We start from the raw sequence: 144,179 nt of genomic DNA on the forward strand, positions 1-144,179 counted from the left end.
GATCAGCACCTACTTGTGTTTTACAACCTCTTCTTCTACAGACACAAATGTAATAAATAGAAAATATGCCTCTCAAACTACCACAACTGACTGTTTTAGAAAATATTTTGTAACAGAAAAAACATGTGTTACCAACTTTTCCAGCCTCAATATAATTTTTTCTTGCCACCTGTCCCTCAACAGCTAAGGAAAAGCCACATCTTCCAAGTCTTGCCCCTTCCCAGCTCTATCAGTAAAGATAGGATAAATTGGGCTGCAATAACAAAGGCAAACAATATCTCACCGGCTTAAATTAAAAAGAACATTTCTTCCTCACGTTATAAATCGAACAGTCTCCTTTTTTAAAATAAATTTATTTATTTTTTTACTTATTTTTGGCTGTGTTGGGTCTTCGCTGCTGCACGCAGGCTTTCTCTAGTTGTGGCGAGTGAGGGCTACTCTTCGCTGTGGTGCATGGCTTTCTCATTGCAGTGGCTTCTCTTGTTGTGGAGCATTGGCTCTAGGGTGCACAGACTTCAGTAGTTGTGGCACACAGGCTCAGTAGTTGTGGCTCACAGACTCTAGAGTGCAGGCTCAGTAGTGTGGCACACGAGTTGAGTTGCTCTGCGGCATGTGGGATATTCTGAGACCAGGGCATGAACCCACATCCACTGCACTGGCAGCAGCTTCCTAACCATTGCACCACCAAGGAAACCCCCAGTCTCTTTTTTTGATGCTGCCATATCAGCAAGAAGATTTTGGGTATGCTACAGCTACAGCAAGGGAAGAGAGCACTAGAGTGCCTCATACTGGCAATTAAAATCTTAAGCCTGGAAATGACACCCACTGGTCAGAATTGATCACATGGCCCCACACTTCACAAACTATTAGGAGGTTCAGAAGTACAAGCATGCCTCGGGTCTTAAATAAGAGAAAAACAAGCTATAGGGGAACCTAGAGAACATTATCCAATATTTGTTCCTACTTACAAAGTTAGGTTAAACACTTAGAAACTTAACCTGTATTCATAAATTTAATATTCATTTTCCTTTTTGATTAATTCAATTATTTATTTGACAAACAAATTTTACTGCATACATAAATAAGTTTTACAAACATAATGAATTAAACTTTTATCATCATGGCAATTCTTAAAATCTCTTACATGTTCTAACACTGTATATAAAATAGTTCATTTTAAAATCAGACATCTAAATTAATTACACAATCAAAGAATAAAAATTTTAGTTACAAGGGTAATTAGTCTAATAGGTCTAATTCTCTTAACCATTAAAAAAAACAAAAAAAGTTTTCTGACCAGAATGAAAAAATATTAGAAAACAACTATAACTAATTCCAAATCTTCTCTGGGAAAAGATACTAATACTCTAAGGAAACAATTATCTCACCTCAGACTTCTTGGAACTACCTTTCAAATATATATATATATATATATTTGCCTTCTCAGCTTAAAAAAGTGTTTTAATTACCTGAAATACCTGATACCTGAAATACTTGATGAGTAACCAGTTGTTGGTTATCAGTATCTATACTGATACTGATAAAATGTACTGAGCCTGTTATATCTGCAAACTTGACTCCAGAACAAAAACCTGACTGTGATCACCTAGCTCACATTTTAGGATTTGATTTATAAATTTATTTTCATATCAGATTAGAATCTCTAACTCATGCAGTCAGCTACACTACTTGATTGGATTCCAGTTAGCTATATAGATCTTCCTCAACTTACAATGGGATTACATCCCAATAAACCTACCATAATTTGAAAATATCATAGGTCAAAAATTCATTTAATACATCTAAGCTACCAAACATCATAGTTTAGCCTAGTTAACAATAAATGTGCTCAGATCACTTACATTAGCCTACAGTTAGGAAAAATCATCTAACTGTTGAGTATAATAAAGTGTTGAGTATCTCATGCAATTTATAGAATACTGTATTGAAAGTGAAAGTCAGAATGGTTATCCAAGTTCAGATTGTTTCCCCTCATTATCATATGGCTGAGTGGAAGCTTCCCAGCATCACAAGAGAGCATCTTACACCATATCACTAACTTGTAAAAAGATCACAATTCAAACTTCAAAGTATGATTTCTTCTGAATGTGTATTGTTTTTGCAACATTGTAAATCAAAAAAATCATTGTCAAACCATTTTAAGGCAAGACTATCTGTATATTGTTTCAGTCTATTTTGAAATCTTTCTACATTGGTCCTAATCAGTGACTATTAAATGTAAATGACATTTTATTGGGAGATATAAATTACAAAGCTATATTGACTGTATGGTAGCACTCCTAAGATTTAATGGTATGTACCTAATAGCATAGCTTCAAATTATGTGAAATAAAATTAACACAATTCAAGAAGAATTTGGTAAGCCATCATTATATTGAGAGATTCTAACAACCCTTTCATAGTAATAGTAGCATGGGCAAAACATTTATAAAGCTATACTAGATTTGAAATTCACAGTTACTAATTAATCTAATGACTGTATTCAGAACCAAGAATCAAAATTTAGAAAATATATGTTCTTCTCAAGTATAAGTTGAGTGTAGAGAAAACTGATGTTGTACTATGCCTTAACAGAATGAACAATTTAAGAATTAATAACATAATACATACTTACTTACTAATCACAATGTAATTAAGTTAGATACTGAAAACAAAAAATAAGCTTAAAAGAAAACATATATTTAGAAACGAATACACATACAAAAACAATCACACACAATTACTCTCAAACTTCTTAAAAACTCATTAGTTAAGAAATAAACCATGAAAGAAAGTAGAAAATATTTAAAACTGAATGATAATTTGTTTATTACAGTAAAACAATGCTATAGGAGGGAAATTTATATACTTAAATACTCATATCAGGAAGGAAGGTCTAAAAACTCATGATCTAATCACTGATTTAAGACGTTAAGAGGAGGAGATCAAGATGGCAGCATAAAAGGATGTGGAGCTTACCTCCCTCAACAAACACATCAAAAATACATATTAATGTGCAATAAATCTCACAGAATACCAAGTGAATGATGGCAAAAGATCTCTTATAGGACCAAAGCTGCAAGAAAGATCCCCACATAACAAGGTGTGAAGAAAGGAATAAAAAGGTTTCTGGATGGGACCTGTGTTCCTGGGACGGAGCTGTGAAAGAGGTAAGGTTCCCATGCCCTGGGAACCTCCTTTGCAATGGCTGAGTGCTGAAACTTGGGCTTCAGCAGACAGATCCAAGAAGAGAGCTTGGTTTGGCTGCATGGAGACAGACCAAAGGGCCTGGAGTGTGGTCCAGGCTACCATTGGGGGTGTGCACAGGATGAAGCATGGGTCAGCCATGAGAGCACCATTATTAAGACATGAAGGGTGGGGCTTGGGTCCACCACAGGAGCTGCCTTGTCAGTGTGCTCATTGGAGGGGCTTGGCTCCAGCCACATCAGGCTTTGGGAATTCACTCTTACCAGAGGCTGGGCTAAAGTCTGAGCTGATTATCTGTGCTTCTGCAGTGGAGGTAGGTCTGGGAATGGTGTCAGCAGCAGTGGACTTCGTGGAAGCACACACCAGGTGATAGGCAGCAACACAGAGTTGCATGACCTGGTGGACAGCCCATAGGGAGGACTACACAGAGCCTTTTTTCCCAGTGGGAATGCTCCAGACTTGCCTACCTCACATCACAGTTTGGAATCAGATCTGGGAGTTTCTACTTCAAAACTGGGGAGCAAACACTGCCCTGACAGGGCTGTGACAGCCACAGAGAGGAAGAGGCCCCACCCAATATCCAGTGCAGACTCTAGTCACCACAACACCAAAGAAATTTCTTATCAAGGGGACAATGGCCAACACACTCTGAGGAGGTGTATTTAACAAAAACAGGCATTTATAACAAAAACAACCCTCACACCAAAAACATTGAACTCACAGTCTACACAGGGATGCTCCTACATAAAAATAACACTTCAAGACCCCAGTATGTAATTATTTCTACTAAGTTAATAGAGTCATAGAAATGTAAGTAAGATGAAAAAAGTAGAGGACTTACTCCCAGTTAAAAGAATGAGAGAAATATCTTGAAAGAACAAACAATGAAACATACCTCACCAGTCTACCAGACTACAAGTTCACAAAGGAGGTAATAAAAATGTTAAAGGAATTGAGAAAGACTATCAATAAAAATGCAAAACACTGTAACAAAGAATGAAAAACTATAAATAGGAGACAATCAAAATTAGACAACTCAATTGCCAAGATAAAAACTGAACTAAAGGCAGGAACTAGCAGATTAAATAATGCAGAAAAATGAATAAGTGATCTGGAAAGCAGAATAATGGAAATCAATCAGAACAGCAGACAGAAGACAAATTAAAAAAAAATGAAAGTGACATATGAGATTTAGAAGATGGTAGAGTAGGAGGACACAGAGTTTGCATCTCCTCACAACTAGTGAACCTACTAGGCATTGGTGGAGGACCTCAGATATCTAAGGGGATGGGAAGAATCCCCATGTGATCAGGTAGAATGTGAGAGAGAAGGGGGGAAGAAAAGTGGAGGTGGGAAAGGACCAGCACCCTTGAGGAGGGGCTGGGGGAGTTGAGAGTTTCCCTTTCTTAGAGGGACCTACTCATGGCAAGGGGATCAGTGAGGACAGAGAGGAATTTGGGGGGTTCTGGGGATTGGAGGGGAATGCAGCCAGTTTCTCCCCAGCCTTCTTAGACCCTGAAGAGCTGCTGGGGGGCTGGCCTTGAATCCCCACTATGCCAAGACCTCTTCCAACCATGCAGGTCCTGGTACTGAGCCCCTCACTACCAAGATCTCTTCTGACTGTGCTGGTCCTGAGCCTGAGCCCTTCCCCCACCTGGGCCTGAGTTCCCCCCAACCAAGGTCACTTCTGGCCATGGGTCCTGGACCTCTGAGGCCTCCCCAAGTCTTCCTTTGGCTGTGTGGTCCTGGCCCTGAACCCCACCTCTGCCAAAGCTTCCTCTGGCCACATGAGTCCAGGCGGACCAAGTGCCGCCCCCCTCCAAGGCCTTCTCTGGCTGTGCCAGCCCCTGTGGGCACACCTGTGGAGGCCTGTGCCCCACCTGGCCTGAGTGGGCACATGTGCTCTGGGGCAACTCTAGAAACATACGTAGAGGTGGGGCTGACAAAGCTGTTCCAGAGACCTACCTAGAGGTCTTGGAAGCCTAGTGGGGTGGCAAGGGTAGGCTGTAACTCACCGTAGGGGCAAGGACACTGATAGAGGAACAAGCAGGGAATTAAAAAAAAATTTTTTTTTGTTTTTTATTTATTGTTTGAAATTTTTTACCTTATATTTTTATTCTTATTTTTTATTTTCTTTATTTTTTTTTTAGTTTTTTGCTGTTGTTATTCTGTTTTGCTCTTGTTTCATTTTTAATGGTATTCTTTCTAATATTTTTTTTATCTTTCTAATTTTATTTTATTTTTTAATTTTTTATTACTGTTCTGCTCCTTTCTGGGTTTTTTGTTTGTTTTTTGCCATGCCACGTGGCTTGTGGGGTCTTGGTTCTCAGGGCAAGTGTTGGGCCTGAGCTCTTGTGGTGGTAGGACCAAGTCCAAGCCATTGTATTAACATAGAACTTCAAGTCCCAGGGAATATTGATTAGTGTGAGGCCTCCCAGAGGTCCTCAACTTGACACCAAGACTTGGCTCCAACCAACTGCCTACAAACTCCAGTGCTGGATGCCTCAGGTCAAACAACCAGCAAGACAGGAACACAGCCTCACCTATCAAAAGATTGAGTTGGCAAAAAAATATTTACAGATGAAGTAGCAAGGTAAAAACCTACAAGAGCAAATAAATGAAGAGGAAATAGGCAACCTACTTGAAAAAGAATTCAGAGTAATGTTAGTAAAGGTGATGCAAAATCTCAGAAACAGAATGGAGGCAAGGATCAAGACAATACAAGAAATATTTATCAAGGCTCTAGAAGAACTAAAGAACAAACAAACAGTGATGAAAAACACAATAACTGATATGAAAAATACACAAGAAATACTCAATAGCAGAGAAACTAAGACAGAGATTGAATGAGTGATCTGGAAGATACAATGTTGGAAATAACTAACACAAAGCAGGATTAAAAAAAGAGTGAAAAGAAATGAGAACAGGCTCAGAGACCTCTGGTACAATACTAAATGCACCAACATTAGAAAAATAGGTGTCCCAAAAGGAAAAGAGAAAGAGAAACTGTCTGAGAAAATATTTAAAGAGATTATAGTCAAAACTTCCCTAACATGGGGAAAACAATAGCCACCCAAGTCCAGGAAGTGCAAAGACACCCAGATAAGATAAACCCAAGGAGAAACACTCTGGAACACATATTAATCAAACTAACAAAAATTAAATTCAAAGAAAAAGTATTAAGAGTGGAAAAGGAGGGCTTCCCTGGTGGCGCAGTGGTTGAGAGTCCACCTGCCGATGCAGGGGACATGGGTTCATGCCCCAGTCTGGGAAGATTCCACATGCCATGGAGCAGCTAGGCCTGTGAGCCATGGCCACTGAGCTTGCACGTCCAGAGCCTGTGCTCCGCAATGGGAGAGGCCACAACAGTGAGAGGCCCACGTACGGCAAAAAAAAAAGAAGAGTGGAAAAGGAAAAGCAAAAAACAACGTACAAGGGAATACCCCTAAAGGTTATCAGCTGATTTTTCAGCATAACCTCTACAGGCCAGAAGGGAGTGGCAGGATATATTGAAAGTAATGAAAGGGAAAAAAAAACTAAAACTAGGATTATTCTCCAGCAAGGATCTCATTCAGATTTAACAGAGAAATCAAAGGCTTTACAGACAAACAAAACCTAGGAGAGTTCAGCATGAAAAAATCAGCTTTACAAAAAATGCTAAAGGAACTTCTTTGGTGGGAAACACCAGGGAAGAAAATGACCTACAAAAATAAACCAGAAACAATGGAGAAAATGGTAATAGAAACACACATACAGCTAATTACCTTAAATGTAAATGGATAAAATGTTCCAACCAAATGAAACCAACTAACTGAATGGATACAAACACAAGACCTACATATATCCTGTCTACAAGACAACCACTTCAGACCTAGAGACACATACAGACTGAAAATGATGTGATGGAAAAAGATATTCCATGCAAATGGAAATCAAAAGAAAGTTGGAGTAAGAATATTCATATAAGATAAACTAGACTTTAAAATAAAGACTGTTATGAGAGGCAGGGAAGGAGACTACATAATGATCAAGGGATCAATGCAAGAAGAAGACATGACAATTATAAATATATATGCACCCAACATAAGAGCACCTCAATATATAAGGCAAATACTAACAGCCATGAAAGGGAAAATTGACAGTAACACAATAATAGTGTGGAAATTTAACAACCCACTTGCACAAATGGACAGATCATCTGACAGAAAATAAATAAGAAAACACAAGCTTTAAAGGACACAATAGAGCAGATAGACTTAATTGATATTTATAAGACATTCCATCCAAAAGCAGAAAAATACACTATCTTCTCAAGTGAACACAGAACATTCTCCAGGATAGATCACATCCTGTGGCACAAATCAAGCCTTGGCAAATTTAAGAAAATGTAAATTGTATCAAGCATCTTTTCTGACTACAACGCTATGAAATTAGAAATCAATTACAGGGGGAAAAAACTGTAAAACATACAAACACATGGGAGCTAAACAATGTACTACTAAATAACCAAGAGGTCACTGAAGAAATCAAAGAGGAAATCAAAAAATACATAGAAACAAATGACAAATACATAGAAACAAATGAGCACAAGATGTCCCAAAACCTATGAGATGCAGCAAAAGCAGTGCTAAGAGGGAAGTTTATAACAATTAAATCCTACCTCAAGAAACAAGAAAAATCTCAAATAAACAACCTAACCTTACATCCAAATCAACCAGTGAAAGAAGAACAAACAAATACCAAAGTTAGTAGAGGGAAAGAAATCACAAAGATCAGAGCACAAATAAATGAAATAGAAATGAAGAAAACAATAGCAAAAATCAATAAAACTAAGGGCTGGTTCTTTAAGAAGATAAACAAAATTGATAAATTTTAGCCAGACTCATCCATAAAAAAAGGGAGATTATTTAAATTAATAAAACTAGAATGAAAAAGGAGAAATTGCAAGTGACACCTCAGAAATACAAAGGATCATAACAATCTACTACAAGCAACTATATGCCAATAAAATGGACAACCTGGAAGAAACAGACAAATTCTTAGAAAGATACAACCTTCCAAGGCTGAACAATGAAGAAATAGAAAACATAAACAGACAAATGACAAGTAATGAAATTGAAACTGCAATTAAAAATCTTCCAACAAAACAAAATCCAGGACAAGATGGTTTCACAGGCAAATTGTATCAAACATTTAGAGGAGAGCTAACACCTATCCTTCTCAAACTCTCCCAAAAAATTTCAGAGGGAGGAACATTCCCAAATTTCTTCCACGAAGCCACCATCACCCTGATACCAAAATGAGACAAAGATATAAAAAAAAAAAAGAAAACTACAGACCAGTATCACTGATGAATATAGATGTAAAAATCCTGAGCAAAACAACAGCAATCAGAATCCAGCAACATATTAAAATGATCATACACCGTGATCAAGTGGGATTTATCCCAGGGTTGCAAGGATTCTTCAATATATCAATGTGATGCACCATATTAACAAATTAAAGAATAAAAACCATACAATTATCTCAATCAATGTAGAAAAAAACTTTTGACAAAATTCAACACCCATTTATAATAAAAGATCTCCAGAAAATGAGCACAGAAGGAACCTACCTCAACAAAATAAAGGTCATAAATGACAAACCCACAGCAAACTTCATACTCAATGGTGAGAAACTGAAAGCATTCCAGTAAGATCAGGAACAATACAAGGATGTCTACCCATGTCACTCTTATTCAATGTACTTTTGGTGGTCCTAGCCAAGGCAATCAGAGAAGAAAAAGAAATAAAATAAATACAAATTGGAAAACAAGAAGTAAAACTGTCACTGTTTGCAAAACATGATACTATACATAGAAAATCCTAAAGATGCCACCAGAAAACTACTAGAACTAATCAATGAATTTGGCAAGTTTGCAGGATACAAAATTAATACACAGAAATCTTTAGCATTCCTATACAGTAACAATAAAAACTCAGAAATACAAATTAAGGAAACAACCCCTTTTAACACTGCAAGAGAAGAATAAAATACCTAGGAATAAACCTACCTAGGGAGGCAAAAGACTTGCACTCAGAAAACTATAAAAAAAAACTGTTGAAAGAAATCAAAGATGACATAGAGATGGAGAAATATACCATGTACTTGGATTGGAAGACACAATATTGTGAAAATGACTATACAAACCAAAGCAATCTACAGATTCAATGCAATCCCTATCAAACTACCAATGGCATACTTCATAGAAGTAAAACAAAAAATTTTACAATTTGTATAGAAACACAAAAGACCTCAAATACCGAAAGCAATCTTGAGAAAGAAAAACGGAGCTGGAGAAGTAAGACTCCCCAACTTCAAACTATACTACAAAGCTACAGTAATCAAAATAGTATGGTACTGGCACAAAAACAGAAATATAGATCAATGGAAAACGATAGAAAGCCTAGAGATAAACCCAAGCACCTATGGTTACCTAATTTATGACAAAGGAGGCAAGAACATACAATGGAGAAAAGATAACCTCTTCAATAAGTGGTGCTGGAAAAACTGGCCAGCTACATGTAAAAGAATGAAATTAGAACACTACATAAGACCATACACAAAAATAAACTTCAAATGGGTTAAAGACCTAAACTTAAGATCAGACACTGTAAAACTCTTAGAGGAAATATAGGAAAAACACTCTTTGACATAAACCACAGCAAGATCTTTTTTGACCCACCTCCTAGAGTAATGAAAATACAAACAATAATAAACAAATGGGACTTAATGAAACTTAAAAGCTTTTACACAACAAATGAAACCACAAAGATGAAAAGACAACCCTCAGAATGAGAGAAAATATTTGAAAATGTGGCAATGGAGAAAGAATTAATCTCCAAAATATACAAACAGCTCATTATCAGAAAACAAACAACTCTATTAAAAATGGTCACAAGACCTAAATAGACATTTCATTAAAGAAGACATGCAGATGGCCAAGAGACACATGAATATTGCTCAACATCACTAATTATTAGAGAAATGCAAATGAAAACTACAATGAGGTATCACCTCACACCTGTCAGAATGGCCATCATCAAAAAATCTAGTGTGTGGAGAAAAGGGAACCCTCTTACACTCTTGGTGGAATGTAAAATGATACAGTCACTATGGAGAACAGTATGGAGGCTCCTTAAAAAACTAAAAATAGAAGTACCATATGACCCAGAAATCCCACTACTGGGCATATACCCTGAGAAAACCATAATTTAAAAAGACACATGCACCCCAATGTTCATTGCAGCACTATTAACAATAGTTAGCACATGGAAAAAACTAAATGTCCATTGACAGATGAATGGATAACTAAGATGTGGTACATGTATACAATGGAATATTACTCAGCCATATAAAGGAACAAAATTGGATATTTGTAGAGACGTGGATGAACCTAGAGTCTGTCATACAGAGTGATGTAAGTCAGAAAGAGAAAAACAAATATTGTATATTAAGGCATATATGTGGAATCTAGAAAAATGGTATAGATTAACTTATTTGCAGGGCAGGAATAGATTGCAGATGTAGAGAATGGATGTGTAGACATGGGGAGGGGGGATAAGGGGCGGTGAGATGAATTGGGAGATTGAGATTGACATATTTACACTACCATGTGTAAAAATTATAGCTAGTGTGTACCTGCTGTATAGCACAGGGAGCTCAGCTTGGTGCTCTGTGGTGATCTAGATGAGGAGTGGAAGGTAGGTTTAAGAGAGATGAGATGTATATATATACATATAGATGATTCACTTTGTTGTACAGCAGAAACTAACACAACATTGTAAAGCAACTATACCCCAATAAAATAAAATAAAATAACAAAATAAAATAAAAACATATAAAATGTAAAAAAAAAAAAAGAAACGTGAGATTTATGGGATAATATAAAGTGTGCCAACCTGTGCATAATGGGAATTCCAGAAGGAGAAAAAAGAGAAAAGGGGATTGAGAAATATTTGAAGAAATTATGGCTGAAAACTTCCCAAACCTAAACAAGGAAGCAGATATCCAGTTGTAAGTAGCACAGAGGTTCCCAAACAAAATGAACCCAAACAGACCCACACAAGATCATATATTAATCATAATGGCACAAGTTAATGATAAAGAGAGGATTCTAAAGGCAGCAAGAGGAAAAAAAGAGTCAGTTATAAGGGATCCCGCATAAGACTGTCAACTGTTTTCTCTACAGAAAATTTGCAGTCCAGAAGGGAGTGGCAAGATATATTCAAAGTTCTGAAAGGGAAAAAACTTCAACCTAAGATACTCTACCCAAGAAGATAATCATTTAGAATAGAAGGAAAGATTAAAAAAAAATATTTCTTAGACAAGCAAAAACTAAAAGAATATGGCAATACTAAACCTCAAAAAGAAATATTGAAAGGTCTTCTCTAAGTAGAAAAGAAGCAAGAATTTATAGGAAAGGGAAAATAAAAATAGGAAAGGCAAATATATAAAAGAATTGAAGATCACTTAACTAAGCCCATACATAGAATAAAAAGAAATAAAACTATTTTCTGAAAATGATTATAGCTACAATGAAGAGCAAAAAGATAAACATGAATACATAGAAGAGGACATCATAATTATAAAATATGGAGGAGGAGAGTAAGAAAATGCAGAACTTTTAGAATGTGTTTGAACTTATGTGACTATCAGTCTAAAGGAAGTAGATATATTTAATGGTTAATATACCTGAAAACCAGGGTAATAACAAATCAAAAACAACATTCAAACCACAAGCAGAACAACAAAAATAAGAAGAAAGGAACAAAGAAGAAATACAAAATCAACTGGTAAACAAGATTTAAAATGGCAATAAATACATTCTTATCAATAATTACTTTAAATGTCAGTGGCCAAAATGTTCTGATCAAAAGACATAGAGTGGCAGATTGGATAATAAAGCAAGAACCCACATTATGCTGCCTACAAGAGACACACTTTAGGCCGAAAGACACCTATAGATTGAAACTGAGATGATGGAAAGCATCATTTTTTGATGATGCCTATTCTGACTGGTGTGAGGTGATACCTCATTGTAGTTTTCATTTGCATTTCTCTAATAATTAGTGATGTCGAGCAGCTTTTCATGTGTTTGTTGGCCATCTGTATGTCTTCTTTGGAGAAATGTCTATTTAGGTATTCTGCCCATTTTTCAATTGGGTTGTCTGTTTTCATGAATTGCATGAACTGCTTGTATATTTTGGAGACTAATCCCTTGTCAGCTGCTTCATTTGCAAACATTTTCTCCCATTCTGTGGGTAGTCTTTTCATCTTCATTAAAATGGAATAAGAAAACAGGGGTAGCTATACTTATATCAGACAAAATAGAGTTTAAAACAATGACCATAGAGAAAGACAAAGAAGGACACTATATAATGGTAAAGGGATCAATACAAGAAGAGGATAATGTGTTAACATATGTGTACCCAATATAGGAGTATCTAGATAGATAAAAAAATACTAACAAATATAAAAGGAGAAATTTACAATAATACAATAATATTAGGAGACTTTAGCACATCACTGACATCAATAGACAGATTATGTACACAGAAAACAATAAGGCAACAGAGATCTTAAGTGACATAATAGAGCAGTTGAACTTAATTGATTTCTACAGGCGATGCATCCAGATAAAACAGAATATGCAATCTTTACAAGCACACATAAAACACTCTCTAGGATAGACCACATACTAGGACACAAAATAAGCCTCAACAAATTCATGAGAACAGAAATTATTTCAAGCATCTTTTTTACCACAAGGGTATGGAACTAAAAATCAGCCACAGAAAGAAAAATGAGAAAAAAACAATTACATGGAGACTAAACAACATGCTATTCAATAACCAATGGGTCAATGATGAAATCAGAGAGAAAATTAGAAAATACCTCAAGACAAACAACAATGAAAATACAACCATACAAAATCTATGGGATGTAGCAAAAACATCCCTTCTTAAGAGGGAGGTTCATAGTGATACAGGCCTTTTTCAAAAAACAAGAAAAATCTCAAATAAACAACCTAACCTACCACCTAAAAGAATTAGAAAAAGAACAAACAAAACCTAAAGTCAGCAGAAAAAAAGAAATAATAAAGATCAGAGAGGAAATAAACATTTTTAAAAAATTTAAAAATTCAATAATACCAAGAGATGGCTTTTTGAAAGGATAAATAAACTTAACAGACCTCTGGCCAGGCTCACCAATAAGACAATAGAGCTGACCCAAATACACAAAATATGAAATGAAGGAGGAGAAATAAAAACTGATACCACAGAAGTCCAAAAATCATGAGAGAATACTATGAACAATTATATGCCAACAGATTGAACAACTTAGAGGAAATGGACAAGTTTCTATATACATAGAGCCTGACAAAACTGAGTCAAGAAGAAACAGATAATTTGAACAGATCTATCAGTAGAAGTGAAATAGAATCTGTAATAATAAAACCAACCAACCAACAAACAAACAAAAAACAAAACAAAACAAAATCCCTGCAAACAAAAGTCCAGAACAAGATGGCTTCACTCTGGAATTCTAACAAACACACAAAAAAGAACTTATACCAGTCCTCCTCAACCTCTTCCAAAAGATTGAAGACTAGAGAATACTCACAGTCATTCTATAAAGCCCCCATCAACCTGATACCAAAACCAGAAAAAGAACTGGGAAAAAGCAAATTACTGGCCAATATCTGTGATCAATATAGATGCAAAAAATCCTCAACAAAATATTAGCAAACTAAATCCAACAACACATAAAAAAGATTATACATCATGAGATCAAGTTGGATTCATTCCAGGATTGCCAGGATGGTTCAACATACACAAATCAATTAATGTGATACATCACATTAACAAAATAAAAGACAAAACCCACATGATCATCTCAATAGATGCAGAAAAAGCATTTGATAAAATTCAACATCCATCATGATAAAGACCCTTACCAAACTGGGTACAGAGGGAACATATCTCAACATAATAAAAGCCATTGATAACAAACCCACAGCCAATATAATACTGAATGTTGAAAAGCTGAAATCCTTCCCAGTAAATTCTGGAACAAGACAAGGATGCATACTCTTACCACTTCTATTCAACATAGTAATGGAAGTTCTAGACACAGCAATCAGGCAAGAAAAAGGTATCCAATTTGCAAAGGAAGAGGTAAAATATTCATTATATGCATAAGCAAATGACAAGATACTCTGTACAGAAAGCCCTAAAGACTCCACACAAAACCTATTAGAATTAATAAATGAATTCACCAAGGTTGCAGGATGCAGGATTAACATACAGAAATTGTTGAATTTCTTACATAACAATGAAATATCAGAAAGAGAAATTTAAAAACATAATAATAATCCCATTTAAAGTTGTGTTAAAAAAATTAAATACCTATGAATTAACTTAACCAAGGTCATGCAAAACCTATATGTTAAGAACTATACAACATTGATAAAGAAAACTGAAGATGATTCAAAGAAATGGAATGATGTCCCATGCTCTTGGATTGGAAAAATTAATATTGTTAACATGGCCATACTCCCCAAAGCAATCTACAGATCAATATCAAATTACCCATGACATTTTTGACAGAACTAAAACAAATAATCCTAAATTTTTTATGGAATTATGAAAGACCCAGAAAAAGAACAAAGGTGGAGGCATAACTCTCCCAGACTTCAGAAAATACTACAAAGCTACAGTAATCAAAATAGTGTAGTATTGACACAGAAACAGACATATAGATCAATGGAACAGAATGGAGAGCACAGAAATAAACCCACACACTTATGATCAGTTAATCTTTGACACACAAGTCAAGAATAAAGAGTGGAAAAACACAATCCCTTCAGCAATTGTCTTTGGAAAAGCTGGACAAACACATGTAAGTTAATGAGGTTAAACTATTTCCCACACCATAAATGATAATAAACTCAAAATGGTTTAAAGACCTAAATATAAGAAATTAATGAAGTTAGAATATTCCTTCACACCACATACAAAAAAAACCCTCAAAATGGTTTAAAGATCTGTGTATAAGACATGACAGCATAAAATGCCTAGAATAGAAGATAGGCAAAATATTATCAGACATAAATTGTAGCAATATTTTCTTAGATCAGTCTCCCACGGCAAAATAAATAAATAAATAAAAGCAAAAATAAACAAATGGGATGTAACCAAACTTAAAGTCTTTTGCACAATGAAGCTGAAGGGATCATCAGCCATAGGAGGTGAGGGCAAGCTGCAATTTCACTCATGCCTGACCTTGATGGCATAGGTTCTGGTTCCCTGCTGGATTCAATCCTATCTACCCTCTTGAAAAAATGATCCAGTGATGTCTGGGTAGTAGCTCTTTTTTTTCTCATCATAGATGACATGGTAGCACTGGATTGCATTCTGAAAGGCGGCTGCACCCTTCATGTACTCTTCTACGTTTGGGTCCTATGCCTCAAAAACTAAGAGTGCCACCTCACATAAAGAAAATCCCCTTGCCATTTTCTGCACTGTGAATCTCTTCAGTTCTTCAGTTACTTCTTCCTCTTGTCTCTCTTCGTCCTTTTTCTGGGCCTCCGATTCCATCAGGTCTTCATTAGTAAGCTCCTTATGTTGCACAGCAACGAGTTCAATGAAGTCATCCTCTTGCAGATCTAGACCTAGCTTCACACTGAGGGTCACTAAGTTGCTGAAGAAGTCTTTGGGATCCTCATCAATTTACTCCAATCCACAAAAATCGTGAACAAACTCTGGGCAAAAGTTCTTCCAAACCCCATTAATGGTGATGGCCATAACCTTATGCCAAGCAAAGTTAATGTTTTTTATGGCTTTGTACATGTCAAAGTCCTTCCAAAATTGTCACAAGGTTGCTCCTGATTCATCACTTGCTTTTACTACCTGATGAAAAATGTGACATAAATAATATTTCTTGAAAGTCACAATAATTCCCTGGTCCATAGGTTGGATGAGCAATATAGTATTTGGTGGCAGATGCACTACTTTGACCTTGGGAATGTGGGGTGGCCTGGAGTACTGTTGAGCAGCAAAAGAATGTTGAATGAAATGTCCTTCTCCAAGCAATATTTCTCTACCTCTGGGATAAAGTGGTGGAAAAACCAGTCCTGGAAGATGGCCTGTGTAACCCAAGCTTGGGGTTACTCTTCTGCACAACAGGAGGAGACCACTTGGCTATGTTTTTAAGGGCCTTTGGGTACTCTGAATGATAAACTGAGAGAGGTTTCAGTTTCATATCGCCTGAAGCATTGCCAACAAACAACAGAATTAGCCTATCCTTTGCTGCCTTATAGCCTGGCATCAACTTTTCCTCCTTACTGATGTAACTTGGGTCTGGCATCCTCTTCCAGTATGGTCCTATCTCATCCACATTAAAAACCTGCTCAGGTAAATATGTGCCTTCATCAATAATTTCTCAAAGCATTTCAGGAAATTCCTGGGCAGCTACCATACCTGCACTTGCTGCCTCGCCCCTTACTTTTACATTGTGAAGGTTGGCTGCAGCCTTGAACTGATGAAACTAGCCATGGCTGGCATTAAAAGATGCACCCTTTGATTCTTCACTGTGTTTCTTCTTCAAGTCTTCATAAAGTCTTTTAACTTTCTCTTTTTTTTTTCTTGATTAAAAAATTTTATTGAGGTATAATTGACATGAAACATTACATTAGTTTCAGGGGTATAAAACAATGGTTTCATTCTTGTATATATTGAAAATGATCACCACAATAATTCTAGTTAACATCTGTCACCATATATAGTCACAATTTTTTTTTCCTTGTGATGAGGACATTTACAATATTAACTTTCTCTTGAATAAGGATTAAGCTGAGTGGGACTCTATGCTGATGCTGATCTTGCATCCACACACTAAGAAGTTTCTCCATCTCCTCTATCACTTGTCCATGATTCTTCCATATTATTGTCAATATCATTGGCACAGCAGACTTCACATGTTCCTTGATCTTGCCCTTGTTCCTTAGAATCATGCCAATTGTTGAATGATTCATATTATAAGAACAAGAGATGTCTATCATCTTTTCACCTCACTCCACTCTCTCAAATTTTTTTTCACTTTTGTTTCTATCATTATCGCTTGGCACTGCTTAGCAGTGCCAGCTACATCACTGCTTTTACTCTTGATTCTGGATATCCTGGGCTTGAAATAAAGATACTATATTACTGTACTCTATACAGTACTGTACAGTAAAATACACAAAAACACAACCACTTCTAGAGGATGCACACAGCGGACAATGTACACAAGACACATGAACTAACTTACATGATTGGACATTCAAATGCACATTCGCATCTTTAAAAGTTCTCAACTTGAAGGTTTGTATGTAGGAGACCTATTGCACAATATTATAAATAATTTATATTTTAATTTAAAAAACTACAGCAAAAAATAGAAGTTAGAGAAGAACAAATAAACCCAGTAAAAGTAAAACAGCAGAAAATAATAAATAAGAACTAAGAAAAATATAGAGAATTAAAAATAGCAAAAGTGCATTTCTTAAAAAGATTAATTCAATTGACAAATATCTGGGGAAAACAAGCCAGAGAATGAAAGGGGGAAGGCACAAATAAACAGTATTAAAATGTAAAGGGAATAAAACAATTGATAATGTATAGCTAAGAAGGTTAAAAAGAATATAATGAAAAACATTATGCCAAATTTGGAAAATTAGAGAAAATTAACATTTTAGTAGAAAAAAAATGCTATTCTTTCTCAAGGAGAAATAGAAGTTTTAGATAGCTCTACAAACATCAAGAAACTTAGCCAATAAATAAAATTCACTACCCATTTCTACAAATAACAGCCTAAGGAATTTTGTAGATGAGTTGTATCAAATATTTAAAGAAAAAAACTATTCCAACCTTGAAAACAAAAACAAAAAAAAAAGAAAAGAAAGTTCTTTTAAGAGAGTAGAAACATGGAACATGACTCTCTCTGTCTCCCCAATTTATTTTATGAAGGCCAGAATAAACTTTATTTTAAAACTAGATTAGACCAGAATAAGAAAATAAATTTATAGGCTAAACTCAATCATTAATATAGGTGTAAAATTCCGAATAAACTTTTATAGAACTGAACCTAGCAATGTATGTAATAAATAAGACTTCATGACTAATTTGGGTTAATCCCAGGAGTTCACTAGTGGTTTAACATTATAAAATCTAATAATAAAGTAATTTATCACATAAACATATTAAATGCAAAGGAACATAATGATAATCTCCAGAGAAGCAACATGATTTCCAATAAAATGTAATACATGTTAATTTTTACAAAACTATTATTAAGTGGAATAGAAAGATAATTGACAACCTGTTAATGAGTATCTTAAAATAAAATATGGCAAACAGCATACATAATGGTGAAATAGTAGAAACACTCTCTTTAAAATCAAGAAAAATAGGAGAATACCCACTATCATCCCTTGTTTTCAACATTATACTAGAGGTGTTGTTCCAACACTGTATTAGAAAAGAAATAAGTCTACAAAAGTAAAAAAAAAAGAATTAAAATGTCTTTTATTATCTATATAGAACAACAAAAAAGGCCTAATTATTAGAAGTAACGAACAAGTGTAATAAGATCATGGTTATAAAATCAAATGTAAAAATCAGTAGCATTTCTATACACAAGCAACAGATGGCTATATGATGCTGCTTTTTTTAAATGTACCATTTAAAACATCAATAAAAGTCTTTATAAAAGTACTTGTGATAGTTAACAAAACAGATGCATGACTTTTATGGAGAAACATATGAGACTTTACCAAAGAATATTAATGAAGACCTAAACAAACAAAGAGGTGTCATATTCATGTTTAGTGACTCAAAACCATAAAGACTAGTAACAATCCATGTATTCAACACATTTCTGATGAAATCCCCTTTAAAGTTTTTATTAGAATTTGACATTCTGATCCTAAAATTTAAAGGGAAAGCAACACAGTTGAGAAAAAGATCAAGATGAATTGATTTGCCTTACTAGAGACCAATATTTATTATAAAGCTCTAAAAATTAACAAAATATTTTACTGGCACAGAAGTAGCTAAATAGAATAATGAAAGGAATAAAGAAAATACATGGAGGTGATATATGAAAGAAATATGATAGCTCTTTGGGGTAAAGATGGATTATTTAATAAGCAGTGTTCCAATATGAAAGCATATCCATATAGAAAAAAATATGACATTCTATCTCTATCTTACAGCACTTACAAAAAATCAATTCTAGATCAGTTAAAGCCCTACATGTGAAAAGCATAATTCTAAAACATGGGAGGAGGGCTTCCCTGGTGGGGCAGTGTTTAAGAGTCTGCCTGCCAATGCAGGGGACATGGGTTCATGCCCTGGTCTGGAAAGATCCCACATGCAGCGGAGTAACTAAGCCCGTATGCTACAACTACTGAGCCTGCACTCTAGAACCTGTGAGCCACAACTACTGAAACCCACGTGCCACAACTACTGAAGCCTGTGTACCTAGAGCCCATGCTCCAAAACAAGAGAAACCACTTCAATGAGAAGCCTGCACACCACAACAAAGAGTAGCCCCCGCTCACTGCAGCTAGAGAAAGCCCATGCACAACAAAGAAGACCCAACACAGCCAAAAATAAAATAAAATTAATTAATTTAAAATAAATAAATAAATAAAACATCAGAGGAGGATAAATACCTTTATGAATTGAGTGATGGGAATAACTAGGCCTTGTGCCCTTTGTTGTTCAACAGACTTGTGAAGCCATTGACCAAAACAAGTCATATGGGTAAGACCAGAGTCAGTATAGAAGGGAATTATCCAAGGATGTGGATTCAGGAAAGCATGAGTAAATTGAATGGGGCAAGGGCTACTGCAAATACTCTACAACACATATAAATTTATAAAACTAGAATCCAGAACAGAAAAAAATGAACATAAAATACTGGTTAGTGATTAACTCTTGCACTGGGAATACAAAGGCAAAGAGTCATAATGAGGAAAAATACATAAGTAGTGAACATTTTAAGACTATTCCATTTCTTAAGCTAAATTAAATGTGTAAAATTATTCAATATGCAATTCACTGTATTTGTACTCATATACTCATGTTATGAAATAGTTCATAATATATTTTTAATTCAATTACCTATGAAGGAATGAAAAACAAGGTGGTCATAAATTGTCCTTCTGTGAAATAAAAGCAAAAGAGTAAGCTTATAGAATTCTGAGTGAAAATTTTATGATCCCTGAATTTTATACTGAGCCAAAACAATGATAATAAGAAAACTCAAATAATGCAATATTTACAATCTGTGTACCATTATTGAAGTGGTTTTTCAAGGCTATGTAAAAATTAGGTTATATTAAAAACTAACTTCAGTTGAGTGTGTGGTAATATAAAATTAGGAGCACAAAATTGGAAAACATTAAAATCAATTAAAATAGAAATATTTGAAATGTAAATTACCTGTTTGGAAATTGATAACAAATTCTTAAAATTTGCCAAAAATAGAAGATCTCTAAAGTTTTTAAATTAACACAATTAATATATGTCACTCACATAGATGACTGAGAAAATCAATGGGTATTATTACAACTAAAATGCAAAAACTCATCAGTGGGCAAGGTATGAGTTTATATAAAAACTCAATTGTGTTCTTCTAAACTAGTAATAGCCAAATTAAAAAATATTATAGAAGGTTAGATATTATTTATGTTCATAACCAAATATACATACTATCTAGAGTCATCATATAAAGAATGTCTATAAAACTCTAAAAAAAAAAATAAAATAGACATATATACCAAGGTAATGAAGAGATTTTTAAATAGCATAAACACATCAATTGTCCTTGTTTATAAATAAATGAACTCCAAATAAAATCACAGAAAAATTTTAAGGAAAAAAATTTAAAACTGCTTCTGAATATTACTTCAAAATATTTTATGTGAAACTAAGTCAATGTGAAAAAGTAGAGGATCTTTATTTTATTATGTATCAAGACATATTACAAAGCCAAATTAAATAAAACTGTGGTAATTGTCCAGGAAGTTTAGAAATGAGTCCATATAAATTGGCTTAGTATATAATAAAGATAGCCTCACAAGTCAGTGGATAAATAATGTATTATGGACTTCTGGCTAAGATGCTACATTGACTACAAGCATCTAATTTCACTACCTCCTGAAATTCAGCTGAAATATCAGGACAGAAAATTATTTTAAATGAAACATATTGAGAGGAGGGGAGAACAAAGAGAAAATAATGGTAACAAAATTCTGGAAGTTGGAAAACAGATTTAAAAAATAACATGTAATCTAACTCACTCAAGAAAAGTAAATTTTAAAACATCAATGGAGAAAACAAAAAAAATAGCAATTAGCTAAAATAAAGAGAAGTGATTGAATTTCATGACATTTAACATGTCCTTCTCTGTGTTGCATGGAGGCTGCTACACACATGCTCTGGAAGAAAAGACCAAAGATTTATATTTACTGTACATGGTTAAAAAGACAGTTTTTAAACTTATAAATCAACATAAACAATTTAAAATGGAGATACTATACAAAACAGAGAATTAAGCCAAGGGTGACTGGTACACATTTCACAACTGACTCTTTGAAAAAAATAAATTTATTACAGATTTTACTAACATGAAAGATGTGTTTCACATAATTTGAAAAATTATAATAGATAAAGATATGGAGCAACAGGAATTCTCATGCATTGCTGGTGGGATTGCAAAATGGTACACCCACTTTGTAAGACTGTTTGCAATTTCTTACAAAACTAAACATATTCTTAACATACCATCCAAAATTGCACTCCTTGGTATTTATCCAAAGGAGTTGAAAACTTATGTGTACACCAAAACCTGCACAAAGAAGTTTATAGCAGCTTTATTCATAATTGTCAAAACTTGGAAGCAACAAAAATATCCCTTAGCAGCTAAATGGATAATTAAACTGTGGTATCTCCAGACAATGAAATATTATTCAGTACTAGAAAGAAATGAGTTGTGAAACCATAAAAAGACATGGAGGAACCTTAAATGCACATTACTAAGTAAAAGAAACCAATCTGAAAAGGCTACATTCTGTATGATTGCAACTATATGACATTCTGGAAAAGGCAAAAACTGTGGAGAGAGTAAAAAGATCAGTGATTGCTGGGGAAGGGAGATGGGGATGAAGACATGAATAGGCAAAGCACAGGGGATTTTTAGGACAATAAAAATACTCTGTGTGATATTGTAATAATAAATAAAATCATCATATATTTGTTTAAATGCATAGAATGCATAACACCAAAACTGAATCCTAAGGTAAACTATGAAATTTGAGTGATTATGATGTGTCCATTTATGTTCATCCTTGGTAATAAATATACCATTCTGGTGAGTAATGTTGATGATGGGGGAGACTATGTACATGTGGTTAGGAAGTATATGAGAAATCTCTATACCTTCCTCTCAATTTTTCTATAAACCTAAAACTGCTCTTAAAAAGTATTTTCAAAAGAAAACATAATTAAATATATAATACTCTTTACTATAAATTCCTTAAAGCCAATTGATTCTCACAGAATGCTTTCATCTATATTTTTTGGCCAAACTTTTATATCTATAAGGAATCTGTGGTTGTAATTGATGGATAAGAGTAGTTCCACCATGAATACTGGTTATTTTTGTTTGCTTATGGGATAAGACAAAGCAAAATTATGAAGATACCCATACGCAATTCCCTCAGTCATCAATGACATAAGTGATAATAGTTTTCAAGTACTGGAAGAATAGTTCCTCATTTTTTGTGCTCTTTACAAGGTAACAACTACAAATCCAAACACTTTTCAGTATAATGTGCCTTATTTACATTTTCTGCCTCACCTTATTAAGCTTAGATATTAAAACAATAAAGCAAGTCCTGATTTACAGTTTGCTAATTTCTGTGGTGTAAATACTCCTCCAATGGCTAATTTAAAGCAACCAGCATGACAATACTGAAAGTGGAATTGGTAATATGTACAAGAACACATTATGGAGTATTTCCACCATATAAATACAATAGTTATAAATAATCTCAAGGGCATAGATAACAGAAAAATCTAAAATAATTAAGAAGTGACAAATTTGGGGTTTTTATTAACTTTGTGTTTTTATATAACTTGTTTAATTGTATTTTATGTAATTTAATAATAGTTGTTTTGTGGCTTGCAATATGCCAAAAATGATAACATTTGGCTCTCATTTGCCAGTATGAACCAGCTCCAGCACATCACTGAATCAAATGAACAATGATCGCTAGATGCAAGACCCCCTAGAAAGCCCTGCCCACTTTGCTCACACAGGGCTAGCATCCAGTTTTTCACTGCTCAGGCTGAGTTGGAGAATTTTCCTTTGTAAAATATGATCAGTCTTAGAAAAAGGACCCAAAAATACTGAATGAGAGTTTCTCCTACTAACCAACCTTGCCAGATCATTCTGTAAAGCTCACAGCCGAAAAGATGGCCTTCACAGGTGAGAGCTTTCAGTCAGCTTAGCTCTCTTAAATATTAGCAGACCTAAGAGAAGCAAATCACATGCAAGAACAATCAAAGAAGAAGAAAGAAAGTGGAGGGAACAAAACTCTGCAGGATTAAGAAAATGTCCCAGAAATCCCCTTCACTATAATTAGAATTCCCAGAAATAAGAGAAGACATAACAACAATGGTGATTATATATTTGAAAGTTGTTTAAAGAGTAGATCTTAAAATACTCATCACAAGAAAAAATATATAACTATATGTGGTGATGTATGTTAACTAGACTTATTGTGGACCATTTTGCAATATGAACAAATATCAAATCATTGCATTGTACACCAAAAACTAATATGTTATACATCAATTATATATCAATTAAAAAATAATATGGCACTATTAGAAAGGAATATTTAGACAAGAAAAATACGTTCTTGGAAATTCAAAGAGAAAGTGGAACAAAATGACTAAGCATGATAAAAGTGATGGATATGTTATGGTCTTGATGGTGGTAACAGCTTCATGGGTGTATACCTATCCCCAAACTTCATTGAGTCATATACATTGAATATGTATAATCTTGACCTGTCAATTATACCTCAATAAAGAATTCTGAAGGGTGAAGAAATATATGAAAACCAGAACAGTTGAGGAAGTTCAATATCCAAATTAGACAAGTTCCAGGAAAAATCATTAGAGAAAAGAGAAGAAATAAATTTATAAAATATCCCTGGAAATGAAATATAGTATATTTTAAATATAAAGAGCCATAAGTATTCCAAGCACAGTATATGGAAATTGACCTACACCATTAAACATATTTATTACATTTTAGAAAAATAGGGATAATAGAAATACCAGTTTTTAGGATGAAAAATAAAATGGATAATTCAAAAGCATCCATTATCATACTAGCTACAGACTTAATAAAAACATTTGAAGCTATAAGACAATAAAAATGCAGCTTTAAACATCTGAAGGATTATGATATAAACCCTCAAATTCTCTACCCAACCAAATACATCCAGCCAACCTATCAATCTAGTGTCATTGTCATGTGTTCCCTTCCCATATTTTTCTTCCTTGGGAAGTTTACGTTTGACTTACTTTGTCAATATAAGAAAACAACAAGCAAAAAGAAGACTCCATTCTAGAAACAATATCAAGCACAGGGAAAAATCAATGGGATTCCCCAGGATAAAGGAGAAGATTGCCCCAGGATCACAAACATGTGCCAGCATAGGGAACAAATGGAGCCAGACTGGAGCAGGTCAGAAGGTTGGGGAGGGGGGACATTGTTTCAGGAAGATACAATGTATAGCAGACTTAAGATACAATGTATAGCAGACTTAATCTGTCTGAGCATTTTAGGGGAGATTTAGGCAACTTTTTAAGGGTTTGAGTTTGAATTAATAAGTACATAAAACATCAATCAAAATTTTAATATAAAAAAAACTGTTGCAGAAATAAATTCTCAAGACTCAACTATGAGTTGCATTTACATACTCATAAGAATATAAATAATAATTATTCATATTATCAAATTATAACTGTATTAAGAGAATAAAAATTGGAAGGATGGATGTATATGGTGAAGTATAATAACAGAAAGTCTTTTCCTCCAATGGGAAGTGAAAATGGATAACATTTAAAACTAAACAACTGAGAACCAGCAGTTTAATTTAGCATATTATTTAGAGCCATTGAGGTAAATAACAAAAATAGCAAGCTGAAAGAAATGAAAGTGAATTTTCCCAGGTTAATACGTACATTAATACAATCATAATTAAAATCTCAACAATTTTTGGAAAATGGTGAAAAGAGAAGGCTGACAAAATGGTTTAAAGCTGTAAAATAATGCTTAGAATCATAAAAAAAAATTTTGAAATAAGGGTAACTAAATATACTTGCACACAAGATAGTTTTTCAGTAATTTGTACATCATTGTGCTGTCCCAATTTTTCAGAACAATGACATGATAAAAAAATCAGAAGTAAAGATAAACATCCTATAATGTAGGATGAAGATATTTTGTATTGGTGGTAAAATGTAAAATTCTAAATATTAATTGGATACTTATTTTAAGGAGAAAAATATAAATGCAATACATAAGTTATATAACATACAACAAGCTTAATTATTAAAACAAAACCATAAAATATTTAGAATAAAAGATAATTCAATATTTATTCATCAGGTGATAAATAATATAAAGGAAAGAAACCAGGAAAGACTAATAATTTTGAACATTTTAAATTTTGAATAATTTTAAGTAAAAAATAAAATATTATTTTACATCTAAAAATATCATGAATACAATAAATTTCCCTCAACAAACTGTTAAAATTTTGTGATACTCAGAAAATACTACTATGTAGATTATTTAAAATATATATTGTATGAAAAGTGAGAGTACTTAGATTATAATAGTTTTCCCAATATCTATTTAATAAAAGTTAGTTTGTCCCTATCATAATGGCCTAAAATATATTAATTCTGAAGTTTTTCCAGATTTGTTACAACTTCAATCTTAGATTAGTTTAGCAATGACTATATCTGATACATATACACAGTAACTAAATTTACATCTATGCTTAGTTTTTATTCTGAATATGAAAGCATGGTTTGCATGGAGCTAAAATCTGTGTGTGTGTGTGCGTGTGCGTGTGTGTGTGTGTGTGTGTGTGTGTGTGAAAATATACATACATAAAATACACCACCTTAACCATTTTTAAGTGTACAATTTGGTGTCATTAATTACACCCATAATGTTGTACAAGTATCACTAATATCCAGCCCTAAAACACTTTTGCCTCCCAAACAGAAACCCCATAAACATTAAACAATAATTCCTTACTTTCTCTTCCCTCAGCTCCTGGTAACATCTAATCTACTTTCTAACTCTATGAATTTACGTGTTCTAGGTACTTCATATAAATGTAATTATACAATACTTATTTTTTTGTGTCTGGCTTATTTCACTTGGCTTAATGTCTTTAAGTTTCATCCATGTTGCAGCACATATTCATCTGTTGATGGACACTTGGGTTGTTTCCTCTTAAGCACTAAATCTTAAAGCAGCTTTTTAATCATTTTAGTTCTATAGTTATTTTATTTCTACATATTTGAAATTTGTAATATTTTGTTACCTGCTGCTTCAGTGAGCAATAAAGTACTATTCTATGCTCTTGAGTTTATTAAACCTCTATTTGTCCCCCCCCCTCAAAATAAACAGTATCAACAAGTGTTTCCTGAATGTACATGTTATATTTAGGGAATTTTGTATGTCAAGAAGCAAAGTTCAAAATTTGAAACAACAAATACTGTTTTGCATTGTATTACTATATTATTTGGAACAGGAACTTTAAAATGAAGGATCATAAAACATACTGATAATAAACTAAATTATCGCCTTATTATGTAAAGAATCACAACTGACCCCCCGCCCCCCAAAAAAAGGTATGTCAAAATGCCAAGCTAAAATTTTGTTAGCTTAACATTAGAAAGAAGCTGTATATATGTTATAATTGGATTCGTTTCACCTCCTATGAAAAAATTTTTGCAATCGCAGTGCTAAATATATCAAAAGGCTAAAATGGAATGTAAATATGCGACTGTCATTTAATAATGTAATTTAACATAATATGTATTACATATGGAGATTTTTTTTCTAAATATGTGGGCTGAGGTTAGGGGTTGGAGGAATGAAAAAAAGAATTAAATTCTGCTGTTTGAATTAAGTACTCTAGTCATATGTTTTTCTAAATGCCTTTTGATCTTACTAAAGAGTTTTCTTTTCATCTCTTATTTTTATCTTACTAAAAAAGAAGGGTGGGCTTCCCTGGCGGCACAGTGGTTAAGAATCTGCCTGCCAATGCAAGGGACACAGGTTTGAGCCCTGGTGCAGGAAGACTCCATATGTCACGGAGCAACTAAGCATGTGTGCCAAAACTACTGAGACTGCACTCTAGAGCCTGCGAGCCACAACTACTGAGTCCACATGCTGCAACTACTGAAGCCTGTGCACCTGCAGCCCGTGCTCCACAGCAAGAGAAGCCACCGCAATGAGAAGCCCACACTGTAACAAAGAGTAGCCCCCACTCGCCGCAACTAGAGAAAGCCTGTGTGTACCAATGAAGACCCAATGCAGGCAAAAATAAATAAATAAATTTATTAAAAAAAAAAAAAGAAGGGCATTAGGATATTGGCAGTTTATTTATACAACTAGATTAATGCAAATGTTTAATAAGCATTTTTTCAAACAATACAAAATTATACTTTTCCTGGGCCTCATCAGCACCTCCAGTTTTTCAAGTCTTCAAGTTTCTTTATATTTGTCAGTCTTAGCATATCTTATCATCCCTTCCAACTAATTTTATGGGTTAGTCTATTATTTCAGTCATTCTCTTAACATTACCCTAGATTTTCTTACTCATTATCCTTACTTTCTTACTCAACTTGAAAATTTCCAAGTAGAAAATTGTTAAAAGATTATAGTAAATTCATATTATGAAGTATTTTTTTAAAAAGCTACATCTACATGTATTAACATTTTTCTCTGTTTTCCTGCCTAGCTGAGTTTGTACATTATTCTTTACTCTTAGAATTTATACACTTGAATATGATAGATATTTTCCTGGTCTCAACAAACTCAATCTGATAACCCAGTTCTCTCTTTTTTTTTAAATTTATTTATTTATTTATTTATTTTTGGCTGTGTTGGGTCTTCGTTTCTGTGTGAGGGCTTTCTCTAGTTGCAGCAAGCAGAGGCCACTCTTCATCGCAGTGCATGGGCCTCTCACTATCGCAGCCTCTCTTGTTGCAGAGCACAGGCTCCAGACACGCAGGCTCAGTAGTTGTGGCTCATGGGCCTAGTTGCTCCGTGGCATGTGGGATATTCCCAGACAAGGGCTAGAACCCGTGTCCCCTGCATTGGCAGGCAGATTATCAACCACTGCACCACCAGGGAGGCCTGATCCAAATCTCTTTATTCAGCTCTAAAAATGTTTTATCTCTAATGGTTTAAAAACCATGTTCTTTCTCCTTCTGGGATATCTATTTTGTGATATTGGAAATCATAAGTGTTTTGTGAATGAAATATTAATCATTCTATCTAAGAAAGAAATGGAAAACTTTACTCAAGCCAAATTTGAGGATTATAACCTGGAAAAAGCATCTCAGAAAGCTCTGAGAACTGTTCCACCCCTTAGAAGTCAAGGCACAGTTGTATACGTTTTTTGAGACAGAGGACTGTACTTTAAATAACAGTTCACACAATCCAGATCTAAGCATAATTTTGGCCCATTACAAGATCAAAAAGGAATGTCATCTTTTTAGGAGTTGTTTTGTTGATGCAGGGAGAATGTTACTCTTCATGGTTGAGCAGGTATTTCTGCCAATGGTAGAGGTGTGGTCAATACATAATGCAGATACACAGTACACAGTGGGGACAGAGAGAAGGCCAAAGGGCAGAAAAAAATTTTATGTTTAAACTTTTCTTTTCTTGCCATAAAAGATGAATTTTATTTCACAATTTTCTGGTTTTTTTTTTTTTTTTTTGTATTATTACTGCAGTCCTGTTGCATGTGTTTTTCCTTGCCTTATCTTTTTTCATGAGTTTGAAATAGTTTTGAAATTTTATTTTATAATTTGCCATTTTGTTATTTATCCAGTCTTTTCTTTATTAACCTACTTTTTTAAAGTTTTGTGATCACACATTTCATCTAAAGAAAATCTTTCTAAATATTGGGATTGGATTTTTATTTCTTTTCTGCCTTTGGCATATGTGCCTTCCCTATTTAATTTCAATACAGTATTTAATGTGGGTTCCCCAAAGTATTACCAGTTATTTGCAGAGTTGAAATGGAGCAAGACCCTGTGGGGCCCTTCTGAGTACAAATCCTTCTCATGTCTCCCATTTCTTGTTTGTAGGAAACAGGCTTCAATCAGTCTCTTTGACCTTCCTTGAGTTCCACAGGGCAGGTTCAAACAGTTGCTTATCAGGGAAGGGAGGGAATGCAGAAACAAAGGAGGTGCACTCAAGGAACAATAGTGAAGTAAGTCAGAAAGAGAAAAACAAATATTGTATATTAACGCATATTTGTGAAATCTAGAAAAATGTTACAGATGAACAAATTTGCAAGGCAGAAATAGAGACACATATGTAGAGAACAAATGTATGGACACCAGTGGGGAAAGGAGGGAGTGGGATGAATTGGGAGATTGGGATTAACATATATACTAATATGTATAATATAGATAACTAATGAGAGCCTGCTGTATAGCACAGGGAACTCCACTTCTCTCTACAGTAGAAACTAACACAATACCCCAATTAAAAAAAAGAAAGAAAGAAAGAAACAATAGTGCAACTGTGGTGCAAGGTCCAGGTTCCTCCTCAAGGAATATACATAACAATACCTTTGAGTTCTTCTGCAGGAACAAAAGCCCCCACCTGGGTGGAGGATGGAAACTTCAGGCTGAGCACAAGATTCCTGGAACAATGTCCATTACCTTACCACCAACCAATCAGAAGAGAGTCTACACATACTGGAGGAAAACGAAGATTCTGACCCTCTCCCCACATGATTCTCCCTTAAAAACCTTCATGGTTGAGCAGAATCTTTGGAGGTCATTTTTGGACACAAGTCACCTATCTCCCCAGGTTGCTGGCTTCCTGATTAAAGCAACCTTTCTATTCCTACCAACACTTGTCTCTCAAGTATTCGCTTTTGAGCAGCTAGCAGCCGGACCTGAGTTTGGTAACAGAGGCATTTGTTTCTATTTTTATATTAATTCTGTCTTGGTAACATGTTTATTCTCTGAGTGTAGTAGTTTTCTTCAGTTTTTTCACCCTTACAAATGTCATGTCTTTTTTCATAATTTGAAGTTAAACTGTGTTCTCTCAGAGGGATTCATAGGTTAATGAATGGGAAGATTATTCCAACTATTTTGGGGAAGGGGGGATTTCCAGGAATTGTGCCACCACTCACTTTTTGGCCTTTTATGGTCGGCCCTGGCACGGTCATGGTGCTGGTTGGTGTGTCATTTAGCTTGCTTTGTCCCACAGGGAACAAACTCCAGCTGTTCAGCCTGGGGCCCATCTATCGCCTGCCACAGTCTTGGGCTTTCCATCAATTCCCATTACCATACAGGATTGGGAGGACAAGAGTCCAGAGAAATCAGTCAGCACAGAGTAGGCAGCCCCCATATCTAATAAGAAAATAACTTTCCTACCTACCACATCAAGGGTTACACGACGTTTTTTCAGAGAAATGACCAGGTGTCCTTTGGGAGACAAGGAGGGTCCTGGGCTCTGTCAGTCTTCAGTCCTCTCAGCCATCACTGGTTTGGGAGCCCTGAGTCCACTTTGGGACTGGGGGAAGTCTCACTTCCAGTGGCCCTTTTGTTTGTATATCGGGCAGGGTGCCAGTGGACTTTTTCCATACAGAGAGTATTTATTCTCCCAGTGGCCCTCTTGGTCACACTTAAAAGAGATATTTTTCTCAGTGAGACAGTGGTTCTAATCCAGCCTGCCTGGATCCTCTCCTCACCATGTGTCTTCGCAAGGGATGATAACCCTGAGGTGGTATAAGGGTTAGGGCTGCCTCCAGTAATTGTGCTGTTAGCTGTTGTCCCTGCCTCCTTTTTGCCTCTTCAACCTTATCTCTAATATTCCAAAGGCCAAATCCATGAGCTGATTTATGGGGGTGCTGTGGTCTCTAGCTCCCCAGATGGGGCATTAGGGGTAAATGAATAGAAGTTACTTTGAAAGGGGTATGCCTGGCAGGAGTTCTTTAGACCTGGATTTTGGAATAGGGTCATGAACATTTGCATGGATGAGACTTCCCCCCATTTACCTTTCCTTTTACAAAATAGGTCCAGCTGCAAGATGGTATTATAATTTAGTGACCCACTTTCTGGCCAGACCTCTTGGTCCCCTAGTTTGTATTGGGGCTGTGCAGTATTACAAAAGAAAATGAACTTTTTCTTAAACCACCCTGTCTAAATTTTCCCAATTAGCTAATACGCATCCTAGCAGGGAGTCCTTTGGGATGCTTGGAGTTTCCCCCATTTTTTGTGGGGTGTCTTGACAGGACAGGGGTCTGATGGATCCTGGCCAGATGGTAGTTATTTGTCCTGGCATTCTCCCAGTGTCAACAGTGGGGTCCCTGTGAGCACCGAAATCTGCCTTGTCGGTAAGTTTGAGGAGGCCCCTTGGATGAGTCAAGGAAAAGAACAAGAGCCAGTGGGAGAAAAAGCAACCAGAGTCTCAGGACCTAAATCCTTCAGAGAGGGAAGGAAGAGACCTATGCCCTGAACCAACTGAACAGATTACCTTTATCTCTGTAACAAAAGAAAGAGAAACAAATAGAGCAAAAGAGTAGGGCTGGAGTACCACAAGGCAGTGATAACAATACAAGGCAAAATCTCCCCTCTGCATATGGTCCTTGTTATGCTAAGGAGGGCTACCTCTCCACAGAAGTAAAAGAGACAACACCCAACCTGCTGGCAAAGCTGGCAAGGAGGCTCAAGAATCAGTAGATAGTCCAGGGAGTCAGGAGAGAAAAAGGATATAAGAGAAATCCAGGACATGAGGGAAGGTGTACAGCCACCATGCTTCCCAGGCCAGAGACTTGTAAGCCCACTGAGAAATGTGCTCGCCCAGTACCTCTGCTCAGGGATTGATAAAGTCTGCCCGTAACCCCCATGAGAGGAGTGCTTGCCCACACTTATGCTCAGGGGTACAATATCTGGGGTAAAAATCCCTGGGGAAAAAGGTAGGAAGGTGTACAGCCACAGCGCTACCTAGGAGAGATTTGTAAGCCCACTGAGAAAGGTGCTCACCCACTACCTCTGCTCAGGGGTTGATAAAGTCCCCCTGCAACCCCAAGAGGGAAGTGCTTATCCACACTTCCACTCAGGGGTGTGTGGGCTGCCCATGAGATGTGACAAGCATGACACCCGGTTCAGTATAACAGTGAACAAGGTTTTGAAATAAGGAGGAAGACTGAGTGGGACTAAGGTGCACAGCTGCTATACTTCCTAGTAGGGAAGGGACTGCGACCCTCTCCAGGGAAGTGCTTACCCACAACATCCACTCAGGGGGTAGTGCAATGAAGCCATAAGCCACGAGAGCACTCGAGGAGGGCCGGGTTGCAAATATAAAGGAGGACTCACAGAGTCCCCCAATTTGGGCACTGATGCAGTTCCAGTGTCCCAGAACTGGACTGGGACTAAGAATGAGTAGGGAGGGGGAATTGGGCTCGAGGAGCCACAGGGGAAACTCACCCGACCAAGCTGTCAATCACTTGCTGCCTGGTCTTAACTTGGATGTCCAGTGGTCATCTGGGTGGATCTTCTCGAATCCAAAGAGACAGAGCAAAAGGAGAATGAGAAAGATAAAGGGGAGAAAAGCCTTAGCCTTCATGGGCTTCTTCATGGCAAGAAAACTGGTCTTTGCCAGATCCTGCAAGTGGCATTAGCTGTCACCTAAGAGGATACTTGAATCTACATGGCTTGGGACAAGTACCAGCCACCCTCCAGAGGGGAGATGTAGCGCAATATGTGGATCAAGATTATGCCCTTTGAGGCCGCACATTGGGCGCCAGAAAAGATGATACAGGAAAAAATGTGGTGTGGGACACAAAAGGATGGTCACATCCCAGGTCAAGTCCAAGTCCCTGGGACAGCGGCTCAGTGTAGGTTCTTGGCTTTGCACAGGAAAAAAATCAAGAACAAGCCATAGTAAACTGAAAGAAGGTTTATTTAAGGAGATACACACTCCACAGACAGTGCGGGACATCTTGGAAGGTAAGAGGCACCAGGGTATGGGGCTCTCAGTTTTTATAGGTTGGATAATTCCATAGGCTAATAAATGGGAGGATTATTACAACTATTTTGGGGAAGGGGAGGGGATTTCCAGGAATTGGGTCACCACCCATTTTTTGACCTTTTATGGTCAGCCTCAGAACTATCATGGTGCTGGTGGGTGTGTCATTTAGCTTGCTGATGTATTACAATGAGCGTACACTGAGGCTCAAGGTCTAGTGGAAGTCAATCATCCACCATCTTGGACCTATTTGGTTCTAACCAGTTTATGTTGTGTCCTCAATGGCTGTCATTCTTTTAAAGGTTGTGCCCTGCCCCCTTCTTGTCTCAAAAAGATATATTTGAAACCTAGAAAGACACAGTAAAAAAATAAATAAATAAAAGTTTTATAGCTATTTCATAGCTTTTAGTGGGGTGGAAATTTGAAAACAACAGTGGGGCACACAGTTTTCAGAAAATCATATTTCTGATAGGTCTTACGATTATTCAAATGTAAGACAGAGTTTAAAAACAGAAAAAAATCTCTAAATGCTGTCTAGAGGTGCAATTGCTCGAGGTAATAATATAAATTGTTGTAAATGCAGAGTTGCAACTCTGTAAACTCTTTTCCCTTTAGAGAAGTGTTTCTCTTCAAGCCACTGGTAAGACTGCACTGTGCAAAGAGATTGAAGTTTGTTAAACCAGAGGGTTGTGTGTGCCCCTGTGTGCATGTGTGTGTGTCCCACATGCATGCATGTATGTGATGATATGGCCTACTTTAACTGGTTCCCACAAAAAAATAGAAGGTGACTGAGAAGACTAAAGAAAAGATGTACAAATTTTTCTACTCTTTTCTGAAAAAAGGATTTTAAAAACTAACCAACCAAACAATCAAAAATGACCTGGAAGAGTGGAATAAAACCAGCAATATCCTGTCAACTACAATTGGCACTCACCATTGCCACTTGCCATCTACCTCTACAAAGATTAAATCATATGCTGCTGCACCTGCTCATTTTCAACACCCCTCTGAAAGGAGTTCAGTTTGGAGAGCTGAAATGAGGCATTCTGTGCTCTGGGAAAAACTGGCAGAACAGGTCTTCAGATAGTTAGATATTTTCAGGAGCCGATTTTATGAGCCCAATTCGTGTATCTCCTCATATCTAGAAAAACACAAAAATATTTCATGGTGACATCTGCTCCTCATGACTAGCAGTAACCTTCATGAGACTAGCAGAAACTTTCTACGAAAAAAATATGTGCTTGATTGCATGCATTCCTCCTTCACCAAAATCACATATATACTGACCTTCTCCCCTACCTCTTTGGAGCAGTTACTCAGAGCTATCTGAAATGCTGTCTCTCGGGCTGCAGTCCTCATTTTCCTCAAATAAAACTTAACTTGCAACTCTCATGTTATGCCTTTTTGTAAGTCGACAATCCTTTATTTGGAATAAAAAGATAATGAACACAGACTTTGTAAAATGTATTTAGGCCGGACAATTTTGTTCCGATATGTCCATTTTGTTGAGCTGTATTCAAAGGAACAAAACATGCTCAAAGTCAGTCTTTTATTGAGGGTATCAGGGAAGAAGAAGCTTTACCCTTCTAGGTTCTTCTGACTGGTCTAAGAATTAAATTGACATGAGACAGATTAGCAGGAGAAAATCAAACAAAAGTCTAATAACATGTTAATAGGAGAGACAGTGGAAAACTGATTAACTCACCAAAATGGCTGAAGCCCCACCTTAAATACCATCTTCAGTTAAAACCAAAAGAGAATGTTGGGGGTAGTGGTTTGGGACTTCAAAGAGGAGGAAGGCAATTCATAGGGAGATGGAAAAGCAAAGAACTGTTAAACAAATGTTTTCTGGGTCATATAAAGTCAATGAGACACAGAGTGGCTTCTGATCTCTATGCACTGCAGAGTTTCCCCACCACACCTAGCTCATATTCTTTGCAAATATCTCTGGAAATAACTGTATTCCAGGAATAGGCCCCTTATCTAAAATTTTTAGGCAGCTAAGTTGAAGGTCAAATTTCTCCCTGAGTTTTCTGGGCCTCTGTTGTTTCAGCTGAAAGTAATCTGCATGCCAAAGAGATATTTTGGTAGAGGTGAATTTTTCCTCCCTACACAGTAATCTATCTTAACATGACATGGAGGGGAGTTGGCATTTGGGAGAAAAGCCCTACAATGAGGAAGGAAAGCATCTTATTGGTGCCCCAAATGTATCATTACATGTTTTTGGACTTAAAGAGGATCTAATGGCAGACATATATTACTTTTTGTGTTTATCATACGTACGTGTTATTTTGAGGTTTTGTTAAAGTCTCATAAAAGATTACAGTCTGATCACAGCTGTCTTGTGGGAATTGAGGTTACCTGGAGCAGAGATAAAAGCTAGAGTAACCATTCTCTAGGGATAGAATATTGGTCCTGCTGATGGCTTAAGATAAGTAAATATACTCAAAACACAGGGAGGTGGAGCAGGTGGAGATGAGCAAATGCACACCATCTGATAAAAGATGTCCAGGCAATTACACAGGCTAGCACTGAATTTCTTTGAAACAAAGCTTCCCAATGATAAGGGGTATAGGAAAGACTGAAGCATTCTATTTTAAGGAGCTCCTTAAGCATACTTTTGCATAAGTTAGTGAACTCTAAAGATATTTTTAATTTTACAGTGCTTTATTCAGGTTTCCTCTCATCTCTCCTATGACTTTGATATCACAGTGGGCAACTTTGGTGCTAGTAATGATGATGTGGACAAAAAATGCCACCTGCCATTGCAGAAAACAAAACATGTTACCATCATCAAGCTATTGGCCACTGCTCAGGTCCCTGATGGTTTGCCCTGTGGGGAATTCAGGATGGAGAAAAACAGGATACTGTCCTTAGATGGTTAAGATGCATATCAAAAGAAATAATAATTTCAATGAGCCCAGATTCTTGCATCTCCCCATATATAGAAAAGCACTAAATTCATTAACTTGAGATGTCTGTTTTTGTGCTTAGCAGTAATCTTTTGGTGTTTGACTACATGGTTTTTGTTTCAGCAGAAACTCCTATATATCCTGGCTTCTTCCTTGTATCTTTGGAACAGTTCCTCAGAGTTCTCTGAGAGGCTGCCTCCTGCACTGTAGTCCTCAGTAAGATCCTGGATAAATCATGACATGCAACTTTTAAGTTGTAAGTTTTTCTAATTATTCTGACACTTGTTAAAATAGTAAGACTTTATTCATGACTACTGCTATTGAAATATTCCTTATTAGGAAGAGAGATAGGGCTCAGCTCCAAATACAGCAAAAACAGCTGGAGATTTATAGCCTAAGATCAGAATGAGGGAGTTGGTTGATAGTAGATTACTAAGAGGAGCCATCAAAGGTAGGGGATTTCTTGCTAAATTGATCTAACAGAATTCTGGCTAAAGGTATGCCAGGTGATTGGATATCAAGGGTGTGGGTATACTTACTAAATTGACTTAGCAGGATTCTAACTACAATTGGGTTATGTAGGTCTGGCAAAGATAGGGACAAGGACAAGACCCAGTCAGAAGGACACTCAGAGATGCCTAACTAAAGTTTGGTCAAGGAGAGAGTTTTTGTCACCACACATTACAGTTATCTGATATGACATATAGTCAACATTATTTAGTCGATATTATTACCTTACAGGATCATTCTTTGGATAAAATGAGATGATAATGTATGCAATAACTTAGTAAGTGCACACATATTTTTTCTCTTCCCCGCTTACTGAAGTTCAAAAAGGAGTAAATGTAGTACTACTCCTAAGCAAACATCCTTTCTCTTATTTTGATTTTTCTCAATCTCCTCACTTTTAATTAGCATTCTACTGTTACCCTAATTCAACAAAGATTTGTTGTCTGCTATGTGTCTAATGTTAATTAAAAATGGTTATCAGTTTAGCCTTCTATATCCAGCTGTTTAAAATGAACAACAAATTTTCCAAAATGGATATCAGGATATGGAATCTCAAAGAAAATTTTGTCTTTGTTTTTTTAATTTTGAATCTATTTAAATGAAGACTCCCTGAAGGTATACAGAGTAAATAAAATATTCTTATACTTTTAGTGAATTGTCATTTATTTGCCCATACAACAAAATAACTTGAGCAGATGACATATGCCAGGAACTGAGCACTGGGAAGAAGTGAGTAATTATCGCACTGTCAACGTCCATTTCATATTTCATATTTCTCAGCTTCCTCATTTCTGCACACTGGTTCCCTATATGCTTTTACTCCTGGATTAGTAACCACTAATTCTTTGAAGCTCCTCCCATTAAGAGGAGGAATCTCTTTTTCCATTCCTTAAATCCGGTCTGGCCTTGTGACTTTTTCTAACAGAATGTGGCAGATGTGGTACTATACATCTTCCAAGTCTAGGCCTTAAAGGATTATTTGGCTTCTGCTCTCACTTTTGCTTCCCTGGAACAGGCAAGAAAGAAAGACTGAGCTATAAGAGGAAGAGACCAGTTGAGCAGAAACAAACTGTGTCAGCTCAGGTGTCTTAAACCTAGCACTTCCAGCCAACCTGATAGGTGATTGTAGCCACCTGAGTGACCCAAGGAGCAGTCAACAGAAGTCCCCAGCTGAATGCAACCCAAAATGCTGATCTACAAAACCATAAAATAGAATATAGTTGTTTTAAGGTGCTAAGTTATAGGGTATTTTGTTATGCAGATAATAAATGCCTAGTATAACTCTTAAGAAGCTAGTACTTGTGTCCCTTTGTCACACTCAGACCGCTTCTTTACCTGCATGAATGGAGCATCAGAAGTGCCTCTGCAAATATAGCCCTTGACCAATGGCTGACAAGTGTGAGAAGGTATGACCTACATCTTCTCCTGAGCCTGACTATAGAACAGAGCTAAAGTCACCCTCCATAGGAATTTGCTAAATACTAGATCCCTTCTTGGCCTCCCCTCCATCTCTTCTAAATTTATTCCTCATTCCCCTACTGGTTTTACCTGGGGCTGTCTCCTAAATAAATACTTTTACAGAAAACTTTGTCTTGGAGTCTGCATCTGAGAAATGCAACTCAATTTAATACTACTACCTAAGAAGTAGTCCTACGAGGCAGACCTTAAGGATAGAATACTTATTGGATCACTCCCTAGCCAGATGGCAACTGGGAACCCATTTTTGTTAGTAAACAGAGATTGCTAATATGAGGCATGCATACATTACAATTGACTTTACGGTGAATAGGTTGGGATATAGATTGAAGGAGATGCACTGGCCTACATAATATATTTGTTGTTTAAGAGATATGGGGAAATGGTAATCATAAGGAAGGTAGAGTTGATTCTTTGTTGTTAAGCTCCATTCATGACTGAAGAGTGAAAATAGCAAGCTCAGTTTAATCCATTAATTACCAACTCAGAGCATGACGTGAATCTCAGAAGGCTTCCATAATAGCATTTAAAGAGATTCTCTTGACCTATACCCAGAGGGCAAACTATGTTTGATAAACCATTAAGTCCAGGACTTAATGGTTTGAGTAGAAGAGCTTCAAAAGAGTCTATATTCTGACACTTTGCAAGCCTCTTAATTTTAGTTGAGAATCAGAGCCCCCAAAGGGAAAGTGTGAACCCTGAAACTTAGAACATAAATATTCAGGTGGATACCCTTAAGAACATTGAGGGCTGTATAGAAAATTTGGAATATAAAATTCTTTTAGTTATGCTAGATTATAAAAAGAGCTAAATAGCCTATTCTGACTGAAAAGTAATCAAATTATGGAAATAAATAATTGAGTAGGAGGTATTCTCTTTGTGTTTTATTTTTCCAAGCTTTAATTATACCACTTAATTCCAGTGATTCATTGAATAAATTTATACTAGACCTGGATAGGTATAATATTTTAGTGTGTTTAGCAAGTTCTACTTTATGAAACTTCTAATTATAACCTCAACGATTTTCCCCTTTTTTTCTCCTATTTCTCTGATGTATTTCCTTTACCTATCAGTACAATCATGGAAGGTAGTTTAACATGGCCTCATTTGGCAATAATCTGTTTCCTTTTTCAAATGTTATAATGGAAATAAATAGATTAGCATGTCTGTAGCTTGTTTTATGCATGTCCTCAAAATTTGAGAAACAGTTTGAAGATTAATGTTCAATGTTAAATGAAAGCTACTTGGCAGTTTTCATGCCTTAATTAACTAAATAATCATTCCATAATGCTATCAAAGTAATTAAATTAGACTTTTATACCTACCTCAATATCCATTGATTTTGACATATTTTCAGCCACTTTCAGATACACTGAAGGACCCAATTACTTAAAATATTTTGTATAGAGAGAAGAAATAAAGATGGTAGAGTAGGAGGATGCTGAGCTCACCTCCCTCCATGAACACATCAAAAATACAACTATGGGGGTGTGATGGTGTGATGAATTGGGAGATTGGGATTGACATATATACACTAATATGTATAAAATGGATAACTAATAAGAACCTGCTGTATAAAAAAATAAAATAAAATTCAAAAATTCAATATATATATATATTTATATTTAAAAAAAATACAACTACATGTGGAAAAACTCTTGTTGAAAACAAACTGGAGACTGGCAGAAAGACTCTTCTACAAAGAAGGCTGTAAAGAAAAACCCACATGGAATCAGGTAGGAAGGGAAGAGAAGCAATCTGGTTGGCATCCACAACCCTGTCAGAGGTCTCAGAAGAAGAGGGAAATATTATGGGCTCAGGTATACTTCCTGGAGAGTGAGAAGTTCAAGCTGTATATAAGTCACCCCAGTCCCAGGGTCTGACACCAGAAAGATGAGTTCCCTTAGATGGTTGAAAACCACTGGGGCTTACCAGAGGGTTGTGAGAAACTGAGGCTCCATTCTTATAGAGGAAAGAGAGACAGATCAGACCCAACCCTGCGTCTGAAGCCATTACAACCCTACCCACATTTAGGAATAGTGAAACTAGCTCCCAGGGTGAAGATCAATATTGCCAGCAGGAGCAAAACCAGCTCAGCAGTGTGGAACCAAATCTCTCCAACTCCAGCACAACACAACATAACCAAGGTGTGCACAACAAATAAAAAGTAAAACCAGCACAGAAATATAGCCTCAAGCCCTCAGGACCCTGCCACTACCCCAAACCAAGGCAGAGACTGCCATCACACATAGAGAAACTCAATTTCCTCAGGGCTTCTGCTGCAGCTTTTTGGGTCCCAATCCCACTTACGATAGAATGATGACTGCTATGAGCATAGGAGAAGCACTAGCTCACACGTGGTTCTGGTTCTAACCACTCTGTCTTTAGCCCTACCTCCTACCAAGGAGGGAGCTGCAAGCACTTCCCAGGGAAAAATATTACCCATACTCACTTCAGATCTAGCTGTCCCACCAAAGCCACTAGGCACACACAGACTGCATAGGGATGGTCCCACACAAGGAAATAACTTCAAGACTGAGATAGGTAACTGCTCACTTAATTTCATAGAGGCAGAGAAAGTTAAGAAAAATGAGAAGACAGAGGAATATGTTTCAAGCAGAAACAAGAAAAGCCCTTGGAAAAAAAAAACCCTAATGAAACAAAGATAAATAATATGCCAGATAAAGAGTTAAAAGCAACAGTAATAGGAATCCTAACTGAACTTGGGAAAAGAATGATGAACACAGTGAGAATATTAACAAAGAAATAGAAAATATAAAAAAGAACTTATCAGAGCTGAAGAATAGAATAACTGAAATGAAAAATACCCTAGAGGAATATAACAGCTGATTAGGTTATAGAGAAGAATATATAAGTGATCTGAAAGATAGAATAATAGAATAAAAAAATTTTTTTTAAATGAGTATAGTTTAAGGGATCCCTATAACAACATCAAGTGTACTAACATTTCCATTATAGGGTTTCCAGAAAAAGAAGAGAGAGAGAGAAAAAAGGAAGAAAATATATTTGATAAAATTATGGATGAAAACTTTCTGAAGCTGATGACGAAAACAGATTTCCAGGTACAGAATGCACAGAGTCCCAAACAAAATGAATCCAAACAGACCTACACCAATGTATATCATAATTGAAATGACAAATGTTAAAGAAAAAAAGAGAATTTTAAGGACAGCAACAGAAAAATAAAGGGTCACATAAAAAGAAACTCCCATAAATCTATCGTCTGATTTTTTTTGCCAAAACTGTGCAGGAAAGAAGGGAATGGCATGATATATATAAAGTGCTGAAATGGAAAAAAAAAAAAAACAAACCAAACCAAAACAAAAACTCAATGTAAGATACTCTGCCCAGCAAGGTTATCATTCAGAACTGAAGGAGAGTTAAAGAGCTTCTCAGACAGGCAAAAACTAAGAGTTCATCGCTATTAAACCAACCTTACAAGAAATATTAAAGGTCTTCTTTAAGTGAAAAAGAAAAAATACAATAGAAATAAGAAATTATAGAAGAGGAAAAATCCCACTAGTAAAGACAAATATATAGTCTGAGTCAACCACTTAAATAAGCTAGTATGAAAGTTAAAAGACAAAAATTGTAAAGTCAACTATATCTAAAATAAACAGTTAAGGATAAGCAGGAAGATGTAAAATATGACATCAAAAACACAAAACGTGGGGGAGGGGAGTAAAAAAATGTAGAACTTTTAGAATAATTTTCAACTTAAATGACTATCAATTTAAAAAAGGAGACATTGTTATAAGTCAACATATATGAACTCCATGATAAACATAAATCAAAAATCTACAATACATACACATAAACTAGAGAGAAAGAAAAACAAGCATTACACAAAGAAAATCATCAAACCACAAGGGAAGAGACTAAAAGAAGAAGAAAAGAACAGAGAATTACAAAACAACCAGAAAACAAGTAACAAAATAGCACTTACACATAACTACCAACAATCACTTGAAATGTCAGTGGACTAAGTGTTCTAATCACAAGACATAGGTGGCTGATTGGATTAAAGGAAAAGCGCCAACTATATGCTACCAAGAAGAGAATCACTTCAGAGCTAAAGACACTCACAGACTGAAAGCGAGGGGATGGGAAAAATTAATCTATGCAAGTGGAAACAAAAAGAAAGCTGGGATCCCAATACACATATCAGACAAAGTAGATTTTAAAACAAGTTCTATAATAAAAGACAAACAAGGGCACTAAATAATGATAAAGGGATCAATACAAGAACAGGCTATATCATTCATAAACATATATGCACCTAATATTTGAGCATCAAAATATATATAGCAAATATTAACAGGTATAAAGGGAGAAATTTTTGACAATAATAGAGGAGTTTAACATCAGACTTATATCAAAGGAAAGATCAATCATCCAGACAGAAAATCAATAAGGAAACAGTGACCTTAAATGTGGTCATTAGATGAGTTAGATTTAATGGATATCTATAGGACTTTCAATGCAAAAAGGGCAGAATACACGTTCTTCTCAAGTACACATGGAACATCCTCCAGGATAGATCCCATGCTAGACCACAAAACAACATTTGAGAGGACAGATATTTTATTGAGCAACTTTCCAAACACCACTGTACAAAACTGGAAATCATTCACAGGAAGAAGAATGGAAAAATCACAAACATGTGAAGATTAAAAAAATATGTCACACCAAAAAAAAATTAGTCATTAAAGAAATCAAAGGGGAAATCAGAAAATACATTAAGAAAAATGAAAATAAAAATACAACTTTCCTAAATCTATGGAACGTAGTGAAACAGTTGTAAGAGGGAATTTTATAGTGGTACATGCCTACCTCAAGAAACAAGGAAAATTTCAAACAACCTAAACTACCATCAAAAGTCATTAGAAAAAGAAGAAACAAAGCCCTAAGTCAGCAGAAGGAAGGGAATGATAAAGATTAGAGAAGAAATAAATAAAATAGAGACAAAAAAAATTAGAAAAGATCAATAAAATGAAGATCTGGTTTTTTGAAAAGATAAACAAAATTGGTAAGCTTTTACCCAGGCTCATTCAGAAAAAAAGACAGAGGACTCAAATAAACAAAATAAGAAATGAAAGATGAGAAATTACAACTGACATTACAGATATGTAATCATAAGAGAATACTGTAAAAAGTTATATGCCAACAAATTGGACAGCCTAGAAGAAATGGATGCATTCCTAGAAACATAAAATCTTCTAAGACCAAATCAGGAAGAAATAGATAATCTGAATAGACCAACTACTAGTATTCAAATTGAATCAGTAATAAAAAATCTCTCAATAAGTAAAAGTTCAGGAATACACTACTTCACAGGGGAATTATACTAAACATATAAATAAGATTTAATGCCTATACTTCTGAAACTTTTCCAAAAATTTGAAGAAGAGGGAACACTCCCAAATTCATTCTATGAAGCCACCATTACTGTGATACCAAAACCAGAAAAATCACTAAAAAAAAAAAAAAAAAAAAAAAAAGTTATAGCACAATATCTCAGGTGTAAAAATTCCTGGCAAAATATTAGCAAACCAAAATCATCAATATATAAAAAAGGATCATACAGCATGATTAAGAGGGATTTATTTCAGCGATGCAATGATGGTTCACAATCCACAAGTCAATCAATGTGATACACCATGTTAACCAAATGAAGGAAAATAGTCATATGACAATCTCAGTAGATGCAGAAAAAAACATTTGATAAAATTCAAAATCCATTAATGGTAAAAACTTTTATCAAAGTTGGTATAGAGGGAACATATGTCAACATAATACAGGCCATTTATGACAAACCCACAGCTAACGTCATAATAAATGGTGAAAAGCTAAGAGCTTTTCCTGTAAAATCAGGAATAAGACAAGGATGTGCACTTTCACTACTTCTATTCAGCATAATATTGGAAGTACTAGCCACAGAAATCAAAACACTTCCAAATTGGAAAAAAAGAAATAAAACTGACTATGTGCAGATGACATGTTACTATGTATAAAGAAAACCTTAAAGTCTCCACCAAAATAATTAGAACTAATAAGTAAATTCAGTAAAGTTTCAGGATACAAGCTTAATATACAGAAACACGTGCTTTTCTATACATTAAAAATGGACTATAAGAAAGAGAAAGTAAACAAAAATAATCCCATTCATAACAAGCAAAAATAATAAAATAGCTAGTAATAAACTTAACCAAGAATGTGAAATATCTTTACTCTGGAAACTATAAGACATTGATGATGGAAATTGAAGATGATACAAATAAGTGGAAAGATAGTTTGTGTTCATAGATTGGAATAATTGATATTATTAAATTCCCATAATACCCAAAGTAATCTATAGATGCTATGTAATCCCTATCAAAACACCCATGACATTTTTCACATAAGTGGAAAAAATAATCCTAAAATTTATATAGAATCAGAAAAGACCCCAAGTAGCTAAGACAACCTTGAGAAAAAGGAGAAAAACTGGAGGTATCAAGTTCTCTGAATGTAGACTATACTATAAAGATAAAGTAATCAACACAGTATGGTACCAGCACAAAAACAGATGTATAGGTCAATGAAACAGCATAGATAGCCCAGAAGTGAATGCATGCTTATATGGTCATTAATATAATAAAGAGTTAAGACTATACAATGAAGAAAGAGAGTCTCTTCAAGAATGGGTGCTGGGAAAATTAGACAGTTACATGCAAGACAATCAATCTGGACTACTTTTTCACACCATATGAAAAATAAATTCAAAATAGATTGAAGACTTAAATGTAAGACCTGAAGCCACAAAACTTCTAGAAGAAAAGATAAGCAAAACACTCTGACATAAGTCTTGGCAATATCTTTTTGGATCTGTCTCTTCAGTCAAGGGAAACAAAAGCAAAAATAAACAAATGTGATCTAATTAAACTTAAAAGCTTTTGCACTGAAAGGAAACCAACAACAAAATAAAAACACAGCCTACTGAATGAAAGAAAATTTTGCAAATATTATGTCTGATAAGAGGTTAATATGTAAAATATATAAACAGCACATACAACTCAATAACATAAAAACAAAAAACTTAATTAAAAAATGAGCAGAAGACCTGAATAGACATTCTTCCAAAAATGATGTACAGATGGGCAACAGACATATGAAAAGTTGTTCAACATCACTAATCATCTTGGGAATGCAAATGAAAATTAACTACAATGAGATATCACCCCACACCTGTCAGAATGGTTATCATCAAAAAGTCAACAAATAACAAATGTTGGCAAGAATTTGGAGAAAGGAAACCTAGTACACTGTTGGTGGGGATGTAAATTGATGCAGCCACTGTGGAAAACAGTATGTAGGTTCCTCAAAAAAGTTAAAAATAGAAGCATTATATAATTCAGCAATTCCACTCCTGGGTATATATCTGAAGAAAACAAAGACACTAATCTGGAAAGGTATATGCACCACATGTTCATAGCAGCCTTATTTACAATAGCCAAGATATGGAAACTACCTAAGTGTCCATCCAGAGATGAATGGATAATGATGGTGTGAGATACACACACACACACACACACACACACACACACACACACACACAGAGTGGAATATTACTCAGGCATAAAAAATGAAATTTTGTCATTTGAAACAACATGGATGGACCTGGAGGGTATCATGCTTAGTGGAGTAAGTCAGACAGCAAAAGACTAATACTGTATGTTTTCACTTATATATGGAATCTAAAAAATAAAACAAGTGAATAAATAAAACAGAAAGAAGCTCAGATATATAGAGAACAAACTACTGGTTATCAGTGGGGAAGGGAGACATGGATGTAGGGGTTTAACAGAGGCAAACTATTAGGTATAAAATTTTAAAAGTACAAGGAAGTAATGTACAGAACAGAAAATATCGTCAATATTTTATAATGGCTTTAAATGGAGTATAAGACATTAAAACATTGAATCATTATGTGGTACACCCAAAGTAATGTAATACTGTAAATCAAGTATATTTCAATTTAAAATATTTTCATAATTCAACTTATTAAAATTAAGATTGAATGACAATCCATAGACATTCTAAAAATTAATCTTAAAACTGACAATATTCCAATTTCAAATGCCAAAATTTGTGTCTGTAATAAAAAAACAATAATCACCAAGAACACTTTTTAAAAGAATAATGATGGGATTAATATATAAAATTAATAATTACAATTCTTTTCTTCTTTAATTTTTAAATTTTATTTTATTTACTTTTTTATATAGCAGGTTCTTATTAGTCATCCATTTTATACACATTAGTGTATACATGTCAATCCCAATCTCCCAATTCATCACACACCCCCACCCCCACTGCCTGCAGCTTTCCCCCTTTGGTGTCCATAAGATTGTCCTCTATATCAGTGTCTCAAGTTCTGCCCTGCAAACCGGTTCATCTGTACCATTTTTCTAGGTTCTACATATATGCGTTAATATACGATATTTGTTTTTCTCTTTCTGACTTACTTCACTCTGTATGACAGTCTCTAGATCCACCCACGTCTCTACAAATGACCCAATTTCGTTCCTTTTTGTGGCTGATTAATATTCCATTGTATATAGGTACCACATCTTCTTTATCCATTCATCTGTTGATGAGCATTTAGGTTGTTTCCATGACCTGGCTATTGTAAATAGTGCTGCCATGAACATTGGGGTGCATATGTCTTTTTGAATTATGTTTTTCTATAGGTATATGCCCAGTAGTGGGATTGCTGGTCAAATGGTAATTCTATTTTTAGATTTTAAGGAACCTCCATACTGTTCACCATAGTGGCTGTATCAATTTACATTCCCACCAACAGTGCAAGAGGGTTCCCTTTTCTCCACACCCTCTCCAGCATTTGTTGTTTGTAGAGTTACTGATGATGCCCATTCTAACTGGTGTGAGGTGATACCTCATTGTAGTTTTGATTTGCATTTCTCTAATAATTAGTGATTTTGAGCAGCTTTTCATGTTCTTCTTGGCCATCTGTATGTCTACTTTGGAGAAATGTCTATTTAAAATGATCTCTTGATCATTTTGGATTGAGTTGTTTGTTCTTTTAATATTGAACTGCATGAGCTATTTATATATTTTGGAGACTAATCCTTTGTCCGTTGATTCATTTGCAAATATTTTCTCCCATTCTGAGGTTGTCTTTTCGTTTTGTTTATGGTTTCCTTTGCTGTGCAAGAGCTTTTAAGTTTCATTAGGACCCATTTGTTTATTTTGTTTTTATTTCCATTACTCTAGGAGGGGATAAAAAAGATTTTGTTGTGATTTATGTCAAAGAGTGTTCTTCCTAAGTTTTCCTCTAAGAGTTTTATAGTGTCCAGTCTTACATTTTAGTCTCTACTCCATTTTGTGTTTATTTTTGTTTATGGTGTTATGGAGTGTTCTAATTTCATTCTTTTCCATGCAGCTGTCCAGTTTTCCCAGCACCACTTATTGAAGAGACTGTCTTTTCTGCATTGTATATCCTTGCCTCCTTTGTCATAGATTAGTTGACCATAGGTGCGTGGATTTATCTCTGGGCTTTCTATCTTGTTCCATTGATCTATATTTCTTTTTTGTGTGTCGGTACCATATTGTCTTGATTATGGTAGCTTTGTAGTATAGGCTGAAGTCAGGGAGTCTGATTCCTCCAGCTCCATTTTTTTCTCTCAAGACTGCTTTGGCTATTCGGGGTCTTTTGTGTTTCCATACAAATTTTAAGATTTTTTGTTCTAGTTCCATAAAAATTGCCATTGGTAATTTGATAGGAATTGCATTGAATCCGTAGATTGCTTTGTGTAGTATAGTCATTTTCATAATATTGATTCTTCCAACCCAGTAACATGCTATATCTCTCCATCTGTTGGTATCATCTTTAATTTCTTTCATCAGTGTCATAATTTTGTTCATATAGGTCTTTTGTCTCTTCTGGTAGGTTTATTCCTAGGTATTTTATTCTTTTTGTTGCAATGGTAAATGGGAGTGTTTCATTAATTTCTCTTTCAGATTCTCATCATTAGTGCTTAGGAACACAAGAGATTTCTGTGCATTAATTTTGTATCCTGAAACTTTACCAAATTCATTGATTAGCTCTAGTAGTTTTCTAGTGGCATGTTTAGGATTCTTTATGTATAGTATTGTGTCAACTGCAAACAGTGACAGTTTTACTTCTTCTTTTCCAATTTGTATTCTTTCTCTTTCTTTTTCTCCTCTGATTGCCATGTCTAGGACTTCCAAAACTGTGTTGAATAATAATGGTGAGAGTGGACATCCTTGTCTCGTTCCTGATCTTAGAGGAAATGCTTTCACTTTTTCACTATGAGAATGATGTTTGCTGTGGGTTTGTCATATATGGTCGTTATTATGTTGAGGTAGTTTCCCTCTATGCCCACTTTCTGGAGAGTTTTTATCATAAATTGGTGTTGAATTTTGTCAAAAGATTTTTCTGCATCTATTGAGATGATCATATGGTTTTTATTCTTCAATTTGTTAATATGGTGTATCACAATGATTGATTTGCATCTATTGAAGAATCTTTGCATCCCTGGGATAAATCCCACCTGATCATGGTGTATGATCCTTTTAATGTACTGTTGGCTTGTGTTTTCTAGTATTTTGTTGTGTATTTTTCATCTATATTCATCACTGATATTGGTCTGTAATTTTATTTTTTTGGAGTATCTTTGTCTGGTTTTGGTATCAGGGTGATGGTGGCCTCATAGAATGAGTTTGGGAGAGTTCCTTCTCTGTAAATTTTTGGAAGAGTTTGAGAAGGATGGGTGTTAGCTCTTCTCTAAATGTTTGATAGAATTCATCTGTGAAGTCTTCTGGTCCTGGACTTTGTTTTTGGGAAGATGTTTAATCACAGTTTCAATTTCACTACTTGTGATTGATCTGTTCATATTTTCTATTTCTTCCTGGTTCAGTCTTGGAAGGTTATACCTTTCTAAGAATTTGTCCATTTGTTCCAGATTGTCCATTTTATTGGCATAGAGTGGCTTGTAGTAGTCTCTTAGGATGCTTTGTATTTCTGTGGTGCCTGTCACAACTTCTGCTTTTTCATATCTAATTTTATTGATTTGAGTCCTCTCCCTATTTTTCTGATGAGACTGGCTAATGGTTTATCAATTTTGTTTATCTTCTCAAAGAACCAGCTTTTAGTTTTATTGATCTTTGCTATTGTTTTCTTTGTTTCTATTTCATTTATTTCTGCTCTGATCTTTATGATTTCTGTCCTTCTGCTAACTTTGGGTTTTGTTTGTTCTTCTTCCTCTAGTTCTCTTCGGTGCATGGTTAGATTTTTAATTTGAGATATTTCTTGTTTCTTGAGGTAGGATTGTATAGCTGTAAAGTGTCCTCTTAAAATTGCTTTTGCTGCATCCCATAGGTTTTGGATCATCATGTTTTCATTGTCATTTGTCTCTAGGTAATTTTTTGATTTCTTCAGTGATCTCTTGGATATTTAGTAACGTATTGTTTAGCCTCCATATGTTTGTGATTTTTACATTTTTTTCCCTTGTAATTGATTTCTAATCTCATAGCATTGTGGTCAGAGAAGATGCTTGAAATGATTTCAGTTTTCTTAAATTTACTGAGTCTTGAATTGTGACCCAAGATGTGATCTATCCTGGACAATGTTCCACACACACTTGAGAAGAAAGTGTAATCTGCTGTTTTTGGTTGGAATGTTCTATAAATATCAATTAAATCTATCTGGTCTATTGTGTCATTTAAAGCTTGTGTTTCCTTATTAATTTTCTGTTTTGATGATGTGTCCATTGGTGTAAGTGTGGTGTTAAAGTCCTCCACTATTATTGTGTTACTGTCAATTTCCACTTTTAGAGCTGTTAGCAGTTGCCTTATGTATTGAGTTGCTCCTATGTTGGGTGCATATATATTTATGATTGTTATATCTTCTTCTTCGATTGATCCCTTGATCATTATGTAGGGTCCTCCTCTGTCTCTTGTAACATTCTTTATTTTAAAGTCTATTTTTTCCTGTATGAGTATTGCTACTCCAACTTTCTTTTGATTTCCATTTGCATGGAATATCTTTTTCCACCCCATCACTTTCAGTGTGTATGTGTCCCTACATCTTCAGTGGGTGTCTTGTGGACAGTATATATATGGGTCTTGTGTTTGTATCCATTCAGTGAGCCTGTGTCTTTTGGTTGGAATATTTATTCCATTCACATTTAAGGTTATTATCAATATGTATGTTCTTATTATCATTTTCTTAATTGTTTTGGGGTTTTTTTGTAGGTCTTTTTCTTCTCTGGCATTTCCCACTTAGAGAAGTTCCTTTAGCATTTGTTGTAGAACTGATTTGGTGGTGCTGACTTCTCTTAGCTTTTGCTTGTCTGTAAACCTTTTGATTTCTCTGTCGAATCTGAATGAGACCCTTGCCAGGTAGAGTAATCTTGGTTGTAGGTTCTTCCCTTTCATCACTTTAAGTATATCATGCCACTCCCTTCTGGCTTGTAGAGTTTCTGCTGAGAAATCAGCTGTTATCCTTATAGGAGTTTCCTTATATGTTATTTGTCACTTTTCCCTTGCTGCTTTCAATAATTTTTCTTTGTCTTTAATTTTTGTCTATTTGATTACTATGTGTCTCAGCATGTTTCTCCTTGGGTTTATCCTATATGGGACTCTCTGCACTTCCTGGACTTGGGTGGCTCTTTCCTTTCCCATGTTAGGGAAGTTTTCAACTATAATCTCTTCAAATATTTAATATTTTCTCAGGTTCTTTCTATCTCTCTTCTTCCTCTGGCACCCCTATAACAAGAATGTTGTTGTGTTTAATGTTGTCCCAGAGGTCTCTTAAGCTATCTTCATTTATTTTCATTATTTTCTCTTTATTCTGTTCTGCAGAGGTAAATTCCACACTTCTGTCTTCCAGGTCACTTATCCGTTCTTCTGCTTCAGTTATTCTGCTCTTGATTCCTTCTTGTGTATTTTTCATTTCAATTATTGTATTGTTCATCTCTGATTTTTTGTTCTTTAATTCTTCTATGTCTTTGTTGAACATTTATTGTATCTTCTTGATCTTTTTCTCCATTCTTTTTCCGAGATCCTGGATCATCTTCACTATCATTATTCTGAGTTCCTTTTCTGGAAACTTGCCCATCTCCACTTCATTTAGTTGTTTTTCTGGGGTTTTATCTTGTTCCTTCATCTGGTACATAGCCCTCTGCCTTTTCATCTTGTCTTTCTGTGAACGTGGTTTTTGTTCCACAGGCTGCAGGATTGTAGTTCTTCTTGCTTCTGCTGTCTGTCCTGTTGTGGATGAGGCTATCAAAGAGGATTGTGGAAGTTTCCTGTTGGGAGGGACTAGTGGTGGGTAGAGCTGGCTGTTGTTCTGGTGGGAAGTGCTTGGTAAAACTTTAATTCGCTTGTCTGCTGATAGGTTGGGCTGGGTCCCCTCTCTGTTGGTTGTTTGGCTTGAGGCCACCCAACACTGGAGCCTACTCAGGCTCTTTGGTGGGGCTAATGGCAGATTCTGGGGATGCTCACGTCAAGGAGTACTTCCTAGAACTTCTGCCACCAGTGTCCTTGTCTTCATGGGGGGACAGAGCCACCCCTGCCTCTGCAGGAAACCCGCCAACACTAGAAGGTAAGTCTGGTTCAGTCTCTATGGGGTCACTGCTCCTTCTCCTGGGTTCTGATGCTTACATTACTTTGTGTGTGCCCTCCAAGAGTGGAGTCCCTGTTTCCCCCAGTCCTGTCAAAGTCCTGCAATCAAATCCCACTAGCCTTAAAAGTCTGATTCTCTAGGAATTCCTCCTCATGTTGCTAGACCCGCAGGTTCAGAAGTCTGATGTGGGGCTCAGAATCTTCACTCCAGTGGGTGGACTTCTGTGGTATAAGTGTTCTCCAGTCTATGAGTCACCCACTCAGCAGTTATGGGATTTGATTTTATTGTGATTGTGCCCCTCCTACCGTCTCATTGTGGCTTCTCCTTTGTCTTTTGATGTGGGGTATCCTTTTTGGTGAGTTCCAGTGTCTTCCTGTCGATGACTGTTCAGCAGTTAGTTGTGATTCCAGTGTTCTCACAAGAGGGAATGAGAGCACGTCCTTCTACTCTGCCATCTTTATCCAATCTTCCATGAATTTCTAAGGAGAATGCAATTCAGGTAGACCCATTTAATCAGCATCTATTTTGTGTCAGGCTGTTTACTAGGCATTTTATGTTTATATTTTGTGCTTAAAGAAGACAAAAAAATTCCGGTTGAAGCTGATATTTTCTTTCTCCAAGAGGTTAAAAGAGCCAGCTGTTGATCTTAGGCACGTTATCTTATTCCAATAAGCCAATAAACACATTTCTAAAAACCGTATGCTTCTGGTGCCCAAAGAGATCAATGAGATGAAAAAAAAAATTAGAAAAAGATACGTTTGTGTATGTGTCCCAATTTCATTGCACAGTAAGATATTAACCTGTTTTGTATATAATTCTGCCATCTTATTACAGCATCCTTTTTCCAATGACTCTTTATGTTGTTAGTTTAAAGAAAGACATACAACCTAAAAGTTGTGAGTTAAGTTTTATTCAGTGTCCTCCTGATGACTATAGCTTGTAGTAGTCTCTTAGGATGCTTTGTATTTCTGCAGTGTCTGTAGCCAGTAGCTCTGAGAAGATGTTCCAAAGAAGTAGAGGAGGAATCAGTAAATGCATATGAATTTTTTGACTAAGAAATACATGTAGTCAATCATACATCTTGGTAAAAGGTTACTGCTAATCACAAAGAATAGGTATGCCAAGTTAATTACATTAGTGCTTTTCTATGTTTGGGAAAATGTAAGAATCTGGGTTTCATTGGGTTAATATGTATCTTAGCTCTCGAAGTGACCCTATATCCAAAATACAGAATGCTTCATTTCTGTTTTTTCCATCCTGAATTCCCCTCAGGTCATACTGTTGCTGGGCGAGAGCAGTGGGTGTGATTTTAACCCTTCGTGTAAATGAACGATGAAGGAAAATCTTTGCTCTTTTTGTTTATAATACTAAACACCTATTCTTTGAACCAGCCTTACCATTTTGCTGGTTGTCTCAATAATTACTAAGCAAATATTTGGAATGGGCTTGCTCCATATTTATAATGAGTCTTGTTTTTAACTTTTAAAATTCTCTTTTGACACTAGGTGTATTTTCAGAACAGTGAGGAGACTAGGCTGGTGGGAGCTTAAAGAGGAGAGGAAGCAGGCAATGACATCAGAGAGTTATCAAAGGAGGAGAGAGGGGCAGATTGTGAAGGACTTTGTTGGCTTTGGAAGATTTTGTACTTTTACTCTAAAGGATGTGGAAAGCCATGGAAAAGTTTTGAACAAAATTATGCTAAAGTCATGCTGGATTGGGTTTTATGGCATAGTTTTTATATACAACAACCCAAAGGCACAAACCATAAAGGAAGAAATATGCCATTTTAACTACATAAAAATTAAGGTCTTCAGTGGGCAAAATGTCATAAATGGTGTTTAAAGGCAGACATGATGCAACAGATTTTAAATGTGCCTGCACAGTTTGGCTTACCCAGGTGCTTTCCTATGATTGCCATAAGAAGATCACACCCAGGCTCTGGGTGCTGAGTTCCAGTGATCCCAGAATGATAAAGACCCAGAAGCAAATTTGAATCTAAATAGCTTTCTGTGGAGGAGAATAGCCAAGTTAAGTCCAACAGAGTGACAGCTGATGAATGATCTGTAAATGAGGAAAATAAATACTTGCTATTTTAAGTATCTCAGATTTTTAAGTTGTTTGTTATACAGCTTTTCCACATCAGAACTAATACATGCTAAATCCTCAAAGTGTTGAATGAAAGAGACATAGACCTGTCTCTTCACAAGCCCTCTCCAAAATGTCAGCCCTCAATTTTACTGCTACAACAATATGGAGAAGGGGAGGAAGCAAACTCAAGAAATTGGAACTCCTAAGGAAAAAAAGCTTTATTTCCATAATGATGCCCCAATAAATTCCCATTAATAATGATATTATTTAACATCTATTTAAGACACACTATTTTCCAGAAGTTATTTTCAGCTGGTAGCATGGGATTAAAAAGAACAGACTCTAAAGCATACTGTCTAAGATCAAATTTCATCTCTGCTTATTAGTTATACAGGCTAGGTAGTTAACATTTCTGTGCATCAGCTTCCTCATGTGTAAAATTTGGATGAGAGATTATAGTTCTCATCATGGGACTGTTTTGAGGGTTACATGAATTAATATACATAAGATACATAGAACAATGGCACATAGTGGTAATTATTATTATTATTATTATATTATAGATTTGTTTAATCTTTAAAACAACCCAATGAGGTAGTTACAATTATTCTTGTTGTCTAAGCTTGCTTTGAATGGAAAATTAGCATAACAAAGGAGTTAAAGGTAAGAGTTTTAGTACTAACCTTTCTCTCTATCATTTGCTTGATTGTGATCTCTTGCAAAATACTTAAACTCACTGTGCCTAAACTTTGTTGTTTTTTTTCCATCTTTAAAATGGGTATCACAATAATAATACCTGTCTTTGGAGATAATAAATGTTTGTGTATTGGAGGGTGGCTGGGAGGAAGTTTGGTGGTGGTGAGAAATTCCTTAAAGGAGCCCCCCAAAACCCCTAAACCTTAATGTATATATATACCTCTTGCAGAAGAAATTTAAATAATAAACATACCAATTGAAAAATAGACAGATGCATGAATAAAAATTTAAGCTCAATATTTTAATATGCAATTTAAAATAAGATTTTATTTCGTGATTATCAAATTGAAACAGGCTTTAAAACTGATTCTGTTGGCACAGATAAGCTGTGATAGAAATATCTTCTCTTATATTGCTGGCAGGGGAGGGGAAGTATGCGTTAGGGGGAGTGTAAATTGAGACAACATTTCTGCAAGGAAAGTTTGTAATATGTATCATAGGTTTAGATCATAATACCAAAAAATCCCATCAACATATAAGTGGATAGATAAATTTTGGCATAGTCATACAAAGGAATGTCATTCAGGAATAAAAAATAAATATATATGTGTGTATATATATATATATATATATATATATATCAACCTGGATGAAGCTCAAAAACACACTGAGTGAAGAAGCCAGAAAGAGTCATACATCTCATATGATTCAATGTGTATAAAGTTCAGTGCAGTCAATTAAAAGCTACGGTGACAAAATGAAAATGGTAATGTACTCTGGTGGGTTTGTGGGGACTGGGCAGTGTAGGTGGTACAGGGGATTTCGTTGGAAAGGAAAACAAGAAAACATTCTGGGAGATGGAAGAGTCTATATTTTGCCACAGGCACAATTAAAGTCCTCACTATATACATTTGTCAAATCACTTAAAATTTTATCGCATGTATATTTATCTCAGTTTTAAAAGAAAAAGAGCAAGGATCTTAAAAAGATTTATACAGCATGCCTCAGCAATTTCAATACTGGGAGTTTATATTAAGTGGTAAAAATGTGTAAAACTAGACCTTAACAGATATCTCACCCAAGAAGATATACAGATGTCAAATAAGAATATGAAAAGATACTCCATATCATATGTCATCAGAGAAATAAATTAAAACAATGAGATACCATTAAAAAAACATTAGAATGGCTAAAATCCAAAACTGACAGCACCAAATGTTTGCAAGGTTGTGGAGCAACAGAAACTCTCATTCATTGCTGGTGGAATGGAAAATGACACTTTGGTGGACAGCGTGGCAATTAAAAAAAAAAAAAAAAAAAACTAAACATATCTAACCATATGATGCAGCAAGTGAGTTCCTTGGTATTTACCCAAAGGAGTTGAGAACTTATGTCCACAAAAAACCTGCATTTGGATGTTTATGGTAGCTTTATTCAAAAGTGCCAAAATCCAGAAGCAGTAAATGAATGGGTAAATAAACTGTAGTACATATAGACAATGAACTATTATTTAGCACAAAAAAGATATGAGCTATCAAGCCTTAAAAAGAAATGAAGGAAACTTAAATGCTTTGACTTATACCATTAAGTGTACACTTAATTGTACACTTTCACATAGTAAGTGAAAGAAACCAAGCCTCAAAGGCTACATGCTATATCATTACAACTATATGACATCCTGGAAAAGGGAAAACTATAAAGACAGTAAAAGATCAGTGGTTACCAGGGGTTGGGGTAGGGGGAAGGAATAAATAGGCAGAGCACAGAGGATTCTTAAGGCAGTGAAAATACTCTGTATGATACTATAATGATTGTGTAACTGAGCAGGACCCTACGGGGCCTTCCCAGCGAGACTGTTCCTTCATATCCTCTGCTTTATCTCCTCTCTGAAGTGCTTAGTTAATAGTATCTGATGCACATTTCCCGAGTTGTTCTACAGATGTGAAAACCCCCACCAAATGGAAGATGTTAATTACTTGATGACCATGAGCACGTAGCCTCCAGGCCTCCAGGAGTCTAAGGATTGATAACGTTAACCTCTGTGACACTGCCTTGTTTCCTCACCATCAAACAATCAGAAAATTGTGCACAAGCTGATCACATACCCTGCAGCTCCCTCCCCCACCTGGCCTTTAAAAATGCTTTGCTGAAACCCGTTGGGAAGTTCAGAGATTTGGGGGCATGAGCCACTTGTCTCCTTGCCTGGCTCTGAAATAAAACTTTCTCTGCCCCAAACTCTGATGTTTCAATATTATTTGGCCTCCGAGTGCTTTGGGCACAGGAACTTCCGTTCAATAATAACTAGGTGTCATTGTACATTTGTCCAAACCTATAGCATGTACAATACCAAGAGTGAACCCTAAAGTAACTATGGACTTTGGGTGATTATGATGTGTCAGTTTAGCTTCATCCTTGGTAACAAATATACCACTTAGGTAAGGATTATTGATAGTGGGGGATGCAATACATACATAAACCAAGGGATATAAAGGAAACCTCAATTTTGTTGTGAACCTAAACCTGCTCTTAAAAAGCCTTTTAGGGGCTTCCCTGGTGGCGCAGTGGTTGAGAGTCCGCCTGCCGATGCAGGGGACACGGGTTCGTGCCCCGATCCGCGAAGATCCCACGTGCCGTGGAGCGGCTGGGCCCGTGAGCCATGGCCGCTGAGCCTGCGCTTCCGGAGCCTGTGCTCCGCAACGGAAGAGGCCACAACAGTAAGAGGCCCGCGTACGGCAAAAAAAAAAAGCCTTTTAAAAATGTATATACTAATAATTATTGAGGATAAACAAGCGTACATATCTAACTGCATGTTACATGGTAAACTATTCAAACCAGGAAACTGGAGAACACCCTTCTCTCATTTATAGACATAATTTCATAGTATTCTAAAACAGTTTAGCTTGAATAACAAAATAATGCCCTAAAGATTTTTGGTTTGTGTTTTTTCTAGCTAATTATTTTAGAATATCTTTGACATTTCTCCAACATTTTCCTTCTTTTCTAAAGCACATTAAGGCTCTTTGATAAAACCAATATCTTCCAGAATATGTAAACTTAAATAGCCTAGAATCTTCAAAAATAAAATGCCCAGTGAAACTACTCTCTATGATACTGTAATGATGTATATCGGTCATATAATTGTTTAAATATATAGACTGTACAATACCAAGAATGAAACAATGTAAACTATGGGTGATAATAATGTGTCAATGTAAGATCATCAATCATTAAAAAAGAAATACTACTCTGGTAGGGGATGTTGATAATGGCAGATGTTATGCACATGTGGTGATAAAGTATATATGGAAAATATCTATACCTTTGGCTCAATTTTGCTGTGATCCTAAAACTACTCTAAAAATAAAGTTTATTAATTTTTTAAATTAAAAATAAAGTAAAATACCTATTTTAACTCCAAAGAGTGAGATAGTTGGAAATGTTTAGAATTTGAATAGTCAGACTACTTAGAGTTCATATCACCAAAAAGGCAAGTTCTGGAAAGATAAAATAGCAAAACTTTTTGGCTAAACACTAGGAGGAAAGAGATTTCTGTGATCTCCATAAACTGTAATCTCCATATGCTCCCTTAGGCAAGCTTTGTTTGCTCACTCCTTTGTAACTGAGAGGCAACATTGTGTCTGTTTCTACTTTTCATTGGTTATCTAGGGCTCAAAAGGCCATCATATCTAGGGAGAAAATGTTGTACAGGTAAATATGTATGAAAATATTTATTTTATCATTGTCTAAAGCAATTAAACATTTGAAGAAGTCTAAACATCTGTAACACTGTGATAATTTTCTTAATAAATTGTGGTCCATGAAATTAAATATCATGGAAACACACACTTGGAAAACAACCTCAGTTTGTGCCCTACTAATAATGTGACCTTGAAAAAAATCTAAGCCTCAGTTTCCCCACATGTAAAATGGGGACATTAATAATTCCTATGTCAAAGAGTCATTGAAGGGCTTTCCTGGTGGTGCAGTGGTTGAGAGTCTGCCTGCTGATGCAGGGGACGTGGGTTCGTGCCCCGGTCCGGGAGGATCCCGCATGCCGCGGAGTGGCTGGGCCCGTGGGCCATGGCCGTTGAGCCTGCGCGTCCGGAGCCTGTGCTCCGCAACGGGAGAGGCCACAGTGGTGAGAGGCCCGCGTACCACAAAAAAAAAAAAAAAGAGTCATTGAAAAAATAGAATTAGTTAACATTTACAAAGAAATTAGAACAATGTTCAGCAAAGAGAAAAATCTATTTAAGCATTACTTATCATTATTTTAGAAATTTATTTTATAAGAAATAACATATGAATAGAGAGAAAAAGCAATACAGAAATACATTTTCACATTGCTTTTGGGTAGAGTATTTAATAGTGATCCTTAATTCCCTCTTTATTTCTATCACTATTTTAAAATGTTTTTAACCGCAAACATTTACTGGGGAACAAAAATGGTAAGATTAAAAAATTATTTTCACAATTATTTCTTATACTAATAATATGGTTTTATATGTTCAGAGAAAGAAAATAAATTCAAATACTGTAAATTAATCATAAATGATGTTAATATTGAATAGACAGATGAAGAAAATCAGACTATATCTTGGAAACCAAGAACTTTGCTTCCAACTCTGTCTTGAGATTTTCCGTAACATTTATTTTTCTAAGCTTTTAAAAAAAAATTTTGGCCTTAACTGACTGTTATTATATATGTAGGTATTCATTTAATGAAAATTTATTGAATGTCTACTTGAAAGACAATGTGAATGTTACAAACATGAAACACAACAACTTTTTCCTTTCTTATAATTAAGTAATAACTTTATGTGTACTAATCAGTCTCCATAAGATCCAGTGGAAAGTATGCATACACATTTCTCTCAGTTATAGTAATATATCTATTAAAAGATCTAACCTTGTATTTAACAAATATTTAGTATACATTTGACCCTCAAACAGAAGGGGAGTGGTTGGGGTGCTGACCGTCCGTGCAGTCAAAAATCCAATTATAACTTATAGTTGGCCTTCTGTATCCTTGGTTCCACAAACAAGAATTAAAACCAACCTCGATGGTGTATTTACTATGTGCATACAAGTGGACCCACATGCAGTACAAACTCCTGGTGTTCAAGTGTCAACTGTATATCTACTGGGCTCAAGGCACTGTAGTAGACACTAGGAAGACAATGGAATAGAACAGACACAATTCAAGCTCCCTTAGAGTTTACAGGTACAGGGGAGAGCCAACATCAAACAAATGAAGAGAAAAAACATTTTGTAATTACAAATTGTGGTATACGTTATGAAGGAAAAGAACAGGGTGCACTAAAAGAATGAAACAATTTTGGGAGAAAAAGGATATGTAGGGATTAACCAGGTGAAATTAGTAGAGAAAGTATTCCAGGAAGAAAAAAATAACAAAACAAAAAACAGCATGATGTACTTGAAGAACTAAAAGAAGTAGAATATAGCTAAGTATAGTTAAGTTGGAGATAGGCATTAGATGAAATGGAGATGTAAGTGCAAATCTGTTTCACAAAGGGGCTTTAGATAAGACTTGATGATGAATTTAATGCTGAGGAGGAACAAAAGTGTTCAGAATGGCAGCTATTATGTCTTGAATAATTGAAATGATGGTGATGCAATTATATGAGATGAGAAAAACTGGACAAGGAGAAATTTCAGGGATGAGATTAAGAATTCAATTAAGACAAACTAAATAGGCAATTAGAAACACAAGACTACATCTCCAGGTGAGATCTGAGCTAGAAACATAAATTACATAGGATATTATAATAGAATTGAAAGTCATATCATGGACTCCAAAATCATCCCCCAGGTCCCAGAATTACTGACTAGAATATAGAGAATGCTTCTTAGAAAATGAGAGTAGTTACCTTGTCTTGTCAACTCAAAGGACTTGTTTTCTCTATTCACCTGATATTTTTGTTTCCCAAAACAGATTGCAAGTAATATGTATAGACCATGTGTGTTGGGCACAGTTTGTGCCGAGCCAAAGGCACCAGAGCTCCTATCAGACTCATTGTCATTAAAAACTCAAACAGCATAAGATTGTAAGTATTTATTCTGTCAATAACAGGAAAATGCTGAATGAAAATAGAAACTAACATAAAAATAGAATCAAAGAACATTTTGTAAAGGACAAATAATGTCTATTAGTGTGTCAAGAATGATTATATAAACCCTATTACAAGTCAAAGAATATGGCTCTATTATGGCTGGTCTGTTATGACTCCACTACCCAGATATTTAAATTTTACCTTCTCCTTCATGGTATCTGTTGTTATACTCGATAACTAGCAGTAAAGATGATAATAAGTATAGTCAAAATACATCACTTGGGCTTCCCTGGTGGCGCAGTGGTTGAGAGTCCGCCTGCCGATGCAGGGGACACGGGTTCGTGCCCCGATCCGCGAAGATCCCACGTGCCGTGGAGCGGCTAAGCCCGTGAGGCATGGCTACTGAGCCTGCGCGTCCGAAGCCTGTGCTCCACAACGGGAGAGGCCACAACAGTGAGAGGCCCGCGTATCACAAACAAACAAACAAAACAACAACAACAAAGTACATCACTTAGTGTATCTACAAATTTAGTGCAAAGAATAGTGAGAAACTTGGGTTTTTCAGATTTCAGAAAATGCCTAACAATTTGACTATGTGGACCAATTCTAATTATATTCTAATAAGGCTAAATTTAAGACTTAGCATTTTATAATGCTACATGATTCTTATTGCAGATTATATATTTTCCCTCCATCATCTCTTAGGTTAATTGTGTTGTCAAGAATGTCAGTTCTAAAACTGTAAAGCGATATTTGTCATTAGAAAATATACTAATCAATTATGTCAGAGATCTTCCATTCAACCTTGCCTATCAATGTGTACATCCTGAGACAAATCCATTTCTCTGTCACAATATATTGTAGCCATTTTATCCATAACAAAGGCACTCAAAAAGACTCTGGTTGGCTGAACAAATACAATTTCCCATGTCAAGGATTTACAATTTCATTATAAAAATTAACTTCTGGCTGACTCTAGCTAGATGCTCTCAGAATCAGAAAGACTTACCATTTATGGGTACTTTTCATTTTAAATACACTAATTTTACAAAATTTCAAATTGACCAAAGTCAGGATAGTAGTTCATATAATAGAATTTGCAAAGTTGCTCTAATTAATATTCTTTCTGGATAATTTTGTCATCCTCACAGTGATGTGAGGTAACATTGCCCAACTCTAATAGGCACTAAATATCAAGGTAAGGTGAATGAAACAAGGATGGATTCTGGGGAATTCTAGGGAAACAAGACAATGGAGAGTGGGGCTGGTAACTGGGATCAAAAAGAACAAATAGTAACACAAAACTTCAAGGAAGAAAAGTAATATAAATCCACAGTTCATACTTGTATGATACCAGTATAATGTACGTGTGAATACCAGTTAAATTTTTAATCACTAAACACTCAATTAAATACCTCGGGCAGGGAGAGTTTACTTTAGCCCAAATGTGATAATCTTGTTCCCTTTGGCTAAGAATTGGTTTGGCATGGACATATGATAAAATGTTGACCAATGAAATGTGAGGTTGTCTGCTAGAGGGATTCTGGGAAGACTTTTCTCACTTTAAAAAAGATAAATCAAATGGGATCATTTTGCCTGTAAGGTTGACACCTATTGATAATGTCTGGAATTTCAGCAACAATGTTGGAATCCTGAAGGAGCCCACCCAAGAACTAACATGCTAAAGATTGTCAAGAAGAAAGAGAAATAGTCAACGATTCATAATGACATAACCATGTCATTGAGTTAGCCAGACCTGGATCTACCCTTGATATGTGAACCCACAATACTGTCTGTTATGTGAGATAATAAATGTCCTTAAGCTAATTAAAATTCTTCCAACTTTTTTTACTATGAAAGGAGATAGAGATAGTGTAGTAGTGATAGAAAGATGGGAGGTTGAAATAAAATGTTAGTTATCCTTTGCTATGTAACAAATTATCCTAAACAAAGCTTAAAATAATGAACATTTATTATCACACATAATTCCTGAGTCTCAGGACTCTTGGAACTGTTGAGCTGGGTGGTAGTAACAAGATCTCTCATGAGGTTGCAGTCAAACAGTCTGTCTGGGATGCAGTCTCTAAAGAGTTTACTGGGACTGGAAGTTCAGCTTCCAAACTTACGTAACATTATACAGGATGCTTCATTTCCTCACCACATGAATGTAACCATGGGACTGGTCACAACATGGCTACCCCCAGGCAAGTGATCCAAGGAAAAAGATAGAGAGAGCAAGAGAGCAAGTAAGAGGGAGCCTCCACTCAAAATGGAAGATGCATTCATTTTATAACCTTATCTTGTAAGTGACATACCATCACTTTTGCTGAATTCTATTTGTTAGGAGCAAGTTGCTAAATCCAGCACACACTTAAGGGGAAAGGAATTAACCTCCACTCTGAAGAAAGAAATATATTAAAAAAACAAAAACCAAATGAAAAAACGTTGTGGACATATGTTTTAGAAACAAGTGGGCTATATTCGCAATCTAAAGAGATTTGAAAATATTTAAATACAGATAGAAAATACCTAGCAGAGATAAAGTGGTGGATATTTCTGTGTATTAGCATCTACTTCCTCTGTGTGTTCAGTAGTAAGATCATTTGCTAAAGGTGTTTTGATAGGTGGTAGATTTAAAGCTATAAGTTAAATGAAAAGAAATGAAATGGTGATTTAGGGAAACAATACAGAGCACTAAATCTAGAGACACAGATAAGAATGATTTAAAGCTATAAAATAATTCTAAATTATGCAGATAATTCTACATAGCTTGTATGAATACCTCGATAAAATAAATATGTTTCTATGAAAATGAAGATTACTATAGTTGTCACCAGAGAAATTAGAAATCCTAGTTTTAAGGTTTTCTAGGAATGAATCAAACACACACACAACAGCACTGCATACAAAAGATTTGACAATAGAATTCCTTCAAATATTTATGAAACTATAAAATTCACCTTATATATAAACTCTTACAGAGCTTATAAAAATATTTTTTTAAAATAATTTTTATTGGAGTATAGTTGACTCGAAAATTACCCTGGAAATTATGAGTGAGACTCTTTACAAAGGCACAATCATGCTAAAGATCACAGCCATCATTCTCCAAACTCCACTCTGGCCATCACTTGCAGGCATTTAACAGGGGTGTTTAATATCCTCTCTAAAATATTGGGCAGGAAGAACAAACATCCTAGCATGTCTGCACCGTGCACCTAGTGTCTCACAATTGACAAGTAGCTGGAGCTCACCCTGCTGATGGCTTTGCCATTTTTTTTTTTTTTACCTTTTATTAAGAGTCCCATCTCTTTTAAGAACTGGGATATATTTTTTGAGGGAAATAAACTATAGGAAAATTCAACTGACAGAGATCATACTGTACTTGACTTTTCTGTTCTTTGCTACATTTATTTGTTGAGACAAACGTCTATTCTTAGCCTTTTTTTAATGGCTCTGTTAAATATAATGGACACACAGTAAACTGCATATACTTAAAGAACACAATTTAAGTTCTGAAATATGCATATACCCATGGAACTGCCAACACAATCAAGAAAAGGAACATATCCATCACATGCAAGTGTTTTTATGCCTCATTCATAAAGCCCCTTTTTTCCCCTCACATTCCACCCCTCCACATCCCCAAGTGACCACTGATATGCTTTCTATCGTTAGAGATGTGTTTGCATTTTTCTAGAAATTTATATAAATGGCTTCACACAGTGAGAACTCTTTTATCTGGCTTCTTTCACTCAGTGTAATTATTTTGAGAGTAATTCATATTTTTGTGGGTATCAATAGTTTATTACTTTGTTTTGTGGAGTAGTGTTTCACTGTATGAATATACCACAGTATGTTTATTCATTCACCTGTTGATGGGTGCTCGAGGTTGTTACAATTCTGTCTAGTAAAAATAAAGATGTTATGATGATCTATGTACAAGTCTTTGTATGAACATATGCTTTCATTTTTCTTGCATAAATATCTAGGTGCAGAAAGGCTGGATCATGTGGTAGGTGTATGCTCAACTTATAAAGAAACAGCCAAACTGTTGACTGAAGTGACTGTACCATTTTCCTTCCCACTAGCAGTGTAAAAGACTTCCAGTTCCTACACTGCCACACCAATACTTGGTGTGGTTGGACTTTTCTTTTTTTTTTTAAAGAACTTTGCATTACATTTAATAAAAGTTTAGGGAGATCTTTGTGGTACATTAGTGAAGTTATTTGGGGAAACTTTAGCCATGTACATTGTGTTGGAGAGGCACCAAGAGTTCAAGAATTCTCAAAATGTGAGTACGCAGTTGCCTTACATGTAGGTATGGTGGCAGCCATGTACATAACAAAGCTTTGGAGGATTTTGTATTAGTCAGCTCTTGCTGTGATAATGCTTTGGAACAAATCACCCCAAAACTCAGTTACATAAACAAGAATTTATTTTTCTTAGACCTATTGGCTAGCTGCAGTGGCTCTCTTTTAGACCTCTAGATGGCTGGTTTTGCTCTGTGTTTTGGGTCAGTTTTAGGTCTGTCCCACACATCTTCCTCTGGAGCCCAACTGTGAGGCTGCAGCTCCCAGGCCCTGTCTTCTCACAAAACTCACTGAAACATAAGAGATGAGCTGAACTGCACAAGCCATTTAAGGCCTCTGTGGCTCATCTAAGGCCATCATGTCTGCTCACACTTCATTGCCCAAAACATGTTAGAGATCTAAGTTGTATTTAGAATATGTGTATTTGTTTAAAGCTGGGTGCTCTCACAGAAGAATATTGCATTTTGGACAGTGTTACCTTAGCATTTTCATTGTCATTTGCAAATGTGATAAATGTCGTGTGCACTTTTTCACCTTTGAGCACCTTTTGAAATTGTGGGACCATTTCTATGGGAAAAGAGGAAGGTACACTTTAGAACTCAACTCTAGTTATGTCATTGTTGGGAGAAGAGTTAATGATGATAAGGTCAATACAAATGAAATATTTGGGATTCACATATTCATCATTAACATCAGCATTCTACAGAACATTCCTGGAGAATTGTGATGCTAGCTTTAGGTGATTTCTATCATAAATCATTAGAATTTGACAAAGCCACCTCAGTAAAACATACATCATACAGTACATCACATTTTAGTTTTTCCTACCAGTCCACAACTTATCATCAGCATTGTACCATAACACAGAAACAGAAACAGAAACTGAGTGTTGCTTGTGGTAGTTTCTTATGATCCTTTGTATTTCTGTGGTGTCTGTTTTAACTTCTCCTTTTTCATTTCTAATTTTATTGATTTGAATCCTCTCCCTTCTTTCTTGATCAATCTGGCTAAAGTTTATCAATTTTGTTTATCTTCTCAAAGAACCAGCTTTTAGTTTCTTGATTTTTTGATACTGTTTTCTTCATTTTTACTTTATTTCTGCACTGATATTTATGATTTCTTTCCTTTTAGTAACACTGGGTTTTGTTTGTTCTTCTTACTCTAGTTGCTTTAGGTTGTTTATCTTAGACTTTCTTCTTTCTTGAGGTAAGATTGTATTGCTATAAACTTCCCTGTTAGAACTGCTTTTTCTATGTCCCTTACGTTTTAGATACTTGTGTTTTCATTGTCATTAATCTATAGGTATTTTTTTCCATTTCCTCTTTGATTTCTTCAGTGATCCATTGATTATTTAGTAGCATATTATTTAGCCTACATATGCTTGTGTTTTTTACAATTTCCTGTAATTGATTTCTAATCTCATAGTGTTGTGGACAGAAAAGATGTTTGATATGGTTTCAATTTTCTTTAATTTACCGAGGCTTAATTTGTGCCCCAAGATGTGATCTATACTGGAGAATGTTCTGTGTGCACTTGAGGAGAAAGTGTATTCTGCTGCTTTCAGATGGAATGTCCCCTAAATATCAATTAAGTCTATCTGGTCTAATGTGTCATTTCAGCTTGTGTTTTCTTATTAATTTTCTGTCTGGGTGATCTGTACATTGGTGTAAGTGCAGTGTTAAAGTCCCCTACTATTACTGTGTTACTGTTGATTTCCCCTTTTATGGATGTTAACATTTGCCTTATATGTTGGGGTACTCCTATTTTGCATGCATATATATTTACAATTGTTATGTCTTCTTCTTAGATTGTGCCCTTGATAATTCTGTAGTGTTCTTCCTTATCTCTTGTAACAGTCAGTATTTCAAAGTCTATTTTGTCTGATATGAATATTGTTACTCCAGCTTTATTTTAATTTCCATTTACATGGAATATCTTTTTCCATCCCCTCACTTTCAGTCTGTATGTGTCCCTAGGTCTGAATTGGGTCTCTTGTAGACAGCATATATATGGGTCTTGTTTTTGTATTCATTCAGCCAGTCTATGTCTTTTGGTTGGAGCATTTAATCCATTTACATATAAGGTAATTATTGATATGTATGTTCCTATTGCCATTTTCTTAATTGTTTTGGGTTTGTTTTTGTAGTTCTTTTTTCCCCTTCCTTTTTTGTTCTCTTCTTTATGTTTCCTGCCTAGAGAAGTTCCTTTAGCATTTGTTGTAAAGCTGGTTTGATGGTGCTGAATTCTCTTAGCCTTTGCTTAGTCTGTAAAGATTTTGATTTCTCTGCCAATTCTGAATGAGAGCCATGTTGCATAGAGTATTCTTCATTGTAGGTTTTTCCCTTTCATCACTCTAAATATATTGTGCCCCTCCTTCTGGCCTGCAGAATTTCTGCTGAAAAATCAGCTGATAACCTTATCGGGATTCCTTCTATGTATTTGTTAATTTTCCCTTGCTTCTTTTAATATTTTTTCTTTGTATTTATTTTTTGTTAGTTTGATTAGTATGTGGCTTGGTGTGTTCCTCCTTGTGTTTATCCTGTATGAGACTCTCTGCACTTCCTGGACATGAGTGACTGTTTCCTTTCCCATGTTAGGGAAGTTTTTGCCTATGATCTCTTCAAATATTTTCTCAGTCCCTCTCTCTTTTTTTCTTCTCTGGAACCCCCATAATTCAAATGTTGGTGCATTTAATGTTTTCCCAAATGTCTCTGAGACAGTCCTCATTTCTTTTCATTCTTTTTTCTTTATTCTGTTCTGTGGCAGAGATTTCCACCATTCTGTCTTCCAGGTGACTTACCCATTCTTCTGTCTCAGTTATTCTGCCACTGATTCCTTCTAGTGTATTTTTCATTTTAATTATTGTCTTGTTCATCTCTGTTTGTTCTTTAGTTCTTCTAGGTCTTTTTAAAACATTTCTTGTATCTTTTTGATCTGTGCCTTCATTCTTTTTCTGTAATCTTGGATCATCTTTACTTGCCTTACTCTGAATTCTTTTTCAGGTAGATTGCCTATCTCCTCTTCATTTAGTTGTTCTTGTAGGTTTTTATCTTTCTCCTTCACCTGCAATATATTTCTTTGTCATCTCATTTTGTCTAACTTACTGTGTTTGTGGTCTCCTCTCTACAGGCTGCAGGATTTTAGTTCCTCTTGCTTCTGGTGTCTGCCCCCTGGTGGGTGAAGTTGGTCCAGAGGCTTGTGCTGTTATCCCTTTGATAGGGGTTTGAGTAGTGTTGTGGTGACCAGAGCTTGCCCTGGATATTGAGTGGGGCCTCCCCTTTGCTGTGTGGTTGTCACTGCCCTGTCAGGGGCATGGTCTGCTCCATAGTTGTTGGAGTAGAGGCCCCCAGATCTGTTTCTTAGCTATGATTCTGATCAGTGATGCACAGTATATGGGATTGAGGCACACCCACTGGGAGAGAAGCCACTGAGTATTCTTCCTCTGAGCTGTTCACCTGTGAATGTGCTGTGTTGTGTCCTCTTTCACCTGTTGTGTGGCCTCACAAAGTACACTGTTGTTGGCTTGGCTTTTGGTCCCACCTTAACTGTGGTATGCTGTCAATTGGGCCTGGTGACTCTCAGGTGTTGTTTTCACCAGACCACCAGTGCAGATCCACTGAGGTCAGGTCCCAGGACTGCAGTAGTCGTGCACCTGGACCCACTGTGGGAGCTACATAGGCAGCTCTGGTCTAGCCTAACCCCCATGGCTATGTGCCCACAGAGGCCACAGCTGCTAAAGCCAGACCCATTCCAAATGCCAGAGCACTTGTTGTCCTTTTGGATGTTTTACAGCTGCTGAATTTAGGAAGCTGTCAGTGGAGGTGTAACTCTATAGTTCACACAGCTGCAAGGAGATATTTCAGCTCGTCTTCCTTAGTTGCACAGCCCCTGGAATCAACTATGGTTTCAGCCCCTTTTCTGGGCTAACTTCCTCATGGGGAGAGCTATCTGTGCCCTCCCAGGACAGCACGGCAGGTCCCGGTACCCACTGGCAGATTTCCTAGTACCGAGAGCCATCCACATGCTCCCAGGACATCATGGCTGGTTCTGGCACCACTGACAGATTTCCTGATTGCGGAAGCTATCTGTATCCTCCCAGAACAGTGTGGGCAGGTCCTGGCACCCGCTGATGAATTTCCTAGTGGGTGAGTTATCTGCATTCTCCTGGGACAGTGGGCCAAATCCTGGCACCCACTGGCAGATTTCCTAGTAGGGAGCGCTATCTGCATGCTGCCAGGACAGCAGGGTGGTGTCTGGCACTCACTGATGGATTTCCTAGTCACAGAAGCTATCTGCACCCTCCTGGGACAGCATGGGCAGGCCCTGGAGACTGTTGGTGGAATTTCTAGTGGCTGGATCTGTCCAGCCCCTTCTGGGTCAGTGGGAGCGGGTCTTAGCATCTGCCTGCAGGTCTGGAAGAGACAACCGGTGCCCACCTCTGGAGCCCAAGATGGTGATGCTGACTCATGCCCCCCCACCCACCCAGGGCTCCTGCTAGGAGCACTCACAGGAATAGAAGTTTTTATGGTTTTCCTGCTCCCTTCCTCATGTACCTCCTAATAATGGTACTTTTCCTCTCTGCCTGGCCCAGGGATCAGAATTCTTAGTACACCCTTAGTTTCCATAGCCCGACCTCTTCAGGCTGTTTCCATACATAACACTGGTCCTCTCCCTGGGGCTGATCTTTGGAATCTGAGCTTCAGCACCTGATCCCCACCCTTATTGACAGAGGACTATCTCAGGTTGGGGAGTGCAGGGTGGCAGTGAAGACCTTCTGTGCAGGTTACTCTCCATCTTGCCTTTCACAAACTGGTGGCTGCTCTCCTCTTTTAGGCTCCAAAACTTGCCCCCCATCCAGTCTAACTTCTCCGCTGATGAGGAGCCTTCCCAAGGTATGGGAATATTTCCTTCTTCACAGCTCCCTGTCCAGGGTGCAAGCCTCATCCTGATTCCTTCTTTTTCTTTTTCCTTTTGTCCTACCCAGTTACATGTAGGTCTTCTTGTCCATTCGGACATCTGAGGTCTTCTGTTGGCACTCAGTAGGTGTTCTGTGTGAATCGTTCCACGTGTAGATGTATTTTCAATGTTTCTGTAGACTGGAGTGAACTCTGCTTCTTACTCCTCTGCCATCTTGATCCCGACTCCAAAAAAAAAAAAAAACTTTTAAGTTGATTTTATGGAATGTATTTTCCTTGTACAAATGAGTTAATTCAATCATTTAAAAAATAACATATACACTAATATGTATAAAATGGATAACTAATAAGAACCTGCTGTATAAAAATATAAATAAAATTATAAAAGTCAAAATAAAATTTAAAAAAATAAAAACATATTTAAACTTTGTATTTCTCTGAGTCTTTAATATGGTGACAAGTTTTGTGTATCTTCCCTGGGAAAGATATCTCAAGCTTATTTGATTACAGAAAATTTTGTTTGGGGAGCATTGATTATTTCCTGAAACAAGGTAAGAAACATTGATATTTCAGATAAGTCTTAGCAGTATATAAGAATACAGCTACATCAAGTACTTTCCAGGAAGTAAAAATGACTTGGAATTAGGAACTATGTTAATATTATTTAACCTACCAATTGATCAAAATTGGTAGTAGGAGAATATTGGTTGTCTTGATAGATGTCAGAAAGAAATCTGATATAATTCAACACCACTGCTCTCAAAATTTTCCTTAGCATAACAAAAGTATTTATCTCAAAGAGATAACTTACTTTATAATTAGGCTAAAATAATTAGAAGACACATGAAAGTGAGAATGAAGACCACTATAAATGGAAGAACCCATCTTCCAATTAGTGCTTCCATTCCCAGAAGAGACCTGCTTTAGAATCTGATCTAGCCCAAACTATAGAAAATCTGTTATTTCACTCTTTTGGCAGTACTTTGAATTGCTAATGGTAGAGAAAGTGGAAGATGGTACTTTAGCAAAATTAACTTCTTAATGAATACACAAAGTTTTTTGTACATGCAAAATTATTCTAGTAACCCAAATTATTTTTGGTAAAATGAAACATGTATTTGAAGTCTCCCCATAGTTGGGGAGAGTGGTGATTTATGTAAGAGTTTTTGAGTGCACTTGAGTGTAGATTAAAAGGGACTATGGGAGAAACTCTCTGTAAAGTAGAATAAGAGGTGCAGCAACTTGGTTACAGATAGCAATCTAGGGAGAGAGAGATGACCTAGGAGATATTGCTGTGGGGAGTTAAAAAAAATGACAGCTAACAGTGAATTTTAAGCTGTTTTTAGATGCATGTGTACTTTAAACTCCCTTCCGCTCTCTGTGTCTACTGCACACCAGTGTTGTACTAGCACTACTTTAGGATATAGAAGAGGAGCAGTAGTCACAGAAGCAGAGGATACATGGTGTATTTAGACTACATCAGGTGTTGAAGTTTAGAATGAGATGAAATCACTAGGAAAATGTCAGCCCCAGAATCTTCAGAAACAGTAAAGTATGAGCTGGAATTCTCACAGAACTTGGAATGGGAGCCTTAGTTGTTTAATTTGGAAATTAAAGAAAACTGTAACCTGGAGACATAGGGTTTCACAAAGATACCTATATAACCAATATTATTCAACTCTGCTTTCATATTTTTGTTCAATGCAATAATACAAGGAAAAGAACTGAAACATTTGAATATTAGAAGAGAAAGGCAAAAATATCATTACTTGCCAAAGGTAGGGCAACAGGAAAACCCAAAGAACTAATGAGAGAATTCAGTAAGATAGCTTGGTTGATATGCACAATACCAATGTTTTCTTCTACTAGCAATAACTAGTCTGGGAGTGTGATGATAGAAAGATACTATTTACTGTAGCAACCAGATTAGGATTGCTATATTCAGCAAGTGAAAACCTATAATGCCCAGTTAAATTTGAATTTCAGATAAACAATATCTTTTTAGTGAAAGTATGTCCCAAATATTACATGGGACATACATATACTTAAAAAAATTTACTCTTTATCTGAAATTCAAGTTTAACTGGGCATTCTGAATTGTATCTCACTATTCTAGACTGTAAATATAAAATGCCACTTGAAAAAGTAGGGTCCAGGTCATAGAGATGATTACAGTCCTCCTGGGTAGGTGTATTTACTGGCTCTACCATTCAATGGTAATTTTCACTATAGTCTTGAGACAGGAGATAAATGGCCCCCAGGTTAGATATTTACAACTACGCTGAGACAAATTACATAACAGGAAGAGGATAAGAAGTTGGACTTTTTCTCCTGTGGACACTTCAAGATAAGGGTAATGGCAGGAGCAGAGAGAGACTAAGCCCTGCTTCTGTAAAAGATAAGGAGACCACATATTTCTCATTCTTGGGGTCAAGGAGACCTCCCAGACTACACATGCACAGAAAAGTTCCTCAGGGAAGGGGAAACTAGCCCATAATATGTCTTGTCAAGCCCCTAGAGACCCCTGTGCTAGAATCCATCTTGGCTAAAAGATGTGCTTGCACACAGGGGAGAGCCCTAAGTCAGACCAAATATAGACCTGGAGCCAGATGATACAAGATGATTGGCCAGAGGAAACCCAGAAAACTGCCCCCATATAAATGATTTAAACCCCCAGAGCATGCGACTATCTCTCTGAGTCCTCCCATGTGACTAGCCACACGTACTTTTCTCTTAATAAACATTTTATCTGTTTCACTATTTTTTCTGTGCTGAAATTCTTTTTCCAAAGAAGACAAGTGCCAGAGCCATGTTTCTAGCCACTAGTTCCTGGTGGTCTAGTGGTTAGGATTTGGCACTTTCACTGCCATTGCCCAGGTGCTATTCCTTGTCAGGGAATTAAGATCCTGCTTCAAGCTGCCATACACTGCAGCCACCCTAGATCACTGTGCATTTTAAACCTTTATAGTCCTTTTCAAATTGCAGCTAACTTGTGCAATATAACGTTTAGTAGGAAAGTAAGTTTTAATTCTGTGTGGAAAAATTGGTTCCCATAGCTGTGGCCCAGTGAGGCCTTTTGGCATCTGGTTGGATTTCCCAGGCCTCCCATTTTAAAAGGCCAAAGTTTATCAGCATTATCCTCCTCTTCAAATATCCACCTGCCTTGCTCACACATTTGTGGCTGCTGTGTGTCTGCTCCTCGGCAAAGCCCATCTGCTCACATAGACAGCACATCCCTCTCTCCCATATGGACTTGAAGGAACATGAGGGGGAACTCAGGCCACACTTTAGAGAAATCTCTGCAGTACACTAAACGTTGACCATAGCACAGGATACGGAAACACCTGCCAAGCTGGAACGTCCCAGAACCTGAGTTTGCAAAGTCTTAAAAAGAGCACATTTCCCCAAAGGGAGCCGTGTCCTTGGGAGGTGGCCATTTCAGTATTTCAAAGATTAATTTATAACTGAGCAATATTTGAGGATGTATAAAAAGTAATTTACCATTTTATAATTACTCTTACTTAAACATTTTATAATTATTTCTTCCTCTGGGCCCTATTGTGAAAACAATTATGGGCTGGGAATTTGCATACCAGTAATAGGCCTTAACATAAATGCCATAAATGTAGCTATTTCTTGGTACTTATTTGGCATATCATGAAATCACAGCTCTAACTATATATTATTCACCCTCAGCCCTCTCCTAAATTGGATGGAAGTATAAAAAGTAGAATATAACTCTTTTAGAAACCTGCTTGAAATATTACAGATTATTTTATTCTACAGCCACTTAAATGTTCCAAGACCATCTATTTATTAAAGCAAAAAAACAAATGTTCTCCCCTTGGACTTCAAGTGTTCTCCAGGCCCCACCCTTACCCAGAAACACGTAGTTCTCCCCAACATCAATGCAGTGTCATCACGTAGGAAATGTCTACATTTAAAAACTACAGCATGCTGTTGGCCTTCTTTTGTAACTGATGATTAGTATCACAAATTGTCAATTAAATAAACTGTACTGCTTAAAACAGCAACAATACATTTTAAAATATCAAAATATAGACCAGTAGAATCATATAGGGATTCACAATAAAACCTATTTAAAAGAGAAAACAATAAGGAGGTGGAATACCCTTAATTGCTTTGAGTCTAGCTTTCTTTTTCTCATTAGCTTCAGCATTGATTATGATCCAATATTTATTTTCTCACTTGTATTAGGAGAATTAACTGAAGAGTGTATGATGCTTGTCTGCATGTGCCAGCCACAAACTAACATGTTATTGTTTCTTGGAAGAGACTAATGAAAAACTTATTAATAACTAAGGGAAGTTTATTGTTCTCTATTAGTCAGGCACTGATGTAGTAGACCTGACCTAAAGACAAAATAAATATAACAGGAAAAAAGCCAGGGGCTTTGGTAAAGCCAGCCTGGCATACAAAATGTCCTTCCCAATCTGGTCCCCAATGCACTTTGCTCTTACTAAGTGTGAGTAAAGGAAGAGTCATCAGCTACAAAATGCCTGCATTTTAAAATTGTTCTCAAGGCCATTACTCATTATGTTACTCAATGTTCTTATCACAAATTTCTCTAGGGCTGAAGGAAAGGAAAAGGTGTTTGTCATTTTAACAGTAAAATATACCTTACCATTTGTGCTTTCCCTCTTTTTCTTAGGTTCCAGGAAGTTCAGAGTTCAATTCTTTTCAGTAAACAGAACTCTTTGGGCAGAAATTCCACCTCTTTTTCTCTTTTAAATTTGGATTTTTGTCTGTTTGTTAATAAGTGTTTGTATATCATAATATCTGAGCAATTGAGGGTCATTTTTGGGGTAAATAGATAAGATTGCTTAAGTATAAACTTAAATATCTTTATTTCACGTGATGATTCATATCCTTCCCACCTCTACCCAAGCTCCAGTAAGCCATTGTGATAACTTGTTATACACTTGTTTGCCTTCTGATTTTGCCCATGGTAATTCCTTCACCACCATACCCTCAAATTTCATCCTGTATTTATCTTTTTCTGGTCCTTTGAAGCTCAGCACTCATCTCCTCTCAGTCTTTGAGCCTTTACTGACTGTTCCAGCCCCAAATGACTTTCTGATTACTAAAGCTCTTAGCATAGATGCTACGAGGTTCTTTGATTTTGCTTTCTTCTTTTAAGTCAGTGTTAAGTTTTGTCTCTTCAAAGAGATGATAAGGTTTATGAAATCACTACCCAAATTTTTGCATATAAGTAGAGGTTTAAGATATTTTTGTTGTTGACAAGTTTTATTCATTGAAAAACACAACTTTCCTCAGATTGAACATTATTAATAACACATTATTGCTAGGCTAAAAACACAAAACTAATTCAGCCAAATTTTATCTAGTGTTTTTAAAATTCTCTTTACCAGCTCTTTGACCAAAGCACCTGGCTCTCTCCTTATTATATTTATTTTTATTTTACATCAGGGCTGCTGCCCACATTCCTATTAAAGAAAAATATTGTTCCCATGTTTATTAATAATCTCCTTATTAGTCTTGAGGACTAAGAATGCCACCTGCCATATCAGTAAACAAAGGATGTTGTGGCCATCAAGCCAACAGCCACTACAGCCTCCCCCCTTGGTGAGCCTTGAGGGGACTCAGGATGGAAACAGAATGCCTGCCATCAAGCCATCAGCCACAGCAGTTGCCCCTAATGGTGCACAGCGAGTGGACTCACCATGGGAAAGAACAGGATACTGGCCCTATATAGCTAAGGTGCATATCAAAGGAATGATTTCAATGAGTCCAGACTCTTGCATTCCCCATACATAGAAAAGCACTAAATTCATAAACTTGATGTCTAGTTTTCCTTAATTAATAACAATCTTTTTGAAGTTCTAACTACTTGGTTTCTGTTGCAAAAACTCCTCTATATCCTGGCTCCTCAGAGCTATCTGAGAGGCTGCCTCCTGGGCTTGAAGACCTCAGAAAGTCTGCTGAATAAAACATAATTCTCAACTTTTAGGTTGTGCAATTTTTTTTCAGTCGACAGTCTCTTCCAAGGACCCATAATGTGCAGGCTACTGTGCAGGATATAAAGATAAGGCTCACACACTCTTTGGATAATTTATCTGATAAAGGTGTGAAAGTAACAAATGTCTCCTAAGCCATGTTGAAGCTAATGAGCAAGAGAAAGCTAAACTCAAAGCAATTAAAGGAATGCTACTTCTTTGTTCTTTCCCATTTTAAACTTCTTCCTTTTTAAAAAATTGTGAATCCTCTGAAGATTCTACTGGTCTGACACTTTTTAAATTCAATGTTTTTATTTCAAGTAGCACAATTGCTCTGATTGATAGTATTGTGATTTTAATCAACTGCTACAAAAGAGTGCAAAATAGCACATTAGAAAAATATTATCCAAGATTACTTATAGTAGGTACACCATAAATGCTTGTTGATTATTAAATAAAGCTGAATTCATACAAGATGTAACATAAGTGGAAGAAATTATGAAGTTCTAAGATGATCTGTTATAACAGATTAATATCAAACAACAGAAACAATTCTATCAAAACAAAAACCGAACATCATAAGATAAGTAGTTGGGAGAAAAAGGCAATTGAGTTATCTCAAAAACAAAAATAAGAAAACAAGAAAAAGGAAAAAACATCATGCAGTAATATGGCCTATTTAATCTGTCTCTAGGAGCTGCAAGTGAAAAAGAAAGTGAGATGTTCAAGTGTAACATGCATTGGAATTACTTGTAGACTACTGTGTGGAATATGCGAGTGAATTTCAAAAGCTATAAATCAGTTAACTGGAACCTGGAAAATACTGAATATTCATGTAAAATGACAATTCTAGAGTAGTGATCTCTCTATGAGAACTCAGTGGTTCCAATTCTCTGCTGTTTGGGACATCCTAGTCCAAGGAGATTAGTATCGGGTTTTTCATGATGCAGGGAAGTAAAGCCCCTCTGAGAAACACTTGCATTAGGACAGCAGTAGATCTTACCAACAAATTGAAAGTGAGAAGTACCTGATTCTGTTAAGAATAAAAAGAATAAAAGAAAAACTACAAATATATACATAGGAACAATGGTTCTGTTTTGCAAAATTTCCTGTTCTGAAATTTTTGTTGTAATTGGTCTCTGAGTTACCATCATTTGCATTTAGATTTTTCCCTTTTATAAAAGTGACAAGTGCTAATGTTTAAATATTTTGGGGTTTTAAAAGTATTAAAGTAAAAATCATGCATAATTCTGTCTCCCAGAGAAACTAATTATAATATTTTGTCATAAATCCTTGGAGAATTAATATTCTATTCATAAGATGAACACAAAAATATTTAAGCTGAACCATATGTATATGATGTTTTGCTAGTATACATTTCCCCCCAAATAACAAAATATTGTGAATATTTTAAAATACTCATTGTGGTAGGGAGTATAATGACCAGAATAATGCTCCTCCTCCCCAAGATTTTCACATCCTAATCCCTTGAAACCTCTGAATATGTTAGGTTACATGGCAAAGAGGAATTGAGGTTGCTGATCAGTTGACCTTGCCATGGGGAGACTGTTCTGGATTACCTAGGTGGGCCCAATGAAATCACTCAGGTCCTTGTAAGGGAAAGAAGGCAGAAAAGAGAAACCAGAGAGGTGGTGGCATAAGGAAGACTAGACTCACTGTTGCTATACTGCCTCCATTGTAACTCTGCCATTAGAGTACAAAAGCAGCCAGAGACAATATGTAAACAAATGGACTTGCCTGTTCCAATAAAATTTATTTACAAAAAAGGGCTGCAATCTCCTGACCCCTGAACCAATCCCCAACTGATGGATGTTTAGTTATTTCCAAGGAAACAGGTAGCCTTTATAATTTTCTAATTAATGTATAGCAAAAGAAAAACAGCATGAAGTAATATTTCTCACTCTGACATACTTTTTTAAGTATTCTCAACCTTTAAATTTAGTTTTAAAATTTAGAGCAAATTAAAAGCACCTATTTACTTGTTCTCAAAAGGAAAATTTTGTATGTAAACTGTTGGATTTTTCTTAGCCAATTATATTTTTAAAGAAAAACGAATCTTTAATACAATAAATTAAATTTCTGAGCCTTAAGCAGAGATAAAAAAAAGTGGCATTGATCCATATAACCACTTCCACTTAAACAGGAATTTTTAAATGCACAATATATACCTGACAAGAGCCATGAAAGACAAAAGATAAGAAATAAAGGGCACAGATTCCAAAGCAAATTTCCCATGGCCCCCATCCCACACAACCTCCCAGGTCAGGTCAGCTCTTAATGTAAGAAGAGGTAGAGAAAAATCTATGATTTTGACTTTTCCAATGCATGAAATCATAGTTGCTTTTGAGGATGTTGGGGGATTTATGAGGCCAAAACAAGAAGTAAAAAAAAGCTCTAAACTTACCATGGAGATTAAGGATAAATGAAAGCTTTTGGGGGGAAATGTTGGCAAATATATAAAAGACAAACAATCCTGTGATTACTCTCCTCATAAAACCCAAAGGAAGTTAACAAGTGCTGATGAGTGGGTTTGACAAATGTGTCTCATCTTCCTTCCAATGTAGTGTTGGCATCTGAGATTCATGGATGCTCATCTCCTAACTGTGTAGTGACCCAAACTGCAGTGAAGATACAGGTGACAGAGAGAATCAGAGCAACAGATATTTTATTGTTTGCATCCATGATTTCCAAAAGAATTCAACAGGCTTGCTGCATTTTGTGAAAGCACATATTTCATTGTAGCACTGTAAATTCATCACCTTGCATTTTCATTTAATGTTTCCTGGCTCTTGGTGATGATTAAATCAGAGTGCGTCATGTGCTTTCCACTAGTGACTTCCTATTTTGTGTTTAGACTCTCTAATTTTGTCTTTTCCCTCTTCTTTCCTTTCCAAATAGTCTCTAAAATTTTGGTAACTGAAGTTGGAGTGGTGGGGGGAGCTATGAAGCCCTCTGGACCTTTTGGAGATCTTAGATATGAAAAGTAGGACATAGGGCAAAATGTACCAGACAAATGGTAGATGTGTTTTCAGTGTATTTTAGTTAGCCTTAATAAATATGAGAGGTTAAAGGGAAAAGAAAATTTTGACCTCTGTGTAAATATGGGTCACTCAACGATATCCTGCTCCTTCACCAAATACATAGAAATTCTGGTTAAAAAAAATATTTTTTAAAACAATAAATAGAAACAAGAGAAGAAACCCACAATGCTGAGAAGAATCTGAACAGGCAGGCCCATGGTGTGAGAGCAAGACCTGGAATCTCCAGCCAGGGATGAAGCTGGGTCTACAGCACATGGTTTTGGCTGAATACCTCACTAGGATCCTGCCTGAAGCTAAGGTCTGGAAACACTCTGCTTGCAAAATGAGACTTGTGAATTTCCCCTGCTAGTCCTTGTTTCTTGACAGAAACCAGCTTCTTGCTCCAGCTGCTGGTGGAAGCTGACTCACTTTTTGAAAATTAGAATCCATAGATGAATTCATCCTGACCATCCTGCAAGAAAACCCCAAGCTAAGGCACTCACAGACAGGTTCAGAGTTGGGAACTATATAGAAGGTTTATAGAGTTTCACTTTCTCCACATTCTTGCCAACATTTGTAATTATATATGTATTTTTATTCTAGCCATCCTAGTGGGTATGAAGTGGTATCTCACTGGGGTTTAAATCTGCATTTCTCTAATGACTAATGGTGGCAATATCTTTTCCATGTGCTTACTGGCCATTTGGATATATTCTTTGGGGAACTATTTATTTAAATCCTATATCCATTTTAAATTACACTATTTGTCTTTAGTTTTATTAAGCTTTAAGCATTTTTATATAGTCTAGATACAACTCCCTTATCAGACATATAACTTACAAATATTTTATCCCATTCTGTAGGTTGTCTTCCACTTTTTTGATGGTGTCCTTATTGATTGATTGATTGATTTTCATTGACGTATAGTTGATTTACAATACTACATAAATTTCAGGTGTACAACATTATAATTCACAACTTTTAAAGATTATACTCCATTTATAGTTATTATAAAATATTGGTTATACTCCCTGTGCTATATGATATATCATTGTAGTGTATTTGTTTTATATAGAGTGGTTTGTACCTCTTATCCCCTACCCTTATCTTGCCCCTTCCCCCTTGACTCTCCCCACTGGTAACCAATACTTTGTTTTCTACATTTGTGAGTCTGTTTCTTTTTTGTTATATTCGTTAATATGTTTTATTCTTTATATCATGCATATAAGTAATTACATACAGTATTTGTCTTCCTTTATCTGACTTATTTCACTAAGCATAATACCTTCCAACTCCATTCATGTGGTTTCAAATAGCAAAATTTCATTCCTTTTTATGGCTGAGTAGTATTCCATTGTGATATCTACCTATCTATCTATCTATCTATCTATCTATCATCTATCTATCTCACATCTTCTTTACCTGTTCATCTGTTGATGAACACTTAGGTCGCTTCCATATCTTGCTTACTGTAAATGATAATGTTATGAACATTGTGGTGTATGTGTCTTTTTGATTAGTATTTTCATTTTCTTTGAATATATACCCAGGAGTGGAATTGCTGGATCATTTGATAGTTCTATTTTTAGCTTTTTGAGGAAACTCTATATTGTTTTCCACAGTGCTTGCATCAATTTACATTACTACCAACAGTGTACAAGGGTTCTCTTTTCTCCACATCCATAACAACATTTGTTATTTATGATCTTTTTGATAATATTCATTCTGACAAGTATGAAGAGATATCTCATTGTGGTTTTATTTTGCATTTATCTGATGATTAGTGATAGTGAGCATCCTTTCATGTACCCATAGGTCACTTGTATGTCTTGTTTGGAAAAATGTCAATTCAGGTCTTCTGCCCATTTTTAAATTTGATTGGTTTCTGATATTGAGTTGTGTGTGTTGCTTATATATTTTGGATATTAACCTCTTATCATACATAATAGTTGCAAGTATTTTCTCCCATTCAGTAGGTAGGTTGCATTTTCATTTTGTCAATGGTTTCCTTTGCTGTGTAAAAACTTTTAAGTTTAATTAGGACCCATTTGTTTATTTTTGTTTTTATTTCATTGCCTGAAGCCAGAGATGCAAAAATATATTGCTACAATTTATATCAAAGACTGTTCTGCCTATGTTTTCTTTTAGGATTTTTATAGTTTCTGGTCTTACATTTAAGTTTTTAATCCCTTTTGAGTTTATTTTTATATATGGTATAAGAAAATGTTCTAATTTCATTCTTTTACATGTAGTTGATCAGTTTTCCCAGTACCACGTATTGAAGAGACTCTTTTCTCTGCGTTGTATATTGTTGCCTCCTTAGTCGTGGATTAGTTGGACAAGATGCATGGGTTTATTACTGGTCTCTCTATTCTGTTCCATTGACCTATGTGTCTGTTTTGGTGTCAGTGCCATACTGTTATGATTATAGTAGCTTGGTAGTATAGTCTGAAGAAAGGGAGCATGATTCCTCCAGTTCTGTTCTTCTTTGCCAAGATTGTTTTGGCTATTCAGGTTTTGTTGTGTGTTCCTATACAAATTTTTTCAATTATTTGATCTAGTTCTGAGAAAAATGCCATTGGTATTTTGATAGAAATTGCACTGAATCTGTATATTGCCTTGGGTATTATGGTCATTCTAACAGTATTAATTCTTCCAATCCATTAACACAGCATAACTTTCCATCTGTTTGTGTCATCTTCAATTTCTTTCATCAGTGTCTTATAGTTTTTGGAGTACAGGTAATTTGTCTCTTTAGGTACATTTATTCCTAGGTATTTTATTCTTTTTGATACAATGGTAAATGGGATTATTTCCTTATTTTCTATTTCTGATAGTTTGTTGTTAGTTTATAGAAATGGAACACATTTCTGTATATCAGTTGTGTACCCTGTAAATATAGTGAATTCATTGATGAGCTCTAGTAGTTTTTCAGTAGGGTATTTAGAATTTTCTATGTATAGTATCATGTTGTCTTCAAACAGTGACAGTTTTATTCTTCATTTCTTACTTGGTCTCATGAATAAAAGTATCTACCTCCAGAACAAATGAGAAGAATTCCAAGTATCACTCAGAGAACCTGGACTTGGAGCTGACATCTGTGAAGGGGTACTATTCTTTGTAGTAGAGGTGGTGTATTTTCTGTAAACAAAAAAGAGTGGGGACATTTTTGATGACAAGAGGGATAGGCTGGGGTAGATTTTTGAGTGCCCCAGTACCTGGTTCTCTCTGGTAGGATTATGCATCTCTGCCCTGTGGAGCTGGAGGATGGGCATGTAACTTGCTTTGATTTAGAATTTAAGCACAAGTTACGTGTTGTACTTTTTAATCAGCTTGAGTAAGTACTTCTTCATGCTTCCTCTTCATTCTGCCATAACTCCACATAGCAACTGCTCTAATAACCAGGGCCAGAATATGGATAACAGTGATTCAGACTAGAGTGTCCAGTTGATTCTCAATGAATGCATTGTTTTAGTGAGAAAAAACATAGATGTTTAAAGCTACTGACTTTAAAGTTGCTTATTATCACTGCATAATTTGACTACCTTGTTTGATCAGGCACAGACATCTCTAAAAGATAAGTCACCACCAGTGTAAAAGTTGTTAATTTTTATGGAGCTTGATTAGGTTCCACATCATGCAGGCACACACAGTAAATGTGCATGCATGTACACACATTTAGAATGTAAATTTTTCTTAGTTACATAATTCTTTCCTCACCACAAGATATGTTCCATGTTAAAATGATTCATTTGGGAGTCTGTAGACACCCTTCATCTGGAGGCCTGTAAAAATATGATTAACCTCGTCTGAATAGAATGGGATGATTGTACTTCAACACTGCCTGAAATTCTGGGGTAAGGTTTAGAAAAAAAAAATGTGTTAGAGTCTCTTTACACCTTTCTACTGTGAAACTGTGACAGATTGGACATACACACACAGAGACACAAAAAGGAGGGTTTGGCAAAGGAACATCTTGAAAATTTAAATGAGCAGGTCTAACATTAAGAATATTACTACCTTCTACTTGGGAACACTACAACCAAACAGCATTGGTTATTTATACAAAGATAAGAAAAATAGTTTTCTCAACATTAATCAGCCTATTTACTATACACTTCTAAGATTATCCAGATGACAACTATGGTTATCTCACCATATTCTAATAGCTGTCATGGATTGGCCCATGATAGTGTGAAATATAAGCCATCTGCTCCCAGCTGGAAAACTGATTATTCAGGAAAGTTGGTAATTTCACATCACTTACAGGCTCACATGGTGCTTAGCTGCATAGGAACATGGATAAATGGGGTATTCTTGAGGGAGCAAGTACCATCCAGAAGGGTTTGAAAGGAGCATGAAATTGATCCAAACTTCATACTTCTGGAGCATAAGTGTGTACCATTTTTCTCCCTGTGGGTCCATTGGTGGAAGCATGCAGAATGAAATGTCCTCTGAGAAAATGTTCTCACAAAAAATTAAGACACCCTTAGTTAAATGAGTGTGTACCACAGAAACAATAATTAAATTTTATCATCCTATTTAGTCAGAAATCTAAGTTAGAATTCACAGAATTCCTGTAAGTTCTTGGTCAAGTAATTTACTCTTTCTGGTCCTCAGTTTCCTCTTAAACTTAACTAGATTATGCTATGTTTCCTTCCAGACTCACTGTGTTTTTGTATAATTCAAATGGCATAATACTAAAATATTTCCAAAAGATGAAACATAAAATGTCAAGTGCAGTTATTATTATGAATCCTGATCAACTGCTCAAACACTTTCTCTTAGAATTTTTCTTCAGAATTTTCTAGACTGAATTCATTCCTGGCATAAACATTACAGTGAATGAAATATTTAATACTTTTGTCTTATGAGATAAAAATGACAGAGATTGCTAGTTCCCTACACAATATCAATTTTTTTCCCTACTTCCCTACTAAGTCCCAGTTTTGGTGTGGTGGAATGTACCAAGCTAAAACTCATATGTCCCAGCTTCTCCTGCACAGAGTAACCTGTGGCATAGTCCTTGTCATTGAGATAGAATAAGAAGATTTATAGAAAAAGCCTTGGTAAAGAGACAAACTTCATTGTTTTTTCTTTTTTCCTTTGCTTTTCACCCTTCCCTTCATCTACCTGGAACATGGGCATATTTTATCTTGTGGCAAAAGACTCAAGATCACTGACTAAGATGGCAGAAAAGAAAGACTGGAGGTACCTGGGTCCTTGGTAACTGTGGAGTGCCTGCACGAGCCCTGGCCTAACTCTGGACTTCTTTTGTAAGAGAAAAATAGTACCAGCCAAATTTGATTCCCAAGTGATACAAGAATTTTTGCTTAGACAATACACACTGTATATTTTTAATAATATACATATTTTATATTTTGCTAAGTTGTCATATGTATTGATTTTTATATAAAACTCACTAAAAAAGCTTACTATTAAAGAAATTACACAATATGTTTTGTTGTACTAGAAAGACACTTTTCATGGTTAAATACTACACATACTGAGCCACACTTGGAACTCATTTTCCAGGAAGCATAAGTAGACAGTCCTGCTTTAAAATCTAACATAAAATACAATGAATGCTCTTTATTCTTTGAAAAACACTGGTCTGATTTTTGAATTTTGATAAATAATTTATGTTTTTGGCACAGGAATTAGATGGAGCTATGGTAAGGTGGAGTTATGAATTCTGATAACAAGATGAGTCTATAATTATATCTATGGAATGCTTCCTATTATCTCCCCTATTATCCTGTGAAATGGAAGTATGGGGTGTTTATGTCTGTGTTAACTTTGGTACAAGGTTATCAAGAGGAATTTGGAGTTCAATTAGGAGACTATACCAGCAGTACACAACTAAAGCTAAAACTACACAGATGGCCTTTCCCAATGTGCCTAAACATTTCTAGCACTTCTCTCAAATATTAACTTGTACTGGTAAAAAGTCACTGGATTTGGTAGAATGCAGTCAGTGTTTGGATTTTGCTGAAAATATTAATACTGTTTATCTAAATTGGATCAACCTACATGTTGGATCACAGATATTAATACTGCTTAGCCAAATAATAAGGGCCAAATTGACACTGGTGACTCTCTGGTAATTAAAAGAAGAAAAGCTTCTAGGTGCACCTGGTGAAGTCTCAGAGCTAAAGCAGGTTTAGCACATAGTCATCTCTTTAAGACACAGAAGTGACCAAAATTGACTTGGGTCAAAGGCAAATGTTTTTATATAAGTCCTTTAAAATACATTACTTTATTAAAAAAAAAACCTTAAATCAAAAGTAATGAAGTATTTTCTATGTATAGTATCATGTCATCTTCAAACAGTGACAGTTTTATGTGTGCTTTTTCAATTTGGATTTCTTTTAGTTCCTTTTCTTCCCTGATTGCCATGGATTGGACTTCCAAAACCATGTTGAATAAAAGTGGCAAGAGTGGACATCCTTGACTTGTTTGTGATCTTAGAGGAAGTGATTTCAGGTTTTCACCATTGAGAATGATGTTTGCTATGGGTTTGTCATATATGGCCTTTATTATGTTGAGGTAGGTTCTCTCTATGCTTACTTTCTGGAGTTTTTATCATGAATTGTTGAATTTTGTCAAAAGTTTTTCTGCATCTATTGAGATGGTAATATAGTTTTCATTCTTTAATTTGTTAATATGGTGTATCACAATGACTGATTTGTGTATATTGAAGAACCCTTGCACCCCTGGGATAAATTCCACTTGATCATGTGCATAATCCTGATAATGTGTTGTTGAATTCTGTTTGCTAGTATTTTGTTGAGGATTTTGTTTGTATATGTTCATCAGTGACATTGGTCTGTAGTTTTCTTTTTTTGTAGTATATTTGTCTGGTTTTGGTATCAGGGTGATGGTGGCCTCATAGAATGAGTTTGGGAGTGTTCCTTCCTCTGCAATTTTTTGGAAGAGTTTGAGAAGGATGGGTGTTATTTCTTCTCTAAATGTTTGGTAAAATTTGCCTGTGAAGCCATCTGTTCCTGGACTTTTGTTTGTTGGAAGATTTTTAATTACAGTTTAAATTTCATAACTTGTGTTTGGTCTGTTTATATTTTCTATTTCTTCCTGATTCAGTCTTAGAAGGTTGTACATTTCTAAGAATTTGTCCATTTCTTCAGGTTGTCAATTTTATTGTCATATAGTTTCTTGTAGTAGTCTCTTATGATCCTTTGTATTTCTGCAGTGTCAGTTGCAATTTCTCCTTTATCATTTCTAATTTTATTTATTTGAATCCTCTCCCTTTTTTCTTGATGAGTCTGTCTAAAGGTTTCTCAATTTTGTTTATCTTCTCAAAGAATCAGCTTTTCGTTTCATTGATTTTTGCTCTTGTTTTCTTCATTTCTATTTCATTCTTTTCTGCTTTGATATTTATGATTTCTTTCCTTCTACTAACTTTGGGTTTTGTTTGTCCTTCTTTCCCTAGTTGCTTTGAGATTTTTCTTGATTCTTGAGGTAGGATTAAATTGCTGTAACCTTCCCTCTTAGAACTGCATTTGCTGCATCCCATATGTTTTGGGTCATCATGTTTTCATTGTCATTTGTTTCTTTGTATTTTTTGATTTTCTCTGATTTATTCAGTGATCTCTTGGTTATTTAGTAGTGTTTTGTTTAGCCTCCATGTGTTTGTGCTTTTGCAGGTATTTCTTCCTGTAATTGATTTCTAATCTCATAGTGTTGTGTCTGGAAACGATGCTTGATAGGAGACACGGATGGACCTAGAGTCTGTCATACAGAGTGAAGTAAACCAGAGAGAAAAACAAATATCATATATTAGTGTATTTATGTGGAATCTAGAAAAACGGTACAGATAAATGTATTTGGAGGTCAGGAATATTGATGCAAACATAGAGAATGGATGTGTGAACATGGGGTGGGGGAAGGGAGGGTGGGATGAATTTGGAGATTGGGATTGACATATATACACTACCATGTGTAAAATGGATAGCTAGCAGCAACCTGCAGTATCGAACAGGGAGCTCAGCTCCATGCTCTCTGGTGACCTAGATGGATGGGATGGGGGGATGGAAGGAAGACCCAAGAGGGAGGGAATATATGTATACATATAACTGATTCACTTCATGTACAGCAGAAACTAACACATCATTGTAAAGCAACTATACCCCAATTAAAAACAAAAGTAATGAAGTAAGATAAATGCATCAAAATTCAAATATTTTCCAGGAGTACAGAGAAAAAGTAAAAACTGCCCATCTCCAGTGATTTCATGTCACTTCTTTGGAGTAACCAAATACTAATATTTAGTGGGTATACATCAATCCTTCCAAAGTATCTAAACCTATATGCTTATATAAACATACACATACACACATATATATACACACACACATTTACCACTCATATTTTCTGTAGAATATTTTGTTTGTTTTTGCCAATAAAAACAGGTTTATAATATACCTACTGTTTTGGAACTCAAATTGTTTTCACTTAACATTATATTACAGACATTTCTCCATGTCAATATATAACAGGGTTAACTCAGTCTTTTTAAAAAACAATAATAGAGGATTGATTGATAGTATCATAATCTATTTAGCAATCCACATTTCCAGAAGAAAAAAAAAAACATTTAGGTTATATCCAATACTTTGCTATTATGTTCAATGTTTGAATTTTTCTGCTTCCAGCAATAACAGGCAAGATTTTTTCAGGCTAACTTTTTACTTAGAAACACTAGAAAACTTGGAGCTCTACCAATTGATTGATCAATTAATTGGTAGATATAGATCAAAAGACTATATATATATATATATATATATATATAAATCTAGAGGTAGATATAGATAGATAGAAAGATGTTTGAAGGTATCACAAAGATACCAAGGCACTGAGAACTTCCAGCCAAGTTCAGGAAGTAAGGCAAGATCAGAGTGATTAGCCTGACACTTGGTATTTTCTTTTTCTATAATTGAGTAATTAAGAGACTGAGAAGCTGTGCAGAAAACAGTAGCTGAGTTAAGTTAAACAGAGCTTTTGAAATTTCTTAGGACAGGTGGAACCAAAACACTGAGTCCCATTCTTCCAAAGAATAGAGAATTTGACATGTATCAGATGATTTTTGTTAGGGGTTTCTGAAGAACTACACTTTAGGAATAATGGTAAAAAAGAGCATTTCACACACACACACACACACACACACACACACACAATTAGTTCCAGAAGGAAAGCTGAGAGAGAATGTTGTAAAAGTAATACTTTAAAATACAATAACAAGGAATTTTCCAAAACAGATCAAGGATCTGATGCCACAGACTCAGGAAGCACTACAAACCCCAAGCAGAATAAACACAAAGAAAATCATTATAAGCACGTCATAATAAAATTGCTGAAAAACAAACAGAAAAAAAAATAAAAATCATAAAATGGGCCAGAGGGAAAAAAGAAATATTTTCAAGGGAGTAATAATAATACTGGGGCAACTTACTTCTCAACACAACTAATAAAAGCTGGAAATAATAGAGTGATATCTTCACAGTTCTGGAAGAAAAAAACCTACTAAAGTAGATTTCTAATATAGGGAAAATATTCTTTAACAATAAAAAATATTTCATTCAAACAAAAACTTGAATCATTAATCATTAGCAGTTGTTTACTAAAGGAAACACTAAAAACAAGAGATTGTTTTTAGGCAAAAGGAAAACCTCAAATGATGTATACAAAGGAAGAGGGAATATTTTGGCAATATTTAAATGAATTTTGACTTCATACATCTTTATTAATAATGTTTTGTGTGGTTTAAAATATTGAGAAAATTAAAATACAAAACAACAGTAACACAAAAGACAAGAAGTTGGTAAGTGGAATTGAGAGGTCCTAAGTTTTTACACAGTGTGGGAAGAAATAAAGTGGTATACTTTATAATAGACTGCAATAAGTCAAGAGTGGATACTGTAGTCTACTGTGACACTTCTGAAAATTAGCAAATAAATGTATATTTAGCAATCAGAGAGGAGAAATTGGAGTAAAAATCATTTCTTTACTCAAGTATGCAAGAAAAGTAAAAGATAAGAACATAGAACAGTGGAGAAAATTGAAAATAAATTAGAAACTTAGCAGCATTAGACTCAAAGTATATCAGAAATTACATTAAATAAAAATTAAATAATCCTGAAAAGATTAACATTCTCCAGCAGAAGATATACATATATAGGTAGGTAAATAGATAGATGATAGATAGGTAGGTAAATAGATAGATGATAGATAGATAGATAGATTAGATAGATAGATAGATGTGTATACACATGAATTAGTTTTCCCTTAATGAATAACAAATTATTACAAACTTTGTGCCTTAAAATAACAGCCATTTATTAGCCCACACTCCTGCATGCCAGAAGTTTATGCAGGTTAGACAGAATTCTTTGTTCAGGGTCTCATGAGGCTGAAAGGTGTCGACCCCAAGCCCTCCACCAACCTGCATTCTCACCTGACAGATCTGGGAAATACTTGTTTCCAAGCTAATCAATATTGTTGGTAGGAACCGGTGTCCTGCCACTGCAGAACTGAAGTCCCCATTTCTTACTAAATGTCTCCTGTGGGCTGCTCTCAGCTCCTAGAGATTATGCTCAAATCCTTTTAGGATGGTCCCTTTTGTCTTTAGAGCCACTGATCCTTCTCATGCTTTCCCTTGATCCTTCTAATGCTTTGTGAGTAAACTCCTTACTTTTAAAGGGGTCTTGTGATAGATTAGGCCCATCGTACTCTTAGTTAACCCAAAGTCAACTGATAAGTAACTCTACTTAACGTCTGCAAAATCCATTTTACCATATAGCATAACATAATTAGGAGAGTGATATCTCATTATACATAAACTTTCATTCTCACTCAAAAGGAGGAGATTGTACAAAGGCAAGGGCCAGGTCATCTTAGAATTCTGTCTACCATGTTGCCAACAAGAGAGAAACTTGGAATACAGTGCATAAATAAATAAAGATTGAAAGTAAAAGAAAGGGAAAAATATACCATACAAACACCAAACAAGAAAAAACTTGTGTATATATACAAATATCAAACAAAACATGCTTAATTAAGGGGTTAAATAAAAATGAGACAAGAAGAATAAAAGTCAACTCACCAACAAATCATAACAATGCCAAATTTATAGGCACTAAAAATTTAGCTATAAAGTAAAAATAGAACTAAAAAGAGAAATCAAGAAATCCACAAACATGTTGGGATATTTTAACACACCTCTCTCAATAAACAATAGAAAAAAATAGGGAAAAATTCAGTAAATGTATAGAAAATTTGAGCAACATCACTAATAAAATTGATCTAATTTATTTATCTAGAATAGAACTCATAAACTATACACATTCTTTTCAAGTGCATATGAAACACTGACAAAAATTGACCATATTCTGGATCTTAAAACAAGTTTCAACAAATTTCAAAGGATTAAAATAACAAAAAGCAGTTTATTAACACAATGGAATTAAGCTAGAAATTGATGATGATGATGGTGATGATGATGATATTGAATATAAGACTTCCATATATAAAACTACAATGCATTATTGGGAGAAATTAAAAGACACCTAAATAAATAGAAGGGTTTATCAAAAAATATTATGGATTAGAAGACTTAAAATTGTAAAGATATCTATTTCTCCAAACTGATTTGTAGATACATTGTGATCCTAATGAAATAAAAAAATCATTTCATTATTTTGTGGAAAATGAAAAGATAATTTAAAATCTACATGGAGATACAAAGGACCTCCTATTGCCAATAAAATCTTGGAAGAAAAACAAGGTTGGGAGACTTAAATCACCAGATATCAAGACATATCATAAAAATATTTATTAAGATAAACTCACCTCATTGGCTCTGGATTTTTCTACTCTAAATGCTTGATATTTGATCACTTAATGCTTGCGTACTTGAATTAATATGGAAGAAATATTTTACATCTTTCTAGTCAACGATACACTACTTTATCTGACATTTATTAGTTTAACACACACACACACACACACACACTATCAATCTATCTGTTCAATTACATATATATGTACACACACAGAGAATGTCAGGCACTATGAAGTAAAGTGGTGAGGACAAATAAATAGACCAAAATTGCAGAATAGTGAGTTGTGAAGTAGACTATTTGTATATAATCATGAAATTTGTAAAAAAGTGACACTGTAGACAGTAAAAATAGGACAATCTTTTTATTAAATTGTGCTGCATTTACTGAATATTTGGATACTGGATAGAAAAGAAAAAGAAAAAGCTTTACCCCTCTCTCAGACCATAAATATACAACTCCATTTTAGACTAATTTAGATGAAATTTCAAAAGTAAAACAATAAGCTTTCATAAGACAACAGGAAAATAAATTTTAAAATTTTGGATAAGCAAAGATGTGCTAACGTAAGGAAAAGATCGACCAACTGGAATACGTTAAAAATTAAGAACACATTAAGAAAGACAAAACATCAAGTAGAAGATACTTGCAATAAATATAGTTGACAAAAGTCTCAAAGTTTATACTGTTTATAAAGAATTTTTTAAAATCAGGAAGAAAAAGAATACAATAGGAAAAACATGTGCAGAGAGACTTGTTTTCAGTTATGTATCAAGAGAAGAGATCCAAACACTATTAAAATAGAAAGGGTGTTCAACCTTATTAGTCATTATGGAAATGCCATATAAAAATGATCGTGAGATATCACTATAACTTTAAATTTACAATTAATAAAAGAATAATGTCATAATACTAGAGCTCTCATAACTGCTGATCGAAATGTTTAATGGTAAAAGCACTGTGGAAAACTGGCAGTATCCACTTAAGTAGATCATATGCATAACCCACAACCATGCAATTCTGCTTGTATAAGCTTTGAAAGCATATTTTTGAAGCATTATCATTTATTTATTTATTTATTTATTATTTTGGCAGGGGGATTTTCTTTATTTGAGGAACGACTGTTAGTTTTTTTTTTTTTAACATCTTTATTGGGGTATAATTGCTTTACAATGGTGTGTTAGTTTCTGCTTTATAACAAAGTGAATCAGTTATACATATACATATGTTCCCATATCTCTTCCCTCTTGTGCCTCCCTCCCTCCCACCCTCCCTATCCCACCTCTCCAGGCTGTCACAAAGCACCAAGCCAATATCCCTGTGCCATGCAGCTGCTTCCAACTAGCTATCTACCTTACTACGTTTGTTAGTGTGTATATGTCCATGACTCTCTCTCGCCCTGTCACAGCTCACCCTTCCCCCTCACCATAACCTCAAGTCCGTTCTCTAGGAGGTCTGCGTCTTTATTCCTGCCTTACCCCTAGGTTCTTCATGACATTTTTTTTCCTTAAATTCCATATATATGTGTTAGCATACAGTATTTGTCTTTTTCTTTCTGACTTACTTCACTCTGTATGACAGACTCTAGGTCTATCCACCTCATTACAAATAGCTCAATTTCGTTTCTTTTTATGGCTGAGTAATATTTCATTGTATATATGTGCCACATCTTCTTTATCCATTCATCCAATGATGGGCACATAGGTTGTTTCCATCTCCGGGCTATTGTAAATAGAGCTGCAATGAACATTTTGGTACATGACTCTTTTTGAATTTCAGTTTTCTCAGGGTATATGCCCAGTACTGGGATTGCTGGGTCATATGGTAGTTCTATTTTTAGTTTTTTAAGGAACCTCCATACTGTTCTCCATAGTGGCTGAACCAATTCACATTCCCACCAGCAGTGCAAGAGTGTTCCCTTTTCTCCACACCCTCTCCAGCATTTATTGTTTCTAGATTTTTTGATGATGGCCATTCTGACTGGTGTGAGATGATATCTCATTGTAGTTTTGATTTGCATTTCTCTAATGATTAATGATGTTGAGCATTCTTTCATGTGTTTGTTGGCAGTCTGTGTATCTTCTTTGGAGAAATGTCTATTTAGGTCTTCTGCCCATTTTTGGATTGGGTTGTTTGTTTTTTTGTTATTGAGCTGCATGAGCTGCTTGTAAATTTTGGAGATTAATCCTTTGTCAGTTACTTCATTTGCAACTATTTTCTCCCATTCTGTGGGTTGTCTTTTGGTCTTGTTTATGGTTTCCTTTGCTGTGCAAAAGCTTTGAAGTTTCATTAGGTCCCATTTGTTTATTTTTGTTTTTATTTCCATTACTCTAGGAGGTGGGTCAGAAAGGATCTTGCTGTGATTTATGTCATAGAGTGTTCTGCCTATGTTTTCCTCTAAGAGTTTGATAGTTTCTGGTCTTATATTTAGGTCTTTAATCCATTTTGAGCTTATTTTTGTGTATGGTGTTAGGGAGTGATCTAATCTCATACTTTTACATGTACCTGTCCAGTTTTCCCAGCACCACTTATTGAAGAGGCTGTCCTTTCTCCACTGTACATTCCTGCCACCTTTATCAAAGATAAGGTGTCCATATGTGCATGGGTTTATCTCTGGGCTTTCTATCCTGTTCCATTGATCTACCTTTCTGTTTTTGTGCCAGTACCATACCGTCTTGATAACTGTAGCTTTGTAGTATAGTCTGAAGTCAGGGAGCCTCATTCCTCCAGTTCCTTTTTTCGTTCTCAAGATTGCTTTGGCTATTCGGGGTCTTTTGTGTTTCCATACAAATTGTAAAATTTTTTGTTCTAGTTCTGTGAAAAATGCCAGTGGTAGTTTGATAGGGATTGCATTGAATCTATAGATTGCTTTGGGTAGTAGAGTCATTTTCACAATGTTGATTCTTCCAATCCAAGAACATGGTATATCTCTCCATCTATTTCTATCATCTTTAATTTCTTTCATCAGTGTCTTATAATTTTCTGCATACAGGTCTTTTGTCTCCTTCAGTAGGTTTATTCCTAGATATTTTCTTCTTTTTGTTGCAATGGTAAATGGGAGTGTTTTCTTGATTTCACTTTCAGATTTTTCATCATTAGTATATAGGAATGCCAGAGATTTCTGTGCATTAATTTTGTATCCTGCCACTTTACCAAATTCATTGATTAGTGCTAGTAGTTTTCTGGTAGCATCTTTAGGATTCTCTATGTATAGGATCATGTCATCTGCAAACAGTGACAGCTTTACTTCTTCTTTTCTGATTTGGATTCCTTTTATTTCCTTTTCTTCTCTGATTGCTGTGGCTAAAACTTCCAAACCTATGTTGAATAAGAGTGGTGAGAGTGGGCAACCTTGTCTTGTTCCTGATCTTAGTGGAAATGCTTTCAGTTTTTAACCATTGAGGATGATGTTTGCTGTGGGCTTGTCATATATGGCCTTTATTATGTTGAGGAAAGTTCCCTCTATGCCTACTTTCTGCAGGGTTTTTATCATAAATGGGTGTTGAATTTTGTCAAAAGCTTTCTCTGCATCTATTGAGATGATCATGTGGTTTTTCTTCTTCAATTTGTTAATATGGTTTATCACATTGATAGATTTGCGTATATTGAAGAATCCTTGCATTCCTGGAATAAACCACAGTTGATCATGGTGTATGATCCTTTTAATGTGCTGTTGGATTCTGTTTGCTAGTATTTTGTTGAGGATTTTTGCATCTATGTTCATCAGTGATATTGGCCTGTAGTTTTCTTTCTTTGTGACATCCTTGTCTGGTTTTGGTACCAAGGTGATGGTGGCCTCGTAGAAGGAGTTTAGGAGTGTTCCTCCCTCTGCTATATTTTGGAAGAGTTTGAGAAGGATAGGTGTTAGCTCTTCTCTAAATGTTTGATAGAATTCGCCTGTGAAGCCATCTGGTCCTGGGTTTTTCTTTGTTGGAAGATTTTTAATCACAGTTTCAATTTCAGTGTTTGTGATTGGTCTGTTCATATTTTCTATTTCTTCCTGATTCAGTCTTGGCAGGTTGTGCATTTCTAAGAATTTGTCCATTTCTTCCAGATTGTCCATTTATTGGCATAGAGTTGCTTGTAGTAATCTCTCATGATCTCTTTTATCTCTGCAGTGTCAGTTGTTACCTCTCCTTTTTCATTTCTAATTCTATTGATTTGAATCTTCTCCCTTTTTTTCTTGATGAGTCTGGCTAGTGGTTTATCTATTTTGTTTATCTTCTCAAAGAACCAGCTTTTAGTTTTATTGATCTTTGCTATTGTTTCCTTCATTTCTTTTTCATTTATTTCTGATCTGATTTTTATGATTTCTTTCCTTCTGCTAGCTTTGGGGATTTTTTGTTCTTCTTTCTCTAATTGCTTGAGGTGCAAGGTTAGGTTGTTTATTCGAGATGTTTCCTGCTTCTTAAGGTGGGCTTGTATTGTTATAAACTTCCCCCTTAGAACTGCTTTTGCTGCATACCACAAGTTTTGGGTCGTTGTGTCTCCATTGTCATTTGTTTCTAGGTATTTTTAGATTTCCTCTTTGATTTCTTCATTTCTTCAGTGATCTCTTCATTATTAAGTAGTGTATTGTTTAGCCTCCATGTGTTTGTATTTTTTACAGATTTTTTCCTGTAATTGATATCTAGTCTCATGGCATTGTGGTCAGAAAAGATACTTGATACAATCTCAATTTTCTTAAATTTACCAAGGCTTGATTTGTGACCCAAGATATGATCTATCCTGGAGAATGTTCCATGAGCACTTGAGAAAAATGTGTATTCTGTTGTTTTTGGATGGAGTGTCCTATAAATATCAATTAAGTCCATCTTGTTTAATGTATCATTTAAAGCTTGTGTTTCCTTATTTATTTTCATTTTGGATGATCTGTCCATAGGTGAAAGTGGAGTGTTTAAGTCCCCTACTATGAATGTGTTACTGTCGATTTCCCCTTTTATGGCTGTTAGTATTTGCCTTATGTATTGAGGTGCTCCTATGTTGGGGGCATAAATATTTACAACTGTTATATCTTCTTCTTGGATCGATCCCTTGATCATTATGTAGTGTCCTTCTTTGTCTCTTTTAATAGTCCTTATTTTAAAGTCTATTTTGTCTGATATGAGAATTGCTACTCCAGCTTTCTTTTGGTTTCCATTTGCATGGAATATCTTTTTCCATCCCCTTACTTTCAGTCTGTATGTGTCTCTAGGTCTGAAGTGGGTCTCTTGTAGACAGCATATATATGGGTCTTGTTTTTGTATCCATTCAGCCAATCTGTGTCTTTTGGTGGGAGCATTTAGTCCATTTACATTTAAGGTAATTATCGATATGTATGTTCCTATTCCCATTTTCTAAATTGTTTTGGGTTCGTTATTATAGGTCTTTTCCTTCTCTTGTGTTTCTTGCCTAGAGAAGTTCCTTTAGCATTTGTTGTAAAGCTGGTTTGGTGGTGCTGAACTCTCTCAGCTTTTGCTTGTCTGTAAAGGTTTTAATTTCTCCATCAAATCTGAATGAGATCCTTGCTGGGTAGAGTAGTCTTGGCTGCATGTTTTTGTCCTTCATCACTTTCAGTATGTCCTGCCACTCCCTTCTGGCTTGTAGGGTTTCTGCTGAGAGATCAGCTGTTAACCTTATGGGGATTCCCTTATGTGTTATTTGTTGTTTTTCCCTTGCTGCTTTTAATATGCTTTCTTTGTATTTAATTTTTGACAGTTTGATTAATATGTGTCTTGGCGTATTTCTCCTTGTATTTATCCTGTATGGGACTCTCTGTGCTTCCTGGACTTGATTAACTATTTCCTTTCCCATATTAGGGAAGTTTTCAACTATAATCTCTTCAAATATTTTCTCAGTCCCTTTCTTTTTCTCTTCTTCTTCTGGAACCCCTATAATTCGAAAGTTGGTGCGTTTAATGTTGTCCCAGAGGTCTCTGAGACTGTCCTCAGTTCTTTTCATTCTTTTTTCTTTATTCTGCTCTGCAGTAGTTATTTCCACTCTTTTATCTTCCAGGTCACTTATCCGTTCTTCTGCCTCAGTTATTCTGCTATTGATCCCATCTAGAGTACTTTTAATTTCATTTATTGTGTTGTTCATCGTTGCTTGTTTCATCTTTAGTTCTTCTAGGTCCTTGTTAACTGATTCTTGCATTTTGTCCATTCTATTGTCTATTCTATCTCCAAGATTTCGGATCATCCTTACTATCATTATTCTGAATTCTTTTTCAGGTAAGCTGCCTATTTCCTCTTCATTTGTTAGGTCTGGTGCATTTTTATCTTGCTCCTTTAGCTGCTGTGTGTTTTTCTGTCTTCTCATTTTGCTTATCTTACTGTGTTTGGGGTCTCCTTTTTGCAGGCTGCAGGTTCGTAGTTCCTGCTGTTTTTGATGTCTGTCCCCAGTGGCTAAGGTTGGTTCAGTGGGTTGTGTAGGTTTCCTGGTGGAGGGGACTCTTGCCTGTGTTGTGGTGGATGAGGCTGGATCTTGTCTCTCTAGTGGGCAGGTTCACATCTGGTGGTGTGTTTGGGGTGTCTGTGGCCTTATTATTATTTTAGGCAGCCTCTCTGCTAATGGGTGGGGTTGTGTTCCTGTCTTGCTAGTTGTTTGGCATAGGTTGTCCAGCACTGTGGCTTGCTGGTCATTGAATGAAGCTGGGTGCTGGTGTTAAGATGGAGGTCTCTGGGAGATTTTTGCCATTTGATATTATGTGGAGCTGGGAGGTCTCTTGTTGACCAGTGTCCTGAAGTTGGCTCTCCTACCTCAGAGGCAGAGCCCTGACTCCTGGCTGGAGCACAAAGAGCTTTTCATCCACACGGCTCAGAATAAAAGGGAGAAAAAGTAGAGGGAATTAGTAGAAGTATGAGGAAAGAAAGAAGGAAAGGAGGGAAGGAAGGAAGGAAGAAAGAAAGAAAGAAGCAAAGAAGGAAAGAAGGAAAGAAAGGAAGGAGGGAGGGAGGGAGGAAGGAAGGAAGGAAGGAAGGAAAGAAGGAAAAAAGACAGAAAGAAAGAAGATACAGTAAAAATAAAATAAAGTATAATAAAATTATTGAATTAAAAAATTCTTATTTAGAAAAAAAAAAAAAAAAAGGACAGATAGAACCTTAGGACAAATGTTGGAAGCAAAGCTATACAGACAAAATCTTACACAGAAGCATACACATACACCCTCACTAAAAGAGGTAAAGGGGGAAAAATCATAAATCTTGCTGTCAGAGACCACCTCCTCAATTTGGGATGATGCGTTGTCTAAAGGAGGGAAGGAAGGAAGGAAAGAAAGAAAGAAAGAAAGAAAGAACGAAGGTAAAGTATAATAACATTATTAAAATTCATTATCATTTATAATAGCCAAACTCCCCCCAAAAAGCCAACTGTCTGTCAGTAATATGTGGATAAACTTTTCTCCATTCATCCAATGGAACACTCTACAAATGAAAACTGAATAAGCTGTTTCTACACATAGCATAGCAGCATCTCACAACATAAAAACTTGTCGCATGAATCTTAAACACAGTGTTAAATGAAAGAAGCCAGACCCAAAGAAATACAGATTATATGATTCCCATATAAAGTTCAAAAATTGGCAAAAATAACTGATGGTATTAGTAGCAGGTTAAGGGCTATATTTGGAAAGGAGTGTAAGGTTAGTGACTGTAAGGTTAGTGGCAGGAGAGGGGCTTCTAGGGTACTGATAATATTCAATTTTTAAAATCTGCATAGTGGTAAAATATGTTTACTTTGTAATAATTCAACTAGCTAAACATTTATTAGTTGTTGCACTGTTTTGTGTGCATAGTACACTTCATTAAAATGTTTATTAAACATAAAAAAGGGATAAAAATAGTGCTTGAAGAGTAATATTTTTACATGTATATTGAATAATTTTATTAGTGTTCTGGTATAATTCCTGAATGAAAATTTTCAGGCCCAACAGTGTGTTATACTCTTGAAAGCTCAAGTATTTTTCCATTGTGTTGAAAATGAATATAATCTTCAAGGAAAGAAAGTGTATTTTGTTCAAGGCCTACTATTACATAATGCATGTAATCCTCACCCAATTCTGTGACATAAGTAGGTTGCTCTTATTACATTTTAACGATGAGAAAAATAAATTGCTGAAATTTACTTTGCTGAAGATATAGTATATGTGAAAGTAAGAGATCAATATAAGCTCAGTCTGAGTCCAAACTCCATTTATTTCTTCTTGATCAAAATATACACGATGCCATACTTTAAAAAATGGAATTAGCATAAGACTATATTATTTCATGTGTGGTAAATTTACATATGTAAAATCCAGAGCCCCCGATCCAGGATTTGGATCATTTCTATGCATCAACTTTGTAACATCACTAAGAACAGAACACTCTTATATAAATTGAGGAGACCAATAGAACTATTGGAAGGATGGAAGAACTTTTTAAATTACTCCCAAAACTGACAGAGGATGGACAGACTTACCCAAATATTTTTATTAATTCTGACTCCTAAGGGTTTTCAGAGTTTATAAGGTTCCAATTATAAAGTCACCTCATTTGCTCTGAATTTTATTTTCACCTAAATATCTGACATTTATGCCTAATGTTTAATTAAAATAATTCAGCCAAAAATTCCATTTTTCCCAGGCAGCTATGCTTTGCTGCAGCTGACATGTATTTATTACTTTGTTCAACACAAGACATTTGAATGCCTACTAGGCAGGTACTAAGTTAAGCAACAGATGGTGGACAAAACATACACTCTGCCTTCAAAAAGCATTATGAGGGCTTCCCTGGTGGTGCAGTGGTTGGTAGTCCGCCTGCCGATGCAGGGGACACGGGTTCGTGCCCCGGTCTGGGAAGATCCCACATGCCACGGAGCGGCTGGGCCTGTGAGCTATGGTCGCTGAGCCTGCACGTCCGGAGCCTGTGCTCCGCAATGGGAGAGGCCACAGCAGTGAGAGGCCTGCGTGCCCCCCCCCCAAAAAAAAGGAGTTTTGATAAGGGAGAGTTGAAATGTCACCAGGCATTTATAACCGATTCTGGAAATTCTAAGAGTTTCCTCACTTCTGAGAGCTCCTATGAAAGCAGTAAGTACAGTATCCAGTGCAGGACAAAAGGGAGTCAGAGAAGATTAGAAAAGGACTATGAGTGTATCAAAAACGTCTCTGAATGGCACCAGGTAAAGGCAGTTGAGGAAAGCTCACAGAAAGCAATCCCTGGCAGAGAAAGAAGCATGGGTGTGAAAAGGTAGGATGTATTCACAAAACAAAACCTAGTTTAGTAGAATTTGAGTACAAAGAAAGTGTGTGTCAAGAAATAAGGTAGCGTAGATCAAAAGAAGGCATAATAAAAATGTTTTTGAAGGTCATTTTAAGAAATTTGGACTCCACATGAGGGCAATGTAAAGCTGTTAAAGAATTCTGAGAAGATTAGATTTTGGTTTTAAGAAGATCAGTTTGAGCACAATGTGGAGTATGGATAGGAACTAGACAAAATTGGAGTCAAGGAAATGTGCTACAAACATTTAAAAAGTAATCGGAGATGAAAGTGGCTTGAATTAGGAAAAAGTCAACATAATGGAGAATGAAAACTATAGAGATATTAAGAAGGGACAGTGGACAGAATCTGGTTTAGGGTTGACAGAAATAGAGGAATCAAATATGACACCCAGCTTTCTGACTTGAGAAACTAGATATGTGGTAGCAATCTCCAGTGGCATAGGGAGCAAAGAAGGAGAAGCACATTTAGAAGAAAGATGTTAGGTTAAGTTTTGTAAAAGTTAAATTTAAGGGGTCAGTGAGGCAGCCATGCATATATTCTAGTAGAAAATTGAATACATAGGCCTAGAGCACAGAAGAGACAGCTGGCTTGGAGATGGAATGTCCTGGTTATCAAGACATAGTTGATTATCAGTCAGTGTGAGGACAATATTACGGAAGATGAGAGTGACTGTTAAAAGGCCAATTGGCATAATAGGTAATCAGGTTTTTAGAGAATAAGAAGCTCTCTCTCCTATCTCTTCCCCCTCTTATCTTCCCTCACATGCTGATATCTGTGTCAGATCAGCCACCAACCAATTTTAAAAGTGAGTTAAGAAATGCAGAAGACCCACTTCAGAGAACAAAGCAAGACAAATTTTGCTGATATCTGGATCTCACTACTGTAATGAATGCTGTCATGAGAGTTTAACAATTATCTCCCTCTTCTACCTTAATCTAGGAAGCATAATATTTGAACTTAGCCTTCTTCTGGAGTCAGTTTAGATGGAATTAGTTATGTCAACCAAGATTCTTTTCTCACATTTTGCTATTGAAAGATTTGTCTATTTAATAATGTCTTATATTTTACAAAGTACTTTACAGTTTTCAAAACACTTTCACAGGTTTCATTTACATCTCACAGCTCCATAAAGTCCACCACTGCTCCCATTTCACTGACAAGAAAAGGAGAGAGGTGGACACTTACAATTCATTATTTATTTATGTCCATCATTCATCTTTCTGATTCCAGTTCTTTAAAGTGAATGTTAAATATCCTGGCTAAGCTGATATAAACTCCTAAAATTTGCCACTTCTTACAATTCTTGTCTGCTTTGCCTGAGTTCTAATTCTGTTAGAAGAGAGGCAGCAATTTTGTGATCAAAAGCATGCTCAAGTCTGTGCCAGAACACCTGGATTCCAGCTTAAACCCTGTCCAGTCAACTCACAAGAATACCAGGGCCTGTCTCACAGACTTGTGCTGCCATGGAATAAAGAGGATGGTGAAAAAGGACAGTGCAGTGTCACCTATAATGGGCCATGCACAGTGGAAAGCAGTGATTCTCACACTTCTGTGTGCCTGTGTGCATGCTGCCCATGTATAAGCCCTGCCCCAGATTATTTGAATCACAGTTTCTGGGAGTAGTTTAATTATATCTATATATTTTAAAATATAGCTGAAAAACACTAGTTTAGGTACCATTAATTTTACAATTCTGAGGAGGCAGTAGAGCAAGACTACTGAGTATGGATTCATAATACAGACATGCCTGAGCAAAACCACAGCTCTACCACTCATGGGCTGTGCCATCTGAGCAAATAACTTCACTTCTGTGATTCTTAGTTGCCTCATATTTAAAATGAAACTTGCTAGGCATTGTACTAATTAAAAACATATAAAACCTTTACCATAGCAGCTTACACAGAAAAACCTTCAAAATGATAGCTGTTGTATTAATGCAGGTTTTTGTGTTTCATGGACTGGATGGATTATTGAAGCCTTGATCATGCAACATGGTCCTGGTTCCTGTCTTCAAGGTTCTTCTTCCAGCTGGTCAAGTTGCTGTTTTCTCACAGTGGAGACTGGGAGCAGCAGGACAACTGAACTTCTGATAACACAGATTCTGAAACCTCCTTCTTTCTGCAAACTTTTCTATGTTCCCAGAAAAGTGCAAAAAGAGTTTGACTAAGCAGGTTAGAGAATTACTTTAGACAGATTTGCTGAAAAACATGAGACAACTTTGAAAATTTTTGTTCTGAAAAGTCCTACTGGGAAATGTCCTCTTGACTTTTGTTTGCTCCCCACTCCTTGTCCCTTCATGAGGCATGGACCAACCAGTTGCATTGCCTTCATTACCCAACTGAGATGGAGCTGTTAAATGGGACATGTTCAGCCATGATATTGCCAATCCATTCATGGAGATTTCCTGTGGATGTCCTCACTGACTCCTCATTCATAGTCCACCTATAAGGTAGAGTGCTCACTTAGATAAGAATAAACTGAGCCTGGAGAGTTACAGACACTGAGCCAAGCAACATATTTTAAGAAATTTCTCACTTTAATGGCAGGATGATTGAATGTTTCCTAGTGTTCCTTCTTTCATACATGGCAACAATCTCCGTAGTCTAGTTCCTTACTATTCAAAGTGTTCTTAGATGTCAGACACATTGTCATCACCTAGGCATGTGTTAGTAATGCAGAATCTCAGACCCTGTTCCAGACCAAATGAATAAGAATCTGCATGTTAGTGACGTCCCCAGGTAGGCTGAATGCACATTAGTGTTTGAGAACCACTGGTGTGGTGGTTCAACATGGAGACTTGACTCAGAACCCAGATAGTCTGTGTTTACATCCCTACTGAGTCCTTCTTAATCCACTCTGTCCTTCTTAATCTATCCAGTCCTCAATTTTCTCACCTGGTCATGAGAAATGTACTTATCTCAGAGGCTTGTATGTAAAATGCTTAGTCTGTGGCAAACATTATTGAGAGACTTCTTCTTATCATTATTATGTTACCACAGCACTAATCAAGAGGGCAAATCATTTTCTGCAGATCTCTCAGTTCAGAAGTTCTATGTCTGGGGCATTGGATTCTCTGTCCAGTCAAGTACTTACAATAATATCAATTTCACATTACTTATATTTCTTCTTCTACATAACCACATTCAAGGAAAAGTTCCAGGCAAAAACATTGATTTTTTAGTGTTTCAAAAAAAAAAAAAAACAACCCAATCCAACCCAGCAAGAGTGCTCACATCAGTGCAGTGATTACACAGATAAATAGGTAATCAACCTGGGAAGTTTATTGCCCAACCCTTAAGAGTTTACTGTTATTAGCTAATTAAAGAGAGGACCTATCCTCTCTTATATATTGCACTTAATGAATTAGATAATCCCAGCATAGTCACCATGGTATACTATTTACAAAGACCTGCCATTTGGTTGTAATTTTTCAACTTAGATTAGAGCTTAATTTCTCTTGTAAGTTGCCTATAAGCAACAAATATACCATAGCAGATGTCTAGGTTTATGGCAAAGTAAAATTTACCTGTTTGGGCTTCCTTGCTTCTGAAGCACCAGGGCTTCCATTGCCTTCATTTCCTGATCCATTTGAGCAATAAAGACAAATTAATTGTAATAGAAAGTAGAATACACAACTATAATGAAAGAGAAATAGTGTTTTTTCCATTTAAATATGTTATGTTCTCTTGTTGCTTATATGTGTCTTTCTGGAATGATGGGACATTTGTATAAAAATAAAGAGGAGACCTTCCATCTGAACATATTTGAGTGATTTATTTTTCATCCAAAGTTTTTAAATAAACCAGATCATATTATATTTTTCTTCTCTCTCCCTCTGCCTCTACCGCCCTCTGCTTCAAATGTATATACCTCATTACAACAACATCACTCATTTTTAGACTCCAATTTGCCACCATCCCACACAGACCTGCTGTTCCATCTCTCCATATTAATTCCCGTAAATAACTGATAGCAAAGTGCAGTCTTGGAGATACACTTGAGAAAACTTCATGTGTCTAGAAACCAGAATCTAGAAAGCTATTCAAGGTATTGGAAGTTGTTAGAGATCTGTTTAATCCTTATTTGAGGTTTCAGTGACACATTAATGGCAGAAGATTAGCACTGTCCATCATAAAATTGCAGTAATATATAAATTATAGCAAATGTAGCTTAAAAATCACAGCCCAATTTCTAAGTAACCCATATGTTCACAGGCTGCTTATATAAATGCAGGGTAATTTATGTACCAAATACATATGTGATTCCAAAGACATATTTAGGTGTGTACATTTTAAAAAATTTTTATTGAGATCTGCATCTCTTTGTATGCATGACTTGATGATAAGTATCTGCATCATGCAATTAAGTCATCTCATCCTCTAAAAGGAATATACCACAGCTTAGGATTAGAAAAATGTTCTTGAAACTTGATACTTAACTTCTAAAACCCATGAAACTTGAATTTAGGAACAACCAGTATATACATTTTTTCCTTTAGGAGGTGTCTCTCAGAAGAATTTTAAAATTTGGTACATAGAAAAAACCAAGGCTCAGAGAGTGAAATTACCTGTCCAAGGTGAAGCCAGGAATGGGAACAATCAGGAGTATTTGCCTGCCTACCAAATCCTATGGAATTGATAACTATCCAAAAGATACTGGATTTTCACAACTATATTTCCAGTGTAACTGAAAAAATTGAAGTATATTCTTATATGAGAATTTTAATTTATTTCTCTAGAGCTTTTTTGTAATGCAGCTCATGACATCCCTGTCTTGACATCTCCTTCTGGCGACTGCCTTTGGATGCTCTAAATGCTATCAATGGTGTTTGAGAGGAACAAATTTAGTTTGAATTATTTTCTTATAATTGAATAGTTTTTGAATTGTGCTCCTTAGAATCCTGGAGACTTCACAGAGGTGGATCAAAGACTACTAAGAAGAGAAGAATAAGCTGAACATTTGGGGTTCCTGCCAATTATCCTTTTCACAACCAGATCATCTCCATCTCATGAGCTTTATGTAATAGGTTTCTATATCAGACCTCATTTCAAGAAAGGGCTTTACAAATATTAATAATAACTCTGAAGACTGCTATTCTAATATATTAGAGTAATCAAAGGTGGCTAAGGAACTAAATAATTCTAAGAGAGATATAATATCACATCGAGTTCTGGTGATCAAATATCCCACTTTATAAATTACTGAAGCAATAAGTGTATAAGGGAAAGATATCTAACTGGATTTCTGTCAACTATTTATTCCAGATGTCAGCAAACTATCTTAGTTTACATCAGTCATTTCAGTCATCCTTTGCAAAAATGTCCCAGTTAAAATTATAAATGATATAGTTGACCTCTCCGAGATATATATATAACACTAGTATATTATTAATGAATTTCCTCTTTAATAGTCCACTTTAAAGAATGACCTCAATGTTTAAAAGAAGGAAGAATCAATAGCATAACATACAATGTAATTTTGTACAAAAAGTTCTGAGTCTTAGTTTAATAATTGCTCTGCATAAAGAGAAAGACAATTTTCCTTCCAACAAAATTCAGTCTATGAGCATGTTATGAATGATGATGTGGTCTCCCAAATAAACTTTAATTTTGCCTGACCAATTGGAACTGTTCATTTAACACCTTCCTATAATAGTCTATTAAATAGAATAGAACTTTATCTTTTCTGTAAAATGCTAGGTAATATTTTAGTTTGCAGGTCATGTGGTTTTTGCCAAAACAAGTCAACTCCACCTTTGTAACAGAAAAGCAGCCACAGACAGTACATAAATGAATGAGTGTGGCAGTGTTCCAATAAAACTTTGTTTACAAACATAAGCAGTTTTGACCTGTGGGCTTACTTCCATGCGGTCAGCATGTTCTGTCATTTCTTGGTTCTTAGAATATAGTAGACAGAAATCCAGTTAAATGTCTCTCCCCACACAATTGATGTTTCAGTCATTTATCAAATAAAAATATGAAATATAACAATTCTAACTTACAAATTCATAGATAAGTGACAGATTATGAGCACCACCAACAAATTCCTCCATGGAAAGTGCAAAGTATTGTCAAGATCTTCTGCTGAGTTGTAATTAAGACAACTTATTAGATGTATATTAAAAAGAACCTGAGTATTCCAAATTTTTATTATAGCTGTATGAATTACCTCTCCACACATATTTTGTCTTGAGTATTGAAAACCTTGACAAAGTAAATAGTCCAACCAAGACTCTAATCAACCTAATTAAGCAGTAACAGCATAGAGACACACACTCATAGTTAAATTAAATTTTCTTTCATAAAGAGCCATGAAAAGAATATGAATTTACAAAAACTTTTGAACCATAAAAAATGTGTTTATTTACTTCCTGAATGGGAGATGATCACTTACTCTTCCACCAAATGAAACACTTTAATCACTAACTACAGGACATACTCACAAATAAGCATCCTGAACGCTTCCTAGAGACATGTCTGATCAGGATTACACAGATACATGAAAACAATAACTATGAAAATTAATGTCCTTTCTAAGGACACAAAATGTGAAAGGAGACCTCCAATATTTGAAAGAGTTACAGAGTTCATAGTCATGAGATCTGAATTCCAATCCTGACTACCCTTCATTTTGAAAAAGTCACTTCACCCTCTGAGTCTTATTTTTCTTATTTGCAAAGTGACAGATTTGAATTAGACAACATGTCAAGCTTCACACTACATAGGAGGCAATACAAACAGAGAAAAAAATTGCATAAGTTCAATCCTTGCTCCACTTAACTTCTCAAAGTTTATAAAATACACCTGATGATAATAAAACATATTATGTATGGATACTGTAGGTAGTGATAAGCTAATGTGCATAAAACACTTGGCTTTATAAGTCTGGCATATGGTAACTATTGCTTTTGATATTTACTAGGCAGAAGTTCCAGTAAAGATGTTGAAAACAACAACCCTCTAAACTCTGCAAAACCAAAAGCTGGATACATAAAACTAGAGCCCTGAATAAAATTTTCTTGAAAAGATAGAAAGATAGTGGATAGATGATAGAATATAGAGAGGTAGATAGATAGATGATAGATAGATAAATGATAGACAGACAGAAAGTAATTATGCTGTACTATCCTCTTTGTGGATCTATAAATAAAATTTATCAAGTAAATTTAATTTTTAAAAAGTCTTTCAGAGGGATAGTAAGAAAATCCAGAAATAATCCACCTACTCTAATAGCATAGAAACATATGACCTGGTTAGATGGGAGTCTTCTTATTTATCTTAAAGACAATTAGGTTTCTCAAAGAAGAGATTTTAAAAGTCAAATAAATAATGTATGAAAAATTGTTTAATAAATGCAAAAGTCTTCAAATCAAAGTGGTTAATGAATAGCAATCATCTAATATAGAGGGTTGCTCCTTGCCAGAAGCAAGAAGAAAAGGAACAAAGAAGGCAGGTCAAGGGTGAGGAAAGACAATCTGCTGAATGGTCAATCTGAAAGAGTGACCTAGATCAACCAGAAAGAACCTCCAGAATCCACATGACAGAAGTTGGCCTAGATCAGGGATTCACAAACTCTTTCTGTAAAGGGCCAGATAGGAAATATTTTAGGCTTTTTACACCAGACAACTCCTATCACAAATAATCAACTGTGACATTTTTAGTATGAAAGCAACCATAGATGACACATAAACTAATAGGTGTGTCTATATTTGAATAAAAGTTTGTCTCCAAAACTGACAGAACCCCACTGTCTGTAATTTGTCAACCTTGTTTTGTATCATGTCTAGCCATATCTGATTTCTTTACTAATTTCTTAGTCAGATGGAAAATATCTTTCAGTAATAGCTTCAAGAATGACTTGTTAATTATTTCTTGAGTTTTTTGCCCATCTTATATTTCTGTGACCTTCACGCAAAGATCATAGCTTGGCTAAGTATAGAGCTATGAGAAGTGAGTTGGATTCTGTCACATTGCTCCAACTGTCTGTTGTAGTATGTAGAATAGCTACAGAGCTATTTCTGATTTTTCTTCTTCTGAATTGCCTCAAGACCATGAGATTCCCCACATTAAGTTTTAACTAGCAAGTAGTTTATTAGCAAATGACTTTTAAAAGTTATGTCAAAGTTAATGATAAAATAAAAGTAGAATAGCAATTAAGACAAGACTGGAAATTCCTGGACTGCACAAATCAAAAAGTCATATAACTTTGAGTAGATGGACAGTAGTGTGTCCCAACATTTCCTTTGCTCTCCTAGTTTTTGACAGATATATAAAGAGAAAATACAAAAGCAGAACGAGAAACAGAGAGACTTTAGATATATCCATTTCTTTCATATATTTACATTAGTTGTATTAGCTTCTCGGATCTGTGAGAATTTAAAAAATAAATTTCTAGAACCTTGTACTGTTTCTAATAACTAGTTTGTCTAACATTTCATTAATCAGCCACTTATTTGAACTATTGAAACATTTCACATATTTGGTGCTTTTTCTCTATTTGCTCACATGACAGAGAACATTCTGATGGATTCTGATAGAGATGGATTCTGATAGAGATGGATTCTAATAGAGATGGATTCTGGCCACCACAGTGGGAAGGGGATTTTTTAAAATATTTTCTGTGGTTTATTTTGCCAGATTAGAGTCCAGTTATTCATAAGTGATTGACAACTTCATCTAGACATAGGGATATATCAGGGAATTTCCTTGCTGTGCCAGAATTTTTTCTTTAATTTTGTAGAAACCCCTAAACAACTGGAGATTTACCTCTGCCTGATCAACAATTACTTTTATTATGAGTCCACTGTGAAATATCCCCTCATTGTGGGCACAGTCTTCCCACCAAACATAATCTGAGATTTAAAACTACAATTCCATGCCCTGTGTGTTAATATAAATTTTACTTCCAGAGCTTGGTACTGTTTTTGGAGCGGTGGAGAAACTGCTGCAAACCTTGATCCAATTTTCTATAACACAAAAGAGACATCATGAAGTCAGTCCTTTTCTTGACCCAGCTTATCGCAGCACAGCATATATAAATCCTTTTTCAATATTAATTAGGAATCTCATTTAATAAATGTATTATTTACTTAAATTATTTAATAGGAATAGTGATTCAGTTTTATGGACATGAAAAATCATTTACATATACTGGAAGATTGAGTCCTATGTCAATTATATTTAGATCCCTTTCATCATGGAGGGAACAGTGATGTGTCCTCATGGGATATGAATTTGCCTTTCTTGCTGACAATGTTTCTGCCAACACCAACTCCTATGATTTACTAGAAAGTCAGCTTTACTCCAAAGATTTCCATTAGTGTTGTCTCTAACCAAGGAACTCATTTTATGATGAAAGAGGTGCTGCAATGGCCTTACCTCCACAGAATTCACTAGTCTTACCATGCATTACAACATTTAGAAGTAACTGGCCTGATAGAAGAGTGGATTGTCTTACTGAAGGCCAATTTCTATATCAATAGTCTGCTGCTACATAAAAAAAAAAAAACCCTAAAACTTTGAATTAAAACAACTATAATTTATTATTTCCCACAATTCTAGGTTGTAAAATGTTCAATATGGGATGAATGGACAGTTCTTTTACTGGATCTGCTTGGACTCACTTGCTTGGCTTCAGTCAGATGTATGCTTAATTATGACTAGATGTTCCAGTTTGACACCTCACCTTCAAAATGTCCAGCACCAGCTGAGATGCGATGAAATGACTGAGACAGTTATAACCTCTTTTAATCCAGCCTACTTGACACAGTGGTGGAAATATTCTAAGAAAGCAAGGTGTGAAGTATAAGCACTTGTCAAGATTCTGCTTGTATTAATGTGTGCTGATGTCCAATTAGCTAAAGCAGTCACAAGACTAAACACCATTGTGGGAAAGGGACATAGATATGATAATCTACCACAATTTACCACACTGAGCTTTTTTGAACAAAGGGCTCAAAAACAAAGGATTTTGACACTTGGGTTCCGGGGTCCTAGCCCACACCTGGTACAGGAGGCTGGGGTTACATGAGGTCACAAGCTCTAAGGACAAGCCTCTTTCAGTTCTTGTGTCTTTCACCACAGGAAGCTTGAGGGAAGAAGTTAGGAATCTGGAGCTGGCCAAAAGTGGGGCTGCAGTCCAGGCTTGTGGCAAAAAGAGCACTCACATCACCCTTGACTGAGTGAAGTTGTTTCCTCCCAGTGTAGTTTCACTCACAACTCCATCAGATCTTCATAAACACCAGCTGAGACAAGATGGTGTAATAGAAGGACATAAGCTCATATCTTCATTTTTGTGTGTGTGTGTGTGTGTGGTACGTGGGCCTCTCATTCTTGTGGCCTCTCCCATTGTGGAGCACAGGCTCCGGATGCACAAGCTCAGCAGCCATGGCTCACGGGCCCAGATGCTCCACAGCATGTAGGATCTTCCCGGACAGGGGCACAAACACGTGTCCCCTGCATCAGCAGGCAGACTCTCAACCACTGTGCCACCAGGGAAGCCCCCATATCTTCTTATGGAAACAACAAAATGACAACTAACTGCTGAACAACCATTAACAGAAAAGAAAAAAAAAAAAAAAAACAAAAAGAAAACCAGGAACCTACCAAAAGATTTACCCTACATCCAAAGACAAAGAAGAAGCCACAACAAGATAGTAGGATGGGCACAGTGGTGATAAACTCAAATCCCATGCCCACAGGGTGGGAAACTCACAAACTGAAAAATAATCATACCAGAGAAGTTCTCCCACAGGAATGAAAGTTCTGAGCCCCACATCAGACTCCCCAGCCTGGGGGTCTGGCAATGGGAGAAGGAGCCCCCAGAGAATTTGGCTTTGAAGTCCAGTGAGTTTTGTTTGCAGGAATTCCATGGGACTGGGGGAAAAGGAAACTCCACATTTTTAGGGCACACAGGGGGTCTCATGCAAACCAGGACCCAGGGAAATATATTACGACCTCATAAGAGACTGGGCCAGACTTAGATGCTAGCTTTGGAGACTCTCCTGTGGAGGAAGGGCACAACTGTGGCTCACTGCAGGGATAAGGACACTGGTGTCATTAGTTCTGGGGAGTGCTCATTTCTGTGAGCCCTATTGGAAGCCATCATTTTCTCACGAAGAACTGGTCCCACCAAACAGCCTGTAGAATCCACTGTTGGGGCTCATTATGCCAAACAACAAATGGGGTAGGAACTCAGCCCCATCCATCTGCAGTCAGTCTGCTTAAAGTTTTCCTAAGCACACAGATGCCTGATAAACACACCTCCCGAAATGGCCCTGCCCACAAGATGGACAGGATCCAGCTCCACCAATCAGTGGGCAGGAGTAAATCCCTCCCACCAGGAAGCCTGCATAAGCCTCTTAGAATCATCCTCCAGGGGGCAGACAGCAGAAGCAAGAAGAACTACAACCCTGCAGCCTGCAGAACAGAAAACACATCACAAAGAGTTATATAGAATGAGATGGCAGAGGAATATGTCCCAGATGAAGAAACAAGATAAAACCCCAGAAGAACAACTAAGTGAAGTGGAGATAGACAATCTATCTGAAAAAGAATTCAGAGTAATGATAGTAAAGATGACCCAAGAGCTCAAAAAAAGAATGGAGGCACAGATAGAGAAGATACAAGAAATGTTTAACAAAGACTTTAAAAAAGACCTAGAAGAACTAAAGAACAAACAAAGATGAACAATAAAATAACTGAAATGAAAAATACACTAGAAGGAATCAATAGCAGAATAACTGAGGCAGAAGAATGGATAAGTACCTGGAAGACAGAATAGTGGAAATCTCTGCCACAGAACAGAGTAAAGAGAAAGGAATGAAAAGGAATGAGGACATATAAGAGACCTCTAGAACAACATTATATGCACCAACATTCACATTGTAGGGATCTCAGAAGAAGAGAGAGAGAAAGGAACAGAGAAAATACTTGAGATAATAGCTGAAAACTTCCCCAACCTGGGGAAATAGCAGTCACTCAAGTCCAGGAAGCACAGAGAGTCCTAGGCAGGGTAAACTCAAGACAGACATGTTGAGACACATAGTAATAGATTTGAAAAAAATTAAAGTCAAAGAAAAAGTATTAAAAGCAACAAGGGAAAAGCAACAAATAACACACAAGGGAATTCCATAAAGTTAACAGATGATTTATCAGCAGAAACTCTGAGGCCAGAAGAGAGAGGCAAATTATATTTAAAGTGATGAAAGGAAAGAATCTATAACCAGCAAAGAATCTACCCAGCAAGGCTAACATTCAGATTCCACAGAGAACTCAAAAGCTTTACAGAGGAGGAAAAGTTAAGAGAATTCAGCACCACCAGCCCAGCTTTGCAACAAATACTAAAGGCACGTCTCTAAGTGAAAAAGAAAAAGCCACAACTAGAAACAAGAAAATTATAAATGAAAAAGCTCACCAGTAAAGGCAAACATACAGTAAAAGTAGGAAATCATCTGCAGTGAAATATGATATCAAAACCAGCAAATGTGAGAAGAGGAGAGCACAAATTCAGGGTATTGGAAATGCATTTAAACCAGAAACATAAAACAACCTTGTTTTTGTACAGACTGCTATATCAAAACTGCATGGTAAAGGCAAACTGAAAATCTATAATAGATACACACACACACACACACACACACACACACACACACACAGGAATCCAAACACAACACTAATGTTAGTCATCAAATCACAAAAGAAGAGAACAAAAGAGGAAGGGAAGAAAAAGAGACCTACAAAAACAAATCCAAAACAATTAACAAAATGGCAATAAGAACATACATATAAATAATTACCTTAAATGGAAATGGATTAAATGTGCCAACCAAAAGACACAGACTGGCTGAATGTATACAAAATCAAGACCCAGATATATGCTGTCTACAAGCCCCATTTCAGATTTAGGGGTACAAACGACTGAAAGTGAGATGGAAAAAGGAATTTCATGTAAATGGAAATCAAAGGAAAGCTGGAGTAGCAATACTCATATCAGACAAAATAGATTTTAATAATAAAGACTGTTACAAGAGACAAACAAGCACACTACATTATGATCAAAGGATCAACGAAGAATATATAACAATTGTAAATATATATGAATGCAAAATAGGAGCACCTTAATATATAAGGGAAATGCTAACAGCCATACAAGGAGAAATTGACAGTAATACAATAATAGTGGGAGACTATAATACCCCACTTTCATCAATGGACAGATCATCCAGACAGAAAATCAGCAATGAAACACAGGCCTTAAATGACACATTAGACCAATAGATTTAATTGATATTTATAGAGCCTTCCATCCAAAAGCTGCAGAATACACATTCTTCTCAAGTTCACATAGAACATTTTCCAGGATTGTTCACATGCTGTGTCACAATGCAAACCTAGGTAAATCTAAGAAAATTGATATTCTATCAAGCATCATTTCCAACCAAAATGCTATGAGATTAGAAATCAACTACAAGAAAAAAATTTGTAAAAATCCCAAACATGTGGTGGCTAAACAATATGCTACTGAACAAGCAATGGATCACTGAAGAAATCAAAGAGGAAATTAAAAAATACCTAGAGACAAATGAAAATGAAAGCATGATGATTCAAAACCTATGTGATGCAGCAAAAGAAGTTCTAAGAGGGAAGTTTAAAGCATTACAATCTTACTTCAGGAAACAAGAAAAATCTGAAATAAACAACCTAACCTTACACCTAGAGCAACTAGAGAAAGATAAATGAACAAAACCCAAAGTTGGTAGAAGGAAATAAATCATAAAGATCACAGCAAAAATAAATGAAATGAGACAAAGAAAACAAGAAAAAAGATCAATGAAACTAAAAGCTGTTTATTTGAAAAGGTAAATAAAATACATTAATCTTTCCCAGACTTATCAAGAAAAAGAGGGAGAGAGCTCAAATCAATAACATTAGAAATGAAAAAGGAGAAGTTACAACAGACACCAAAGATACACAAAGGATCATAAGAGGCTACTGCAAGCAATTGTATACCAATAAAATGGACAACCTAGAAGAAATGGGCAAATTCCTAGAAAGGTACAATGTCCCAGGACAGAACCAGGAAGAAATAGAAAATATGAACAGACTAATCAGAAGTACTAAAATTGAAACTCTGATTAAAAAATCTCCCAACTGGGACTTCCCTGGTGATGCAGTGGTTAAGAATCCGCCTGCCAATGCAGGGGAAACAGGCTCAAGCCCTGGTCCGGAAAGATTCCATATGCCATGGAGCAGCTAAGCCTGCGAGCTACAACTACTGAAGCCCATGTGCCTAAAGTCCGTGCTCCACAACAAGAAAAGCCACCGCAATGAGAAGCCTCTGCACTGCAATGAAGAGTAGGCCCCACTCACCACAGCTAGAGAAAACAGGTGCACAGCAATGAAGACTCAAAGCAGCCAAACACAAATAAAACAAACAAACAAGTATCTCAACAAATACAAGTCCAGGACCAGATGGTTTCACAGGCTAATTCTATCAAAAATTTAGACAAGATTGCTGAGGGGACAGGAGAAGATGGCAGAAGATTAGGACGTGGAGATCACCTTCCTCCCCACAAATACATCAGAAATACATCTACACGTGGAACTGCTCCTATAGAACACCCACTGAAAGCTGGCATAAGACCTCAGACCTCCCAAAAGGCAAGGAAGTCCCCCCACGTACCTGGGTAGGGCAAAAGAAAAAAGAAAAAACTGAGACAAAATAATAGGGATGGGACCTGCACCAGTGGGAGGGAGCTGTGAAGGAGGAAATGTTTCCACACACTAGAAGCCCCTTTGCAGGCACAGAGTGCGGGTGGTGGAGGGGGGACGCTTCAGAGCCATGGAGGACAGCGCAGCCACTGGGGTGCAGAGGGCAAAGAAGAGAGATTCTCGCACAGAGGATCGGTGGCGACCAGCACTCACCAGCCCGAGAGGCTTGTCTGCTCACCCGCCGGGACAGTCGGGGGCTGGGAGCTGAGGCTCAGGCTTCAGAGCATAAATCCATGGAGAGGACTGGGGTTGGTGGCGTGAACACAGGCTGAAGGGGTTAGTGCACGCGGCTAGCTGGGAGGGAGTCCGGGAAAAGTCTGGAGCTGCCAAAGAGACAAGAGACTTTTTCTTGACTCTTTGTTTCCTGGTGCACAAGGAGAGGAGATTAAGAGTGCTTCTTAAAGGAGCTCCAGAGACGGGCACGAGCCAAGGCTATCAGCATGGACCACAGAGACGGGCATGAGACACTAAGGCTGCTGCTGCTGCCACCAAGAAGCCTGCATGCGAGCACAGGTCACTATCCCCAACTCCCCTCCCAGGAGCCTGTGCAGCCTGCCACTGTCAGGGTCCCATGATCCAGGGACAACTTCCCCGGGAAAACGCATGGCACACCTCAGGCTGGTGCAATGTCACACCGTCCTCTACTGCCGCAGGCTCACCCCACATCTGTGCCCCTCACTCCCCTCGGCTTGAGTGAGCCAGAGCCCTCGAATCAGCTGCTCCTTTAACCCCGTCCTGTCTGAGCGAAAAACAGACCCACTCAGGCGACCTACATGCAGAGGCGGAGCCAAATCCAAAGCTGAACCCTGGAAGCTGTGCGAGCAAAGAAGAGAAAGGGAAATCTCCCCCAGAAGCCTCAGGAGCAGTGGATTAAATCTCCACAATCAACTTGATGTACCCTGCATCTGTGGAATACCTGAATAGACAATGAATCATCCCAAATTGAGGAGGTGGACTTTGGGAGCAATATAGATTATTTTTTCCCCTTTTCCACTTTTTGTGAGTGTGTATGTTTATGCTTCTGTGTGAGATTTTGTCTGTATACCTTTGCTTTGACCTTTTGTCCTAGGGCCCTGTCTGTCCGTTTTTGTTTCTGTTTTTGTTTTACTTTTTAAAATTTTTTCTAAATAATTATTTTTTATCTTAGTAACTTTATTTTATCTTTATTTAAATTTATCCTTTCTTTCTTTCTTTCTCTCTTTCTTTCTTTCTTTCTTTCATTCTTTCTTTCTATTTTTTCTCCCTTTTATTCTGAGCCATGTGGAGGACAATCTCTTGGTGCTCCAGCCAGGTATCAGGGCTGTGCCACTGAGGTGGGAGAGCCAACTTCAGGACACTGATCCACAAGAGACCTCCAAGCTCCACATAATATCAAACACAGAAAATCTCCCAGAGATCTCCATCTCAACACCAACACCCAGCTTCACTCAACGACCAGCAAGCTACAGAGCTGGACACCCTATATCAAACAACTAGCAAGACTGGAACACAGCCTCATCCATTAACAGAGAGGCTGCCTAAAATCATAATAAGGCCACAGACACCCCAAAACACACCACCAGGTGTGGACTTGCCCACTAGAAAGACAAGATCCAGGCTCATCCAACATAAAACAAGCACTAGTCCCCTCCACAAGAAAACTTACACAACCCACTGAACCAACCCTAGCCACTGGGGACAGACACCAAAAACAATGGGAACTACAAACCTGCAGCCTGCAAAAAGGAGACCCCAAACACAGAAAGATAAGCAAAATGAAAAGACAGAAAAACACAGAAGATGAAGGAGCAAGGTAAAAACCCACCAGAACTAACAAATGAAGAGGAAACAGGCAGTCAACCTGAAAAAGAATTCAGAATAATGATAGTAAAGATGATCCAACATCTTGGAAATACAATAGACAAAATGCAAGAAACATTTACCAAGGACCTAGAAAAACTAAGGAGGAAACAAGCAATGATGAACAACACAATAAATGAAATGAAAAATACTCTAGAAGGGATCAATAACAGAATAACTGAGCCAGAAGAACGGATAAGTGACCTGGAAGATAAAATAGTGGAAATGATTACTACAGAGCAGAATAAAGGAAAAAGAAGGAAAAGAACTGAGGACAGTCTCAGAGACCTCTGGGACAACATTAAATGCACCAGCATTCGAATTATAGGGATCCCACAAGAAGAAGAGAAAAAGAAAGGGACTGAGAAAATATTTGAAGAGATTATAGTTGAAAACTTCCCTAATATGGGAAAGGAAATGTTAATCAAGTCCATGAAACACAGAGAGTCCCATACATGATAAATCCAAGGAGAAACATGCCATGACACATATGAATGAAACTGTCAAAAATTAAATACAAAGAAAACATATTAAAAGCAGCAAGGGAAAAACAACAAATAACACAAAAGGGAATCTCCATAAGGTTAATAGCTGATCTTTCAGCAGAAACTCTGCAAGCCAGAAGCGAGTGGCAGAACATATTTAAAGTGATGAAGGAGAAAAAAACTACAACCAAGAGGACTCTACCCAACAAGGATCTCATTCAGATTTCATGGAGAAATTAAAAACTTTACAGACAAACAAAAGCTAAGAGAGTTCAGCACCACCAAACCAGCTTTACAACAAATGCTAAAGGAACTTCTCTAGGCAAGAAATGCAAGAGAAGGAAAAGACCTACAATAACAAGCCCAAAACAATTAAAATGGGAATAGGAACATACATATCAATAATTACCTTAAATGTAAATGGATTAAATGCTCCCACCAAAAGACACAGACTGGCTGAATGGATACAAAAACAAGACCTGCATATATGCTGTCTACAAGAGACCCACTTCAGATCTAGGGACACATACAGACTGAAAGTGATGGGATGGAAAAGATATTCCATGCAAATGGAAATCAGAAGAAAGCTGGAGTAGCAATTCTCATATCAGACAAAATAGACTTTAAAATAATGACTATTACAAGAGACAAGGAAGGACACTACATAATGATCAAGGGATCAAACCAAGAAGATATAACAATTGTAAATATTTATGCACCTAACATAGGAGCACCTCAAAACATACAGCAAATACTAAGAACCATAAAAGGAGAAATCAACAGTAACACAATCATAGAAGGGGACTTTAACACCCCACTTTCACCAGTGGACAGATCATCCAAAATGAAAATAAAGAAGAAAGCACAAGCTTTAAATGACACATTAAACAAGATGGACTTTATTGATATTTATAGGACGTTCCATCCAAAAACAACAGAATACACATTTTTCTCAAGTGCTCATGGAACATTCTCCAGGATAGATCATATCTTGGGTCACAAATCTAGCCTTGGTAAAAGTAAGAAAATTGAAATTTTATCAAGTATCTTTTCCGAACACAACACTATGAGACTAGATATCAATTACAGGAAAAGATATGTAAAAAATATAAACACATGGAGGCTAAACAATACAGTACTTAATAACCAAGTGATCACTGAAGAAATCAAAGAGTAAATCAAAAATACATAGAAACAAATGACAATGGAGACATGACGACCCAAAACCTATGAGATGCAGCATAAGTAGTTCTAAGAGGGAAGTTTATAGCAATACAATCCTACCTTAAGGAACAGGAAACATCTCAAATAAACAACCTAAACTTGCACCTAAAGCAATTAGAGAAAGAAGAACAAAAAAACACAGAAAGTTAGCAGAAGGAAAGAAATCATAAAGATCAGATCAGAAAAAAAAGAAAAAGAAATGAAGGAAATGATAGCAAAGATCAATAAAACTAAGAGCTGGGCCTTTGAGAAGATAAGCAAAATTGATAAATCACTAGGTAGACTCATCAAGAAAAAAAGTGAGAAGACTCAAATCAACAGAATTAGAAATGGAAAAGGAGAAGTAACTGACACTGTAGCAATACAAAGTATCATGAGAGATTACTACAAGCAACTCTATGCCAATAAAATGGACAATCTGGAAGAATTGGACAGATCCTTAGAAATGCACAAACGGCCGAGACTGAACCAGGAAGAAATAGAAATTATGAACAGACCAATCACAAGCACTGAAATTGAAACAGTGATTAAAAAATCTTCCAACAAACAAAAGCCCAGGACCAGATGGCTTCACAGGGGAATTCTATCAAATATTTAGCGAAGAGCTAACACCTATCCTTCTCAAACTCTTCCAAAATATAGCAGAGGGAGGAACACTCACAAACTCATTCTACAAGGCCACCACCACCATGATACCAAAACCAGATAAATATGTCACAAAGAAAGAAAACTACAGGCCAATATCACTGATGAACATAGATCCAAAAATCCTCAACAAAATGCTAGCAAACAGAATCCAACAGCACATTAAAAGGATCATACACCATGATCAAGTGGGGTTTTTCCCAGGAATTCAAGGATTCTTCAATTTACGCAAATCAATCAACGTGATAAACCATATTAACAAATTGAAGGAGAAAAACCATATGATCATCTCAATAGATGCAGAGAAAGCTTTCAACAAAATTCAACACCCATTTATTATAAAATCCCTGCAGAAAGTAGGCATAGAGGCAACTTTCCTCAACATAATAAAGGCCATATATGACAAACCAACAGCCAACATCATCTTCAATGGTGAAAAACTGAAACCATTCCCACTAAGATCAGGAACAAGACAAGGTTTCACACCCTCACCACTCTTATTCAACATAGTTTTGGAAATTTTCACCACAGCAATCAGAGAAGAAAAAGAAATAAAAGGATTCCAAATGCGAAAAGAAGAAGTAAAGCTGTCACTGTTTGCAGATGACATGATACTATACATAGAGAATCCTAAAGATGCTACCAGAAAACTACTAGCACTAATCAATGAATTTGGTAAAGTAGCAGGATACAAAATTAATGCACAGAAATCTCTGGCATCCTTATACACTGGTGATGAAAAATCTGAAAGTGAAATTGAGAAAACACTCCCATTTACCACTGCAACAAAAAGAATAAAATATCTAGGAACAAACCTACTGAAGGAGACAAAAGACCTGTATGCAGAAAATAATAAGACACTGATGAAAGAAATTAAAGATGATAAAAATAGTTGGAGAGATATACCATGTTCTTGGATTGGAAGAATCAACATTGTGAAAATGACTCCACCACCCAAAGCAATCTATAGATTCAATGCAATCCCTATCAAACTACCACTGGCATTTTTCACAGAACTAGAAGAAAGGATTTCACAATTTGTATGGAAACAGAAAAGACCCTGAACAGCCAAAGCAGTCTTGAGAACGAAAAATGGAGCTGGAGGAATCAGGCCCTCTGACTTCACACTATACTACAAAGCTGCACTAATCAAGACAGTATGGTACTCACACAACAACAGAAATATAGATCAATGGAATAGGATAGAAATCCCAGAGATACACCCACACACCTATGGTCACCTTATCTTTGATAAAGGAGGCAAGAATATGCAATGGAGAAAAGACAGCCTCTTCAATAAGTGGTGCTGGGTAAACTGGACAGGAACATGTAAAAGTATGAAATTAGAACACTCCCTAACACCATACACAAAAATAAACTCAAAATGGATTAAAGACCTAAATGTACAGCCAGACACTATCAAACTCTTAGAGGAAAACATAGGCAGAACACTCTATGACATAAATCACAGCAAGATCCTTTTTGACCCACCTCCTAGAGAAATGGAAATAAAAACAAAAATAAACAAATGGGACCTAATGAAACTTCAAAGCTTTTGCACAGCAAAGGAAACCATAAACAAGACTGAAAGATAACCCTCAGAATGGGAGAAAATATTTGCAAATGAAGCAACTGACAAAGGATTAATCTCCAAATTTATAAGCAGCTCATGCAACTCAATATCAAAAAGACAAACAACACAATCCAAAAACAGGCAGAACACCTAAATAGAAATTTCTCCAAAGAAGATATACAGATTGCCAACAAACACATGAAAGAATGATCAACATCATTAATCATTAGAGAAATGCAAATCAAAACTTCAGTGAGATATCATCTCACGCCGGTCAGAATGTCCATCATCAAAAAATCTAGAAACAATAAATGCTGGAGAGGGTGTGGAGAAAAGGGAACCCTCTTACACTTTTGGTGGGAATGTAAATTGATACAGCCACTATGGTGAACAGTATGGAGGTTCCTTAAAAAACTACAAACAGAAGTACCGTGTGATCCAGCAATCCCAGTACTGGGTACATACCCTAAGAAAACCATAATTTAAAAAGAGTCATGTGCCAAAATGTTCATTGCAGCTCTATTTACAATAACCAGGACATGGAAGCAACCTAAGTGTCCTCAACAGATGAATGGATAAAGAAGATGTGGCACATATATACAATGGAATATTACACAGCCATAAAAGGAAATGGAATTGAGTTATTTGTAGGGAGGTGAATGGACCTAGAGTGTGTCATACATGGTGAAGTAAGTAAGAAAGAGAAAAACAAATACTGTATGCTAACACTTATAAATGGAATCTAAGAAAAAAAGAAAAAAGGTCATGAAGAACCTAGGGGTAGGACAGGAATAAAGACACGGACCTACTAGAGCATAGACTTAAGGATATGGGGAGGGGTAAGGGTGAGCTGTGACCAAGTGAGAGAGTGGCATGGACATATACACTACCAAACGTAAAATAGATATCTAGTGGGAAGTAGCCGCATAACACAGGGAGATCAGCTAGGTGGCTTGTAACCACCTAGAGGTGTGGGATAGGGAGGGTAGGAGGGAGGGAGATGCAAGAGGGAAGAGATATGGGAACATATGTATATGTATAACTGATTCACTTTGTTATAAATCAGAAACTAACATAACATTGTAAAGCAATTATACTCCAATAAAAATGTTTAAAATATTTATCCAAGAGTTAACACTTATCCTTCTGAAACTATCCCAAAAATTTGCAGAGGGAGGAACACTCCCAAACCCATTCTCTGGAATCATCACCACACTGATATGAAAACCAGACAAAGATACCACTAAAAAAGAAAATTGCAGACCAATATCACTGGTGAACATAGAAGCAAAAATCTTCAACAAAATACTAGCAAACAGAATCCAACAACACATTACAAGCATCATATACCATAATCAAATGGGATTTATCCCAGGGATACAAGGATTTTCCAATATCTGCAAATCAATCAGTGTGGCAAACCACATCAACAAATTGAAGAATTAAAACTATATGATCGGGCTTCCCTGGTGGCGCAATGGTTGAGTGTCCACCTGCCGATGCAGGGGACACAGGTTCGTGACCCGGTCTGGGAAGATCCCACATGCCATGGAGCAGCTAGGCCCATGAACTATGGCTGCTGAGCCTGCGTGTCTGGAGCCTGTGCTCCACAATGGGAGAGGCCACAACAGTGAGAGGCCCGCGTACCACACACACAAAAAAACAAAACAAAACAAAAAAACACAAAAACAACTATATGATCATTTCAATAGATGCAGGAAAAGATTTTGACAAAATTAGACGCATATTTATAATAAAAACTCTCCAGAAAGTGGGCATAAATGGAAAATGCCTCAACATAATAAAGACCATATATGACAAACCTACAACTAACATCATAATCAATGGTGAAAAGCTGAAAACATTCCCACAAAGATCAGGAGCAAGACAAGGATGTCCACTCTCACCATTTTTATTCAACATAGTTTTGGAAGTCCTAGCAACAGCAATCAGAGAAGAAGAAGAAATAAAAGAAATACAAACTGGAAACAAGAAGGTAAAACTATCACTGTTTGCAGGTGACATCACACTATACATAGAAAATCCCAAAGATGCTACCAGAAAATTACTATAGCTTATCAATGAATTCTGTAAAGTTGGAGGATGCAAAATTAATATGCAGAAATCTCTTGCATTCCTATACAATAACAATGAAAGACCAGAAAGAGAAATTAAAGAAACAATCCCTTTTACCATCACATCAACAAGAATAAAATACCTAGGAATAAAGCTACCTAAGGAGACAAAAGACCTGTACTCTGAAAACTATAAGAGACTGATGAAAGAAACTGAAGATGACAAAAATATATGGAAAGATATACCATGTTCTTGGATTGGAAGAATCAATATTGTCAAAATTACTATACTGCCCAAGGCAATGTACATATTCAAGGCAATCTCTATCAAATTACCAATGGCATTTTTCACAGAACTAGAAAAAAAAACCTTAAAATTTATTTGGAGATCCAAAAGACCCCAAATAGCCAAAGTAATCTTGAGAAAGAAAAACGGAGCTAGAAGAATCAGGATCCCTGACTTAAGACTATACTACAAAACTACACTCATCAAACTATTATGGTACTGACATAAACAGAAATATATTATACAAAACTGGAACAGGATAGAAAGCTCAGAAATAAACCCATACAACTATGGTCTATTATCTATGACAAAGGAGGCAAGAATATACAAAGGAGAAAAGACATTCTCTTCAATAAGTGGTGCTGGGAAAACTGGACAGTTACATGTAGAAAAATAATGAAATTACCATACACAAAAATAAACTCACAATGGATTAAAGACCTAAATTTAAGACCAGATACTATAAAACTCTTAGAGGAAAACATAGGGAGAACACTCTTTGACATATATCACAGCAATAACTTTTTTGATCTGTCTCTTCCAGTAATGGAAGTAAAAACAAAAATGAACAAATGAGACCTAATTAAACTCAAAAACCTTTGCACAACAAAGGAAACCATAAAAATAATGAAAAGACAAACCACAGAATGGAAGAAAATATTTGCAAATGATGTGACTGACAAGGGATTCAACTACAAAATTTATGAACAGCACATGCAGCTCAATATCAATGACACAAACAACCCAATAAAAAAAATGGGCAGAAGACTTAAACAGGCATTTCACCAAAGAAGACATACAGATAGCCAAGTGGTACATGAAAAGATGCTCAATATTGCTAATTATTAGAGAAATGTAAATTAAAACTACAATGAGGTACCACCTTACATCAGTCAGAATGGCCATCATTAAAAAGTCTACAAATAATAACAGCTGGAGAGGGTGTGGAGAAAAGGGAACCCTCCTACATTGTTGGTGGGAATGTAAATTTGTACAGCCACTATGGAGAAGAGTATGGAGATTTCTAAGAAACTAAAAATAGAACTACCATATAATCCAGCAATCCCACTCCTGGAAATATATGTGGGGAAAAACATGCTTCAAAAGGATATGTGCACCTCATTGCAGAACTGTTTAAAATAGCCAAGACATGGAAGCCACTTAAACGTCCATCAACAGATGAATGGATAAAGAAGATGTGGTACATATATACAATGGAATAGTACTCAGCCATTAAAAAGAATGAAAAATTGCCATTTGCAGCAACATGGATGGACCTGGAGATTATCATACTAAATGAAGTAAGTCAGAGAAAGACAAATATCATATGATAACACTTATATGCAGGATCTAAAAAAATTATACAAATGAACTTATTTACAAAACAGAAACAGACTCAGAACTTATGGTTAGAGAATGAACTTATGGTTACCAGTGGGGAAGGTGTGTGGGGGGGGATGGACAGACTGAGAGTTTGGGATTGACCTGTACACACTACTATATTTAAAATTGATAACCAACAAAGACCTACTGTATAGCACAGGGAAATCTCAATATTATGGAACAACTTAAATGGGAAGAGTGTTTGAAAAAGTATAGATACATGTATATGCATAACTGAATTGTTTTGCTATACCCCTAAAACTAACACAACATTGTTAATCAACTATACTCCAATAAAAAATAAAAATTTAAAAAAAGATTGTTTTCATGCCAAATTTTATTAGGCATGAATATCATGTGATAGATATTTCTAAGTGGCTAAGCAGATGCCCACCAAAGTACAATAGAGAAATGGGGGAAGAGTATATATTGTTAAATATGGGCTTTGTCTTACAGAAAAAAAAATCTTGCAAATGTGTGTTATACAATAGATAACCTTATCTTTACCATCATTTGAAATGGGATTTCAGGTTTTATTGATAGACGTAAGATAGACGTAAGACGTAAAAGACGTAAGACGTAAGACTTTATGATAAATCTGTAATTAATGGGTTTTTTAAACATCTTTACTGTAGTATAATTGCTTTACATTGTTGTGTTTGTTGCTGCTGTACAACAAAGTGAATCAGCTATATGTATACATATAACCCCATATCCACTCCTTCTTATATCTCCCTCTCACTCTCCATATCACACCCTTCTAGGTGGACACAAAGCACAGAGCTGATCTCCCTGTGCAAGCTCCTTCCCACTAGCTATCTATTTTACATTTGGTAGTGTATATATGTCAATGCCACTCTCTCACTTCGTCTCAGCTTACTCTTCCTCCTCCCCATGTCCTCCAGTCCATTCTCTACATCTGAGTCTTTACATTCGTCCTGCCCCTAGGTTCTTCAGAACATTTTTTTTTATATTCCATATATATGTGTTAGAATATGACATTTGTTTCTCTCTTTCTGATTTACTTCACTCTGAATGACAGACTCTAAGTCCATCCACCTCACTACAAATAATTCAATTTCATTTATTTCTATGGCTGAGTAATATTCCATTGTATGTATGTGCCACATCTTCATTATCCATTCATCTGTTGATGGACACTTGGGTTGCTTCCATGTCCTGGCTATTGTAAATAGTGCTGAAATAAACATTGTGGTACAAGACTGTTTTTGAATTACAGTTTTCTAAGGGTATATGCCAAATAGTGAGATTGCTGGGTCATATGGTAGTTCTATTTTTAATTTTTTAAGGAACCTCCATACTGTTCTCCATAGTGGCTATATCAATTGATATTCCCACCAACAGTGCAAGAAGCTTCCCTTTTCCCCACAACCTCTCCAGCATTTGCTCTTTGTAGATTTTTTGATGACTGCCATTCTGACCAGTGTGAGGTGATACCTCATTGTAGTTTTGATTTACATTTCTCTAATGATTAGTGATAGTGAGCATCCTTTCATATGTTTGTTGGCAATCTGCTTATCTTCTTTGGAGAAATGTCTATTTGGGTCTTCTGCCCATTTTTGCATTTTTTGTTTGTTTGTTTGTTTTTTGATATTGACCTGCATGAGCTGCTTGTATATTTTGGAGATTAGTCCTTTGTCAGTTGCTTCTTTTGCAAATATTTTCTCCCATTCTGAGGGTTGTCTTTTCGTCTTGTTTATAGTTTCCTTTGCTGTGCAAAAGCTTTTAAGTTTCATTAGGTCCCATTTGTTTATTTATTTTTTTTATGTTCATTACTCTAGGAGGGGATCAAAAAAGATGTTCCTGTGATTTATGTCAAAGAGTGTTCTTCCTATGTTTTCCTCTAAGAGTTTTATAGTGTCTGGACTTACATTAAGTCATTAATCTAATTTGAGTTTATTTTTGTGTATGATGTTAGGGAGTGCTCGAGTTTCATTCTTTTACATGTATCTGTCCAGTTTTCTCATCACCACTTATTGAAGAGGCTGTCTTTTCTCCATTGGATATTCTTGCCTCCTTTATCAAAGATAAGGTGACCATACATGCATGGGTTTATCTCTGGGCTTTCTATCCTCTTCCACTGATCTATGTTTCTGCTTTTTTCCAGTACCATACTGTCTTCATTACTGTAGCTTTGTAGTATATGCTGAAGTCAGGGAGCCTGATTTCTTTTCCCCTCTATTTTTCTTTCTCATGATTGCATTGGTAATTTGGGGTCTTTTGTGTTTCCATATGAAATATGAAATGTTTTGTTCTAGTTCTGTGAAAAATGCCAGTGGTAGTTTGATAGGGATTGAATTGAATCTGTAGATTGCTTTGGATAGTAGAGTCATTTTCACAATGTTGATTCTTGCAATCAAAGTACATGGTATATCTCTCCATGTGTTTATATCATCTTTAATTTCTTTCTTCAGTGTCTTATAGTTTTCTGCATACAGGCCTTTTGTTTCCCTAGGTAGATTTATTCCTAGGTATTTTATTCTTTTTGTTGCAGTGGTAAATGGGAGTGTTTCCTTAATTTCTCTTTCAGATTTTACATCATTACTGTATAGGCATGCAAGAGATTTCTGTGCATTAATTTTGTATCCTGCTACCTTACCAAGTTCATTGATTAGTTCTAGTAGTTTTCTGGTAGCATCTTTAGTATTCTCTATGTGTAGTATCATGTCATCTGCAAACAATTATGGCTTTACTTCTTCTTTTCTGATTTGGATTCCTTTATTTCTTTTTCATCTCTGATTGCTGTGTCTATATCTTCCAAAACTATGTGGAATAATAGTGTTGAGAGTGGGCAACCCTGTCTTGCTTCTGATCTTAGTGGAAATGTTTTCAGATTTTCACCATTGAGAATGATATTGGCTGTGGGTTTGTCATAAATATCCTTTATTATGTAGAGGTAATTCCCCTCTATGCTTACTGTCTGGGGAGTTTTTATCATCATTGGTGTTGAATTTTGTCAAAATCTTTTTCTTTATCTATTGAGATTATCATATGGTTTTTATCCTTCAATTTGTTAATATGGTGTGTCATATTAATTGATTGTGTATATTGAAGGATCCTTGCATTCCTGGGATAAACCCTACTTAATCATGGTGTATGATCCTTTCAATGTGCTGCTGAATTTTGTTTGTTAGTATTTTGTTAAGGTTTTTTGCATCTATGTTCATCAGTGATATTGGCTTGTAGTTTTCTCTCTTTGTGACAACTTTGGTTTTGGTATCAGGGTTATCATGGCCTGGTAGAATGAGTTTGGGAGTGTTCCACCCTCTGCTATATTTTGGAAGAGTTTGAGAAGGATAGGTGTTAGCTCTTCTCTAAATATTTGATAGAATTAGCCTGTCCTGGTCTGGGCTTTTGTTTGCTGGAAGATTTTAACCATAGTTTCAATTTTAGTGCTTGTGATTGGTCTGTTCATATTTTCTATTTCTTCCTGGTTAAGTTTCAGAAGGTTGTGCTTTTCTAAGAATTTGTCCATTTCTTCCAGGTTGTCCATTTTATTGACATATAGTAATCTCTCACGTTCCTTCGTATTTCTGCAGTGTCAGTTGTTACTTCTCCTTTTTCATTTTTAATCTGTTGATTTGAGTCTTCTTCCTTTTTTTGTTGATTAGTCTGGCTAATGGTTTATCAATTTTGTTTATCTTCTCAAAGAACCAGCTTTTAGTGTTATTGATCTTTGCTATCGTTTCCTTCATTTCTTTTTCTTTTATTTCTGATCTGATCTTTATGATTTCTTTCCTTCTGCTATCTTTGGAGGGTTTTTTTGTTGTTCTTCTTCTTCTTTCTCTAATTGCTTTAGGTGTAAGTTTTGGTTGTTTATTTGCCATTTTTCTTGTTTCTTGAGGTAAGATTGCATTGCTATAAACTTCCCTCTTAGAACTGCTTTTGCTGCATCCCATAGGTTTTGGGCTGTCATATTTTCATTGTCATTTATTTCTAGGTATTTTTTTTATTTCCTCTTTGATTTCTTCAGTGATATATTTGTTATTTAGTAGTGTAATGTTTAGCCTCCTTGAGTTTTATTTTTTACAGTTTTTTTTCCTATAATTGATATCTAGTCTTATAGAATTTTGGTCAGAAAAGATACTTGATATGATTTCAATTTTCTTAATTAACCATGGCTTGATTTGATACCCAAGATATGATCTATCCTGGAAAATATTCCATGAGCACTTAAGAAGAAATAGCATTCTGTTGTTCTTGGGTGGAATGTTGTATAAATATCAATTAAGTCCATCTTGTTCAATGTATCATTTAAAGCTTGTATATCCTTATTTATTTTCATTTTGTTTGACCTGTCCATTGGTAAAGTGAGGTGCTATTAAAGTCCCTGACTATTATTGTGTTGCTGATGATTTTCCCTTTTATAGCTGTTAACATTTGCCTTATATATTGAGGTGCTCCTATGTTAGGTGCATAAATATTTACAATTGTTATATCTTCTTGTTGGATTAGTCATTATGTAGTGTCCTTCTTTGTCTCTTGTAATAGTCTTTATTTTAAAGTCCATTTTGTCTGCAATGAGAATTGTTACTCCAGCTTTCTTTTGATTTCCATTTGCATGGAATATCTTTTTCCATCCCCTCACTTTCAGTCTGTATGTGTCCTAGGCCTGAAGTGTGTGCCTTGTAGACAGAATATATATGGTCTTGTTTTTGTATCCATTCAGCCAGTCTATTCCTTCTGGTTGGAGAATTTAATTCATTTACATTTAAAGTGATTATCAATATGTTGATATTTCTTTCAACATATTGATGTTCCTACTACCATTTTCTTAATTGTTCTGGGTTTGTTATTGTAGGTCTTTTCCTTCTCTTGTGTTTCCTGCCTAGAGAAGTTCCTTTAGCATTTGTTGTAAAGCTGGTTTGGTGGTGTTGAAATCTCTTAGGTTTTGCTTGTCTGTAAAGTTTGTAATTTCTCTGTTGAATCTAAATTAGATTCTTGCTAGGTAGTGTAATTTTGGTTGTAAGTTTTTCCCTTTCATGAATTTTAATATATCCTGCCATTCTCTTTTGGTTTGCAGAGTTTCTTCTGAAAAATCAGCTGTTGTTAACCTTATGGGGATTTCCTTGTATGTTATTTGTTACTTTTCTCTTGGTGCTTTTAATATATTTTCTTTGTATTTAATTTTTTGTAGTTTGATTAATATGTGTCTTGGCATGTTTCTCCTTGGATTTTTCCTGTATGGGACCCTCTGTGCTTCCTGTACTTGATTGACTATTTCCTTTCCCATATTAGGGAAGTTTTCATCTATAATCTCTTCAAATATTTTCTCACTCCCTTTCTGTCTTCTTCCTTTGGGACCCTTATAATTCAAATGTTGGTGCATTTAATGTTGTCTCAGAGGTCTATGAGACTGTCCTTAATTCTTTTCATTCTTTATTCTTTATTCTGCTCTGTGTTAATTATTTACACTATTTTATCTTCCAGGTTCCTTATCCATTTTTCTGCCTCAGTTATTCTACTATTGATTCCTTGTACAGAACTTTTGATTTCATTTATTGTTTTGTTCATCAGTGTTTGTTTGTTCTTTAGTTCTTCTAGGTCCTTGTTAAACATTTCTTGTATTTTATCCATTCTATTTCCAAGATTTTGAATCATGTTTACTATCAATACTCTGAATTATTTTTCAGGTAAGCTGCCTAATTCCTCTTCAGTTGTTTGCTCTGGTGGGTTTTTACTTTGCTCCTTCATCTGCTGCATATTTCTTTGTCTTCTCATTTTCCTTAACTTATTGTGTTTGGGGTCTCCTTTTTTCAGGCTGCAGATTCATAGTTCTCATTGTTTCTGGTGTCTTCCTCCAAGGGTAAGTTTTGTTCAGTGGGTTGTGTAGGTTTCCTGGTGGAGAAGACTTGTGCCTGTGTTCTGGTGGATGAGGGTGGATCTTGTCTTTCTGGTGGGTAGGACTGCATCCAGTGGTGTGTTTTGGGGTGTCTGTGTACTTAGTATGATTTTAGGCAGTCTCTCTGCTAATGGGTGGGGTTGTGTTCCTGTCTTGCTAGTTGTTTGGCATGAGGTGTCCAGCACAAGAGCTTGCTGGTCATTGAGTGGATCTGGGTCTTAGCATTGAGATGGAGATCTCTGGGAGAACTCTCCCCAATTGATATTATGTGGGTCTGAGAGGTCTCTGGTGGTCCAATGTCCTGAGCTCAGCTTTCCCACATCATAGGCTGAGTCCTGACACACAGCCTGAGCACCAAGTCCCTGTCAGCCAAATGACCAGGTACTTGGGGAGTTTCTTGTGTTTTTGGAAGTCTGAAGTTTTCTGCCAGCATTCAGTAGGCATTCTGTAGGAGTTTTTCTACATGTAGTTGTATTTTTGATGTATTTGTTGGGAGGAAATTGTCTCCAAGTCTTACTCCTCCACCATCTTGAAGGTCCTCCCAATAGTTTTTTTTAATGTTCCTGAAATAATAATAAAATAAAGCTTACATAAAGTGTTCCTTTGAATGATGTGAATTTCTTCTTTTTGTCCTCATGTTGAAGCTATTTTAGATGATTTTGTAAATTATTCATATTTCCTACATGATAGTGATTTATAGCAAATATTACCTGAAAAGTTATCAAGAGATTTATTATGAATTTTTTCTAGTGTGTCTTTAGAATAAGATGAAAATAATTGCTACATGAGCTTTGATAAATGTAATAATTTATCCTGATGATAATAATTTTAGTTATAATTCACCATTTATTACCTATCACCATTGAGCAAATAGCAAAGAAGGAATTAACCTTTGAACACAATTAAATGAACATGAAAGAGCTAAATGCTATAGGAGAGAAAATATTTATACAAATGCTATGCAAGTATTTGGCATTTAAATTAAATGGCAAAAATAATATATTCCTTATGCAAGGATTGAAAAAATACCATGAAATCCATACTTATAATCTTTATGTAGGCTAAACATTAAAGGGCCCAAATTTGGAAAATATATATTTTTTTTATTAAGACTGAGACTATGGATGAAGTTTATGTCTCAGTACCTTGCAGTTATATGTGACCATATACACAAACTCATTTCACAATATTGGCTGTCAAAGATACTCTATGATATGTTCCACCAAAATATTCAAATTATTACTACTGAGTTATGTTTGAATAATACCAGAAAAACTCTGACTCATTCTTTCAAATTCCAATATAATCTTTTTAAATTTAAAAAAGAAAAACTCAGTTAAATTTTTTTTCAATCATTTGTGTATGATTCTATAGAAACAGCTAAACCAAAAATTGTTCATATGACTGATTAAAAATACAAAAAATTGTTAAAATCCACTCATAAGCAAAGTAATATTAGTTCAGCTTCGGAAACCCTTTTGGTGTAGGTAATTGGCTTACATATAAATACATCTCTCCCATAAAGTTTTAAGCTTTTGGAAGGAAGGCTGAGAGTGGGTATCAGTTAGAGTTAGGCTTAGCTGCAAGTAACAGAGATCAAATTTTTTGGCTACATAAAATAAGGTTTTTTCTTCCAAGGCCAAGTCCAGGTATAGGCAGTCCAGAATCTCAGAGGAGTAAAGGGCTGTCAAATTTTAACCAGAATCCTGTTCTCCCTCCTTGGTTTCCCACAGTCTCATCTCCCTTTAGGCTCAGCCTCATCTTAGTTGTCAACCATCTCTAAACTAGAGCAGAAGATACCTACATGCTTCAGACCAACATCCAAACTAAAAACATCTCAGTTCTTGAAGCACTTTCTTGCTAATTACACTCATTGCCATAATTCTCTGACCTCAGGATCCTAAAATGTCTGTTTACACCCTCAGTAGATGATTTCACATTTAAAAAAATCAATGCTTTATCAATTAAATAAGAAGACAGAAGCCCTCACCTTCCCATACCTATCTTTACATCTATCTTCACCTTCATCTATATTACAGTGCAGAAAGTGTTACTCCTCCTAACAGGAAGAACTACTTGTGCTCTGCCTCCCTTCTCCTCTTGCCTTCTAAAGATTTAAATTCTGTCTTTCCTTTCTCTCTCATGTATCTACTTTTGTCTCTCTTCTACTGATCTTTCCCAAGGGCACACAAACATGCTCCAATATCTTCCTTCCATATTTAAATATATATCCTCCATTGACATCACTTCCTCCTCCAGCCACCATTCCAAGTCCACATTCTCTTTCAGAGCCAAAGTCCTTGGCAGAATTTCCACACACACTATTTCCATTTTTTTTTAATCTTCACTCTAGTATGACTCCATTACACTGACCATGTTCTAGTGATCAGCCTGTTAAAAATCCATCCTTTGTCTTATTGACACACGATATATGAGAAGCACTCAAAACAATTGACCATTTTCTTTCTCAAAATGCTATTTCCTCTTAGTTTTGTTAACCAGTATTTCATAAATGGAGAACAGATTGAAAAAAAAGGTGTTTATTTGGGGTTTTTTAGGACAACAGCCTGGGAGACAGACTCAGGAAGCACTTGAATTGTATTTTACCAGACTACAAAATGGGGTAGGCTTATAAAAGCAAAAAACTGCAAAGTTACAGTTAGTTACATGAGTTTTTTTATCAAGAATTATAATTGGAGCTGGCAAGAAGTAAGGGTACTTATTAAGTAAGGCTTGGTTGGGGTCCAAATGGTTGACCTTGAGATCATAATGTTGCAGCTGACAGTGTTCTGAATATAGCTAGTGGTGTCCTTGGGTCTGGCACAGTTCAAAGAAAGTTAAAGTTCTCAGTGGTGCAGAGATATGTGTGAGACAAATCTTCAATTGCTGCCTGACTGCAATTTTATATGCCTGAACTGTGATTACTCCATTAAAATTCCTCTTTGGCATCCGTTTCTGGAATAGCCCTACCCCCACCCAATTGTTTTTTCCTCCTTATTTGCTACACCTTTTAAGCCTCATTTGCTCATTTTTCTCCTCTATTGTACCTCTAAATGTTAACATTTTTCAGGACTCCCTTCTTGTCCACTTTTCTCTTTACATTCTCTTCTTAAGTGATCGCATTTATTCTAATGGATTTACATTTCACCCTAGGGTTAATATTTCTCAAATATATTTGTATTGTTCTTAACTGCATTCTCCTTAGAGAAGTAGTGTAGCTCCTTAAAAAAATTGCCAAGTTTTGAACCTTAGTGCCATCATTTTCTTGACTTGCTCACATTGATCAACTTTTCAGTGACTTACTTTCTCCAATTATAAAATTGAAATAATAAAATTACCTACCCATAAAAGTATTGTGAAATTAAATGAGTTATTATGTGTGATGTTATTAGAACTATGACTTGTATAAAGTAAGCTGTCAAAAAAGACTAGCTATTTTTAGAGTATGATTATCATCATTATTGGCACTGGATAAATATAAGTGAAATTAATAAGTTAAAATAGGGAATTAGGCACAATTTAGCTGAGTAAATGTTAGACTCAGACAGAAGTTATGCTATAGACAGAAGCCAAGGCAGTTAAAAGGAGAGCAATGGATGTGAACTTCTGAAAGTCAGGCAAATAGGACTGTCCTGGGTCACTAGAGGTTTGGTTGAGAATAGTGACAAAGCTCTGAATGCTTCCCAGTGCTGAGAGGGTCTTCTGGGCTTCCTTGTTTCCACATCTTAACCACAGCTCCCATCAACTTAGATACCTGAGTATGTCTCTTTTTTGCAATCTAAAAGAGCCTGACATTGTCTATAGAATTTCCACCTGTTAAATTATTTAGTTAGGACACATTCCTGGGGTATGATTATTGGGTAAATAATAAATACTTTTTATGTTTCTTGACAGCATATTTATGTATGTTTTCCATAAGTAATAATCCAATTAACATTGCTTCCCAAAGTGTATGCATCTACAACTTTACTCATATTGGATATTAACAAAGATCAAATATTTATTGTATGTTTATTGTGCTTTAGTAGGAGGCTATAAACTTTGGTTACTATTGTGATGACTGAGTAAAGGGAAGTACTCTGTCTCAGGCCTTAGGCTTGTTCTGCCAGGACCCTTTGTAGAATTCACATAACCTTTCATAGGAAGAATTTAGAAAATCAATTTAATTCAAAGGTCCTGAGGTTTAACAGTGTGAATAAACATGCATTATTAAATGATTATGTGTGCTAACCTTTAGTTGTACGAATATTTTACATATGTGGCAACATTTTTCTGAATTTATAAACTTACCCTGAAATGACATAAGGGGTTTTATTTTAGATTTTTTTTTAATAGAACTGATTCACTAATACTTTAATAGAAAGAAAAGGGTCCTTATTTCAACCAAACTCCAAATCAAGATTCATCATTTTCCAGCAGTTTGAATCAAAACTATTTTCTAAAAATATTCTACTTAAAGTAGAATAGTAATGCCTATTCCTACACTGTAATGTGATAATTAAATAAAATAATATAGAGGCAATTATTTGATACATTCTTGCTCACGATACTTTTGGAGATTTTCTCTCTTAGTGCATTATCTTTTCTCTAAGCTCCTGCCAGTCATTTACTCAATATGCATATCCTGCTTTTGCCTCTGGGCCGGGGAGAAAAAAAAGATCTATAATTTTCTTATTTCAAATTGGCAAAGCAAAACACTGTCCTAATACTTGCATATAGAAGGTTGTTGGCTCTGCAATTTGTCAGCAAACTTCCTGTGATACAGTATCTTTGGTTAAATGTGTTTATTCAACTGAAACAGATTTATAGATCATGAAACATCCATCAATGATAGTACTTTTTCAGAAAGAGAAAAATGAAAACATACATGTCTTAGAAATAATACCTCCAAAAAAATCTTAGGTTAAAAATAAGAAAAGAAACTAATTAAATATGTCTTCTTCCTCACTCCATTTGTTACTGGAGAGTAGGTTCTTATCTCATTGTAGAAAGAATTCAGGGACAGAACATGGAGGCTGAGAAATCAAAGCAAGGATTTATTATTAAGCAATAATACACTCTCAGGAGGGAAAGTGAGCAGGCTCAGGTGAACAATTGCCCTGAGTTCCTTTGACAAGCTGGCTATATGAGGTATAAAAATTATTTGGTGGAATATTCATTGAGGAGAGAGGGGGTCTGGGTCATATTTTCTAATTTTCATTCCAGCTTCACCTTCCTGAGAGAAGGAGGGATTTCTGTCCTTATTTGGTCTTGATTGGGAGTGTCATGGTGTCAGTGCATAATGGGAACTTCTTATTTGTAAGGCTAATTTTTTTGTAATGAGGAAATAATGAGCAAAAGGTTACATTTGGACACAAGAGATTCCTGCCTTTTCCCACCTTTCTTTGTCAGCATATGGAACCCCTATAGCCACTAGATGTATGGTTTCCTGTCAGCCCAGAGGTTCCTGCTTTTCTTTGTCTGCTCAAGGACTCCATCATTCACAAGATCTATGGTTTCCTTCCACCTGGCCTGTGCTCCCCTTTCTCTGCTCATATCTAGCTAACTGCATGCTCTAACACATTCATTAAAATCCAATCTATCTCAGATCCTCTTGTCTTTGTAGTTTTACCTGCCCTTCTAATGGCTATTCCCATTCTTATTATATGTACCATTCATGGAGTTCTGATGAAAAGCTGGTCTATACTATTTTTCTAACCTAGGTTTCATTTCTCCAAATATAATGTCTGGAGGACAAGGAGACTTTTATATATTTTGTATCACTTGCAACAACTAAGCAGTGATCTGTGCTCATAGTAGATATGCAAGTTTAATTGATCATCATAACTATGACTCAAACTTAACATTTTATGAATATCTCTTAAAATTTGAGAATGCTGTTTCTATAACTTTAATAAACTTTGGACTACAAGCAAAAACCTCAGTATTGAATAAATAGTTCATTCACAGATATTCATATAATGCAATGCAATTCAGGTATTAAAATTATGTTTATGAAATTTGTAGTGATGTAAGAAATGCTTGTGACATAATGTTGAAAATAGGCAGAATATCAAAATTTATATTCAATACATACTTCAATTAGTTTCAGGAAAAATCCTACCAATAATGTAAGGACTTCCAATGCTGGCTATGACAAACTAGCTTATAGAAGACCTTCCACCAAAAACAATTAAAAATCTGGTTTAAAAAAATAAGCTATGTGAAGGAAAGTCACCAAGGTAGCCAGAATTTGAGGAACCTTTGGGCTTCCTTTTTCTTCAAAGTATTCACTTATTCTTAAAAATAACAAGGCCAAGTGTCCAAAAATCTGAGCAAAAAGGAGAAGCTAAGAGACAGAGAAACAAACCAAAACTGTTAGCAATTTCACAGAGCTGGAAGACATAAAAAAGAGTGTGGAGCTACTATGACAGCCAGAACTTTAAGGGCCAATATCCCAGAAAGAGAGGAAAAAACTCTGATATAACATTTTATACCTTTTTACAGCTTGAAGCATTTGTGAATTGTAAGCTGTATAAATCACAAAAACTAAGCCAACAGAAAGTGGCAACTAACAAGCTAAAAATCAAATAAGAGCTTTGGGAAGACTCAGTGCTATTAAGACAGAAATTGGAGATCAGTGTCTGCCAATGAGAAAGAAATCTTGTCAGCATGCCAAGGTCTCAGTTGAAACTATGAATGTATAAACTCAGTTTGAAAACAATTCAATCCCAGAATGGATTAAAGTGATCTATCCTCACTACATAAACTGCCTGACAAAAGCAAAAGTAAGTCATTTGTGGAGGAGGTGTCTTCTAGAGCCTCAATATTTTTTTATAATAAAGTCCAACATTGAATTAAACACACACACACACACACACACACACACACACACACACACTAGCAAACCAAGATAAAGGGGAGAAAATATAACAGAAATATGAATAGGATATCCATATATTAGAGTTATATCAGAAATATAACTTAAAATGTTTTATTATTAATTTTGAAATGTGATAACTATATTCAAAAACATAGAAGGAGAAAATGGCAAATTTCTCCCATAGAAATAGTATCCATCATAAAAGAACATTTTTAAAAAAGAAAAAAGTCTTCAAGTTAAGAACTGAATAATTATATTTAACCACAGATAAGAAAGAAGAAAAGACAGTTAGGAAACTAGAATCCAGGCTAGAAAAACTTATGTAGGCTGAAAAATGTAAGTTAAAATATAATGGGTAATATCTTAAAAATAAGATATATGAGGTATAGAAAAGGCCTAACATATGTATAATTAGAGTTCCAGAAGAAAATAAGAGAGAAAGAGAAAGTAAAAATATTACTTTCAAACATTTAATGTATCCAAATTTATACGACCACCAGCAGAGTAGTAGAGTTCCAGTTGCTCCATATTCTTGCCAATACCTGATATTTGTCAGTGTTTTACATTTAACTATTGGTGTACTTTGCTATCTTATTCTGGCTCTCATTTTAATGTCCAGTACTACTGAATATTAAATGATATAATTTAATGCCACTCCTGTCAAGAAATCTCTTAACATAACATAAAAGAGTTTATCTCAAAGTAACAGCCTATATTATAATTAATGGTTAACAATTAATTAATAAACACATGAAAGTCAGCCCCTGAAAAATGTCAGCATTTAGAGGTATAACAGAGGAGAAACTAAAGTAAAAGAGACTTCTAAGTAACAGCATATGAGATAGAAGGAACCCTTGGGTGGGTGTTCCAATATCTGAGATAAAAGAGCATTTCAAGAAGCAGAAAATGGCCGACTGTTTTAAATGTTTCTGAGAGATCAAGTAAGATAACGAAAGAAGTATATCCATTAGATTTCTCAACAGGGTGATCTCTGGTGTCTAGAGTATGGTCAGTGTAATGAAGAGAGAAGAAGTCATACTAGAATGATCTGGATATAAAGAAATGGAAATAATTTATGCAGAAACTCTTCCAAGGAATTTGTCTATAATAGAGAGTATGGGCTTGGAATGATAGCTGGGTGAAACAACATCAAAGAAGGTCGTATACTGTTAATAGAAGCATAAGAGACAAAATTAGCTGCTATAATCTCAATGAAAAAGAATAAAGATATTAGATAATAAAACATAAAACTACAATAATTAATAGAATAAGAAATTGGCACAAAATAGCAAAAAAGTCCAATGTAATAGAAGAGACAATATATTTCTTATGGAAAGAAGGAAACTTAACCTTTTTTATCATATTGTACACAAAATTCTTTTGCATGTGGTTTTAAAATCTAAACTCTAAAGAAAATAAAGTTTCTAGAAGATATAAAAGAATGTCTGGGCTTCCCTGGTGGCACAGTGGTTGAGAATCTGCCTGCCAATGGAGGGGACACGGGTTCGAGCCCTGGTCTGGGAGGTCCTACATACCACGGAGCAACTGGGTCAGTGAGCCACAACTACTGAACCTGCGTGTCTGGAGCCTGTGCTCTACACAAGAGAGGCCGTGATAGTGAGAGGCCCATGCACCGTGATGAAGAGTGGCCCCCACTTGTTGCAACTAGAGAAAGCCTTCACACAGAAACGAGGACCCAACACAGCCAAAAATAAATTAATTAATTAATTTAAAAAATGTCTTTTTTATTCTAGGGTATTTCTTAACACAAAAAATAATATCCATAAAATAAAGAAAATGATGGATTGAACTCTGTTAAAATCAAGAACTACTATGTATCAATATGTACCATTAAGAAGTTAAAATAGCAAACCACATAATGGGAAAAGATATTTGCCAAACATAAAGCCTACAAAAGATTTTATACAGAATACATAAAGAATTTAGAGAAATCAATGACAAAGCAATAGGCAGTACAATATAAAAGTGAACAAAACCTTGAATGGGCACTTTACCAAAAGAAAACATCCAAATGGACAAAATATATATAAAAATGTGTTCAACAGTAGCAGACATTCAAATTAAAGCCACAATAAATTACCCCTACATATCCTCCAGAAATGCTAAAATGTAAAACGCTGACATATACTGAGTGTTCTCAATGATGTAGACAAACTAAAACACTACTATACTGTTGATGGAAGTGTAAACGAGTACACCACTTTAAAAAACTGGTGGGAAGCATCTACTAAACTTGAATATATGCATATAGTCTGGCCCAGAAATTTCACTCTTGGAATTTACCTAAACACACACACACACACACACACACACGTATTAGAAGAAATGCATAAGATGATTTATAAAAATCTTATTCATAATAGTTAAAAACAATAAAGTTTTAAGAGTTTATTAGCCTTAGAAGAGATAAATATATTGTGGTATATTACTGCAATAGAATATAATACTGCATTAAAAATTATCAAACTACTGTTATACACAGTACTGTGGATAAACCTCACAAATACAATGTTGAGTGAAAGATGTTGGACACCAAAGGATAAATTTATATAAAGATTACATTTATATAACATTCAAAAATAAACTATTATATGTAACTAAAAGGCAGGACAATGGTCACTGTGTTAGACAGAAAAACACCCCTGTAAAGATACCCATGTCCTAATCCTTAGAACTAATATATTTCCTTACATAGCAAAAGGAACTTTGCACATATGATTAAGTTAAGAACTTTGAGATGGAGAGATAATACTGTATTATCTGGGTGGGCCCAATGTAATCATGAGGCTCCTTATCAGAGGGAAACAGGAAGAGTCAAATTTGGAAGAAGGAGATGTGGTAATAGAATCAGAGTTTGGGATGATGTGTTTTGAAGATGGAAGAAGGGGTCACAATCCAAGGAAAGCAGAAGCTAGACTCCAGAAGCTAGAAAAAGTAAGAAAGTGGTTTCTCCCATGAAGCCTCTAGATGGTATACAACACTGCCAAATTACTGATTTTAGAATTCTGCACTATATAAATGTAAAAAAAAAATTTGTATCATTTTAAGCCACTAATTTTGTGGTAATTTGTTACAATAGCAATAAGAAAGTAATGCAATTATTTTTGAGGAGAAGAGTGAAGTAGAGATTTCGAGAAGAAATAAAAGGATTTCTCTGTTGTTCAATCTCTTGATTTGAGAGATTGTTACACAAAGGTGCTCCCTTTGTGGAAATGTATCAACCTGTGCTTTGTGAAAATGATATTTAATGTATACCTATAAGGTATGCACTTTTGATTGGTACACGTCTCTTCAGTAAAATTTTTTTTAATATTTTATCAAAGTGATTAATATAATAACTCTGGTTGATTTTCTCCAGTTTATACTTTCCTTTTCCTCAAAATTGTGTGATAATCATCTATTTCCTTGACAAGCTAATAAAAAGTAAAAAGCTTTAAAGTAAATAAACTTCAGTGTGAGATACTTACATGGGGGCTCTCACAGGTGGAGTGGGAGATTTACACAGATGGAAATACATCTCGCATTCTCAAAACCATATGCTTTACCAGGAAAGAAGATATATGTGTAAACAAATTTGATCTTTAAAAATTAAATGTGGTGGTACAGAATGACAAAGGAACAAGGAAAAGGCAAAGTTTAAATAGAGATATTAGAAAATAACACTTGATACGCAATATTGATAAAGAAGATGACTTGCTCACATGAAACCCAGTGTGTGTTTTACCTATGCTTGTCATTTAACCTTTATAAAACCCTATGAAAGAGGTACTGTATTGCACATGAGTAAACTGAGCCTCAGAGATGTTAAGGACAAAGTCTTGTTTACATTCAAAGTCATGGAGAAGAAGCTATTTGTAACTGATCCCAGGATCTGAGCTCTATGTGCAATGTGTTAACATGCAGGCCTAGGGCTAAATGAATGAATAAATATGAAATTACAAGGAAAAGTTTCTAAGAAAACTACAAACATCAATGTAACAAACTAATATTTTGAAATATTCATTTTTCCCTTAGTTTTCCTTTGCTTCCTTGTACGTGGTCTTTCCCCTGGTCAATCAAAGAAACCCATGTGGCTTCAGAAAGAATTGAGGTTGTAAATAAGAGGAACGCAAATGTTGAATCATCAATACTCAAGAGGGTTACTTTTGTTTGGATGATTTTTTGACATCCACACTAGAGGTAGTTTTTATTTTTTTTATACAGCAGGTTCTTACTAGTCATCAATTTTATACACATCTGTGTATACATGTCAATCCCAATAGCTTAATTCAGCACACCACCATCCCCACCCCCATACAGTTTCTCCCCCTTGGTGTCCATACGTTTGTTGTCTACATCTGTGTCTCAACTTCTGCCCTGCAAACCAGTTCATCCATACCATTTTTCTAGGTTCCACATATATGCATTAATGTACGATATTTGTTTTTTCTCTTTCTGACTTACGTCACTCTGTATGACAGTCTCTAGATCCATCCATGTCACAACAAATGACACAATTTCCTTCCTTCTTATGGCTGAGTATATTCCATTGTATATATGCACCACATCTTTACCCATTCTTCTGTCGATGGGCATTTAGGTTGCTTCCATGATCTGGCTATTGTAAATAGTGCTGCAATGAACATTGGGGTGCACGTGCTTTTTGAATTATGGTTTTCTCTGAGTATATGCCCAGGAGTGGGATTGCTGGATCATATGGTAATTATACTTTTAGTTTTTAAAGTACCTCCATACTGTTCTCGATAATGGCTATATCAATTTACATTCCCACCAACAGTGCAAGAGGGTTCCATTTTCTCCACACCCTCTCCAGCATTTGTTGTTTGTAGATTTTCTGATGATGCCCATTCTAACTGGTGTGAGGTGATACCTCATTGTAGTTTTGATTTGCATTTCTCTAATTATTAGTGATGTTGAGCAGCTTTTCATGTGCTTCTTGTCCATCTGTATGTCTTTTTTAGAGAAATGTCTATTTAGGTCTTCTGCCCATTTTTGGATTGGGTTGTTTGTTTCTTTAATACTGAGCTGCATGAGCTGTTTATCTACTTTGGAGATTAATCCTTTGTCCATTGATTCATTTGCAAATAATTTCCCTCAATCTAAGCATTGTCTTTTCGTGTTGTTTATGGTTTCCTTTGCTGTGTAAAAGCTTTTAAATTTCATTAGGTCCCATTTCTTTATTTTTTGTCTTTATTTCCATTACTCTAGGAGATGGATCAAAAAAGATCTTGCTATGATTTATGTCAAAGGGTGTTCTTCCTATGTTTTCCTCAAAGAGTTTTATAGTGTCCGGTCTTATACTTAGGTCTCAAATTCATTTTGAGTTTATTTTTGTGTATGGTGTAAGGGAGTGTTCTAATTTCATTCTTTTACATGTAGCTGTCCAGTTTTCCCAGCATCACTTATTAAAGGGACTCTCTTTTCTCCATTTTTTATCATTGCCACCTTTGTCATAGATTAGTTGACCATAGATGCGTGGGTTTATCTCTGGGCTTTCTCTCTTGTTCCATTGATCTATGTTTCTGTTTTTGTGCCAGTACCATATTGTCTTGATTACTGTAGCTTTGTAGTATAGTCTGAAGTCAGGGAGTCTGATTCCCCCAGCTGCGTTATTTTCCCTCAAAACTGCTTTTGTTATTTGGGGTCTATTTTGTCTCCATACAAATTTGAATATTTTTTGTTCTAGTTCCGTAAAAAATGACATTGGTAATTTGATAGGGATTGCATTGAATCTGTAGATTGCTTTGGGTAGTATAGTCATTTTCACAAAATTGATTCTTCCAATCCAAGAACATGGTATATCTCTCCATCTGTTGGTATCATCTTTTTTTTTTTTTTTTTTTTTTGTGGTACACAGGCTTCTCACTGTTGTGGACTCTCCCATTGCGGAGCACAGGCTCCGGACATGCAGGCTCTGCGGCCATGGCTCATGGGCCCAGCTGCTCTGTGACATGTGGGATCTTCCCGGACCGGGGCCTGAACCCGTGTCCCCTGCATCGGCAGGCAGATTCTCAACAACTGCGCCACCAGGGAAGCCCATGTTGGTATCATTTTTAATTTCTTTCATCAGTGTCTTATAATTTTCTGCATACAGGTCTTTTGTCTCCCTAGGAAGTTTTATTGCTAGGTATTTTATTCTTTTTGTTGCAATGGTAAATGGGAGTGTTTCATTAATTTCTCTTCCAGATTTTTCATCATTAGTGTACAGGAATGCAAGACATTTCTCTGCATTGATTTTGTATCCTGTGACTTTACCAAATTCATTGATTAGCTCTAGTAGTTTTCTGGTGACATTTTTAGGATTCTCTATGTATAGTATCATGTAATCTGAAAACAGTGACAGTTTTTGTTCTTCTTTTCCAATTTGTATTCATTTTCTTTCTTTTTCTTCTCTGATTGTCATTGCTAGGACGTCCAAGACTATGTTGAATAATAGTGGTGAGAGTGGACATCCTTGTCTTGTTCCTGATCTTAGAGGAAATGCTTTCAGTTTTTCACCATTGAGAATGATGTTTGCTGTGGGTTTGTCATATATGGCCTTTATTATGTTGAGATAGTTTCCCTCTATGCCCACATTCTGGAGAATTTTTATCATAAATTAGTGTTGAATCTTGTCTAAAACTTTTTCTGCATCTATTGAGATGATCATATGGTTTTTATTCTTCAATTTGTTAATATGGTGTATCACATTGATTTGTGTATATTGAGGAATCCTTGCATCACTGGGATAAATCACACTTGATCATGGTGTATGATCCTTTTAATGT

The sequence above is a fragment of the Pseudorca crassidens genome, chromosome 14 (assembly GCF_039906515.1).
Source record: "Pseudorca crassidens isolate mPseCra1 chromosome 14, mPseCra1.hap1, whole genome shotgun sequence".
NCBI lineage: Eukaryota > Metazoa > Chordata > Mammalia > Artiodactyla > Delphinidae > Pseudorca > Pseudorca crassidens.